This window comes from Oncorhynchus nerka, linkage group LG27 (genome assembly GCF_034236695.1).
Source record: "Oncorhynchus nerka isolate Pitt River linkage group LG27, Oner_Uvic_2.0, whole genome shotgun sequence".
Taxonomy (NCBI): Eukaryota; Metazoa; Chordata; class Actinopteri; order Salmoniformes; family Salmonidae; genus Oncorhynchus; species Oncorhynchus nerka.
Genome location: NC_088422.1, coordinates 20,858,336 through 21,002,514, shown reverse-complemented (window position 1 = coordinate 21,002,514; position 144,179 = coordinate 20,858,336). Strand labels below are relative to the sequence as shown.

Genomic DNA, 144,179 nt, shown 5'->3' with positions numbered 1-144,179 from the left:
ATCACTAGTCGGCTACTACCCAGTTACTCAACCCTGCACCTTCGAGGCTGCTGACCTATATACTGTACATAGACATGAGATCACTGGCCACTTTAATAATGGAACACTAGTCACTTTAATAATGTTTACATACTGCTTTACTCATCTCATATGTATATACTGTATTCTATTCTACTGTATTTTAGTCAATGCCACTCCGACATTGCTTGTCCTAATATTAATATATTTCTTAATTCCATTCTTTTACTTTTAGATTTGTGTGTATTGTTGTGAATTGTTAGATACTACTGCACTGTTGGAGCTAGGAACACAAGCATTTCTCTACACCCGCAATAACATCGGCTAAATATGTGTATGTGACCAATAAAATTGGATTTGATTTGAAATTTGATTTGATTGGATTTGAGTATAGTGGCATATTGTCGGAAATGGGGTTCATGAGACTATATCAGATGCAATACAATTCTCACAAATACCTATTGGAAAAATCTAATTGTCCCCATATAGATTCTACAAATAAACACTTTCCAAGAGGAGGATGATATTCAACAAAAAGCCCTGAGAAACAAATGGACAAGAAAAAACAAGGTTCCTCCTTTTTTCTGTGGTACGGAACAACATTCCATAATTGACTGTCAACGTAGTGTTAACTAGAGATCCATAAGCCTGTAGGAACCTGGGCCCGCATTCACAAAGAATCTCAGAGGAGTGCTGTTCTAGGATCAGGTCCCCTGTGTCCATATAATCTTATTAATTATGATCCTAGATCATAAACTGATCTTAGATCGGGACTCCAGTGCTTTATTACTGATTACTGTATTGTAGGGTTTAAAGCTTGCAAGAAAGGCATTTCACTGTACTTGTGCACATGACATTAAAACTTGAAAGTTATGAATACAGGCACTGAACTCAGAAACCCAGCAACTGCCATGTCACCTGGTTGGCGTGTGAGAACCCGTGTGGTACACCTCATTTCCTCTGTGTCTTCATGCCTGTTGGCAGTCAAATGACTCGGGCACACGATCAGCCTCTACGCCGGAGGCTGCGTGTCATTTCCACCCCTGCATGTGGAGCATGAGAACAGTTCTCTCTCTCTCTCTCTCTCTCTCTCTCTCTAATCAGAAGGGCTTCACATGGAAATGTTTCTCTCTTTGAGTCCAAGAGGAACCCTAGCCTTGGCTTGGCCTTGGACGTGGTATCCAGTACATAATGTAAATGACCTCTGTGAGATGAAGTTTGAGATACTCTCAGCATTTTGATCTATTTTCAATATATTGGAAGAGGTACCTTATAAATAATTTGTTAGTAAAACTGATGGCCAAACCACAAAGCACAGAGAATACATAACATCTAGGAACGGCCTGGGTTAGAAGTACAAGATTAGTAGTTCAGACGCCACCACTGAGGGGGATTGAAGTCTACCGACTAGCCTAAATCCTGCAGCTCTCACATCAAATCAAATGGATGGAGCAAGACAAAGTTCTATGTAAAAATGTCTTCAGTAACTACCACAGAGATAAACGGCAGAGGCATTAAAAGTGTGTTGTAAATATGTCACAGTCTGCAGCGCACTGTTTGCTTTGCAAAAAGTCTATATGGGGGCTTCGTCAGCGTTGAGTGATCAAGGAGCACACAGAACCCAACAGTGAATAACTTAACCGCTGCAGCATCATGGAGGAAGAGCTAACAAACGGACTTGTGTGATGAGAAAAGGACCACATGGCTAACATTGTTTATGAAATAATTCTATATCTGGCTGAGTTTATAGTTTATTTTGATATTTTCCTTCTATGAGGCTGGTACTGTCTCCTCGGCACTTGCTGTCTCCGTGTTTCATCACTGGGCTGTGAGCACGACAGTAACCTGATGCAGGGGCCAATAAGGAATAAGGGAGGGGGGGGACTGAAATGCCACTTTTCAGGCAGGAGCTCCTCTTCCTCCTCGCCATTCTGACAGCAGGGTAGAGAGTCTCCCAAACCTTCCCCCTTGACTCCCCCCTCCCCCTACCCCAAAACTGGCCTCCCTCCCTATGAGAGATCAGAAGATAGGGTCTTTGTCCCGGCTCACCTTACCCAACTGCACCCCCAACTTCCTCCTCCACCACAACCACCACATCCTACAGCTGTGAACTCAGAACACTGCCCGCTCTACAGGGTGTGAAAGAGGTTAGAGGGAGGGGAGTCTCACTGATGGTGGTCTCTGCTCTCACCGCCCTGGCTATAGCCTCAGTCTCAACCGGCAAGGCTGGATTGATACCAAACAGAAGCCCTCAACTGAACTGCTCCACCCAGCCGTATCAAAACATTCCCATTGTTTTGTAGAGAGCCGACTTCAATGCAGAAACCACAGGGTGTAGAATGTGATAGCCCTCATCTGTTTTTAGGGTCAGAAACCAAAGATTTCATGCTTGCTTTGACAGAAACTCAAATCCAGACAGCCCATCAAAGGCAGCATGACTTTCCCCCATATATTTGAGGGATTCCGCAGTGGCACAAAGGGCTCTGTAAATCATTACTAATCAGACATCAGAAACCAAATTAAATGGGCTGAGGAATCAATGGAATCCAATTGATCCAGTCTAATGGACAGCTGATTCCCCTCAGAGAGCACTGGAATTCCAATGGCAATTCTATAGAATGCCATGGATCTATTTCCACTTTATAGCCGCAGCTGTCAGACTCAATTTTGATCAATCCCAGACCTTTGCGTCTGAGCGTGGCTTGCTCGTGCTTTTAAAAATATATATATATTTCACCTTTATTTAACCAGATAGGCGAGTTGAGAACAAGTTCTCATTTACAACTGCGACCTGGCCAAGATAGAGCAAAGCAGTGCGACACAAACAACACAGAGTTACACATGGGATAAACAAACGTACAGTCAATAACACAATAGAAAAGTCTCTAGTTGGGTGGGCTATTTACAGATGGGCTATGTACAGGTAAGCTGTTCTGACAGCTGATGCTTAAAGTTAGAGAGGGAGATATAAGACTCCAGCTTCAATGATTTTTGCAATTCGTTCCAGTCATTGGCAGCAGAGAACTGGAAGGAAAGGCGGCCAAAGGAGGGGTTGGCTTTGGGGGTGACCAGTGAAATATACCTGCTGGAGCGCATGCTACGGGTGGGTGCTGCTATGGTGACCAGTGAGATGAGATAAGGCGGGGCTTTACCTAGCATAGAGTTATAGATTACCTGGATCCAGTGGGTTTGGCCGAATATGAAGCGATGGCCAGCCAACGAGAGTATACAGGTCGCAGTGGTGGGTAGTATATGGGGCTTTGGCGCCAAAACGGATGGCACTGTGATAGACTACATCCAATTTGCTGAGTAGAGTGTTGGAGGCTATTCTGTAAATGACAGCGCCGAAGTCAAGGATCGGTAGGATAGTCAATTTTACAAGGGTATGTTTGGCAGCATGAGTGAAGGATGCTTTGTTGCGAAATAGGAAGCCGATTCTAGATTTAATTTTGGATTGGAGATGCTTAATGTGAGACTGGAATGAGAGATTACAGTCTAACCAGACACCTAGGTATTTGTAGTTGTCCACATATTCTAAGTCAGAACCGTCTAGAGTAGTGATGCTAGACGGGCGGGCGGGTGCGGGCAGCGATCGGTTGAAGAGCATGAATTTAGTTTTGCTTGCAGTTTGTTTTAGTGCTTAACTAAAACAAAAGCTGGGAGTGCAGTAGGAATATTGGGAAGGAACCAGTCTCATGGAATCATGCTGACCAGCTAGATAACGTTCCCTCGTTCTCTCCCTGGAAGTCGATGACGTTTCCGACGTTCCTGTCTGTCCTGCAGATGAGAGACAGATGGCTCCTGGTTCAATGATGGAGGGTTTTGAACTTCTTTAAGATCAGACGAAGACAACGTTTTGACCAAAAGACAGTGAAAACACCACACACACATGACCACTATAGATACGTCAGGATAAGGTAGATGTCACGTTCTGACCTTAATTTCCTTTGTTTTGTATTTATTTAGTATGGTCAGGGCGTGAGTTGGGTGGGTTGTCTATGTTTGTTTTTCTAGGTTTTGGGAATTTCTATGTTTCGGCCTAGTATGGTTCTCAATCAGAGGCAGGTGTCATTAGTTGTCTCTGATTGAGAATCATACTTAGGTAGCCTGGGTTTCACTGTGTGTTTGTGGGTGATTATTCCTGTCTCTGTGTTTGCACCAGATAGGACTGTTTTGAGTTTCACATTTCTTGTTTGTTGTAGTCAGTTGTTCATGTGTATCTTAACGTATTAAAAAGAACCATGGACACTTACCACGCCGCATATTGGTCCTCTGATCCGTTTCGCCTCTCCTCTTCGGAAGAAGAGGAGGAAATTCATTACAGTAGAGCATTTCACAATTCACCTTGAATGTTGTTGTGGTGTTTTGAATTTACCCGGTGAATAACTTGGACATCTGTTTACACAAGCTCTTCATTGATTGCCACTAGCTATGGAAACAGTGAGAACACATTTATTCTACTGTAGGTCAGCAGGAGATCAATTGGGTAATGAACAGGGTTTAGGGGACTGCTCACAGGAAGAACATTAATCAGAAGGATAACAGGGTGTGCTCTCATTCCCCCCATGCAGTACATGAAGAAACAACTAGCTAAAACACTTTTCACCAGTAAAATGAGAAACTTCCAAAAACTAGTCAGCTAAGTGGAAGAAAACATCTCTAACTCAAGAAGATTTGGAAATCGACAAGGGAAGTTGGTATCTGCTACCTACTGGATCCATATTCATCTATAGTTATGCTCAGTTGATTAAATTATGTTTATCAACGTTACAAAATAGTAATGAGTGTTAATCATGAATTAATCATGTCAATACTGTGTGCACTTCTGCTTTGAATATTCACTGTAAAAGGTTGCTGTAAATTCTACCAATGTTCACCTTGTTAGATGCCTACAACTATGGTAGACCCCTGAGGCATACAAGTCCAGTAACCCAATCTGAAAGTGAGAAGAAATCTCCTATCATATCAAGTGAAATTACTCTGAGCATTTCTCAGCCTATTCCGATAAGATATAGATCAGCAGAATAGATTGGCTTTTTTCATTATCGGTTAGGAGATCTTGGAACACATTGGGTAGATAATTTGTTAATGTTTCTTGTGACCTCCCCAGATTTAAATGATGTCTTTGGCTACGTGTCAACCCAACTCTTATACTTAGCAGAGAGCATGCACTCCTCAGCACAGTGTACATTTTAGGATATCCTCAGCTTCAAGCCTCAATCCTCCTTGAGTCAATCGTGCAAGGCTTGAGGCTGAGGATATCCTAAAATGTACACCGTATCACAGAGCCATATTTTCCTGCAACATATAGTAACTGTCCTATATTCATTTGCTGTTATGAGAGACTGTAAGGAGAGTTTTGCATTCCACGTGAAGGGTATGAATTGACTCTGTACCGGTTGTATATAGCCACGTTACTGATCAGGCCCTACACCCAAACAAGGGCACTGCGTTCATCCACCTCTGGCCTGCTCGCCTCCCTACCACTGAGGAAGTACAGTTCCCGCTCAGCCCAGTCAAAACTGTTCGCTGCTCTGGCCCCCCAATGGTGGAACAAACTCCCTCACGACGCCAGGACAGCGGAGTCAATCACCACCTTCCGGAGACACCTGAAACCCCACCTCTTTAAGGAATACCTAGGATAGGATAAAGTAATCCTTCTCCCCCCTTAAAAGACCTAGATGCACTATTGTAAAGTACCTGTTCCACTGGATGTCATAAGGTGAAAGCACCAATTTGTAAGTCGCTCTGGATAAGAGCGTCTGCTAAATGACTTAAATGTAAAATGTAAATGTTATTTTATTGTTGCTCTTTAATTCTTTTTCTATTTTCTTCTTTTTGATTTTTTTTACTTCAGTTTATTTTAGCAAATACTTTCTTACCACTTATTTTTCTTGAAACTGCATTGTTGGTTAAGGGCTTGTAAGTAAGCATTTCACTGTAAGGTGAATATATTTGGCTCATGTGACAAATAAAATTAGATTTGAATTGAATTGAAACCGGGAGAGTGACCTCTGTGGTCACTGTGGTGTGTTCGAAGGGATGGGGAAAGGAGGAGGCGGAGGAGGATGATGAAAATGGAACAAACATATAAAAATGGAAATTCACCTTCAGCTGAGTGAAATGTCAAGGCAAATTATTCAAAAAACTCGATTCACTGATTGTTTAAATTTTTAAAGTAACGTTCACATTTTATCGAAGTCGGTAACACTGTAGATGCTCCATAGACTATCTTCAGACTATCAGTAACATTTCAATTAACTATCTACTAACCGTAACCCTAGCTCTAAACCTAACCTAACCTAACCTAACCTTATCCTAACCCTAGCTCTAAACCTAACCTAACCTTATCCTAACCCTAGCTCTAAACCTAACCTAACCTAACCTTATCCTAACCCTAGCTCTAAACCTAACCTAACCTAACCTTATCCTAACCCTAGCTCTAAGCCTAACCTAACCTAACCTTATCCTAACCCTAGCTCTAAACCTAACCCTAGCTCTAAACCTAACCTTATCCTAACCCTAAATGTAACCCTAACCCTAACCCTAGCCCCAACCTTAACCCTTACCCTAACCCTTATCCTAACCCTAGCTCTAACTCTAACCTTCACCCTTACCTTAACCCTTATTCTAAACCCAACCCTAACCATAACCTTAGCAAGCAGTTGCTTATCAACAGATAGTTTGTTGATAGTAGGACGATCTGTAAAGAATCTACAGATTGAAAATCCAGACTTTCCAAATAAAGTGTGACCTCGAAGTGTAATTGGTTCCATTTAATAGGCTTTTTTAATCTGGGAATATGTGGAAAGGAAATATATATATATTCTAATACAAAAACATTTGATTTATATTAATACATGCCGTCGCTATTTCTTTTCTCCTCAGACTGTGTTTTTCTGTAGCATACTACTTTATGAACCATTTAGGCTGAACTAAGTAGCTTTGACACTGCAATTAAACTGTTAATTGTTTCAAACAAGTGAGCAAAAGACAAATAAATGCACAAAGAGCGATCTGTTTTGGTCTGACATTATTCTTTGATTATTTCACATTTCATCTAAGTACAGTACCAGTCAAAAGTTTGAACACACTTACTCATTCAAGGGTTTTTCTTTATTTTTACTATTCTCTATATTGTAGAATAATAGTGAAGACATCAAAACTATGAAATAACACATAGGGATCATGTAGTAACCAAAAAAAGTGTTAAACAAATCTAAATATTTGGTATATTTTAGAGTCTTCAAAGTAGCCACCCTTTGCCTTGATGACAGCTTTGCACACTCTTGGCATTGTCTCAATCTGCTTCATGAGGAATGCTTTTCCAACAGTCTTGAAGGAGTTCCCACATATGCTGAGCACTTGTTGGCTGCTTTTCCTTCACTCTGCGGTCCAACTCATCCCAAACCATCTAAATTGGTTTGAGGTTGGGTGATTGTGGAGGCCAGGTCATGTGATGCAGCACTCCATCACTCTCCTTGGTCAAACAGCCTTTACACATCCTGAGATCCCGATTTACAATTCTGAGTTGGATGAAAGGTCAAAACTTATTTTCTTTGTCGTAGCTAGTTCCCAGTTGTCTTGAACTCACTAAAGTCCGATTTTGCAGTTCCGAGTTTCGAGTTAACAGTTGTTTTGAGCGTGGGCACACGTCATGCTTCATTGACAGCATGGCCAATGTTGAATGTTTACACTAGGAAAAGGGACCCTTGATCTTAGACTTGGGACCACACAGCCACAGCCACTCCACTTAATAGCAGGATAATGATTGCTTTGCAATGCCAAACCACTCATTGTTGAATTTGCGATTTCCAACTTGTGTCATGTTTATCTCCGATGGCCGATGAGCACCGGCACGTTTGATCTATAACTTCTCTTCATTATTTCTCTTCATACGGCAAGGATTAAAAAGGATTTGACAGTAGATTGTTGACTTGATTCATGATGATGACTGCTGGCTAAGATTTGGAAAGTAAGATGTTGACAGTCCAATCAAAGCTACTGTAGATATAACGTGATTTGACATAATTTTATCTGTGGCCAATGACCTTGAGCCTTCTTGGATGGGCACTTCTAATGTAACTCTATGGCAGCACCGAAGAGGATATAATTTTCTGTCTACCCTTAGACTTGGCGGTGACGTAGTGTCCCCATGAGTGACAGAACACTGAGCGAAATCACGGTGCAACACTCCTTATTTTCTGCTGGCTTGCCCCACCACCACAGAAAGCACTGAGCTAGGCTGAAACACCTGCATTTTGGAGCTGCCTTACTCAAGAAAACAAAAAAGAGAAGTGTGTTTTCGGCTTTATTAACTCAATGAGATATATATTTTTTTTTTACATTGTTTGAAAACTGATATGTGACACATATTACTGCCAAAATAACAGTGCATTCAGAAAGTATTGAGACCCCTTTACTTTTTCAAAATTTTCTTACGTTACAGCCTTATTTTAAAATGGAATACATTACTTTTTTCCCTCATCAATCTACACAAAATTCCCCAAAATGACAAAGCGAAAACAGTATTCTTTGCAAAAATGTCCAAATCCCTTTTTTCGATTTGTCATTATGGGGTATTGTGTGTAGATTGATGAGGAAAAATAATTATTTAATCAATTTAATCTATTTAATCAATTTTAGAATAAGGATGTAACGTAACAAAATGTGGAAATAGTGATGGGGTCTGAATACTTTCCAAATGCACTGTACGTTTCATTTCAACATCTAATTTTGATTTACGTTTGGTTTAGTTGTCAACTAACGTGAATTTAACAAAACATTTCACCATGTCTTTGGATTTGGGTCAGGTGAAGAAAAGAAAAAAATCCTTTATGTTATTAATAACTTTTTTCAAATCATATTAGTTTTCCACGTCGATTCAACGTCATCACATTGAATCTTTTTGTTGAAATGGCATGGATTCAACCAGTTGTTGCCCAGGATGAAAATGTCCCCATCCACAGGACACTAGTGGTCACTGAATGGTTTGATGAGCATGAAAACGATGTAAAACATATGCCATGGCTGTCTCAGTCACCAGATCTCAACCCACTCATGGGAAATTCTGGAGCGGCTGGCACAGACAGCTCCAATCAATGTGGAAAACTGATTGGATTTGAAAAGTAATCACCGTAGGGAATTGTTTTGTATTTTTTTCACCTGATCCCTCAAAGAGGACCTGAATTCCCTTTGTTCCCAGCATTAACAACTAGGGTTGCAAAATCTGTGAACTTTCAATAAAAAATCCATCTGGGATTTTGGGGAAACCAGGGAATTTATTGAAAGTTCACAGAATTTTGCAACCCTAGTAACAACCAATGAGAATATAGAAAAAACTAGAGAGACGCAGGCAGACGCATTCCAAGCACACAATACAGTAGGTCAGGGGTTCCCAAACTTTTTTACTCAGGTCCCTCCTTCCATCATTGGGGAACATCTCGAAATTGCACCTTGTACATTCTAGTATTACAACATTCAAAAGTAAATTGAAAGCTGGACTGAGTTCCTTAAAAAAGGGGGCGCACCCCACAGTTTGGGAACCACTGCAGTAGAGGCATCACTACACCAGGTTTGATAAAAATGGGCCTGACATTGATTGAGTGACAGCCAAAACTCAGCCAAATTATAGTTTTCCAAAAATTGTGCTCAAATGTTAATTTAGCCCCCCCACCCCACCCCACCCAGTTCAGCTCTGTCACATGCCGTATTACAATGCCAACCCCCTCCCATTACCAGGTGCATTGCCGGTGATTTAAACCTTTGATTCTGTTTAAATGACAACAAAGGTGAGCCTAGAGCTGACGCTACCAATTCATCATTTCCTGCATGATAAGAGCCGGGATTAATGACCCTGACGCGGGCAATCATCCATTCCAGCCCATTGATGGTCCCCTGGGGCAGCTGCTAAAAAGCGAAAACACCTGAAACACCAAGCTGGGGAAGGGCAGAGTCAGGCTGTGTCTGAATTGGCATCATATTACCTAAATTGTGCACTGCTTTTAACAAGGGCCCGCTTAGGGGATATTTCAGACACACCGGGACTGGGCTAATCTGATGTGAGCTCCATGGTGTGTCTCTCTCTCTCTCTCATATTGCAGCCTTCTCCCTGGGATGCATGGTGGCGTCCTCCTCCAGAGTGCCAGAGCAATGCCCGCCTGCCCTGTGGCCCTTCCTGCCTGCCAGCCCTTTCTGCCTGCCTGCCTGCACTGTGGCTCTTCCTGCCTGGCTGCCCTGTGGCCCTTCCTGCCTGCCCTGTGGCTCTTCCTGCCTGGTTGCCCTGTGGCCCTTCCTGGCTGCCCTGTGGACCTTCCTGCCTACCCTGTGGCTCTTCCTGCTTGCCTGCCCTGTGGCTCTTCCTGCCTGCCAGCCCTTCCTGCCTGCACTGTGGCTCTTCCTGCTGCCTGCCCTGTGGCTCTTCCTGCCTGGCTGCCCTGTGGCTCTTCCTGCCTGCCTGCCCTGTGGCTCTTCCTGCCTGCCTGCCAGCCCTTCCTGCCTGCACTGTGGCTCTTCCTGCTCTTCCTGCCTGGCCCTTCCTGCCCTTCCTGCCTGGCTGCCCTGTGGCTCTTCCTGCCTGGCTGCCCTGTGGCTCTTCCTGCTGCCTGCCCTGTGGCTCTTCCTGCCTGGCTGCCCTGTGGCCCTTCCTTAAGTTCTTTGGCCACCATACCAGAAGCGAATGGTCCAAGGACCTGGGGTGAGGTTGACCCTCTATAACCACTGTGATCACTACTGTACCGTGCAGGTCATCTATGAACGTTTGAACATCTTGAACAGTTTGAACATCACACACGCAAACCCTCGTACACAAACACTCTCTGAAGAGGGAAAGCCTTTTGTGGAATAACCCTTTTGGTTGACCATGTAGCTTTGTAAGTGATCAAAATGCATCATGTGCAGTCATTTTTTAAAGACGCTTTCCCCCATTCCTTAATAGCTAATTTTGCATTCACTCGACACTTAACAAATCCTGCCCCCATGCACAATGTCAAGTGTCGCCGCGATTGGACTCTGGAGCAGTGGAAACGCGTTCTCTGTAGTGATGAATCATGCTTCACCATCTGGCAGTCTGAAGGACAAATCTGGGTTTGGCGGATGCCAGGAGAACACTACCTGCCTCAATGCATAGTGCCAACTTTAAAGTTTGGTGGAGGAGGAATAATGTCTGGGCTGTTTTTCATGGTTCGGGTTAGGCCCCTTAGTTTCAGTGAAGGGAAATCTTAACGCTACGGCATACAATGACATTCTAGACAATTCTGTGCTTCCAACTTTGGGGAAGGCCCTTTCCCGTTTCAGCATGGCACAAAGCGAGGTCCATACAGAAATAGTTTGTCAAGATTGGTGTGGAAGAACTTGATTGGCCTGCACAGAGCCCTGACCTCAACCCCATCTAACACCTTTGGGATGAATTGGAACACCGACTGTGAGCCAGGCCTAATCGCCCAACATCAGTGTCCGACCTCACTAATACTCTTGTGGCTGAATGGAATTCCCTGCAGCGGAGTGGAACGCCTTCCCAGAAAATTGGAGGTTGTTATAGCAGCAAAGTGGGGACAAACTCCATATTAATGCCCATGATTTTGAAATTAGATTTTTGACGAGCAGGTGTCAACATACTTTTGGTCATGTAGTGCATGTGGTGAAAACGTGTGTTTTTATACGGATGTGGGGAACCTAAGTGTGGACTCTTTCAGTTCCCCACAGTCCACATTGGCTTGCTCAGCTGCTCAAGCTGGAAAATAATTCACATGCACTCCAAAGCCGACAGTATTTTATTGTTCATGAGTTCTGACTGAAAGGTACAGCGCTTTGGGCTGTGCTTTGAGGGGCAGATCCAGCCTCCATGGTCGATTGTGCGTGAGTCTGTGGGTATCTGTGTCTGTGTCTGTGTCTGTGTGCGTGTGCGTGTGCGTGTGAGTCTGCATGCTTCAACCTCCCAGGACAGCTGACCTCTCAGTGGCCCCACTCCAACATAGACACGGCTGGGTCATTCACTAACTAACGAGATCCGGCAATAAGTCAGGCGGTTTCATCCCAAAGCCAGGTTAACCTCTCAGTCCAACCTGCCTCCTTATCTTTAGTGACCTTTGGAATGATGTAGAATTCCTATCTGTGTAAAGCATAAGTACGCCTGGTGATTCTCTATGGTGCACTTGTTTCCACTCACAAACCCCCTCAAAGTTACAGCTTCCCCAATTCCCTCTCATCTATTCTCTGTTCTGCTGTGTATTGTATTTGCTAGCGGTTTTGCAACATACAGTAAATAGAAAATGTATGGTGTAGCAGATATTGAGAGCGTCAGACAACACTCAGTCGGTTAGGATAGGTCGTTGCATGGGAACTAAGTCCCTATCCAAGCCCACCAGGATGTGTTGACTGTTTCGAGTGACTATTGATCTTCTAACTAAAGCAATGGCTTCATTAATATCAGCATTAGTCTGCCATCTGACGCTGATGGCTGGGAGGGGGAGTATGCAGACAATAACACAGCTGAGTAGACTCAAAGACGTTATTGGACATAAGAAAATCCAACAGACATTTTACATTGTAAAGATTTATGCACATAAGATTTGGAATGGCAGTTGGGCTGATATCCACTTCTTCTGATGCAGCACGGTGTTCAAAATGAAATCCATCCAAAAAACGAAATCGACTAACCTGAGCCAAAAAGGAGATTTCCAAATAAATGCAAAACCTAAAACCCACAAGGTAAAACAATGTCAACATTACCCCTGCCTAAGCACCCACAAACATAAACAGACATTAGCCTCAAATTCTCCTTTCATCGTTCAATTTAAACTTAATCTGTGAAATAGGAGAGAAAAATCAACAGATCGCTTTTCAGCGGGCTTTCAAAACAAAACAAACAATGAAAGAAAGATTATTTTCTTTTTAATCCGGGGGTACCAGTTTAGCAAAAACAAAAGCACGATCATGGGAACACTGAGGAATGAGACTGCATACTCTATCCACCGAAGCCAGCTCTCCATAAAACTACAAAAGAAGAACAAAGAGAGATAGGGAGAGAAAAGAGAGAGAGGTAGAGGAAAGGGGGATTTGAGATCTATATTAAAACTGCAAATAGCTTTGAAAGATTAGTGATGGGCAGACTGCAGTGACAGCAGTGGGATATGTGAAATGTGGATTGTCACTCCCTTCTGTGTGGATGTTTTTGATAGCAGTACGTTTGACAAGCATCAACTTGAGTGAAAGTATGCAGCGTATGCTGAAAAGCCTTGACAAGTTTCTTTGAGGCGTGTATTCATCTTTTGGTGACTGAATAGAACACAAATCGGGATTATGAATTATACACTGCAACTCAAACAGCTGGCATTTGGGAGCTGATGTATATTTTGGCAAGAACATCAAGAATGGATGTCTCTGTGACTATGTAATTACTGAGATCTGTGCCTTTGGAAAATGCCACCTTGCTTAAAGAAAAGGTCAAATAAGGGGTGCTTATATTTGTTCTGTTTCACACATGTAAAGGTGTGGTGAAATGGAAGTGTTTTTTGCATATCCCACTCAGATACCCTCAGAGAGTGGGGTCACAGCATCAGCCATTATTGATGGCAACCCGAAAGCAATTAGGGTTAAGTGCCTTGCTCAAGGGCAGATTGACATATTTTTTTACCTAGTCGGCTCTGGGATTTGAAGGAGCAACCTTTCTGTTACTGGCCTAACACTGTAACCGCTAGTCTACCTGCCACCCCTATAAACCTTTTGCTTTTGTTTTTAACTAATGTCCCACTGACTGACTATATAGTGAACCCCAAAAAACTCAGAATCTAAAATGAATCATTAATTAAGTCTATTTCATGACTCTGTCATTACAATGTGGGATTTTTTTACACAAAAAAATTCTAAATACATGTTTTTTTATTTTCAGCCTAGCGTGCAAAGCCGAAGCATCCTGTCACGCCCTGACCTGAGTATTCTTTGTTTTTTAAATATATTTTGGTTAGGTCAGGGTGTGACGAGGGTGGTATGTGTGTTTTTGTCTCATCTAGGGTGTTTGTACTGTCTAGGGGTTTTGTAGATTTATTGGGTTGTTTCCATCTAGGTGTTTATGTAGGTCTATGGTTGCCTAGATTGGTTCTTTGTGTTCTTCATTAATAAACAAGAATGTATTCTAACCACGCTGGGCTTTGGTCTACTCCATACGACGATCGTGACACATCCAGAGATTTGCGTGGGCGAGTGTACGTCCTGTGCCCTGCACTTGTTAAAACCGATCACCATGGTCATCACAGTCTCTGCAGTTTTCTCTGTAGTCAGAGACGCGTCTCACTCGGCAGCATTTGTCAGGATTAGACAAAGGTAATCCCCAACCAAACTCTAGAGGATGTCAGGACGTGCGCTGGCACCGAAACTGTGTCGGCTTAACCCCCAAAACCCCATCCCATCTCAGTCTAGATACGTACCCCTTGCCAGGTCTTTAAACATGTCAAATCAAATCGTATTTGTCACATGCGCCAAATACAACAGGTGTAAACTTGACAATTGTCACGACTTCCGCCGAAGTTGGTGCCTCTCCTTGTTCGGGTGGTGTTCGGCAGTCGTCGTCACCGGCTTTCTAGCTGCCACCGATCTACGTTTCTTGTTCCATTTGTTTTGTCTTGATTGTACACACCTGGTTCCCATTACATTAATATTATTTCCTTATTTAACCCTCTGGTTCCCATGATGTTTCTTGCGTGATTGTTCCTTGCCTTGTGTATTCAGTCTTCTGTGTTATGGTGTGCTTTCCCTGCGTGGAATTTATAGTTGATTATTTTCAGAGTAAAGTACTATTTTATTTATTTTACTCAGTTCTGTGTCCTGCGCCTGACTCCGTACTCACCTCTGCATACTGATACATGACAACAGTGAAATGCCTACTTACGAGTCCTTTCCCAACAACGCAGTTGAGTTAAAAAGTAAGATATATATATATATATTTTTTTTTTAAAGGAAATAGTAACACAATAAAATAACAATAACGAGACTATATCCAAGGAGTATCAGTACTGAATCAATATGCAGGGGTACGAGGTAGTTGAGGTAACTGAGGTATCACAGTATGTACACAGTATGTACACAGTATGTACAGGTAGTGGTAAAAGTGACAATCAGGATATACTGTATAATAAACAGATTAGCAGCAGTGTATGTAAAGAGTGTGAAACTGTTAAACGATTAAACATCGTTTTTCAACCACTCCACAAATTTCTTGTTAACAAAATACAGTTTTGGCAAGTCAGTTAGGACATATACTTTGTGCATGACATAGGTAATTTTTCCAGTAATTGTTTACAGACAGATTATTTAACTTATAATTCACTGTATGACAATTCGAGTGGGTAAGAAGTTTACATACACTAAGTTGACTGTGCCTTTAAACAGTTTGGAAAATTACAGAAAATTATGTCATGGCTTTAGAAGCTTCTGATAGGCTAATTGACATCATTTGAGTCAATTGGAGGTGTACCTGGGGATGTATTTCAAGGTCTACCTTCAAGCTTTGCTTGACATCATAGGAAAATCAAAAGAAATCAGCAAAGACCTCCATTGTAGACCTCCACAAGTCTGGTTAATCCTTGGAAGCAATTTCCAAATGCCTGAAGGTAACATGTTCGTCTGTACAAACAATCGTACGCAAGTATAAACACCATGGGACCACGCAGTCGTCATACCGCTCAGGAAGGAGACGCGTTCTGACTCTGAGAGAATAAAGTAATTTGGTGCGAAAAGTGCAAATCAATCCTAGAACAACAGCAAAGGACCTTGTGAAGATGTTGGAGGAAACAGGTACAAAAGTATCTATATCCACAGTAAAACGAGTCCTATATCGACATAACCTGAAAGGAGGCTCAACAAGGAAGAAGCCACAGCTCCAAAACCACCATAAAAAAGCCAGACTATGGATTGCAACTGCACATGGGGACAAAGATCATACTTTTTGGAGAAATGTCCTCTGGTCTGATGAAACAAAAATAGAACTGTTTGGCCATAATGACCATTGTTATGTTTGGAGGGAAAAGGGGGTGGCTTGCAAGCCCAAAGAACACCATCCCAAATGTGAAGCATGGGGGTGGCAGCATCATGTTGTGGGGGTGCTTTGCTGCAGGGGGGACTGGTGCACTTCAGAAAATAGATGGTTCATGAGGAAGGAAAATTATGTGGATATATTGAAGCAACATCTCAAGACATCATTCAGGAAGTTATAGCTTGGTCGCAAATGCGTCTTCCAAATGGACAATGATCCCAAGCATACTTCCAAAGTTGTGGCAAAATGGCTTAAGGACAACGAAGTCAAGGTATTGGAGTGGCCATCACAAAGCCCTGACCTCAATCCTATAGAAAATGTGTGGGCAGAACTGAAAAAGCGTGTGCAAGCAAGGAGGCCTACAAACCTGATTCAGTTACACCAGCTCTGTCAGGAGGAATGGGTCAAAATTAATTCACCCAACTTATTGTTGGAAGCTTGTGGAAGGCTACCCGAAACGTTTGACCCAAGTTAAACAATTTAAAGCCAATGCTACCAAATACTAATTGAGTGTATGTAAACTTCTGACACACTGGGAATGTGATGAAAGAAATAAAAGCTGAAATAAATCATTCTCTCTACTATTATTCTGACATTTCACATTTTTTTAAATAAAGTGGTGATCGTAACTGACCTAAGACAGGGAATTTTTACTAGGATTAAATGTCAGGAATTGTGAAAAGCTGAGTTGAAATGTATTTGGCTAAAGTGTATGTAAACTTCTGACTTCAACTGTAAGTGTGAGTGTGTGGTGTCAATATGCATGTGTGTGTTTTGTGTGTGTTTATTTTTTTTGTGTGAGCATATGTAGTGTGTGTGTGTGTGTTTTGGAGTATCAGTGTAGTATGCTAGTATAGGTAGAGTCCGGTGAGTGTGCATAGAGCCGGTGTCTGATTTCTTGAAGTGATAAAAAATGTTAAACATTGAAAAAGACATGTCACAAATGGCACTATCAACTGCCCTTCAACCTACTCTCTCATCCCTCTCTCGCAGTCTCCCTCCCACCCCACTCCCATACACTGCCTCCTCCAGGGAAATAGGCAGGAGGGAAGGAGAGACGCTCATGGAGGGGGGGGGGGGGCGAGAAGCCCTGTCGCTGACATCCATTACAATAATTCTTAACACTCCACCGCTGTCACATCACCACCCGGCATTAAGTCATCACATGTGTCCCACACAGGGGCTACTCTGTGGTCCCAACCCCTGCCCCTCTCACAGACAGCCTTGTGCCCTGTGCCTCCCCTGCAGCACTCCTCTCTCTCTCTGCCAGTATGAAGACAGCCATTGGAAAAAAGCCCCCCAGGGCCCACTGAGGATGGGCTCATAAATCAAACATGTGCCTGAAGCCTCCCCTCTTATCGCCGTGGTCAGTGCAGGCATTAATACACCGTGGTCAGTGCAGGCATTAATACACCGTGGTCAGTGCAGGCATTAATACGCCGTGGTCAGTGAGGGCATTAATACGCCGTGGTCAGTGAGGGCATTAATACACCGTGGTCAGTGCAGGCATTAATACACCGTGGTCAGTGCAGGCATTAATACACCGTGGTCAGTGCAGGCATTAATACACCGTGGTCAGTGAGGGCATTAATACACTGTGGTCAGTGAGGGCATTAATATACCGTGGTCAGTGAGGGCGTTAATAGACCGCGGTCAGTGCAGGCATTAATACACCGTGGTCAGTGCAGGCATTAATACACCGTGGTCAGTGAGGGCATTAATACGCCGTGGTCAGTGAGGGCATTAATACACAGTGGTCAGTGCAGGCATTAATACGCCGTGGTCAGTGCGGGCATTAATACGCAGCGGTCAGTGAGGGCATTAATACACCGCGGTCAGTGAGGGCGTTAATACACCGTGGTCAGTGAGGGCATTAATATACCGTGGTCAGTGAGGGCATTAATACGCTGTGGTCAGTGAGGGCATTAATACACCGTGGTCAGTGCAGGCATTAATACACAGTGGTCAGTGAGGGAATTAATACACCGTGGTCAGTGAGGGCATTAATACACCGTGGTCAGTGCGGGCATTAATACACCGTGGTCAGTGCAGGCATTAATACACCGCGGTCAGTGAGGGCATTAATACACAGTGGTCAGTGCAGGCATTAATACGTCGTGGTCAGTGCAGGCATTAATACGCTGTGGTCAGTGCAGGCATTAATACGCCATGGTCAATGCAGGCATTAATACGCCGTGGTCAGTGAGGGCATTAATATGCCGTGGTCAGTGCAGGCATTAATACACAGCGGTCAGTGAGGGCATTAATATACCGTGGTCAGTGCAGGCATTAATACACCGTGGTCAGTGAGGGCATTAATACACCGCGGTCAGTGAGGGTATTAATACACCGTGGTCAGTGAGGGTATTAATACGCCGTGGTCAGTGAGGGAATTAATACACAGTGGTCAGTGCAGGCATTAATACGCCGTGGTCAGTGAGGGCATTAATATACCACGGTCAGTGAGGGCATTAATACACCGCGGTCAGTGAGGGCATTAATACACCGCGGTCAGTGCGGGCATTAATACACCGCGGTCAGTGAGGGCGTTAATACACCGCGGTCAGTGAGGGCGTTAATACACCGTGGTCAGTGAGGGCGTTAATACACCGTGGTCAGTGCAGGCATTAATACACCGCGGTCAGTGAGGGCATTATTACACCGTGGTCAGTGCAGGCATTAATACACCGTGGTCAGTGAGGGCATTAATACACCGTGGTCAGTGAGGGCATTAATACACCGTGGTCAGTGAGGGCATTAATACACCGTGGTCAGTGAGGGCATTAATACACCGTGGTCAGTGAGGGCATTAATACACCGTGGTCAGTGCAGGCATTAATACACCGTGGTCAGTGCAGGCATTAATACACCGTGGTCAGTGCAGGCATTAATACACCGTGGTCAGTGAGGGCATTAATACACCGTGGTCAGTGCAGGCATTAATACACCGCGGTCAGTGAGGGCATTAATACACAGTGGTCAGTGCAGGCATTAATACACCGTGGTCAGTGCAGGCATTAATACACCGTGGTCAGTGCAGGGATTAATACACCGTGGTCAGTGAGGGCATTAATACGCCGTGGTCAGTGAGGGCATTAATACACCGCGGTCAGTGCAGGCATTAATACACCGTGGTCAGTGAGGGCATTAATACGCCGTGGTCAGTGAGGGCATTAATACACCGCGGTCAGTGAGGGTATTAATACACCGTGGTCAGTGCAGGCATTAATACACCGTGGTCAGTGCAGGCATTAATACGCCGTGGTCAGTGAGGGCGTTAATACACCGTGGTCAGTGCAGGCGTTAATACACCGTGGTCAGTGCAGGCATTAATACACCGTGGTCAGTGAGGGCATTAATACACCGTGGTCAGTGCAGGCATTAATACACCATGGTCAGTGCAGGCATTAATACGCTGTGGTCAGTGAGGGCGTTAATACACCGTGGTCAGTGAGGGCATTAATACGCCGTGGTCAGTGAGGGCATTAATACACCGTGGTCAGTGAGGGCATTAATACACCGTGGTCAGTGCAGGCATTAATACACCGTGGTCAGTGCAGGCATTAATACACCGTGGTCAGTGCAGGCATTAATACACCGTGGTCAGTGAGGGCATTAATACACCGTGGTCAGTGAGGGCATTAATACACCGCGGTCAGTGAGGGTATTAATACACCGTGGTCAGTGCAGGCATTAATACACCGTGGTCAGTGAGGGCATTAATACACCGTGGTCAGTGAGGGCATTAATACACCGTGGTCAGTGAGGGCGTTAATACACCGTGGTCAGTGCAGGCATTAATACACCGTGGTCAGTGCAGGCATTAATACACCGTGGTCAGTGAGGGCGTTAATACACCGTGGTCAGTGCAGGCATTAATACACCGTGGTCAGTGAGGGCATTAATACACCGTGGTCAGTGAGGGCATTAATACACCGTGGTCAGTGCAGGCATTAATACACCGTGGTCAGTGAGGGCATTAATACACCGTGGTCAGTGAGGGCATTAATACACCGTGGTCAGTGCAGGCATTAATACGCCGTGGTCAGTGAGGGCATTAATACACCGTGGTCAGTGAGGGCATTAATACGCCGTGGTCAGTGAGGGCATTTAATATACCGTGGTCAGTGCAGGCATTAATACACCGTGATCAGTGCAGGCATTAATACACCGTGGTCAGTGCAGGCATTAATATACCGTGGTCAGTGCAGGCATTAATATGCCGTGGTCAGTGCAGGCATTAATATACCGTGGTCAGTGCAGGCATTAATATACCGTGGTCAGTGCAGGCATTAATACACCGCGGTCAGTGCAGGCATTAATACACCGCGGTCAGTGCAGGCATTAATATACCGTGGTCAGTGCAGGCATTAATATACCGTGGTAAGTGCAGGCATTAATATACAGTTCTGCAGGCAATGCAGCAGATAGTGCAGCAGACAGTTCAGCAGGCAATGCAGCAGTCCAGTGCAGCAGGCAGTGCAGCATGAGTAAAATCCACTGTGTACACAGCCCTTTCAAACACCACCAATCTTCATCGGCCAGACGGGAAGTGATATATGTGACTGTCTGCCAGCGTAAATTAGGCAGTCCAGCCCGCTGTGTGGTAAAGCATGACGGGGGCCGGAGAGTGCACTAACTCAGGCAGCCCGGTGCCATGCGCACCGGATTCTCCCGGTGCTTTTTGTTGGTCCATAAATCACCAGCCTAGGAAAATTAATCGCCGGCCGTCAGCGCTGGACGCACCAGCTGGCACCGCCATCACCTGACCAGCAGGAAGCCCGTACCGAGGAGCATCCATGCCGACACGGCGGAGAGGCTGGAATCAAGAAAAATGAGGCGAAGAGACCGATGGAGTTCAGCCTCTGTGGTCTCTCATTAGACTCCTCTGGGCCTCCTCCTGCTACTCCTTCTGCTCCTCCTCCTGCTCGTCCTCCTCCTTCTCGTTCTTGCAACTCGGGCTTCTCGCTTCTCGCATTTCCTCAGAAAAGTGGGCACCCAGATTGTATTTCACGAGTAACTCAAGGGAAGGAGGAAAAATTTACAGAAATGATCCCCCTGGGCTCCTCACACGTCTAAAGTCAGACGTCTGGAGAGACCGCAGAGGCAAAGCACAGGGCCTTTGAGGGGGGACAGTTTTGTATTCACAGGGATTAAAATGGCGTTATTTTACAGATAGTAATGACTCGACTAAACTGTGGATTCCACTCGGCATTCAGATGTGGTCAACAAAAAACATGTTGATGAATAGATTTTTTCGCAATGTAGACGAGTTGCTGGTGGAGAGCCCACTTATATGCTGACCGCTGTGAATATGAGGTGCCGAGTAGGCGTCAGAGGCGAGGCACAAATGGGAGGAAATTACATCAATAAACAGCCCTACAGAGAGAGTAACATGACCCTGAAACAACACTAACGTTATCCTCTTCGACGGGTGAAGATGCCACGTAAAAAAAAAAGATTTTATCAGAGAAGATATCTCTAACTAGCAGCATACCACCCTGCATCCAGCTGCTGGCTTGCTTCTGAAACTAAGCAGGGTTGGTCCAGGATGGAGAGACCAGGAAATGCAGGAAATGGTGTTGGAGGGCCAATAGGAGGCACCCTTTCCTCTGGTCTAAATAAAAAATCCCAATGCCCCAGGGCAGTGATTGGGGACATTTCCCTGTGTAGGGTGCCGTCTTTCAGATGGGATGTTAAACAGGTGTCCTGACTCTCTGTGGTCACTAAAGATCCAATGGCACTTATTGTAAGAGTAGGGGTGGTAGCCCCAGTGTCCTGGCTAAATTCCCAATCTGTCCCTCATACCATCACGGTCACCTAATCATCCCCACCTTCCAATTGGCTCATTCATCCCCCTCCTCTCCTCTGTAACTATCCCCCAGGTTGTTGCTGTAAATGACAGTGTGTTCTCAGTCAACTGACCTGGTAAAATGAGGTAAATAAAAATTGTAAAAATATACACAGCCAGAATTGTTTTCCCTCTGCTCTGGGATGGAGACGACTAGCTGACAAACAGCAATGAAACTGGGTTTAAAATAAAAAATAAAAAAGTCATATTTTGCCTGATGCGTCTAAAATTGCCATTAACGTGAGACTGATGCTACTGCACGTCACTCATCTTGACTGACACAGAAACTTTTCTGTAGTCACCCCCACACACCACCAGCAGGTTTAGATTAAATGATTTCCTGCTGCATCCGTCCTCTAGAGCGCCCTGTCTATCACCGTCTGAAGAGAGGATTAGTTAGCCTAGCCACCTCTCTCTTCCTGCTCAAATGAATACTGTATGTCATGGCCACCTGGTGATGAATGGTAGGAAAGACAATGTAAATAGGTTCTGGGATCAGTCAGGGTGGCAAGGTGAAGTCTGGCCGGGCAGACTGCCCCTGTCTCTCACCTCTTCATCCTCCCATGCCACTGGTCCAGGCAGTGATCCCCTGTTGTGCTTCCAGGTGCACATCTACTCCACACACCTGTAGCCAGACAGCCAGCCCACCTACATCATCAGCCCGGCATCTGTTTTGACAAGGTGTCCAATTCGATCATCACGTCTCAAGATCCTTGCTTGGACACAATGGATATTGTCAGGCTAGTGTCTATTGCTCTTGTGTCCATATCCAAGAGGTGAGTTTCTTTGAGGGGTAAGATGACATAACACAAAGTATCCTGCACCTACCTCAAGATGAAAGAAATGCACATGATCTTATATCGGCTGTATTTCATCCCACATAAGAGAAGTTATATGAAACCACAATGTATGTCTTTAAGGAAGTACAAAGAATAGAAACTGTAGCTTAATACAGTCCAGATGATTATCTATTCTAGACTGTAGAAAGTTGCACAACTCCACTCTCTCCTTCCCCTCTCAACTTGCCTGTATTAGACAAGGCTCAGCGGCAAACAAAACAACTGCTCTCTAATTTCTTGTGGGTCCCTGGTCTCTGCAGCTGTTGCTGTCACCCCCTTCCATTTCAACTGTAATCATGTAACCATGCAAATGCCGTGCAGTGAGAGGTTCGTGCTCCCCTCTCCGGGACATTATTCCCAGCTGTCAGAGCCCTTGACTTGACCACCCAGGGGAGGGAAGAAGGGGAAGTCATCAGCGCTATCACAGCCCAGGCTGGTGCACTCTGTATGCCGCAAGACAGCCGCTCCAACTCGTAGTCCTTGACGACTTCACTAAAATATCCCATTTACAGTCAGACCCCATTTGGAAATGAAAATTGAAATCAATCAGTTGTTTTTTTCTAAATCTGCTTGTTTGGTAGACCGAAATGGCACCGGAGAAAAGGGAACCTTTTACTCCCATGGCGCTGCTATTCTACCCACATCTCCAGGATATTCATAATTCATCATCTTCCATTCCTGACATCTGCCGCTGATTGTGCTGTTAGGGCTGGCTGGAATTAGCCACTCCTGGGAGCAGGCACTAATGTGCCAGTGGGCATGCCATAAGGAAGGTAGGGGGTTGGGGGAGCCTTTCACAATCCTAACGTGTAATTAGGAGCCATTTTGGAGCGCTGCCTTCCACCACCAAAATTAGCTGTCTTTTATTAATCAGGCAGACCAGCACAATGGCATACTGTGTCCCCATATACTTTAACACCAAATGTTGTTCTTAATTACAGGGCTGGGGGTTAGGCAGCCCTGTTAGTAAGGAAAGGGCTGGAGCTCTTATGTGTATGACCCACCCCTGAATATATTCTGCTTTCCAAATCCATGCAGAACACACAAACATCAGACAAACTGAACACACACTCAACGCTCACACACACATACTCAGACATACAGTATAGAACGCAAAATGAACCTCACAAATGCATGGTCCATTAAATACATTAGCATATGTTGAATGGCAGCTCCACTAGTGAATGAGATTATCATATATGTGATTACAAGTACTGGCCCTCCATGTTTAGTGTAAGTGCTGTGACCCTGACTGTATGTGCCCATCAATGCTAATGCACTCATTACTACTGATGAGGACGAACGTGTGCGTGTGCATGTGCGTGTGTCTTCTAGGCTCATGTGGAATACATAGTATGTTGCTGTAGCAACAGGGCACACTGAATAATGGACATGGCAAAACATTACTATTCCAAAAAGTGGAGTACTTTTACATTCATGGGGGGAGAGCTAGGGCAATGATGAATCTCAGAATCTCTGAGTGACATAAGTGTTTTTTCTAAATCACTAACACCTACAAAAGCTCCCTCCAATCTCTCCCAAATGTCCTTCATCACTCTGCATCAGAAAAACGTTATCCTCACTTTCATTCCAAAAAGATATTCTGATTCCTTTAAACAGGCTGTGGATGACACTGGCCCTTCCTTTGTCCACTGGCTGCACTGCAGTGGGAGGTGTCACATCACAGAGGTCATTACCTCCTGTAAAACCTATAGTCTGCATCTCACATGGCACCCCATTCCCTACGTAGTGCACTATATAGGAACTAGGGTTTCATTTGGGAAACACCCATAGTCTGCTTTGGGATTCATCAGACAGCTCGCTTGACAAGAGAGCCTGTCAGTCAAAGCATTATTGACTGGATGTATACTAGTGGACGGAAGAGGGAGCAATGTGTCAATAAGGGTCATAGGTGCCTCTGGTGTTATGATCACAATGGAGTGCCAATGGGGCAGCTGCAGTCACAGAGAGCATTGGGACTAGGAGGCCCCTGGTGTAAGGACATTATACACTAAGCATATTATTAAAAAGGTATAGGATGACCAATTTGATAATAATTATAGATCTGGGTCCATTTTGACAAAAGGTTTCAGAGGGTCATGGCTAGACCCCTTGTCCAGCTTTTGTCAGAATAGATTTGTCGTAGCAGGTTTAGGAGAACTTACGCAGCAGGTTAGGAGAATAAATGTGGCAGGTTAGGAGAATTAGGTTAAGGTTAGGAAAAGGGTTGGCTAAAATACTAAAGAAATAAAATAAGTGTGACGTATATTTGACAAAAGCTGGATCCCATTTAGACATGACCGTCTCAGAGTAGAGGAGCGCTGATATAGGATCAGATTTCCCTTTAGATCTTAATGAATAAGAGGATATGTATTGTCCCATGTAGCTCAGTTGGTAGAGCACGGCGCTTGCAAAGCCAGGGATTTGGGTTCGATTCCACTGGGGGACTAGTAAGAAAAAAACGAAGAAAATGTATGCACTCTGGATGAGAATCTTCTCAATTACTTAAATAAAAAAAGATATTTACCTAATCCTAAATCAGCACTCTTACTCGGAGCCCCTTTGTGAATATAGGCCCTGCCATTAACTGCAGGAAAGGGATACCTTCTCCCTCACCAAGACAGAAAACAGTTACAGTTACTTTCTAAAGTGGTCAAAACCCATAGTTTATTAGTATATTGTGCAGGTCTATATAGCTTTGCTGCAGTGATCAGGGTAGACTTTCCAGCATGTTTTAAAATGGCATCGACTGTAGTGCTCCCAAGTGTGCCCCCTCATTGTCACCCACCTCAGGTCTCCTCAGGGTTCCCCTGGGAGGGCGGAGAGGGCGGGTAGGGGAGCGAAGGAGCTGTGCTGTCTCTTGACGGTGAGCCACTGGGGATTGGAGGCGACCGACGGTGCGCTGAAGCCTGAGTGTGCACCTGCGCTGTCTGTCACAGGGCTACAAACACAGACTTATGTGACACATGACAGGACAGCAGTTGGGGCTGCAGCACTGGAAGACCCGGGTGACAGTGTGGATGAGGTGCACGCAGCTAAACTCCATAACATCCCTCCCTCGACCACTGGAATCCCAGCCTCTCTCTCTCTCCTTCTGTCTCGCTCTCGCCTGCTCTACTTCTCTCCTTTAAAATATGTCAGGGTCCTGCTGGGTTCAAGCCCGCAGCCATAGGATGTCTGAAGAGACTGCCTGTGAAGTGTGACTGGCTCAGAGGAGGGGAGCTGATGTGCTGCAGTCTGACAGAGAGAGCTTCACGAGGAAACCGAAACGAACAGGCTCTTAAGATGAATTTCCCACTCTGCATTACTAAACTAAACTGATATCCAATTATGTTCCCCACATTGACAGGCTAACCGAGTGGTGGCGAGCCGCACCATAGCTCTGCAGCGCGGCAGTGTGGGCCTGGAGTGTCAGAATTGGCCAGGCACGAGGCAGGCTGAGAAACCCCAGGACCTTGAAGGAGATGTCATGAGGAGGCCGGAGTAAGTCTGCCGCTTGACCGAGCGATGGTCCACACGCTTGCCTGAAATCATGACATTGCTGAAGGGGGAAAAACACAATTTTATCATTCAGTGCCATTCGCACCCTCTCTCCCTGTCAAACATGCCATATGTCCCCATCACAGGTTGCCCTGCTGGCTTATCGAGTGTGACAGGGCTATTCACACACTGCTCCCAATCAGACAGCATCTCCTGCAGAAATAAGGGTGTGGGGGTTATGAAAACGCTGCCACCTTGGCACAGTGATGGGCTGTCAGACAGCGAGCACCAACCTCCACAGGGCTCTGGCTGAGGACCTGCCAGCCGGGGGAGAGGGGCAAAGGTCTGGGGTCAAGATTTGGAAACACAAAGTACACACACGTCACTAATGCAATGAAAGTACAACAACTGGGTTCTGGGTTCATGTGAGAGCATGCTTGTGGGTGTGTACAAAGATCGCAATCTAACCACTAGTCCATTTTCCTAACCACCAGTGATTTCTGGCACTAATTAGCATAATATTTACAAGACATTAAGATATTAATACATTTTCACACAGTAAGATGCATACGCGACTGTTTAAAAGATGGGGATCTTCCATATAAGGCCAGTGCCTGCCCACCCACAACCTCCTTCTGAGGCTGAAAAAGATGACAGCTAGATAGAGGACTCTATCCCCATGTCCCTGAGACATGTAGCCCAGAGGGAGAAAGTTACAACGATAGAAGAGACGCATGGAGAGGCCAGAGATAGCCAGACTGGTAAATTGGGATAAGGAACAGAAGTTGGGTTTTGGAGAGACGCCATCAGTGCATGCTCTGCACGGATAGACGTGGTAATGGACAGCGAGGAAGAAGGAGAAGAGCCGAGTGCAGTGGGAAGATGTGTGTTGAGGAAGAATAGTGCCAAGTACAAACCATATTCTGCTGTCACTGATGGCTCAGAATTTGAACCTCATGAGAGTGAGGATGAATTACCTGTGGTGGGATGTGTGGTGAAGACCTGAGCAAAGGATAATTCGGGCCCAGTGGGAGTGACATTTTTTGAGAAAATAGACCCTGTTTATTGGCTGATCCACATATAGTCTCAGGCTGGGTAGAAAATAAGTTGGGTACTAATAAATCGGTGAGGGTAGTGCGAAGTGGACTTGTGATTATTTTCCATGTTTCTTCGCACCACGCGAAGGTGATGCGAACACCCACTAAGGTGTTTCAGATGCCAAGCTTATGGTCATGTTGCAGCAGTGTGTAGGAGGGAGATTCCGAGATGTGAGAAGTGTACAGGAGGGCATGGGACAAAGGAATGTGTTGTTAAAAGGCCTTTCAAGTTAGTGTATGTAAACTTCTGATGCACTGGGATCGTGATACAGTGAATTATATGTGAAATTATCTGTCGGTAAACAATTGTTGGAAAAATGACTTGTGTCCTGCACAAAGTAGATGTCATAACCGACTTGCCAAAACTATAGTTTATTATCAAGAAATTTGTGGAGTGGTTGAAAAACAAGTTTTAATGACTCCAACCTAAGTGTCTGTAAACTTCCGACTTCAACTGTATTTTATACTATCTATTGCACCTTGCCTATGCCGCTCGGCCATCCATAAATGTATATGTACTGTACATATTCCTTTAGATGTGTGTATTAGGTAGTTGTGAAATTGTTAGATATTACTACGCTATAGCCATCCAGCTACATTACATGCAACTAGCTAAACGAAAAGACAAGATCTTACATTTTCTGAGATGTTGGAGTCTGTTTCCCGGTGCTTGACATAGGAGCTCAGCTAAGATAGCATAAAGTAAAAAGACTGTACTGTTTTCCAACCTGCATCTCCATTCCAAATCTCCTAAATGCCCCAGTAAAATGTGCCTACATTTAGGCTATTGTCTCTATGTGTATTCCACACTAGGTTGAGGTAAACATCTCAGTATAAAGCTTGTATGGATGTCAACCACAATATATATGTTCATTTCAGCGTCCTCAATCAACTGCATTACAGTCCCCTATCTCTTTCAAATCCTACCCGAGGTACCATAAATATGTTTTTTTATTTGTGAACTTGTTCTGATATCCTTTTGTCAAAGTTCTCCATGTTTGTTGTCAAGTAAGTGAGATTGTTTATACAGGATGTACCGCCCCTACCTACCGTCCACTAATCATGTCGATGCGGAGCTATACGGAGCCCTCCACATGGTTAATAAATGAGACGTGTATGGAGCTTGATTTGGCCTCTGGAGGCTCCGCAATTGCGTCACACCCTCTGTACGGACCTCCAGACGGCATTTCCAGATCAAGCATAAATAGGCTTTTAAAGGCTCTGCGTGGTCAATACATTGGCTGTTCACAGTGGCGATTTTAGCACGTAAATCTTGGTGGGGCAAATACAAAAAGATGCATGCCAGCAAAGAGACTATACAACACTAAACAATACATTAATTGCACTATAACGGCAACAAGCGGTGCCCACAAACTGTTAGGGCCGACATAAAGCTGTCCCAACAGCAGAGCTTTCTTTCCAGCACAATGGAGTGAATCCCTACGACCGCTACACCTGGGTATCAGCGGAGCCTTGTTTGGCAGCGAAACAATTAATTTAGCCTCATTTACTGCCTTTAAAAAAAACATAGCTGATATGGCCGACTTGCTTAAACAAATGTGGTTTCCACTGACAATTGAGATGTACAAACTATGGCATAAGGGAACAATGAGCGTATAAGAGACATTCCGTAATTTCGATTAAGATATTATTGAGCTAGCGACAGCGGACGTAGTCAATATAACTATGTGTTCAGCACTTTTGAAATGTACAGCAACAGAATGCAGAACATGGGCTGCTCTTACAGTATTTTCCCTGTATACCAAGTCAGAACCGTAGGATAAATGAAGGGGACATATAAGCAGACAATGAAACCTCTTACAATATTAGATGATGACATGTGCAGCACCACCAAGTCAGTTAGGTGAAATTAAGAGGTGAAAATAGAACACATTTTTGTGGTTACTAACAGCTTACACACAACGTACACTTAGTATTACTTACTTAACTACAGTATAGATATCTCCCTTGCATATTACATCATGTATGCAGCAGCATACAAGACATTTTTGGACTCACCTTGGCTTGTGATGTGCTCACTTAAACATGAAGGTGGCACGGCGGTTCTTTGAGGGAAAATTTTGTCATCAGTCTGGCATTTTCTGGATTTATGGTGGGAACTCGGGATAAAAACACATAGCCACTGCATTGTGGAGCGGCAGGTAGCCTAGTGGTTAGAACATAGGACTAGTAACCGGAAGGTTGCAATATCGAATCCCCTAGCCGACAAGGTCAAAATCTGTCGTTCTGCCCCTGAACAAGGCAGTTAACCCACAGTTCCTAGGCCGTCATTGAAAACAAGAATTTGTTCTTAACGGACTTGCCTAGTTATTAAATAAAGGTACAATGAAATGTAAAAGCTGGCTACTGTTTGCTTTGCAATGTTTGCAGTTGGCCACTGATTCCTTCCAAACTGTTGAATTTGCAATTTCCAACTTGTTGTGTAATCTTTATGTCGAATGGCCAATGAGCACTGATACATTTTGTCTATAATTTCTCTCCATTATTTCTCTTCATATGACAAGGATGAAAAGGATTTGCCAGTAGATTGTCGACTTGATTCATGATGATGACGGCTAGCTAAGACTTTGAAAGTAAGATGTTGACATGATCAGTCCAAGCAAAGCTACTAGATATAACGTGATTTGACGTCATTTTATCTGTGGCCAATGACCTTGAGCCTTCTTGGAAGGGCACTTGTAATATAACTATGGCAGGACTCAAATTTTGGATGTCTACCCTTACTAAGGACTTAAACTTGGCGATGACGTAGTGTCCCCATGAGTGACAGAACACTGAGCCAATCACGGCGCAATGCTCCTATTTTTTGCTGGTTCCCCCACCACCACAGAAAGCACCACAGAAAGCAGGCTGAAACACCTGCATTTTGGAGCTGCCTTACTCAAGAAAACAAAGAGACCATGTGTGTATGCGGCTTTATTAACTCAATGACATATAAAAAAATTACATTCTTTGCAAACTGATATGTGACGCGTATCAATGCCAAAATAACATGCAAGCCCCCCAAAAATATATTTGGCAAAAAATAAATATATTTTTGCAAAGAATGTGGGACTCTGGACCACATTGCCTCCGGACAACATTGCTGGATCAAGCATAAATCGGCTATTAGGGTCGGGTCGGGTGCGGGCCTCAGATTTTCACCTGATCAAATATAGTCGGATGGGTTATTAGCAATTGCAGGCGGGTTCAGGTGAACAGTCGACTCGTGCACCACTACTTTACAGGGTTGTAGCAAATAAGATAAGCTTTTGAGACCATATCCACATCACAGGGGTGGAGTTTTCCCCTCTTTGCAAGAGGAGTGCTCAAAGCCGCATGAGAGTTGTTATTTCCTCTTGCAGTTAGCCGTCGAACCCACGCACAGAGCAGCAGACACAGTTGACACAAAAAATATTTGTACGCACTTTTGTACACATTTGGATAGCTAGCTAGTGTATTCTTATAGCTAGCTAGTGTAGATAGTATCGATATGGCTAGTGGCAAAAATAAGTAATGGACTACGGCTACAACACAACAGTGGTAGGCTTGATTACCAACAACGATGAGACAGCCTTCAGGGAGGAGGTGAGAGCCCAGGCAGAGTAGTGCCAGGAAAATAACCTCTCCCTGAAGCAGCTGATCGTGGACAACATGAGACTGCAAAGAGAACACACTCACATCCACATCGACAGGGCCGCAGTGGAGAGGGTCAAAAGCTTCAAGTTAGGCCTCCCGTGTAGCGTAGCGGTCTAAGGCACTGCATTGCAGTGCTTGAGGCGTCACTACAGATTCGGGATCGATCCCAAGCTGTCACAGCCAGCCATGACAGGGAAACCCATGAGGCGGTGCCCAATGACTTGGGTGGCTGGAGTCTTAACAATTTTGACTGCCTTCCTCTGACACCACCTGGAACATTATGAAGGTCCTGGATGGCAGAGAGGTCAGCCCCAGTGATGTACTGTGCCATACGCACTACCCTCTGCAGCGCCATGCGGATAACAAGCCGTTGCCATACCAAGCAGCGATGCAGCCCATGAAGATGCTCTCAATGGTGCAACTGTAGAACTTTTTGAAGATCTGAGGCCCCATGCGAAATCTTTTCAGCCTCCTGAAGGGGAAGAGGCATTGTCATGCCCACTTCACTGTGTTGCTGTGTGTGGACCATGATGCGGGCTCAGCCCCCCGTTTCCTGTAGTCCACGATCTGCTCCTTTGTCTTGCTGACGTTGAGGGAGAGGCTGATGTTGTTGTTCTGGCACCCCACTTAGTCAGTATATACTGTATTCTGGTGATGGCCCATCCTATATAAAACTACTGCTGTAAACACATTTTCTATTCATATACTTTCCATAGTCTTTAAACACCATTATATAAATATATTTATACTCCGGTCTCTGACATTGCTCATTCTGATATACACTGCTCAAAAAAAAAATAGGAAAAAAAAGGGAACACTAAAGTAACACATCCTAGATCTGAATGACTGAAATATTTTTATTAAATACTTTTTTCTTTACATAGTTGAATGTGCCGACAAAAAAAAAAAACACAAAATGTATCCATGTATTTATCCAAATGTATTGTCAATCAGTGTTGCTTCCTAAGTGGACAGTTTGATTTCACAGAAGTGTGATTGACTTGGAGTTACATTGTGTTGTTTAAGTGTTCCCTTTATTTTTTTGAGCAGTGTATATACAGTTGAAGTCGGAAGTTTACATAAACAAGTTTTAATGACTCCAACCTAAGTGTTTCAACCACTCCACAAATTTCTTGTTAACAAACTATAGTTTTGACAAGTTGGTTAAGACAGCTACTTGGTGCATGACTAAAGTAATTTTTCCAACAATTGTTTACAGAAAGATTATTTCACTTATAATTCACTGTATCACAATTCCAATGGGTCAGAAGTTTACATACACTAAGTTGACTGACTTTAAACAGCTTAGAAAATTCCAGAAAATGATGTCATGGCTTTAGAAGCTTCTGATAGGCTAATTGACATCATTTGAGTCAATTGAAGGTGGATGTATTTCAAGGCCTACCTTCAAACTCAGTGCCTCTTTGCTTGACATCATGGGAAAATCAAAAGAAATCAGCCAAGACCACAGAAAAGCAATTGTAGACATCAGAAGTCTGATTCATCCTTGGGAGCAATTTCCAAATGCCTGAAACGTACCATGTTCATCTGTACAAACAATAGTACGCAAGTATAAACACCATGGTATCAAACAGCCGTCACACCGCTCAGGAAGGAGACGCGTTCTGTCTCCTAGAGATGAACGTACTTTGGTGCGAAAAGTGCAAATCAATCCCAGAACAACAGCAAAGGACCTTGTGAAGATGCTAGAGGAAACAGGTACAAAAGTATCTATATTCACAGTAAAACATGTCCTATATTGACATAACCTGAAAGGCTGTTCAGCAAGGAAGAAGCCACTGCTCCAAAACCACCATACAAAAGCCAGACTACGGTTTGCAACTGCACATGAGGACAAAGATTGTACTTTTTGGAGAAATGTCCTCTGGTCTGATGAAACAAAAATAGAACGGTTAGGCCATAATGAGGCCATTACGTTTGGAGAATAAAGGGGGAGGCTTTCAAGCCGAAGAACACCATCCCAACCGTGAAGCACGGGGGTGGCAGCATCATGTTGTGGGGGTGCTTTGCTGCAGGAGGGACGGGTGCACTTTACAAAATAGATGGCATCATTAGGCAGGAAAATTATGTGGATATATTGAAGCAACATCTCAAGACATCAGTCAGGAAGTTAAAGCTTGGTCGCAAATGGATCTTCCAAATGGACAATGACCCCCAAGCAAACATCCAAAGTTGTGGCAAAATGGCTTAAGGACAACAAAGTCAAGGTATTGGAGTGGCCATCACAAAGCCCTGACCTCAATCCTATAGAAAATGTGTGGGCAGAACTGAAAAAAAAATGTGTGACAAGGAGGCCTACAAACCTGACTCAGTTACACCAGCTGTCAGGAGGAATGGGCCAAAATTCACCCAATTTATTGTGGGAAGCTTGTGGAAGGCTACCCGAAACATTTGACCCAAGTTAAACAATTTAAGAGCAATGCTACCACTTACTAATTGAGTGTATGTAAACTTCTGACCCACTGGGAACGTGATGAAAGAAATAAAAGCTGAAATAATTCATTCTCTACTATTATTCTGACATTTCACATTCTTAAAATAAAGTGGTGATCCTAACTGACCTAAGACAGGTCATTTGTAATTGGATTAAATGTCAGGAATTGTGAAAAACTGAGTTTAAATGTATTTGGCTAAGGTGTATGTAAACTTCCGACTTCAACTGTACATACACACACTACTGTTCAAAAGTTTGGGGTCACTTAGAAATATCTTTGTTTTTGAAAGAGAACCAAATTTTTTGTCCATTAAAATAACAACATCAAATTGATCAGGAATACAGTGTAGACATTGTTAATGTTGTAAATGACTATTGTAGCTGGAAACGGCTGATTTTTAATGGAATATCGACAGGCGTACAGAGGCCCATTATCAGCAACCGTTACTCCTGTGTTCCAATGGCACGTTGTGTTAGCGAATCAAAGTGTCATTTTAAAAAGGCTAATTGATCATTCAAAAAAACTTTTGCAATTATGTTAGCACAGCTGAAAACTGTTGCTCTGATTAAAGAAGCAAAAAAACTGGTCTTCTTTAGACTAGTTGAGTATCTGGAGCATCAGCATTTGTGGGTTCGATTACAGGCTCAAAATGGCCAGAAACAAAGAACTTCCTTCTGAAATTCGTCAGTCTATTCTTGTTCTGAGAAATGAAGGCTATTCCATGCAAGAAATTGCCAAGAAACTGAAGATCTCATACAACGCTGTGTCCTACTCCCTTCACGGAAGAGCGCAAACTGGCTCTAACCAGAATAGAAAGAGTGGGAGGCCCCGTTGCACAACTGAGCAAGAGGACAAGTACATTAGAGTGTCTAGTTTGAGAAACAGACGACTCACAAGTCTTCACCTGGCAACTTCATTAAATAGTACCTGCAAAACACCAGTCTCAACGTCAACAGTGAAGAGGCGACTCTGGGATGCTGTAAAGAAAAAGAGTTTCAAAGAAAAAGCCATATCTCAGACTGGCCAATAAAAATAAAAGATTAAGATGGGCAAAAGAACACAGACACTGGACAGAGATTTGTCTTTTTCTTTGCAACTCTGCCTAGAAGGCCTGGAGTGATGGTTGCTGATAATGGGCCTCTGTACGCCTAAGGAGATATCATTAAAATCAGCCGTTTCCAGCTACAATTGTTAATGTTGTAAATGACGGTCTACACTGTATTTCTGATCAATTTGATGTTATTTTGATGGACAAAAAAAAAAAGTGCTTTTCTTTCAAAAACTAGGACATTTCTAAGTGACCACAAACTTTTGAACGGTAGTGTATATTGTGTAGTTTTTTTTTTTGCACCTGCAATAACATCTGCAAATCTGTGCACATGACCAATAAACTTTGATTTGATTTATGATTCTGGAAGATAGGGCAGCGGACACGTAACATATGGAGGATAATAGCGGCAACTGGACAGCTGCATTTTTGTAGCGATTACATTTTTTTAAAGGGCTCCCTGCATCCTCTTTTGGATTATTGTAAGTACATTTGATTTTGATTTGTTCTGCATGTAGATCATGTGTCATTGCCTGTTTTTGTATTTGTATTTTTTTAGAACAAGTCCCAAATTGCATTCTATTCCCCCTATACAGTGCACTACTTTTGTCCATGATACTATGTGCCCTGGTCAAAATTAGTACACTACATAGTACAATTTGGGACTAAAAGGTCCAGGCTCAAAGGATTACTTTTGTTTTGGTTTAGATAACTAGCAATCTTTATCTTTTCATAGTAGGCTGTTTTGACCTTAGTTTGAAAAATGTGTGAGTGTATCACTGGGCAATACTGCCCAATGCTTCCGTGCTTTTGTACATATTTATATATATTTTCTAAGTGCACCTCTGTGTCTCTCAAATCAAATACATATTTCAGGCTTTCTATTTTGCACCGGTTTTCACTGTAATGTAATGTCGCTTCCAATATGATAATTTCTCCCCCAGTCAGGACACTGATGATGAATGGGAGCCAATAACCAGGCTGGGGGCCCAGTCAGCTGTCCCTCCCTACTGCCACCCCTAGCACCCCCCATCCCCTTGGCCAACATCTCCAGCTTGATTGCTGCCAGCATTATTGATTGTTTTGTGTGAGTGCACCTAAGCTTGGCCCAAATCAAATACACTTCAATATGTTCCCAGGACACTGACTTATTGTGTATTGTTGAAAACATTGCTCTGCACCTCTGATATGTTAGATGTTTTAGGCCTCAGTTTTGAAAACTGTTAAACCATTTCCAAATGTTTGCAATTGTATAACTAACTGTATGTCATACTTTGAGTACATTTTGGGCCACAACTCCAAAACAATGCTCAGCACTACTTCTTCATGTGATGTGGAAAATAAACCTTATCTTGTGTAATTCCCATCTATGATATGACATTTCTATACAATGTGTTTCCTTTCAAACGATACCATCCATATGCAGCAAATAATTCCTAAGTTATACACTTTTTAGTTTGGGTATAACATTTTAGGTGGAAATTCACATTTTTTCCTGTCAGCTGAAGAGGTTTTAAAGGATGGTCACAGTGCCATCTTCCTCTTCCTAGGTTGTGGAAAATGTTTAATTTGATAATAGAACATCCCTGCTGAGCTTAGCCACGCTGCCCCAGACAACACTGCAGATGCAAAAATATTCAGCAAGTGAGCAATCACTTTAAAAGCAGGTTGAAAATTACATATATTCCCCCTATGATGATGATATGCATGGAGACATAAATCAGAGCGCAAGAGGGAGAATAGAAGAGAAATGGGGAGAGACAGTATCACCTGATCTGTCATATCTTAAAAAGCGCAGGGATGTGTCACCTCACATCTTCAAAAAAAAGAGAGAACCCTCCTGGCACATTTTGATTTGAAAGGTTTCTGTGATTGCTAATCTATGCAAAACAGTGACTCATTCATAATGCATGAGCAAGAAGAGATACCAATTTTGCAACGCTTTCAGATTATTAGATATTATCGTGAATGAGGCAGATGAAATATGAACTCTCCTACCTGTCCCATAGTAATTACATGAGTGGAGTGGTCTAAACAGCAGTGGTGGAAAAAAGTACTCAATTGTCATACTTGGAGTATAAGTAAAGATACTATAAAATGATGGTGTATGGTCCCCAGTGGGGCACAGACCAACGGGATATAATCACAGAACTCCTAATAGGGATGAATGTGTTTTCCCCCCATTTTATGAATCCCGTTGTTCACCTTGATTTATTCACTTTAATGCTGAATCTTTAAGTATGAGCGGTTGACTGAGCTTTAACAGGCCGTCAATCACACTGTGATGACGTGATTAAATAGAAAGATCTTCATCCTCTCAAAACCTCAGCGACACACAGCAGGATTAAATTGGCAGGTATCCCAAGGACAATGAGTGTATTTTCTATTCAAAAGGCAGTTCAAAGTATGCAAGTTAGATTAGCATTCATTTAATAATAGCCAGCTTATCAACTTTCTGCTTGGATATTTGGGTTCTTTAGAAAGCCAAGTGTAATTGCATTGAGTTCTATGCCAGGTTCTTAACGCGGGTGGTTGCATGATTAAAGATTTGGCATCAATGTTTGAGTCTCTAGATTTACAATAGATGCAATGAATTGTACATATTTCTGATTGAAGCTTCATAACCGAGAGACGTCAAGAGAAACCACTTCAATATCATTTACTAGCATATTCACCCAAATGCCACAGTAGATAGCATTAATTCCACAGAAGACAACTACACAACCTGAGAAATCATTATTGCCAAAGTTTTGGTGGGGATTTTTGACAGGTTCAGTTCATTTAACCATAACAGGAGCATAGCTGCTTTAGAGTTGGGGTGCGCTTGATTCATTCAGTAGAAAATATACATATTTTTTAACAGAGTTGGCAATGAGCTAGCCCTTGAGCTGACCCATCTACGAGACAGACCGCAGGAATAAAATACAGCCTCAATACTTCCTCTCACTCTTTTTAAAAAGCAGAGGAGCCCAATTTTTCAAAACGTCTCGATTGCACATCAGTCTGGCGAAAAATAATTTAAAAAAAAATTGCTGACGATTTTATGCTTTTACATTCCTGGTAACTTTGCCATAAGGGATTTGCTCTTAAACCGAGCAGAGCAGAGATGAGGGGTGGTATAAAAATCAACAAGGCTCTTCAAAGGCAACAAGAAAAAGAGAAACCTTAGCCTGCAATTAAAACAAGAGCTGCCAGCACAAAGGGGATGACATACTACTGTGCAGGTTTCTTCCGCTACTTCACACAACCAGTTACCTGATCGATGTAATGACATGATTATGGTATGTGGAGTGGACACTAGTCATGTGCTGTGGTGGTCAACGCTCTCTATGTTGATGTAGTTCTGGTAACTCTGTCTAGTTATGTTAGTGCTCACGTGAGTCACATGTGACCCATTGTTTTTCCAAAGTGGCACCAATGTTTCAGTCCTCTTCAAATGAAGCATGGACTCTGGGGAATTCTGTCACAGATTCCACCACACCCCGCTGGCTTTAATAGGGTCAGCAGATGCCTGCTTTCACCACAGCCAGTTGCCCCTGGCCCCCTCCGCCCCATCACTTCCCCAAAAGGGCAACATCCCCACAGGAGGGTCACAGAGCACTAATGAGTGTGTGTGTGGGGGAGGGGCTGTTAGTCAGCCGTCTGTCTGTGCCTGTAGGCTGGGAGAGGATGGACATGCACGCACATGCACACACTGCTGCCTTGGCAACAGCTAATGGGGATCCTAAGAAACAACTAAATGTTAATGACCACATACTGTACTCAAAATCTCCAACTGACATAGATACCGATATAATGACCTGCAAGGAAAAACATGTATAGGCAAACAGTCATGGCCAAGAACAAAGTGGTATATTGTCTGCCAGTTCCAATTGTGTGTTGAAAGTGAATGGGTCATGACAACATTTCACCAGCTCATTGAGACCAGAGGGATGGTGGTGCCATAGTGATCATGATCACAACATTTCCATAGCAAAATTAACCATTGCATTACTCTTGCTTGAGCAGTACGATTTCTGCATCCCTTATTATTCTCCCATAATGATTCAAACACTGCACACTTTGTGAAAACAAAACCACAAAAAAATAGATAATTTACACATTCTCCCTTTTGGCTTTTCATGTCATCTCCAGTGCTGTCATTCTCCCTCTATCCTTGACCCCCTTTCATTGCTCCTTCTGTTATCTGAAATAATGTCAGGGCCTTCTTAGAATCTATTCATCAGAGCAAAAAGAAGCTGGCACTGACATTGATAAAAAAAAACATCTGTGCCTCGCAGGGGTAAAAGGAGAGAGAGAGAGTAGAGAAGAAAGAGGAGCTTAAAATGAAACGGGCACGGCTGGGCTGCTGTCTCCCTCTTGTCCCCCCTCGTCAATGCCATTTCAATTGAAAAGTGCAGTGGTAATTAAATTGCAGCGGGGGTTAGGGGAGACTGTGCAGAGCAGTGACGGGGGCAGCACTGACATAAAGATGACACAATTCAGGGGGACGAGAGGGGCGACAGGCGGAAAGGGATGGAGGGGGGTGGGGGGGGGCATGTGACAAATGCCGTTCATTCATACACACTGCCAGGTCCACACTACTCAATCTTCATGACATTTAAAATTAAATAAAAATTGAGATTTAAGACTCAGATAACCCCAACTGACCTTTTCCGAAATGAGAAGTTTTCTAAATTAGGCTAATCCATATCTTATATGAATGCAGCATAGGCAGAAATTTCTGTTATGCTTAGTGGATGAGCAGTTAAGTAAAACATAATTTGAAGATGCCTGTGTGTGTGTGTGTGTGTGTCAGCACAAAAGTAAGCGTGAGTCACTGCACGCCACGAGCTGTTGATCCACATTAGAGGACATTAATCCAGGCTCACTGATAAGCCTTTGAGAGCCAGCCTCCCATTCCTCATCTGCTACACCACCTTTCTCACACAACATTAATACTGATCAAAAACAAATGCTTTTCCTAATTTTGAAAATAAATCAATAGAAATACGGGATGCATATGTACCAGAGGAGGCTGGTGGAAGGAGCTATAGGAGGACAGGATCATTGTAATGGCTGGAATGGAATTAATGGAACAGCATCAAACGCATGGAAACCACGTTTGACTCCATTCCATTTATTCCATCCATTACAATGAGCCTATCCTCCTTTAGGTCCTCCAACCAGCCTCCTCTGATATGTACTGAAATACATTGATTCAAGATTTGATTTTTTTCCCCCCTCATACATGCTCTAGCATATCATGGTTAATATAAATAACAAACATGAAAACCAATGTGAAAGGCAGAGATGTAGCCTAGCCTACCTACCAATAGTTATTTTTAAAGGCCTTGGATTTCTTGGTCTGCGGCATGATGCGTCAGACATATTTGATGACCAAAGAAATCAGATAATGGCTGTCATTTTCAATTTCATACTCAGCTCTTGGAAAGAAGAGCTTGAGGGGCTGTCTTCAAAAAAAACATGGTCTCACCACAAAAAAAGTATGGATAAATACCATTTTTGCTTTGGACCTTGAAAAAACAATTACCGTGCTATGCTTCTTGAGGAAGTGGTTTATGTAAAAAAATCTTTTATTTTTATTTTTAGTCAATGAATTCACCATAACTAGTCTTGGATGGTGTCCAAGTGTGCAATAGCTCCTTTAAAAAGACATCCACACACCATTTCATTTATGCGACACATAGAACTAGAAGGTTTTCAGTTTTAAAAGGTTAGTTTAACAAATAGTGCATCAGCCATGGCATTGTATTGACACCTGAAGCAAACACTGAATGACAATCTATCGCTCCGACTCGCTCAGTCCCTGTTGCTCTGACTCACTCAATCCCTGTTGAGGTTAGTGAATTCTTACATTTTGCTGCCATCTATTGGACAAACAGATCACGGCACCCTCTTTTGAAATTAACAAGACGTCAACGAAGGTACTGATATTCAAAAACAAGACTAAAAACCGCACACTGAAAAAGAACAGATGGACCAATCTTGAGTTGAAAACAAATAAGCACTAAAGTCAAGGTTGGTCATCTGTCTTAAAATACATTTAAAAAAATAAAAAATCCCAGTGGGTTCGTTTTGACTCGTTTTTGAATACTAGTTCTCTCTGCCAAAACCAGCAGCTAGACACACTGCTGAGCACAGTGTTTCTTGCTCTTCTGCAGCATCCGCTTTAGACATCTAATGAAAAGCTCATGAAAAACGGTTCAAACCCACATCTGTTAATATTATTCATAATAGTCTGTTAATATTCAGGGGAGGCTCATACTCCAATAGTGAAAACTAGAAAACCACATTTGAAAGTGACGTGTGATCACCTGCCTAGTTAACCTACAATATTAGTTTCATGACCTCATGAAATGGCATGATTTCAGAGTTAGAAAAATAAGTGGTGTGATGAGCTATTGTCCTCCCCTGACACAAAGCGTCTTGACTGTTGGTAGTCTAATAGACAAGTGCTATTAACATTTACGTGTCAACCCATACTGCTGTTATTCCTTAACTTCTTGGTGACAGGGGGCAGTATTGAGTAGCCTGGATGAATAAGGTGCCCAGAGTAAACTGCCTGCTACTCTGTCCCAGATGCTAATATATGCATATTATTAGTAGTATTGGATAGAAAACACTGAAGTTTCTAAAACTGTTTGTATGATGTCTGTGAGTATAACAAAACTCATATGTCAGGCGAAAACCTGAGAAAAAGCCAACCAGGAAGTGGGAAAGTAGTTCTGTAGTTTTTCCAACTCTTTGCCATTCCAATATACAGTGTAAATGGGGTCATATTGAACTTCCTAAGGCTTCCACTAGATGTCAACAGTCTTTAGAACTTTTTTTGAAGCTGCTACTGTGAAGTGGGGGTGAATGAGAGGGGATTGAGCCAGGTGTCTGGCAGAGTGCCACAGGCTCGTATCGCGCGGCCACGAGAGAGTTTGCTCTCGTTCCATTGCTTTTCTACAGACAATGGAATTCTACGGTTGGAACATTATTGAAGACTTATGTTAAAAACATCCTAAAGACTGATTCTATACTTAGTTTGACAATTTTCTACGACCTGTAATATAACTTCTTTAACTTTGTCCCGACGTTCGGCTGGACCTGAACGAGCGTTTGGATTTGTTTACCAAACGCCCTAACAAAAGAAGCTATTTAGACATAAATTATGAACTTTATCGAACAAATCAAAAATGTATTATGGAACTGGGATTCCTGGGAGTGCATTCTGATTCTATTTCTGACTAATGATTACTACACAATATGGCGGATATCTTTTTGGCTGCTTTGTTGTGTGAACGCTGTACTCAGATTATTGCATGGTTTGCTTTTTCCGTAACGTTTTTAAAAAATCTGACACAGCGGTTGCATTAAGGAGAAGTATATCTCTAATTCCATGTATAACACTTGTATTTTTAATCAACATTTATGATGAGCATTTCTGTAAATTGATGTGGCTCTCTGCACAATCACTGCATGTTTTAGAACTACTGAACGTAACGCACCAATGTAAAATGAGATTTTTTAAAATATAAATATGCACTTCAGCGAACAAAACATGCATGTATTGTGTAACATGAAATCCTATGAGTGTCATCTTATGAAGATCAAAGGTTAGTGATTCATTTTATCTCTATTTGTGCTTTTTGTGACTCCTCTCTTTGGCTGGAAAAATGGCCGTTTTTCTGTGACTTGGTGATGACCTAACATAATCGTTTGTGGTGCTTTCGCTGTAAAGCCTTTTTGAAATCGGACACAGTGGCTGGATTAACAATAATTTTATCTTTAAAATGGTGTAAAATACTTGTATGCTTGAGGAATTTTAATTATGAGATTTTTGTTGGTTTGAATTTGGCGCCCTGCACTTTCACTGGATGTTGGCGAGGTGGGACGCTACCGTCCCACATATCCCAGAAAGGTTTACAATAGAAGACTTGGTAGGCCAGAGTCATGGAGCTAAGCTCCCCGCTACCCTGTAGGGAGGGCATTGGGCACACCCATGGCCAGTGAGTCTCAGTAGCGCGCCAAAACCTCCAGGACCTGCTCTTTCACAGCGAGGGGAGAGTGCTGCTGCACACCTGCTGCACCGATACGGGTCTCCCAGCAGTCATAGCCACAGTCTCTCAAGTCCTGGATCGTGTTCTGGATCACCGAGCACTCCGTTTCTACGAGAGGAAATCACAAAGAAAAACAAACCATCACACATTGTGAATTACATTTAACACCCAACTTGTTTTTGACCCTCCGTTCCTGCTTACTGCACCGGAAGATTAATTTACATCTGTAGAGCTTGGGAGAAGGACTAGGTTTGCTACTGAAATGGCACCCCTCGGAGTCCGCACCCTAGGGTTCTGTGATGCGAGACTCCCACTAGGAGGTGGAGTCTGACAGCCGCTGTGAGAGCTGAACCTACAAAGCCCTCTCTAGCAAACACCAGGGTGCCCAATAACTGGATAATAATGTGTAAACATAGGCTAGGGCTAAAATGCTTGGGGTGAAAATGTGTCAAATAGGGGAGCAATTTCTGAAAGTAAAAGTAGAAAGCCTCCCACCATGCAGCTAAGGAAATGTTTGCGTGGGATTTGGATTTCAGACTGACCTTGAAGAGGGCATTTAACCTGAACCGCTTCTGTGGTGCTGTGTGGCTCAGTGTGTGGCTCAGCTGGGAAGAACATGGCACTAGCAACACCAGGATCATGGGTTCAATTCCCACTGGGGTCAAATATATTAACAAAATGTTTGCTCCCACTCTCTGTACTGTACAGTAAGTCGCTTTGGATAAAAGTGTCTGAAATGGCTACTATACTGTAGTAGTATTTATTCAGCTGAAGAACAAACAGTAAGCTAAAATACATCTCTATGTGGAGAAAAATCATCACAATGCTCATTACAAAGAAATGATAAATACGTAGCATGTCAGACAGTGGTGGGTTTTAACAAGGCTGCAGGACAGCAGGTTACATCACTGCATGTTTCGTCCCTGCTCTCGCTCAAATCAAAACGTCTCAGGTCAAAGCTGATCTGAGAGCACTGAGGGAAACACTTGACTAAACCTTTTGGAAAATAGCTGCAAACCACAAAAAAAGGTGCAACACTTGTTTGCTAGTACAACAAAACAAATAAACTTAATTTGGGGCTATATAGTGTTATGGGCTGCAGGCATAAGCAAATGTGGCAGTGTATTTTTGTGGAAGATAAGCGTGAAACACAGGATCCTCCTGGCTAACTCAACCAGCTCTCCTTCTCTATGCTGTCAGTTTGAGACAACATAACTTTTACCTATGGATGACTGAGGGTGACATTTTGGCACACAACCCATATCTTGGCTCACCGTCAAATCAATATAATGAGCCAAATCTACTGATGTGTCGACATAGAATCAGCAGATGTCATTTCACAGATCTCGCTCACCGTTAAGAGGTCACACTATTCATAAAAATATAGACAAGGCAACAAGGCTCTCAGCAACTCTGCCCCAAAATGAAGGCCAGGGCCATAGATGGTGGCAATGCCAATGCAGTGTAAGAACACATAACATACAGACACCCCCACTTGATTACTGTGAGCCAGATGAAAGTGTAGGGAGGTGTTACTAGCAGTCAGCTACAGTACCTGGTCTAAGCAAGGTAATGCCACAGCCCCCTCCTCCGGCACCAGTCAGCTTGCTGTGTAGACCTCTGGCCAGGGTGACCTGGCACAGGGTGTCCAGGGTCGTGTGTCCGACACCAATCACATTCAGGTGGTGCTGGTTGATGTCAATAAGCTCCTATGGGAGACATAATAGCAGCTGTGGGTTTTTACATAATTTCATTTTCAATCTGGTTTGTATGAAAACACAATTTTGTTCTGTATTTTGGCTTTTCATGCAGCTATAGTTTTTACCAGGGGTGCAACTTTGGTTTTAGAAGTGAGGGGGGTATAATTATTTTTATAAATTAAGATAAACACTCCAAACAGCCTACCCGAACGCTTGCAGGCATCCGCATGGTCCTAAAGCACAACGTTGCCTCATTTTGTATCACATTCCAATGATAAAACTGGGGGGGGACAACAAATGCAATTTCAAAATGTTAAGGGGACATGTCTGGTTCACCAATTACTTTGCAGACAGAGTTCAGTGTGTCAAATCGGAGGGCATGCTGTCCGGTCCTCTGGCAGTCTCTATGGGGGTGCCACAGGGTTCAATTCTCGGGCCGACTCTTTTCTCTGTATATATCAATGATGTTGCTCTTGCTGCGGGCGATTCCCTGATCCACCTCTACGCAGACGACACCATTCTATATACTTTCGGCCCGTCATTGGACACTGTGCCATCTAACCTCCAAACGAGCTTCAATGCCATAAGTCGCTCTGGATAAGAGCGTCTGCTAAATTACTTAAATGTAAATGTAATACAACACTTCTTCCGAGGCCTCCAACTGCTCTTAAACGCTAGTAAAACCAAATGCATGCTTTTCAACCGATCGCTGCCTGCACCCGCATGCCCGACTAGCATCACCACCCTGGATGGCTCCGACCTTGAATATGTGGACACCTATAAGTACCTAGGTGTCTGGCTAGACTGCAAACTCTCCTTCCAGACTCATATCAAACATCTCCAATCGAAAATCAAATCAAGAGTCGGCTTTCTATTCCGCAACAAAGCCTCCTTCACTCACGCCGCCAAGCTTACCCTAGTAAAACTGATTATCCTACCGATCCTCGACTTCGGCGATGTCATCTACAAAATGGCTTCCAACACTCTACTCAGCAAACTGGATGCAGTCTATCACAGTGCCATCCGTTTTGTCACTAAAGCACCTTATACCACCCACCACTGCGACTTGTATGCTCTAGTCGGCTGGCCCTCGCTACATATTCGTCGCCAGACCCACTGGCTCCAGGTCATCTACAAGTCCATGCTAGGTAAAGCTACGCCTTATCTCAGTTCACTGGTCACGATGGCAACAACCATCCGTAGCACGCGCTCCAGCAGGTGTATCTCACTGATCATCCCTAAAGCCAACACCTCATTCGGCCGCCTTTCGTTCCAGTACTCTGCTGCCTGTGACTGGAACGAATTGCAAAAATCGCTTAAGTTGGAGACTTATCTCCCTCACCAACTTCAAACATCAGCTATCTGAGCAGCTAACCGATCGCTGCACATGGGCTATTTACCAATAGACTACCCATTTTCACCTACCTCATCCCCAAAGTTTTTATTTATTTACTTTTCTGCTCTTTTGCACACCAATATCTCTACCTGTACATGATCATCTGATCGTTTATCACTCCAGTGTTAATCTGCAATATTGTAATTATTCGCCTACCTCCTCATGCCTTTTGCACACATTGTATATAGACTCCCCTTTTTTTCTACTGTGTTATTGACTTGTTAATTGTTTACTCCATGTGTAACTCTGTGTTGTCTGTTCACACTGCTATGCTTTATCTTGGCCAGGTCGCAGTTGCAAATGAGAACTTGTTCTCAACTAGCCTACCTGGTTAAATAAAGGTGAAATATATATATATTTTTTTAAAGTCCCCCATCCCTAGTGAAAGTTGCACCCCTGGCTTTTACAATGTGTAAGAGTAAGTCAATAATTTCTACGTTGTGTCAGACTGGTAGTGTCTGCCCCACCAGAACACACCGTCTATAGGCAACATGCGTTTCCATACTGTACCTCCAGGACATTGTAGTGCTCTGGTGTGGGGGTGTCGCTGGCCATCTCTGTTAAGGTCTGCTCACAGGTGCAGGAGACTGCATCCACAGACTCCAGTACAGGGTTTATAATAGAAGGAAACTGGAGGGGGGGAGGAAGAGAACAGCAAATCAAATATAGAATGAATACTTTACAAATAATTGGGAATTCAAAGTAAAGGAATTTAACAACACTAAATATACTTTTAAAAAGCCCGTGCAGACTAAAGCAGCAAATGTCCATAATAACGTCTCATCTAGCGGTCATATCATTAATTAAAACAGTCAGTACATATTGCATAGCAGCACAAAAAGCCAGTCACTCGGTGCTGAGCGAAAAAATGTAGCTCTTTCCCATAATCACAACACTGCCAGTAAAGTCACCTATGACAATCTAACAGAACAGAAGTGCTCACACCTGTGGATGTCACCTAGGCAACGGCACACAGGGGTGCTAGCTTAGCGCTTCTTCTCCATGTTTTATGAAGGCAGTCAATGCCAGGCCCCAGAGTGTCTTTCCCATGCAAATTAAAGCCCTGGTGATTACACTAATTACAGGGCTGGGGAGGAGAACACAGTGTAGACAAGAGCACAGCCATTTAGTACCTTGTTCATTTTGTCCTTCACTCCAGCAACAAGTACCTTGGTGCTGCGAGGGACCTTGGTGTTCGTGAGTAGGATCCTTAACATTGGGACCCTACAAGTGGGAAAATATTAAAGGAAAGTTAGCAATATCATACCACATTATGTACCTGTATTTATTCAGGTGATGCTATTGTCAATGTTTCTCCTCATGAGTGGCAATAGCAGAGTGGAGTCCATAGAATCCAAAGAGAAGGAGCACAGACTATATTTTCCATTCATTGTTTGTGACAGCATGGGCAGTGTCACGGAGTTATGTCCTTATTCTAAAGTAGTCCATTGTAACTGCATTGGGGATTTAATGCCACCTGCCATAATTGTTCAAGACTATAATCCATTAACACACTGACCTGGATGACATTCATTAATCCCTCCACAACACAGTCGACTACTTTAAAATAAGGCATGCTATCACACTGTAAAACTGGCAATGTAAATTAGGCCCATTGACCATATTCACTGCAGTGACATGGAAAGGGATTGGTTTAGTGTACAGTACCTGCTTAAGGCTGTTATCTTCCCAGAACGGTATCTCAATATGCCACCTTCAAGAGTCAAAGCAAAGTGATAGGCCATCAATCAGATACCATAATAAGAGTAATTTAAGCAAAATAGTATTTTCTGGCTGCAAAACAGCCCTCACACCACAAAGGAATACTGCAGCTGGTTACTGCATTACATGCAGCACATTTCCCCACTGCTAACTGTAACATCAGCCTGCTCACAGAGAACACACACAAGAAAAGTAACTCCTGCTACAATACCGTTCAGTGCCGTCCTGCAGACAGAACATGCTGCCAGATTGTATCACACCATTCATTGTACCACACACACCACAAAGCTGTGTGCTACCGTGGGGTCTGTGCTGTTGAGTGCACAAGGCAGAGGGATCCGGGTCTTACCCCATGTCCCCACAGCATTGTCTACCCCTGAGGGGTTCCCATGGATGATCCTCTCTCCCTGAAACGCCCACCTGTTAATTAGCTCCATCTCCACCTCACCCCACCTGTTGAAACACATTGAAATACAGAAGAAATGATTACAATGAGGATTTACACTGGGCCTTCAACCCCTATCTAACATAGCCCTCTTGTCCCCCACTTTGTGCTTGTGATGAGTCCAGCCCCACCCATACTGACATATGAGGACATCAGAAACAAAGTCCGACCTGACTTCCAGAATTTATAACGAACAAGCATCCTCCAGTTGTGGAAATAGATTTAAGAAAAATGGGGATCTGAAAACTATCAAAATCTTTACAGATGACTGAAAAACAATATGTAGGTTGCTGGAGAAACTGCAGCCAAACGGAAGCAAATAGTTCACACTGTGGGCAGAATATATTTGTATTGACTGACTGTCTGGAAGGTGGAATAGCATATCCAAGGACTCAGCTAGTGGTGCTGCAGCCGCTACTCTAAATTAACTCGTAACTATAAATTAAGACAAATATCGCTTACAATGTTTTATTTGTTTGTTCCAATAAAAAAAACAGGTACTGAGAGATTTCTTTAAATAATTCAATGTTAATAGATCCAGTAGGGTATTTGGTGTCAGGTCATTACCTGGCTGTGTTTTCCTGGTCACTCAGTGGAGAAGGGATGGTCCCACTGGCAGAAAGCATGGCTGCAGCAAGGCACACAGAGTAGGCAGCGCTGGACCCCAGACCCGCTCCAGTTGGCAACTCTGACCACACAGACACCGTCAGACTGGGCAACTCCCTGAGATGGACGAGAACTATTAACCACATTCAATCAATTACTGCAAACATTATCAGCATGGCTTTCTTACATCTAGGAATGTGACTGTAGTAGGATTTCTTCAGCCTAGTTGGGTATGGCTGAGTGAAAAACTTAAATGTGGATGAAAAAGCTAAAAATAACGTTTTTTTTTTTTGTGTTTAAACACTAGCTACACTAGTGTTTGTAATAGGTTTTAGGGCACTCAATCCCACACAAAAACATCACACTTTGCAACAGCTCCTACAGCAAAAACATTTTAAAAAAGCACATTTCCTTTGATCTTAATCCAACTGGCCAAAGGGTCTAGACACAGCAGTCCTTTTTATTGTTAACGATTAGTGTGGCGTACATATGTGCATGGGTGTGACTGCAGTAGACTTGCCCTTTCTGGGCAGACAGGACAGGCACTGTCAATTCCCATGAGAGCCAGGCTCTTTCTGGGCAGACAGGACAGGCACTATCAATGCCCATGACAGCCAGGCTCTTTCTGGGCAGACAGGACAGGCACTGTCAATTCCCATGAGAGCCAGGCTCTTTCTGGGCAGACAGGACAGGCACTGTCAATGCCCATGACAGCCAGGCTCTTTCTGGGCAGACAGGACAGGCACGGTCAATTCCCATGAGAGCCAGGCTCTTTCTGGGCAGACAGGACAGGCACTGTCAATTCCCATGAGAGCTAGGCTCTTTCTGGGCAGACAGGACAGGAGGACGCTCAAAACTAATTAAGGAGCTGCTTACCCTAGGGACAAGCGCATCCATACTTGCAGCATGAGCCCAGTGCCAGCCTATCATTAGTGGCTGTCCGTCCTGTCAGAGACCGTCCACCACTATCTCAGACATGCTAGCATAGCACTGCAAGCGTCAATTCACGATTAGGCCTACTCCTTAGCATCTACCCAGCTCCTATCTGTCCAAGTCTTTCTCACTAGGATGAGGTCTGTGGTGTTCATTTGGGCATTAGAGGTTTGGTTCTTGGGTACCAAGATTAGCATTACCCTATGTTAACAGGCCTATATAAATCAGTTGACACTCTTACCTTGACTTGGCAAAGACACAGAGGTAGATGTAGAGGAAGGCTAGGATGGCCATGCTGCGAGTATCCAAGGTTCCATTTGATACACCAACAAAGTTTCGCAGCATCCTGACAAGCTCTGCATCAAGCTCATTCACATTCCCCAGCTCAGCTGTGAGACAGAATGACAAAGACAACATTACAATAAGAGAATAAAACAAAAACAACCACAACGATACTTTCAGCTGTTATTTTACAACTTTGCCAATAGTTTTTGGGATCAAGTCCAGTTCATCTCCAAAACGTGCTACATTGGAGTCTTGTGCTGATTGATTAACTGAATTTTTTTATTTTACTTATTCATTTGTTACGTTTTTTTTTTGGGGGAATTGAGCTCAATGCGCACATACATTGCACAGTTTTTCTAGAGATAAATCAGATCAAGCCTGAACTATGCGATGTAGTAGGGAGTTGTAGATTCAAACAGGCCAATAATATATATATAATAATATATATATAAAACATGGCAATTAACTACAATGACCATAATGGAGAGACGGAAGACGAAGCGGGACGTCGGGACGATTTGCAAGAACATATGGCGGATGGTTGGACATGGCGGAGAGTGGCGGAGAGTAGTGCGGACCAAGTCGAGAAAATGGCTGTGCTGGAATGTGATCAATATGGGTGACAGTTCTGATGATATGGATCAGGAGGATTAGGGTCAAGGATCTGAATGGTCTGTAGTGGAAAGACATAGGAAGAAGAGAGATCATGAAACAGAAAGCAGTGGAGCATCTAGTAAAGAAGGCATAAAGAGGGTCAAGGTAGGAAGCAAGACTAATAATGTGTCGGAGTGGAAAGTTCTGATGGTGTTTGAGACCACAGGGCCTCACTTACACCCTATCCGATTAACCAATGGCGTAGAGAAAGAGATAGGCGAATTCAAACTAGCCCGGTTCATTGGAAATGGAAGACTGCTAATACTTTGTGGTAGCCAGGCTCAGCAAGGGAATATTCTGCTAATGGAAAAGCTTAATGGGAAGAAGATTAAAAGCCATGTCCCTGGTGCTTATGCTAGGTTGAGGGGAGTCATCACTGGGGTTCCATTATCTATGTCCATAGATGATATTATAGAAAATGTGAAGAGAGGCAGAGTGATTGAGACCAAAGGATTGATCAGTAGGAAAGAAGGTCAAAGATGTGAAAGCTTATCAGTGCTGCTCAGTACAGATAGGATTCCTTTTTTCCAATGCAAGAAATGGAAAGCAGATGTTACTGTCGAACATGCTGAATAATCCTGAGGGTGGATTGTTTCAGCATGATATCAAGTGTAATAGGGTAGGGGTGCTTGATTGGGGAGGGTGATAGAAATTAGTATGGATAGATGTATTTTTTCTTAGTAGCACAGAATTCGGCAGACTATAATTGATCGCACACTCCAGCACAGTAGGTGTTTGGTCTGTTCTTTTACGCCTGCTACAGAAGCAGAAGAAAGCACGATCGTGATGCGATAGAGAGAGCAGCTGTTGCTTCGAGGTATCACTACCTGAAAAAACAAGTGATTGATAGTTGGTATTCAGCAGTCATAAAAAGTATGCTTTATTTACTTTGAAGAACTACAAAACAGTGATTTTGTCAGAAATCATAGGCAGCAGCTCTATAGAGATGAGATTACTTGGAATTAAATAAAACAAATGTAATACACACAATAACTGAAATATTTTATTAAAGTAATGTGCATAAATGGTTAATAAGTGATAAGCAGTAATGGGTAGTCACTACCATCATGGGACTTTTATTCTGTGTGGTTACAGCATTTAACCTTACCCAAATAATCAGAACCCAAATCCATGAATATTTTTTCATTAAAAGTATTTAACCGAAACTACCACAAAAAGCACTTATAGCTCAGCACTATCAGAAGTGGAATACAACTACTGGGAGGCCATTATGTACCACAACATGGATGCCAGGAACGTGAAGAGAAGGGACAAGCTTTCAGAAGGGGGGGGGGGGTAGTGTAGCAACCTTTGTACAACACCTACCTGGTCAAGAGGTTCAAGCCTCTTTGTGTAATGACTAAGGTGTTGGACTGACAGGGACCAGGGTTCAAATCCCACTCCAGTTACCAATCTGTCAGCCCTACAACATCTCTCACCTCCAGAGTCAGGGAGGAGCTGCTTCAACACGGCCACATCCCAGCTGAGGAAAGTGTTGATGTTGGGGAGATTGATGCAGACTTTACTGGTGGATGTGGCCTGCAACCGTAGGTATGTGCGCAGGTTCAAACTTACAGCCAGAGCCACCTAGCACGGGTGGGAGCAAAAATACCTCTGAATTATTGTTGTGGTTAATGTCAAATCAATTTAATTTCAACAACCAATCTTTCGGTGAACTGAAAACAATAAAAATGCTTGTCCTGGGGGGCGGCAGGGTAGCCTAGTGGTTAGAGCGTTGGACTAGTAACCGAAAGGTTGCAAGTTTGAATCCCCGAGCTGACAAGGTACAAATCTGTCGTTCTGCCCCTGAAGAGGCAGTTAACCCATTGTTCCTAGGCCGTCATTGAAAATAAGAATTTGTTCTTAACTGACTTGCCTAGTAAAATAAAGGTTAAAAAAAAAATATGACGAACACATCTCATGAATACATAAAGATGATGGACTGGCATGGACAACTATCTTCAGTAAGATATTCATACAATAAAGTAATAAAACGTAAACTGTAAAGTGTTGGTCCCATAGTTCATGAGATTAAATAAATGATTCCAGAATTTTTCCATACACAAAAAAAATGCTTATTTCTCTCAAATGTTGTGCACAAATTTGTTTAAATCCCAGTTAGTTAACATGTCTCCTTTGCCAAGATAATCCATCCACAGGTGTGGTATATCAAGAAGCTGATTAAACAGCATGATCATTACACAGGTGCACTTTGTGCTGGGGACAATAAAGGGCAAATAAAAATGTGCAGTTGTGTCACACAACAATGCCATATACATCTCAAGTTGAGAGGAAGTGTGCAATTGGCATGCTGACTGCAGAAATGTCCACCAGAGATGATGCCATATAAATTTATGTTCATTTCTCTACTATAAGCCACCTCCCAATGTCATTTTAGAGAATTTGGCAGTCCAACCGGCCTCACAACCGAAGACCACATGGAACCACGCCAGTCCAGGACATCCACATCCAGTTTATTCACCGGTGGGATCGTCTGAGACCAGCCACCCAGACAGCTGATGAAACTGAGGAGTATCTCTGTCTGTAATAAAGCCCTTTTGTGGGGAAAAACTCATTGTGAGTGGGTGGGCCTGGCTCCCCAGCGGGTAGGCCTATGCCCTCCCCGGCCCACCCATGGCTACGCCCCTGCCCAGTCATGTGAAATCCATTGATTGGGGCCTAATTACATTTATTTCAATTGACTGATTTGCTTATGAACTGTAAATTAGTCAAATCATTAATTGTTGCATTTATAATATTGTGCAGTACATGTCTGTTTTTTATTTTCACCTTGATTTAACCAGGTAAGCTAGTTGAGAACAAGTTCTCATTTACAACTGACCTGGCCAAGATAAAGCAAAGCAGTGCGACAAACAATAACACAGTTACACATGGAATAAACAAACATACAGTCAATAATACAATAGAGAAAGTCTATATACAGTGTGTGCAAAAGGAGGTAGGATAAGAGGGGTGAGGCAATGAATAGGCCAGTGGCAAAATTATTACAGTATGGCAAATTAAACACTGGGGTGATAGATGTGCAGAAGATGAGTGTGCAAGTAGCTATACTGGGTTGCAAAGGAGCAAAATAAATAACAATATGGTGATGAGGTAGTTGGATGGGCTAATTTACAGATAAGCTATGTACAGGTGCAGTGATCTGTGAGCTGCTCTGACAGCTGGTGCTTAAAGCTAGTGAGGGAGATATGAGTCTCCAGTTTCAGTGATTTTTGAAGTTTGTTCCAGTCATTGGCAGCAGAGAACTGGAAGGAAAGCCGAAGGATGAATTGGCTTTGTGGATGACCAGTGAAATATACCTGCTGGAGCATGTGCTGCAGGTGGGTGCTGCTATGGTGACCAGTGAGTTGAGATAAGGCGGGGACTTTACCTAGCATAGACTTATAGATGACCTGGAGCCATTGGGTTTGGCGACGAATATGTAGTGAGGGCCAACCAACGAGAGCATACAGGTCGCAGTGGTGGGTAGTATATGGGGCTGTGGTGACAAACTGGATGGCACTGTGATAGACTACATCCAATTTGCTGAGTAGAGTGTTGGAGGCTATTTTGTAAATGACATCGCCAAAGTCAAGGATCGGTAGGATGGTCAATTTTACAAGGGTATGTTTGGCAGCATGAGTGAAGGTGTTTTGTTGTGAAATAGGAAATCCTCATGCCATTTGCACACACTGTATATATACTTTATTTTTTATATATTGTGTTACTGACTGCACGCTTGTTTATCCCATGTGTAACTCTGTGTTGTTGTTTGTGTCGCACTGCTTTGCTTCATCTTGGCCAGGTCGCAGTTGAAAATGAGAACTTGTTCTCAACTAGCTTACCTGGTTAAATAAAGGTGAAATATAAAAAATACTTACCTTGCCATGCACGACAGCGTGTTCTCCGTGGAGGATAGCTTTCCCTGGTGCAGACACTATACATTCCTTGATTTGCATTTTGATAGCAAAATGAAGCCTGCCAAGTAAATGTTGAATTGTTAGTAAAATATAACGTTAGCTAGCTTCTTCCAGTTAATTAATCGTGAAAACGTCCTGTAGCTATATATAGTAATACCTCCAAACCACTTCGTACGATGAGGGGTAGTTTTAGAAGGGATAAAGCGTCCTTATGAAGCTGTCGGCACTGTTAATTAAATACCACAATCTTGAAAACATCAAGCGACAGCCAGCGGGACATGCCTCTGGCTTCATGTCCAATCAGCGCTAGAGGTGAGATATACAGATATTTTGATAGCCAATCAAAATCCTACTCTCACCCTCGTGCCATTGGTCGTGTGATCAGATTGGTTCAGCCCACTAACATACGGATGCCACCAATAGACAAGAGGCACAAGGAGCGTTTTTATTTGGTTTAAACATGATTACAATGATTACAAAGACATCTCACCTACGGTGTATCCTAACAATAGTACCATGTTTAACTGTGAATTGGACAAAGATATAATTTGGATCAAAAATAAGGTGGTTAGCTGTATAGTATAACTCGCTTTTAATGCTACAATATTGTATCTTGTTTGGTAACAAGTTAGCTAGATTTGACACACATTTAACACCACTGTCAGCACAAAGCTAGACAGCAGCATACCCAAAATATACACAAAAACGGGCGATAAAGGTGGATATTCAAGCAAGTCATTGCACATCATATGGTCATTTCATCAAAGAAAGCTTTACTCATCATCTTGTCATTGCCAAAGGTTTCTTTAGCACTTACACTGGAGAGAGAAGACCCAAGGAAGATCATGTGTTTGAAGCATTGGGAACAACAGATGAGCTGTCGATCAGCAATAGGGTAATGTGATGTCCTTTCCTTCTATTGAGTATTATGCTTTGTGAGTGGTCACGGTCTTGTGTTTTGCATCAACAAAGGTCATACTTCACAGATCAGATGGACAAGGTCTGAGTTTGAACTTACTCAGTTCATTTTTGGAGAGTAATGATGAACATATGTTATATTTTACTCAGTGCTTACCTGCCTAACCCTACAGATTCAGTGTGTCTTACAAGATGTGGGATCCAACATTACCACACTTCTGTCATCTGCAAGAGAAAGATAAGTAAATATATTTCTGCAAATCCTTTTGTAGAATCATTACACACAGTTCACCCCAGCCAGTGGCCTTCTCATTCTACTCATACTCTTATCTCACTCTATCCAACAGAGAAAAGCAAGTTCAGTTCCCAGCCATTGGCAGACCTGGAAAGCTGTCTCGACGCATTCACAGAGGAGCTGCCACCTCTGACAAACTTTATATTACCTGAAAGCACCCACTCTGGATGAAACTTTTCTTTCATTTCTTTATTTCTATTTTTTTATTTCACCGTTATTTACCAGGTAGGCCAGTTGAGAACAAGTTCTCATTTACAACTGCGACCTGGCCAAGATAAAGCAGTGCGACAAAAACAACAACACAGAGTTACACATAAACAAACGTACAGTCAATAACACAATAGAAAAGAAAAATAGAAAAATCTATGTACAGTGTGTGCAACTGTAGACGAGTAGGGAGGTAGGCAATAAATAGGCCATAGAGGTGAAAATAATTACAACTTAGCATTAATACTGGAGTGATAGATGTGCAGATGATGTGCAAGTAGAGATACTGGGGTGCAAGAGGGTAAGTAATAATATGGGGATGAGGTAGTTGGGTGTACTATTTACAGAATGTCTGTGTACAGATACAGTGATCGGTAAGCTGCTCTGACAGCTGATGCTTAAAGTTAGAGAGGGAAATATAAGACTCCAGCGTCAGAGATTTTTGCAATTCGTTCCAGTTATTGGCAGCAGAGAACTGGAAGGAAAGGCGGCCAAAGGAAGTGTTGGCTTTGGGGATGACCAGTGCAATATACCTGCTGGAGCGCATGCTACGGGTGGATGTTGCTATGGTGACCAGTGAGCTGAGATAAGGCGGGGATTTACCTAGTGAAGACTTATAGATGACCTTGAGCCAGTGGGTTTGGCGATGGATATATAGTGAGGGCCAGCCAACGAGAGCATACAGGTCGCAGTGGTGGGTAATATATGGGGCTTTGGTGATAAAACGGATGGCACTGTGATAGACTACATCCAGTTTTCTGAGTAGTGTTGGGGGCTATTTAGTAAATGACATCGCCGAGGTCAAGGATCGGTAGGATAGTCAGTTTTACGAGGGTATGTTTGGCAGCATGAGTGAAGGAGGCTTTGTTGCGAAATAGGATGCAGATTACAGATGTAGTTTTGGAATGGAGATGCTTAATGTGAGTCTGGAAGGAGAGTTTACAGTCTAACCAGACACCTAGGTATTTGTAGTTGTCCACATATTCTAGGTCAGAACCGTCCAGAGTAGTGATGCTAGTCGGGCGGGAGGGTGCGGGCAGCAATCGGTTGAAGAGCATGCACTTAGTTTTACTAGCATTTAAAATCAGTTGGAGGTCACGAAGGAGTGTTGTATGGCGTTGAAGCTCGTTTGAAGGTCTGTTAGCACAGTGTCCAAAGATGGCTCAGAAGTATACAGAATGGTGTCGTCTGCGTAGAGGTGGATCAGAGAATTACCAGCAGCAAGAGCGACATCATTGATATATACAGAGAAAAGAGTAGGCCCGAGAATTGAACATTTATAAGGTGATGTGGAAGTATTGATGATCCGTTTACAGGTTCAAATTCCAAATAGTCTTAGTGTACTTCCAGGTAACACATCAGATGAGGTTTTGCATATGTTAATCCATGTTTAAAGCACCTCAATACATGTATATTGACATTTAATATCCATTGATGCATTAGTTATGAGGTCCCTTTGTGGGTGAATACATTTCTGCATATTGGTTTGATGTGCTCTCTTTTTAACTTGTGTGTCCGGTTACATAGTCTGTAGGAAAGAGCAGCGCAGCCCTCCACATAGCACGGACAGTGTGTCGCCGAGCAGAATGCAGGTCAATTTGAGGTAATCATATGGTTCAGACCAACCACTGTAAAACAGTCATCCTGAACATTGTCCCAGAAACAGCCATATTAACTATAACACTGTCTTTTTGTTCAGTGTTTCCCCTATAGTGCGGTCAGGTGAGGCCGATCCTGATGTTGCCACATTTTTGAACAGGTACAGTGCCGTGCAAAAGTATTCATCCCCCTTGGCGTTTTCCCAGTTTTTTTTGCATTACAACCTGTAATTTAAAATGATTCTACAAAATAAAAATGGAAAAGTGGTGCGTGAATATGTATTCACCCTCTTTGCTATGAAGCTTCTAAATAAGATCTGGTGCAACCAATTACCTTCAGAAGCCACATAATTAGTTAAATAGTCCACCAGTGTGCAATCTGTGTCACATGATCTGTGTGTGTATATATATATATATATATATCACACACACACACACATGTATAGAGTTGAAGTCAGAAGTTTACATACACCTTAGCCAAATCAATTTAAACTAAGTTTTTCACAATTCCTGACATTTAATCCAAGTAAAAATCCCCTGTCTTAGGTCAGTTAGGATCACCACTTAATTTTAAGAATGTGAAATGTCAGAATAATAGTAGAGAGAATGATTTATTTCAGCTTTTATTTCTTTCATCACATTCCCAGTGGGTCAGAAGTTTACATACACTCAATTAGTATTTGGTAGCGTTGCTTTTAAATTGGTTAACTTGGGTCAAACGTTTCAGGCATCCTTCCACAAGCTTCCCACAATAAGTTGGGTGAATTTTGGCCCATTCCTCCTGACAGAGCTGGTGTAACTGAGTCAGGTTTGTAGGCCTCCTTTCTCGTACATGCTTTTTCAGTTCTGCCCACACATTTTCTGTAGGATTGAGGTCAGGGCTTTGTGATGGCCACTCTAATACCTTGACTTTGTTGTCCTTAAGCCATTTTGCCACAACTTTAGAAGGATGCTTGGGGGCATTGTCTGTTTGGAAGACCCATTTGTGACCAAGATTTAACTTCCTGACTGATGTCTTGAGATGTTGCTTCAATATATCCATATAATTTTCCTCCCTCATGATTTTGTTCCCATGTGCAGTTTCAAACCGTAGTCTGGCTTTTTTATGGCGGTTTTGGAGCAGTGGCTTCTTCCTTGCTGAGCAGCCTTTCAGGTTATCTCGATATAGGACTCGTTTTACTGTGGATATAGATACGTTTGTACCAGTTTCCTCCAGCATCTTCACATGGTCCTTTGCTGTCGTTCTGGGATTGATTTGCACTTTTTGCACCAAAGTACGTTCAATTCTAGGAGACAGAACACCACTCCTTCCTGAGCGGTATGACGGCTGCGTGGTCCCATAGTGTTTATACTTGCGTACTATTGTTTGTACAGATGAACGTGGTACCTTCAGGCATTTGTAAATTGCTCCCAAGGATGAACCAGACTTGTGGAGGTCTACCATTGTTTTTCCTGAGGTCTTGACTGATTTCTTTTGAATTTCCCATGATGTCAAGCAAAGAGGCACTGAGTTTGAAGGTAGGCCTTGAAATACATCCACAGGTACACCTCCAACTGACTCAAATGATGTCAATTAACGTATCAGAAGCTTCTAAAGCCATGACATTTTCTGAAATTTTCCGAGCTGTTTAATAAAGCCACAGTCAACTTAGCGTATGTAAACTTCTGACCCACTGGAATTGGGATACAGTGAAATAATCTGTCCGTAAACAATTGTTGGAAAAATTACTTGTGTCATGCAAAGTAGATGTCCTAACCGACTTGCCAAAACTATAGTTTGTTAACAAGATTTGGAGTGGTTGAAACACTTAGGTTGGAGTCATTAAAACTAGTTTGTAAACTTCCGACTTCAACTTTACCTGTTCTGAAAGGCCCCAGAGTCTGCAACAACACTAAGCAAGGGGCACCATGAAGACCAAGGATCTCTCCAAACAGGTCAGGGACAAAGTTGTGGAGATGTACAGATCAGGGTTGGGTTATAAAAAAATACCCCAAACTTTGAACATCCCACAGAGCACCATTAAATCCATTATTAACAAATCTGCCAAGAGGGCCACCCAACAAAACTCATGGACCAGGCAAGAAGGACATTAATCAGAGGCAACAGAGATCAAAGATAACCCTGAAGGAGCTGCAAAGCTGCAAATATCTTGGAATTAGAGTATCTGTCCATAGGGCCACTTTAAGCCATACACTCCACAGAGCTGGGCTTCGCGGAAGAGTGGCCAGAAAAAAAGCCATTGCTCAATGAAAACAAATAAGCAAACACGTTTGGTGTTTGCCAAAAGGCATGTTGGAGACTCCCCAAACATATGGAAGAAGGCACTCCTGTCAGATGAGACTAGAATGTTGCTTTTTGGCCATCAAGGAAAATGCTATGTGTGGCGCAAACCCAACACCTCTCGTCACCCCAAGAACACCATCCCCGAAGCATGGTGGTGGCAGTATCATGCTGTGGGGATGTTTTTCCAATAGCAGGGACTGGAAAACTGGTCAGAATTGAAGGAATGATGGATGGTGCTAAATACAGGGGAATTCTTGAGGGAAACCTGTTTGTCTTCTAGAGATTTGAGACTGGGATGGAGGTTCACCTTCCAGCAGGACAATGACCCTAAGCATACTGCTAAAGCAACACTCGAGTGGTTTAACGCGAAACATTTAAATGTCTTGGAATGGTGTAGTCAAAGCCAAGACCTCAATCCAGTTGGAAATCTGTGGTATGACTTAAAGATTGCTGTACACCATCAGAACCCATCCAACTTGCAGGAGCAGTTTTAACTTGAAGAATGGGCAAAAATCCAAGTGGCTAGATGTGCCAAGCTTATAGAGACCTACCCCGAGAGACTTGCAGCTGTAATTGCTGCAAAAGGTGGCTCTACAAAGTATTGACTTTGGGGGTGGTGAATAGTTATGCACGCTGAAGTCTTATTTGTATATTCAAAGTGGTAGGCATGTTGTGTAAATAAAATGATAAACCCCCCCCCAAAAAAATCATTTAATTCCAGGTTGTAAGGCAACAAAATAGGAAAAATGCCAAGGGGGTGAATACTTTCGCAATCCACTATGTTCCTGGTATAAATGTGCACATTTTAGATTGTGTGCTCTAGCTGATGAACAGTCACCTCACGTCTTCCCACAGATTGCGCAACTACCTGTTTCCAGTGGCCAGGTACACAGCCATGAAATAAGGTAATGAGAAAATCTACAAAAGACCTGAATGACACATCTACACATGAATGAACAGACTGGGGAACTTTGAAACAACATTTATTCTGTTTAAGGATCATCATTGGCATATGTAAACGACAGATTGATGGTAAACGCTTGAATATCTCGTAATGGAACTGCCCCTAAATTTCAAATAAAGACTTGAATCAAGTTTGACTTTGCTAGAGGCTAAACCTGCTGCTTTTAATGAAATTTGGAAAAACTGCTACAACAATAACCTGTGATACTAGGATAATACCGAATAAAGAATTAGAATTTTGTAATGAAGTGAGCAAGTTATAATCCTGTGTTGGAAGCACACAATGTACATTGTTGTATTTAAATGTCACAGGTTGGATCACAAGAAGCTTCTTTATAAAGTATTTCAGAGAACACTGGACGAATAGCTTAAAATATCCCATGGATACAATATTTATACTTATGGGCTATCATGCCATGCTGCAGTAAATAAACTTGCTGATCATAGTCACTGCATTAGCATCATGTTCTACATCAGAAATGTAATGTGCTGAATATATTGTCATATTGGAGAACTATCACAACTGGTCCTCAATGTACTGTAGGTTCAGATATCCTCTTCACACTGGGATTTACAGCATGGTTTCAATAACTATGGTGGATGTGTAATCAAGCCAGTACAGTAGAGCTCAGCCCGGCTTAGTGTTGTAAAAAGGTCTCCGTCTTCCAACTCACACACAGTCACAGTATCTGGCACCAGCCCTGGCTCTTCTGGGAAAGGCTACTTGCCCAGGTCATAAGTGACAGATTGCGTTCCTCATATGGTGGGTAGCGCAGGTAGGTGACACACTCGATGCAACCGTTTCTGAGCAGGCATGATTTCCGGTGCGAGAAGGTGTCAAAGCTGTAGCGCCCATGGTAGGAACCCATCCCACTGGCACCTGTCAAGTAGAGTTAAACAAAATATGGGAGGGTTAATATAATACTTGTTCATTCACTATGGTGCGGCCTGTCAGACCTTATTATGGAATATATATATTTTTTTTTAAAGGGAGATGCAGTTCGACACAAACCGGTGCGCCTGGCACGTACTGTACTACCATACTTTTACATTTTTTGTCTTGCCCCTTCACCCTCTGAATTGCACACAATCCTATTACCAAGGGTTAAAGAAGGATTTTTAAGCTGCCCCCTCCTTCATCTAAAGATTTAAGTGAATTTAACAAGTGACATCGATAGCGGATATTAGCTTTCACCTGATCAGTCTGTCAATACCATGTTTGTTTTTAATACTTTGTTCAATAAGAACAGATTTCTGCTGCAAAACATTTTATTACTGTATGCCCTACTGAACATGACCCAGGTCTCTGTACTGAGAAGGGTTGAAGACCTGAGGCAGTAATCTGACCCAGGCAGACCTTTCTCAAACCTACCTACTCCCCCAAAAGGCAGGACCACCATCAGGCTCTGCAGGACACTGTCATTGGAGCAGAAGCTCCCACTTGAGGTCTCACTCATTAGCCTTGAGATTACCTGCACGGGAAGCAGAAAGAGGCATGACAGCCAGTATATATTGTATGTGTACACATTAATTGTGTGTGTAAGCTTGTGCCAGTCACCTTGCTGTTGCTAGAGTAAGCGTACACACAGAGAGGCTTCTCTCGACGACTGATGAAGGAGATTGCCTCATCTATGCTGTTGACGGTCAGAATGGGCAGAACGGGTCCGAAAACCTCCTGCTGCATGATAGGGTCCGAGTCTATCACATCGCACAGAACGGTTGGTGCTTCACACAAACAAATATATATACACAAAAGTCATTATGTACAAATACTGTGGTGTAGTACAGACTGTAAATCAGGTGCATATACATGTAGGAATAGTTTCCTGGACACCAATTAAGCCTAATCCCAGACTGAAAAGCACTTTCAATGGAGATTCTCTGTTGAGCATGCTATTTGCGCAGGACTTAGGCTTAATCTTCGTCAAGGAAACCAGGCCTTAGAATCTCTTCAAAACTTCCTTCCTCGTTCATTTACCAATGTATTTATCTGCTTCATTCACTTGGCCTCCTACAGCCACCTTGCCAGACCTCCGCAGCAGGTCCGTGGTGCGGTGTACGTTCTCCAGGTTCACGATGCGGCCAAAGCTCCTAGACTCCTGGGGGTCTGAACCATAGAACTGCAGGAGGCAGCAGCGCAAGGCCTGGAGCAGCTGTGCTTTGGCCTCGGCATGGCACAGGACGTAGTCAGGTGCTACCATACTCTGCCCAGCATTATGGAAGCGGGCCCAGGTGATGCGTCGTGCCGTGGTGGGGATGTCACACTGCTGGTCCACGTAGCAGGGGTTCTTACCACCGCCCAAGACCAGGGTGACGGGTGTGAGGGTGCGGGCTGCTGCCTGTGCCACTCTACCCCCGTCCTCACGGTTTCCTAGAGGAACCATTATTACCTCATACACAGAGCACACATTACGTCTGATACAACAAAGATTAGGGAGCAAAATTCAGATAAGGCAATGGTGACATTTTAAATCTGAACCTTTTTTTTACCTGTGAAGAAGACATGATCAAAATTGAGGTCCACTATTTCAGCCAGGTCATTCACCCCTGCAAGGGTCACATGGTAACACTCCTTTGAAAAGAGCAGGAATGTTTGTTGGTTAAAAGGTATACTCACTTATATGACAAGTCACCAAAACAGCCACCTGTGTAACATTGAATTCAACTCACATTGTCCAGGTATGACGGTATGAGGTGGTGTAGCAGCTCCGATGTGTGAGAACTACATTCTGAGGGGTTGAGGATCGCACAGTTCCCTAAAGAACAAACAGATACAACAGTACAACGATTGGCAAGCAACTTTCAGTATTGAATGCAAATGGATGAGCATCGTGTTTGAGTGTGATACTTAAATGCCCTAAAGCCTATAGTTACAGTGTATTGTTACCTGCGGCAATGGCCCCAACCAGGGGTACCAGACAGAGCTGAACAGGGCTACACCAGGCCCCCACAATCAGCACCACCCCCAGTGGCTCACACACCACCAGGCACTCATCCAACGTGGTGGTCTGCACCAATCAGAAGAAGGCAGAGGGGAGGAGCTCACATTACCCAGCCAATGGAAAACTCATGAGTCACAGGTACTACGTGCATAGTCACTGTTTGGCATGACAATTCCATAAGAAGTTGAAAATAGAGCAAAAACAGACTGGCACCCAGACTATTCTAAGCTGTTTTGACAAGTTCAGCACAATACATTGCTTTGTAGGCGAGAGACAGCCCGTTCTCTCAAAGACAATTTAACTAATTGATGATTCAACAATCATATTTTAAGTGGCTTTAAAACTTGTGTATTCCTACAAAGTCCAACTAAACCACCCTCATACATAGCAAAAGGTTATGCAACGTAAAACAAAAACCGGTGTTTTTACTGGACAAATTCAGGTAGTAGTACCTCCCCTTTCACTCCATTTCAAAATGTTTCTCCCAACTGAAGACGACCCAGTATTCAGAAAACACACACGGGGCACCCTGTAACAGTCTTACCAGGTTCCTCTCCACTGGTTGCGGCTCCATCCACTTCTTGAGGTTGTTGATGGCATGAAGAGCCTCGTTCTTCACCAGTATCAGTTCAGACACTACCGTCTCAAACCGCGGCTGGCGAAACAGCACAAACGCTCAGGTCTCGGACAGAACATTTGAAATAAGGCCTTGATGGTAGCCGGTTTGTTTACACTACTGATTACCTTGAAGATAAACATTATAAAATGCCACAGAGATTTATTGGGGAACCAATGTGTGCCTTCAGGAATGTGGATTCCCTAATAAAATCACTGTTAGTAATAAAGAAGGTGATACACACACACACACGTCAGCTTTAGAACACCTACTCAGGGTTTTTTATTTGTACTATTTTTCTACATTGTAGAATAATAGTGAAGACATCAAAACTATGAAATAACACTTGGAATCATGTAGTAACTCAAATAAGCAAAGAAATGACAGTCCATCATTACTTTAAGTCAGTAAATACGAAAAATGTGAAGAATTTTCAGTCGCAAAAACCATCAAGCGTTATGAAACTGGCTCTCATGAGGACTGCCACAGGAATGGAAAACCCAGAGTTCATTATAGTTACCAGCCTCAGAAATTTCAGCCCAAATAAATGCTTCAGAGTTCAAGTAACAGCCACATCTGAAATTCAACTGTTCAGAATCAGGCCTTCATGGTCAAATTTCTACAAAGAAACCACTACTAAAAGGACACCAATAAGAAGAGACTTGCTTGGGCCAAGAAACACGAGCAATGGACAATTAGACTGGTGGAAATCGGTCCTTTGGTCTGATGAGTCCAAATTGGAGATTTTTGGTTCCACCCGCCGTGTCTTTGTGAGACACAAAGTAGGTGAACGGATGATCTCTGCGTGTGGTTCCCACCGTGAAGCATGGAGGAAAAGGTGTGATGGTGTGGGGATGCTTTGCTGGTGACACAGTCAGTGATTTATTTAGAATTCAAGGCACACTTAACCAGCATGCATTCTGCAGCGGTACGCCATCCCATCTGGTTTGGGCTTAGTGGGACTATCGTTGGTTTTTCAACAGGACAATGACCAAACACACCTCCAGGCTGTGTAATGGCTATTTTACCAAGGAGAGTGATGGAGTGCTGCATCAGATGACCTGGCCTCCACAATCCCCCAACTGCAACCCAATTGAGATGGTTTGGGATGAGTCGGACAGGCAGAGTGAAGGAAAAGCAACCAACAAGTGCTGAGCATATGTGGGAAGTCCTTCAAGACTGTTGGAAAAGCATTCCAGGTGAAGCTGGTTGTGAGAATGCCAAGTGTGCAACGCTGTCATCAAGGAAAAGGCTATTTGAAGAAACTCAAATATAAAAGATATTTAGATTTGTTTGCCATTTTCTTGGTTCCTACGAGATTCCATGTGTGTTATTTCATAGTTTTGATGTCTTCACTATTATTCTAATAGTAAAATAAAAACCCTTGAACGAGTAGGTGTTCTAAAACTTTTGACCGGTAGTGTATATACACACATATACATTATATAGAACAAAATGCAACAATTTCAAAGATTTTACTGAGTTACAGTTCATATGAGGGGAAATCAGACAATTTCAATAAATTCATTACACCCTAATCTATGGATTTCACATGACTCGGAATACAGACATGCATGTTAATCACAGATACCTTAAAACAGGTATTCCCAGGGGCATGCGCAATGCCGTCGGGGGTACGCCAAATAAAAAATGTGATTCACAATTTAAAAAATAAAAAAAATCTTCACATTTTCAAACAGTCCATTTATATTTTCCAACGGGCTATACATTTGGGTGAGGTTTCCCCCCTCGCCCGATTAGCCTAGTTTCACTGCCAAAAATAAAATTAAACCATCTAGTGATCAGCGAAATAACAACAATGTAAAATTAAAGGTAGCCCAGCTAGCATGGACACTGACAGTTGGGAATCTGATGCAGCCAATGAGAATTAAGACGACTTTTGAGTAGTAAGACATGTATAAATGCAACAGATACCATTAATAAGAAGGGGCTAGAAGTGTCTTATATGGTGGTGAGCTACCGAGTGGCTCGGACAGGAAAGCCCCATACTATTGTGGAGTGCTTAATTCTTCCTTCTGCCGCAAATATGGCAGGGACAATGCTGGTGGAAAAGACCCCCTCCCCAAAAAATATGGGTACACTGCAGCATCCACAGAGAGGCTCTTGCTGCCAAGGGAATGCCTGACCGCTTGAAAGACGTTTTGGACACTACAGTGAAAATGGTTAACTTGTTAAAGCAAGGCCCCTGAACGCGTGTGTATTTTCTGCACTATGCAATGATATGGGCAGCGACCATGTAAAGATTTTACAATATACAGTAGTGTGCTGGTTATCAAGGGGCAAAGTATTGACATTTTTTTTTTAAATGAGCTTAAAGTTCTTTTTACTAACCATTATTTTCACTTGTCTGACCACTTGCATGATGACGAGTTTCACACGACTGGCCTATCTGGGTGATGTTTTTTCTCGCCTGAATGATCTGAATCTAGCATTACAGGGACTCTCCACAACTATATTCAATGTGCGGGACTAAATTGAGGCTATGATTAAGAAGTTTGAGTTCTTCTCTGTCTGCATTAACAAGGACAACACACAGGTCTTTCCATCATCGTATGATTTTGTGTGTGCAAACGAGTGAGTTTGATGCGCAATTACGTAGGTACTTTCCCGAAACGGATGACACAAACAACTGGATTCGTTATCCCTTTCATGCCCTGCCTCCAGTCCACTTACTGATATCTGAACAAGAGAGCCTCATCGAAATTGCATCAAGTGGTTCTGTGAAAATGTAATTTAATCAGAAGCTACTGCCAGATTTCTGGATTGGACTGCGCTCAGAGTATCCTGCCTTGGAAAGTCGCACTGTTAAGACACTGATGCCCTATGTGAGAGTGGATTCTCGGCCATCACTAGCATGAAAAGTAAATACAGACACAGACTGTGGGAAATGATTTAAGACTGAGACACTCTCCAATACGATCCAACATTGCAGAGTTATGTGCATCCTTTCAAGCACACCCTTCTCATTAACCTGTGGTGAGCTATTCACAATTTTCAATTAACAAAAAGGTTTTATATGCAAGATGGTTAAATTAAAGAGCAAAATGTATTATTATGTGTGTCCTCGTCCTATAAGAACTCTGTCACTTCCCACGAGCAGGGTTGTGACAGAAACTTATGTTTAATAAATGTATAGTATAGTGTGTGTGTGGCAGGCTTACAATGATGGCAAAAAACAATATTTGACAGTGCGCTGACCCTGGTGGTAGAGGGGTTATGCAGCTGGAGGTTGAATGTTTGAAGGGGTACGGGACTATAAAAAGTGGGAATCACTGCCTTAAAAGAAATGGTCTCACAGGGGGCCTCAGGATCTAGTCACGGTATTTATGTGCATTCAAATTGCCATCGATTAAATGCTATTGTGTCCTTTGTCTGTAGCTTATGCCTGCCCATACCATAACCCCATCGCCACCATGGGGGACTACGTTCACAACCTTGACATCAGATAACCGCTCGCCCACATGGCGTCATACACGTGGTCTGCGGTTGTGAGGCCGGTTGGACGTACTGCCAAATTCTCTAAAACAATGTTGGAGGCGATTTATGGTAATGAAATAAACAAATAATCTGGCAACAGCTCTGGTGGAAATTCCTGCAGTCAGCATGGCAATTACACGCTCCCTCAAAACATGTAGCATTGTGTTGTGTGGCAAAACTGCACATTTTAGAGTGACCTTTTACTGCCCCCAGCACAAGGTGCACCTGTGTAATGATCATGCTGTCTAAAATATCCTTGATATGCCACACCTGTCAGGTGGATGGATTATCGTGGAAAGAAGAAATGCTCACTAACAGGGATGTAAACAAATGTTTGAAAACATTTGAGAGAAAGAAGCTTTTTCTGGGACATTTTGATTCAGCTCAAGAAACATGGGACAAACACTTTACATGTTGCATTTATATTATTTTTGTTAAGTGTATATAAACCTGTTTTTGTTTTGTCATTATGGGGTATTGTGTGTAGATTGATGAGGGAAAAAACTATTTAGTCAATTTTAGAATAAGGAAAAAGTGAAGGGGTATGAATACATTGTATATTGTTATTATGTACTGGTCTGCATCTTGTCAACCTCTTCAGCTCCTACTAAAATATGGAGAAATTATTAGACATTCTCCATCTGGAGAATAACTTCTGTACCTTATGGAGGTCCCTCCCAAGTGCATCCACAAAGTCACACTCGTGTTCCACCAGCATGCGCACTAGGGCTTCCAGTTGGACCTGTCTGAAGCTCTCGTCAAATGCGCGGCCAGCTTGGAAGGCAGCTCTGGCCCTTTTCAGCAGCTCCATACACTCTAAAAGACGGATCTTCATGCAGGGCTCCTCCAGCCTGTTCCTGAAATACATGTCAGACAAAGCCAGTGTATTCCTATGTGTAAAGGAAACAAGTCTTGTAGTTAGTATTCTAGATCAAATCATATTCAGTACACCTTCTGCAGGTTAGGCTGCCATTCTTCTTGCATTCATAACATGCTCTTGCTTTTCCGCGCATGCTTCCTTCTACACTGTCATGTTAATCTCGAACAGGCTTACAGATACACTACATGGCCAAAAGTATAGTCGAACATCTCATTCCAAAATCATTTAAATGGAGTTGGTCCCCACTTTGCTGCTATAACAGCCTCCAATCTTCTGGGAAGGCTTTCCACGAGATGTTGGAACATTGCTTCCATTCAGCCACAAGAGCATTAGTGAGATTGGGCACGGATGTTGGGCGATTAGGCCTGGCTCGCAGTCCCCGTTCCAATTACTCCCAAAGGTGTTACATGGAGTTGAGGTCAGGGCTCTGTGCATGCCAGTCAAGTTCTTTCACACAGATCTTGACAAGACTATTATTCCTCCACCAATCTTTACAACTGGCACTCTGCATTGGGGCAGGTAACATTCTCCTGGCATCCACCAAACACAGATTAGTCGATCGGACTGCCAGATGGTGAAGCGTGACTCACCACTCCAGAGAACACGTTTCCATTACTCCAGAGTCCAATAGCGGCAAGCTTTACACCACTCCACCCGCCGCTTGGCATTGTGCATGGTGATCTTAGGCTTGTGTGCAGCTGCTCGGCCACAGAAACCCATTTCATGAAGCTCCCAACGAACAGTTCTTGTGCCGATGTTGCTTCCAGCAGCAGTTTGGAACTCGGTAGTGAACATTGCAACCGAGGACAGATGATTTGTATGCGCTTCGGCACTCGGCGGTTCCATACTTTGATCTTGTGTGGCCTACCACTTCGCGGCTGAGCCATAGTTGCTCCTAGACATTTCCACTTCACAATAACAGCACTTACAGTTGACCAGGGCAGCTCTTGCAGGACAGAAATTTCACAAACTGACTTGTTGAAAAGGTGGCATTCGATGACAGTGCCACGTTTAAAAAAAAGTCACTGAGCTCTACAGTAAGGCCATTCTACCGGCAATATTTGTCTATTGAGATTGCATGGCTTTGTGCTCGGTTTTATACGGGCGGCAGATATCCTAGTGGTTAGTGTTAGACTAGTAACCGAAAGGTTGCAAGATCGTATCCCCGAGGTGACAATGTAAAAATATGTTGTTCTGCCCCTGAACAAGGCAGTTAACCCACTGTTCCTAGGGAGTCATTGAAAATAAGAAATTGTTCTTAACTGACTTGCCTAGTTAAATAAAAGGTAAAAAAATATATATAAAAAAAATAACCTGTCAGTGACTAATTTGATGGGGTGTCCACATACGTTTGGCCATATAATGTATAAGCCTGGTGAAAAGTGTGTGCCAAACAGAGGACAGCCCATGGGCAGTATCCATACCATTAAAACCCCAGTATCAGAGGAAAATGACTCAGCCAATCAGGTTGCCTGGCAACCTGTTGAATTGCATTTAACACTACATCGGGCAGAAATGTGTGTTTGAATCAGGAAAGTTTCCTCTCATGACCGCAACAAGTCAGAATGGTGAATAAAATTATATTTTAAATGTACTTCACCGGTTGTCCTTGCAGTTGGTCCTTTGGGCGGTAGGAATGTGAGACAATGTATCCACAGGAAAGTTTTCAAAGCACTTGTAGAGCGTTTCGATCACCTGAAGCATGTGATACAAATACATGCTGGAGAAGGATGGATACTTGCTGGAGAGGCATGCATACTTGCCAAGCTGGTACACATGCTCATGTTTACATGGTTCTGTGTATGCTTCAGGTGATTGAAATCCAAATGCACCATCAGCATGTAATTATACTTTTCTGCCACCAAAAGGACCAACCACACAGACAACCAGTAAAGTACCTTAAAATATACCGTTATAACATTCTGGCTTGTAGAGGTGGTGAGAGGGACATTTCCTGACTCAAACACTCATCTCTGCCCACCTAGACGTCGGGTTTCCAGGCAACGCAAAAGAGAATCAATGAAAGATATGAGTAATGAAGTTGTTCAAACCTGTCACATGAACTTTCTAAAAGATAAGTAATATTGATCTCAAAGTTGAACAAAATACATTAAGTTTGCGCAACAAACGTAAATCAGTAAAACATGAATGCGTGTTACTACCAACGTGATTCAAGTGAATTTAGAGACAGCGATTTGGGATGTGTCTGACTAGTTTTAATCGGCTCCCGAGTGGCTCAGCTGTACTGCATCTCTGTGCTAGAGGCGTCACTACAGACCATGGTTGGATTCCTGGATGTCTCACAACCGACCGTGATTGCGAGTCCCATAGGGCGGCGTTAAATTGGCCCAGCGTCGTCTGGGTTAGGCCCGGGTAGGCCTTCATTGTAAATAATAATGTGTTCTTAACTGGCTTGCCTAGTCAAATAAAAATACAATAATAAGAAGAAGAATAACAATGTAGGCAACTTACCTCCGCAATGCTTTGAACCGGTGTGTTGGAGGAGTACTCATGGTTTTTGAGATGCAATGATCGTTAAACTACTTTTTGAAGTGTATGAAGTGGACGCATTGAAATTCAGGCTCACCTGACCCAAACTTGAGTCTTCTGACATGTCTTCGGGCGTGCGCAGTACCCTATAAACCGCTATAGCCTAGGCAGGGCGGGTTAGTGCTATCTGGAATCATTGGGATGTCCCCCCACCCTAAACAATAACCATGGTTACAAAATTCCGCTAATTTCAATATATTCCCTGATTTTCCCGAAATCCCGGTTGGAATACTCCCGGAACCAGGAGGAAATAAACACGAAATCTGTAATTCTTCAACCAGGTTAATCATTTTAAATTTCAACGGGGTAGGGAAGTCCCAAGGACCATTCAGCGAGTTTGGTCCTTTGGGCGGTTGGAATATGAGCAAATAAATCCACAGGAAAGTATAATTACATTTTTTTCCAAAGCGCTGGTAGAGCGCTTAGATTTATATCACCCGAAGCATGCGATACAAATACATGCTGGAGAGGGTGGGTATAATTTGTGGAACGATCCAACAGGAAACTGTTCCAAAAACTTCGTGAAGTACAAGGTAACATGAGCAAATCCACCTAGCTGCCGAATAGGCATCAACTCACCATGTAGCTTATTCTTAATGTTTGTCGATAGGCTACCAGAGTGAGTACAGACATTTTTCGGAATAAACATAATTTTAAAAAAGTAATTAAATAGCACACTCCCTACCCCGTTATCTTATTCTGCTGCTATACAACTGTGTAAGTGTTTGTTGGCAACCTTGTTATTTACGAAGTTTTTGGAACAGATTCCTATTGGAATGTTCCACAAATTATACCCACCCTGCAGGAGAGGCATGCATACCTGCCAAACTGACGCACATGGTTATGTGCATGCTTCAGGTGATAGAAATCTGAGTGCACTACCAACATGTAATTATACTTCCCTGTATATTGTCTCACATACCAACCGGTAAAGTACTTTAATATACTTTTATAACATTCTGGCTTATAGAGGTGGCGAGATGAACAGTTCCCGATTCAAACACTCATCTCTGCCCACCTAGACGTCGGGTTTCCAGGCAACAATCAGGAAACGCAAAAGATAACCAAAGATAAGAGCGATGAAGAAATCAAGTTGTTCAAACCTGTCACACGAACTTTCTGAAAGATAAGTAATATTGATCTCAAAGATGAACAAAGTTTAACAATATACATTAAGTTTGAAATCAATAAAACAATGCGTGTTACTACCAAAGTGATTCAAGTAAATTTAGACCGCGATCTGGGATGCGTCTGACTAGTTTTAATGTAGCCAATTTACCCCCGCAATGCATTGAACCAGCGCGTTGGAGGAGTCCTCATGGTTTTAGATATGCAATGATCGTTAAACTACTTTTTAAAAAGTGTATGAAGGGGAAGCATTGAAATTCAGGCTCACCTGACCCAAACTTGAGTCGACTGACATACGTCGCTATAGCCTAGGTAAGGGAGGGTTAGTGCTATCTGGAATCATTGGGCTGTCCCCCACCCTAAACCATAACCAGGGTTACAAAATTCCGCTAATTTCAATATATCCCCTGGAGTATTCCCGGAATCAGGAGGGAATAAGCAGGAAATCTGGAATCCTCCAACCAGGTTAACCATTTTAAATGTCAACGGGGTAGGGACGTCCCAAGGATCCCTGATAGCAAGGAAACGATCTGGACTTTGCAGATAGAAATGTAATAAATAGAGAACTGACACGAATCCATGACATAACCTGTTCTACACAGCTGCTATTTCATTATTTAATATAAATACCTCTCTGCACTATACAACCTCTCCTGAAGAAAAGCATGGCTTGATTCCTGAAGAAAGACACACTTTAGTTAAGTCAAGTTTAGAATAAATATGGTTAACATGACTCAACAATTGTTAATGTTTTACAGCAGAAATATCTTACACAGACATGTTTTACATTGAAATAACCTTTTCAACAACCTGTATTTCACATAGTGCAACCAGTTTCAAAAACACTTAAAAAGGAGGGAGAGGACAGTACTTTCATAGGAGTATGTTGCACATTTCCTGGATTTCCTTTTCTTCTAATAAAAAGATAAGATCTCATGACATCATTTAAAAGTGAGGAATGACCTCATCAAACACAACAGACAGAGTGTGTGGGATATCTTCCATTCTCTCTTGGACACTGAACATTTGTCTCACTACAGCTCCATTTCCAAACCTCATTTCTAATCCGCATCAGGCTGTTGAAACAATTGATTGAAAAAATGTATGGGTAACATTTAGTCAGACACCACTGAGGACATTGACCACTGACTTGTCAGAGAGGCCACAGTCAGAGGATCTTGGGAATTAAATATATCGCAGTCACAACAGACAAAATTGAGGTAAGATCTTCCCATACTATAGTCTCTAATCGTTATTTCAATTTGCCAATGAAATTGATGGCATTCATCACTGGGGGAAATGCCTGTACATGTAGGTTGTACCCCTCTAATATTACTATACACAAACAAATAGATCACAGATTGCGGTTCATTGGTCAATATAAGATAGCGAAGCAATATAAAACCATACAGAACCTTGTTTAATGGCCCATATAATCCCCATAACATCATCAGAAAGGTGTTTTCTGTTAGCTAGTGATTAATGCGTTGAGGTGTTGGGGTGCATTATGCCTTCCAACTAGAAATGATCACAACCAGAGCCGCATCTCTGGCTGACCACAACCAGAGCCGCATCTCTGGCTGACCACAACCAGAGCCGCATCTCTGGCTGACCACAACCAGAGCCGCATCTATGGCTGACCACAACCAGAGCCGTATCAATGGCTGACAACAACCAGAGCCGTATCAATGGCTGACAACAACCACGCAGTGCACACGTACACCCCTCAGGAAAAAGTGCTGCATAAAATACAGAATCAACAGACAGGCTATTGCTTTTTATCAGCCTGTTTATCTTTCATTTCCATTTAAGACCCTAAATTGCCTCATCTCCCACCACCAAGTTACTAACAACTGCCCCACATAGTCTATTTTTATTTGACCCTGTTAATGCAACATTTTGCATGGTATTTTGCAGGGTTTTCTGTGCAAGAGAGGGTCTGAAGGAGGGTAGATGGATACAAAAGAAATGCTTTCAGATTCAGGTGATCAACCAACCCATGACATCATGTTGTAGTATGGTTTGCTCCCTGTGTAACCCCTTTCCATGTGGCTGTAAGGTCTTCAGACAAGGGAGCATCCTTACAGGGTTGGCATGCACAGCCAGTGACAAATGACACCAAACTTTCCTGGTTTGGTTGGTTGGTTCGTTCAGTGGCGGACACGGTAGAGGGAGCGTTGAATTTGAATAGTCTCTAAGCAGGCTCAAGTCCTTATAAATACCTTGTCCTGTGTGTTTATGGCTTGATTCCATTTCGAAGAGACATGGTCAGTCACAAACGCGATCAAACGCCACACTTAGACATATGAGGTGGGGACATATGAGGCACTCAGCATTTTTCAGAGCTGTAGTGAGAATTATTCAGTGAAATCCTAGTGTATAGAGAAACGTTCATGATTGACTTCACTGTAACAAATTTGTTTGGGAAGGTCACAATCAGCGACATGCAATGCGGAAAAAACAACAGTTTTCTGCTGTAGTTATAGGACCCAGATATTTCACAGCAAATCATAAAAAACATTCAAGAGCCACTAATTAATTATCAAAAGCAAACAAAAAAAAACAACAAAAAAGACTCCGGAACCACGACATAAGATAATGGGACATCATTTGTCTGTATCAAACAACCGCATGATCAGTGAAAGTATTGACATGACGACAGGCATCACTTTGGGTTACAAATGCATTGCAGTGTAACATGAGTTCTAATTTCAATACATTAGAGAACAGAGATACAAGGTCTAATGCTTTTGTCAGGTGACTGACTGTAGTGTGTGTATATGGGGAGAGAAAGAGACAGATCGTCAGGATTTAATTCCTTAATTAATCCATGAGAGCCAATATAAATATGACACAGGCGTCAACAGGTGACCACCTCTCCGTGGTTAGAACTTGTTGTTGAACATGAGGCAGTGATTTGTCGTCTCTTTATAAAAAGGTGCTTTCGTCATGTTCAACAAGGCTATTAAGACTCATCGAATGACAGCTGAAAGTTGCATGGATAACATTGTATTCCAATAGATAGGAAACTTTGTTCTATGGTTTTGCTCCAGTGAGAAGTCTATCACGTGTCTAATGGCTTGCATTGCATCTATATTGCTTTCCAGTTAATTTGACGTGGGAGTGCTAGATCCAAGTATCGTTCTATTAAGCCTGAGAAGAAATGGTAAGACATGGAGCCATTTTAGTTTGGCAATGTGTTAGGTAACACATTCTTCTCCTTGTTACGATTATTAGCATGGGGTTAAAGTTGAGAGAGCAGAAAGTAACTGTTCCAAATCTGTTGCTCCCACAGCACTTGTTTCTTTAGCTACTTGTCTATTTGAAGAGAAAAAAAATTAACGTAGTCAAAGACTACAACTGGTCAGAAAATAGGTTACCGTGGTTACAGAGGCAGCAAATGGGCTTGAGAGCCCTTGGGGTGGGTATCTTCCAGAATCCAGACTGATTGGGATAAGAGAGGGGGCGGAGCTCTTCTGGTTACCAAGGCTGCGATAAAGGTAAAGGGGGGGGGTGTCTTATGTGTTTTGCCTTCTGCTTTGGTAAAGCTCCACTGACTTAACAGACTCCCGCCTCTAGCCTGGGTAAGGAGGACGCTCTTCAGTCGTTCTCCCATTAGTTTTGCTGTCAGCAGGCCACGAGCAGGGGGGAGTTTATTTTATGAGAGCTCAAAACCTGTGTTCATACTGATGGCGTAGCGGAGCTTGTCACGCAGGATGCTCTTCTTGCTGTAGTTAGGCAGCTTGAGCAGGTTGAAGCAGGTGGACGAGGTGGGGAGGCGACCGCCTGGTTCCTTCTTCCGGATGGTGAAGAAACCCCGGAGGACGCTGCCTAGGGTGTCCCCAGTGTCCTAGAGAGAGACAGGCGACAGAAGCACACATAAACACACAGTAGTCCCAAGGGACTGACTTCTCAAAGCTATTTTATTTTTCAACAAAAAGGTCAAAGTTCAATGGAGAGTAGCAGGGGTGCTGGTGTCTGTGTGCTGTCGTAGAGCTGGGACGATAAACCAAAAATGATCGACACCGACCATACCGATCACTTATAGCAGGCATTTTGCGGATATTGTTCATCACGATTAGTTACATTACAGAAATGTAAAGTTTGAAATGAAATAAGTTCACTAATATGGGTTATTGTTAATGGGACAATTGATGGCTATAACTTTTTAAATGTTAAACTGTGGTGCACATTTATAAACTTATAGTTTAATTTATCGTTATCGCAACAAATCAGGCTATACATTATCATGGTATGGATTTTTTTCCATATCACTGAGCTCTATGTATAAACATCTGACTATGATTACAGTGTTCTCACCTGATCGTCGGACACCTCCACACAGCGGATGGAGAAAGGGGGCTTGAGGTAGGCAAAACCTAGGAGGGGGGGTCTTGAACAACTGGTAACAAACTGTAAACCAAGAACAACAATGGATGATCACATAACAGTTACAAGTCTCAAACTGGCGCCCCGCAAGTCGATTTAATGCAGCTAAATGAATGAATGGTAAAATAGCATTTTTGTAACATTTGGGGCTGGTTATTACCTTGAGGAACATGGCTCTTTCCTCAGAGGAGAAGTCACTGGACAGGATGTCCCACAGCCAGATGATGACCCGATGGCTGCTGTGGAAACCTCCATAGTAAACTGTGTGTTTCCTGACAACAGGAGAGACAGACAGAGAGAGACCATGTCAGCGAGCACCTTCACCTTGGCTTCATCACCTTCTTACAAGGTCAGCTCATTGTCAGCGAAACGATCAAATGGGAGATTCACACCATTTGAACACCGTGGATTTCAGGATTTCCCTAAAATGTTTGACAATTGGCACGTTGAAGAGCTGTCGAGTGACAACAGTAATGACATGTGGAGGGGCTGGTCGGGGTGAAAGGGGTCGAAGGTTACGCACTTGAGGTCGTCCAGGTCAATCTCGGCATTGTCCCCGGAGACGAGGCGCTGGACCTCGGGGGTGGAGAACATGTGCAGCCACTCGGGGTTGATGATGCTGCGGTATCCTCGGATAAAAGCTGCCGTCTGCTCCTTGATCTGCGTGTGCATGCGGAAGTGCGCCATCAGGTGGATGTAGCTGATCCTGCAGCACAGAGAAGGTCAAAGGTGAAGTTACGTCAGACTCAGAACACCATGGCAGAGTTTCTAAACCCAGAGGAACAAACATCAGGTGCACAATTAAGAGCATCCTGTCGGGCTTGTATCACCGCCTGGTACGGTAACTGCCCCGCCCACAACCGCAGGGTTCTCCAGAAGGTAGTGCAGTCTGCACAACACATCATCGGGGGCAAACTACCTACTCTCCAGGACACCTACAGCACCAGATGCCAAAAAGATAATCAAAGACAACAACCACCCAAGCCACTGCCTGTTCACCCCGCTAACATCCAGAAGGCGAGGTCAGTACAGGTGCATCAAATCTGGGACAGAGAGACTGAAAAACAGCTTCTATCTCAAGGCCATCAGACTGGTAAACAGCCATCACTAGCACAGAGTGGCTGCTGCCTACATACAGACTTGAAATCATTGGCCACTTTAATAAATGGATCACTAGTCACTTTAATAATGTTTACATATCTTCCATTACTCATCTCGTATGTACTGTATATACTGTATTTTATACCATCCATTGCATCTTGCATTTGCCACTCTGTCATTGCTTATCCATATATTTATATATTCTTATTCCATTCCTTTACTTAAATTTGTGGGTATTAGGTGGTTGTTGTGGAATTGTTAAATTACTTGTTAGATATTGCTGCACTCTCGGAACTAGAAGCACAAGCATTTCACTACACTCGCAATAACATCTGCTAACCATTTGATTTGATCTCAAGACATCCGGGAACGCTTGTGAAGCAGACCAGGGTTTAAGAAGTCAATGAGAAAAGTTCTTCCTTGGTTGTTCACTTTCTGAAACTCTAAAGGCACAACCTAGATTTGAGCCAATGTCTTAAGTAGCTGAACATGTTATTACTCCAACCTTGTGAAAGTGACAAACTGACACGTTTTCATTTGTCAAAAACAACTTTATAGCAAAGGAGTGCCTTTGATTTGACGACCTGCACATGCGCAGTTCAGTGAGAGAGGACTGTTAGACCCGATGACGTGTTTCTATGCATGAGCTTTGCTAGCCAACGTCGCCATGACATCACCTACAAGCGTAATCAGGATTTCTATTGTAGAAGCAGTTTCCCATCTTCATACTGTACCGGTCTTTGACCATGGGCCTGTCTAGAAACAACCCCCTAGCCCTTCCCTCCTGGGCACTTGTGAAATCAACTCAAACTATTGGTCACAAACGCTGAATACAACAAGTGTAGACTTTACCATGAAATGCTTACTTACAAGCCCTTAACCAACATTGCAGTTCAAGAAGAGTAGAGAAAATATTTACCAAGTAGACTAAAATAAAAAGTAATAATAAAAAAGAAACAGTGAAGATATGAATGGATTTGACAGGTATAATAAGCATTGCATGTACATCTACTATGCCCTGGCTTGGTAGGACATTCACCTTATTGCTTATCAGATCCTTTTAGATCTCCACAAGTGTCTGGGGGGAGGGGGACAATAAATACATATTGTATTAGACGAACAATGGTGTGAACATCAAGTGGAATTAACAACTAACATCTGTAAGTTTGGTTCTACAGTACATCAGTGGTTCTCAAACCCCCACCGATTCCATGTATTTGATCTATTCCACAGCTAGCACACCTGATTCAACTTCAAACCCTTGACTAGGTGAATCAGGTGAGCTGGTTCAGAGCTACAATGAAATTGTGAAACATCTAGGGGTCCCAGAGGAGAGGTTTGAGAACCACTGATGTACTGTAGAACCAAACTTACAGATGTTAGTTGTTAATTCCACTTGATGTTCACACCATTGTTTGTCTAATACAATATGTATTTATTGAGAACCACTAGATAGTGGATCTGCATCTTGCTCACTTGTTTTCGTTGGTGACTTGCATCGTCTTTCCTCCAGGAATCAGCTCGTGACAGACCAGCTGCCAGGAAACATGAAGAGAGTATTAAGAGATTAAAAGAGCAGTTCTGTTTTCCTGCATTCAGAGAAACAATATATAGTTTCTACCTGTCCCATAACGTCCTCGTCATACGATAGTGTCAGTCCCAAATCACCAACATCCCCGTCATAGCGCTGGAAAAGGACAAAACCAAGATCAACCACCTATTTGGAGTCAACTTCCACAACTTGAAGTAAAATTGATCACAAAAAGTAGCGACAAAGTAAAACAAACGTCTCAAATCAAAAGAGCGCAATTATAACCATAAACCGGGGTCGTGTTCAACAGGCAACAAGCGGGAGAAAACAGACTGAAACAGGGAGGGACCACCTGGACTTATCCAATCAGAAACGCTAATTTTCAGTTGCACATTTTGTTTTACAACGTTTTCGTAAACACGGTTTATGCTGTAATACACACAATACCAGGGAATGTAGGACTATGATAGTTGGGGCGGGGGATCTTTCTGACCTTGATGGAGGTGAGGTTCTTGTAGAACTCTGAGTCCAGGGAGGGCAGCTCGTCGATGGAGCTGTAGAAGGTGCTGTGGTGGTGACCCATGACCTGGCTGAGGAAGAAGGAGGCGAAGGGTACGTCCACCACGATGCCCTGAAAAACACACACATACACGTTGATCTCATGGACTATCAGGCATTGCATCCATAGCTCCAGCTATGAACCGTCGTTACATTTCTCCAGACCCATCCCTCAGTTTTATAGGGGGGAAAGTGGTGGGCAGGGCTTGTGACTTTAAAAGGAGTCATTCTTGTAAATATATGGCAATTTCACATGACTAACATCCTCTGTGAGTGCAGACACACCTCATACATTGCTTTGCCAAGCATCTTCCCCACAAACTCAAAAAGCTGCAGGTGGTTCTCGTGGATGTAGGATGTAGGGGAGGGGTACAACCTCTCGTTGCCACTGGTGGTCTATGGGGGAAAATACATCATCATCAGCAGCAGCAGCATGGTTGACAGAAAATGGCTAAAAGCACCTTGTGAGTGAATCTTTCAAAATTATTCCAAAAGTATTTGAAACGAGGTCTGGCGAGCAAACCTTAAAGAGGTTGAGTGCTGGGTTGAAGACTTTCTTGATGATCTCTTCCAGGAACTCCTTGAAGACGCCGTCCTGGTCGATTCCGGCCTCGTCCACACCCAGGTCGTTGACAAACTTCACACGGATCACGCCTTTGATGGAGTTGACAGGCAACCGGCGGAGTTGGTCATAACCATCCTGAAGAGTGTTCAGGCACAAAGAGTTTGGGTGATCAGTTTGGGCTGATGCCACCATACCGGACTATATTTGACTGCGACAACTAGACTGTCTCAATCTGTACACTTGAATACAGAATTCATCCTAAGTGGTATTCCAGTGTGGGGGAAAACATGCAACAGATCGATACATCAAGTCCATACCTCTAACATCCGTGAGCGGCGAATGGTGATATGGGTGACATGCGGAGACGCGGAGCTTGTTTCCACCAATCCCAAGGTTTCCTTCTCCTTGGTAATAATGTTCCGGAACAGCAGGACCCTCTAAAGTGGGTAGGACAGGATTACGAATGGGGGTGAGACACCATGTACATATTGATAAGGACACGGTACAGTGAAACTACAACTACAGATGCCCCAGAGGGACAATATTCTTTCTGTGCAGACTCACGTTTTTGTGGGGAATGACGTGTGGTATGTACTGCAGTAACAGCTGAGCTCTCCTCTTGCCCTTCTCCAGCTCTTGGAACAAAAGGCTCGGCTTCAGATCCCTGGACATAAGGGTTGAAAGAGTGTGTGTGTGTGTGCCTTTTTCCAACATCACAATTGTCTCCTACAGATCACACCTGGAACAAATACATAAGTCAAATACTTGAGATGGGCCCAATATTTCCCCGGTGTACAGGGTGGACAAAGTTGGCGCTTCCATTATGGTGGGCAAGCTTCATCAAGCGCACCTCAAGCTTTGAGAGTATTTGACTACTACTGATCACAAGGATCACCTTATAAGGATTTGGGAAGTGCAGAATAACAAACATGGGAAGTATTGGGGATTAGGATCAGTATGTTTCCGGAGGGGCACTTACTTGCGCAGCCAGTTATCATCAGGGGAGAACCTCCTCCTGCAGTCCCGCTCATAGAGCACCATCAGCCAGCCGTGAACACTGTGGAACAGGTCCAGCTTCTCCCCCTTGGCATTCTCTGTCACAACACACTAAATGAATGCACCCACTCACTAACCCTATCCCCAAACTATTTCTCATGGTGCCGAAACCAGGGATTGGCAATTCTGTCACTGTCAATCGGCTTGACCTTTGAGTTTGACAAGAGTTCAACAGGGGTAAGAGGCGACTCACCTAAAATGCCGTCCCAGACCATCTTGTACACAAATGTGTTGAGAAACGAGGAGATGGTGACAAGCTCTTCTGTCTTAAATGAGATCTGCTCCTCGTAAACCTCGATGTCATCCAGGATCCTGTGGAAGACATACAGTATAACGTGTCAGTAACTACAGACATCCAGTGGGTCTGGGATACTGCATTTATGGACAGTTTTCCAGACACAGATTAGTATTGAAAGTGCTTCTTCGTCCAGGACTAGATGTAATCTATATGTGGGAAACCCTCCCATGCTGGATGTGTCTATCACGTGTCTGTTATATAGTAGCAATTCATGGAGCTCACGTGATGAGGTGTCTGGAGCAGTCACAGAACAGCATGAGCATGGCCAGCAGCTGCTTAGACTCCTCTGTGTCGTTGTTCAGGCACTCCATGAACAGCTTGAGGCCTCCCTGGGGGCCTAGCTCGCAGATGAAGGCCCACAGCTTAGGCAGAAGGTCATCCAGGTAGGTTAGGCCTGAGGGCGACACCGCCGGAGAAAACATGAGAGAACATATGTTGTGTGTGTGTGTGTCTCAAATCGCAGGGACTCACCAGTGAGGATTTGCAGTCGTATCTGAGTGAGCGTGGTGAGGGCTGTCTGGTACAGCACACAGATACTGCACACCTTCTGCACCTCAGCGGAGTCCACTCGTCTCCCGCCGACCGGCTTCAAGATGTTGCGCACCGAGGCAGACTTCTGAAACGCCCGCTTAAAGAGGCCTAAGAGAAACCCACATGTCAATCAGAAACCACTCTGACAAAGTTACTTCATTGATAAGGTTTAGTTCATTGTTTTAAAACACAACCTTTAATACAGTGAGGATCGACAAAAACCCAGGTAAGTGGGGGAAAAAAACTGACAATAGTTTCTAAATAATTAACCCTTGAAATTGATTGATTAAGTGCCTGGGAGGAAAACAACAAACAAACCAAATTCAACTTACTCTTGACTGGCAGGTTGTTCTGCGACGTGGTAGGCTGTGGTGGAGGCGTGGGCTCTTGGGTCTCAAGCTTTTTGCTGAGCACGTCACTGAAGAGAGTCCGGATCACAGGCATGCCCCACAGGTACTGCAGCTGCTTGGTGACCAGTGGCATAGACTCATTCAGACTGGAGAGAAGGACAGGGTGAGGGAGTTAAGATCCACTTTAAATCCATGACATTCAATGATTGAGATCCCATTTCATAGCCCGGTCCCATATCTTTTTGTGCCATTTTGCTCCTATGGTCATTGTCATGAGTTTGGCATGACAATAAGAGTCGACAAGAGAGCAGAAATATATCTGGGTTCTGAGGATGTACCACTGACCCGTAGTCTACAGTTTGGGAAAACCAGCCTAAGACCGGGTGCCAGTGAGTGAGGTTGGATTTCTTCTGGGACACGTATCTCTGGCAGTAGGACAGCATGTCCGTCAGGTCTTTCACAAAGTGGTTGGCCTCCTCCTCCAGGACTTTCTCGTTGAGGTAGCCCAGGTGAATCAGGTTACCTACAGTACAACAGGATGAAACAGAGGCCCCCACAGAGCAGCAACCCCAAAGAGCTGATTAGGTATGCTTCCCACAGCACAGAGAAAAACAAGAAAGAGTCATGCAAAAAAACTCTAACTTGTACACTCACACAAACAGTAGCCTATAGCAGGTTTCCCAAAATCGGCCCTGTCCTGTCCCCATCCACTGGGTGAGGGATTTGTTTTTCCCCTTGCACTACACAGCTGATTCAAATAACCAACTCATCATGATGCTTTGATTATTTGAGTCAGCTGTGTAGTGCTAGGACGTGCACCAGGGTGGGCCCCAGGACCGGGTTTGGGAAACCCTGCAATATACAAGAGAATTAAAAACTATTGCCATAGAATAGCTATGTGAGGCAGTGTAAAGGACCGTACCCAGCAAGCACAGTGTGTGGCTCCCCTCCAGGCAGACACAGATGTCGACACACTGCTCCTCGCGGCTCAGGAACAGTGTGAACTTCCTCAGCAGGTCGTGGGTCTGTATGGTGGCCATGCACTGCACAGACAAGCACACACTCAGAGGCTCTCTCATTGTACAAGTTATGATGTCCACACAATAAAGGGTGCGTCTAAAATGGCACCCTATACCTTACGTAGTGCACTACTTTCGAGCACCCTATTCCCTACATACAGTGCACGAGGTAGAGAATAGGGTGCCATTTCTTCATGTGAGTGTCTACCTCTGGGGTGATGGTGTTGATGTGGGAGACGACAGCTGGGACAGACATGATGTGGATGAGAAGAGACCTCAGCAGGTTGTCAGAGAAGTGAGCAGCAATGACAGGTCTATAAAATAAAAACAAGTTACACTAATGGCTCCCAAAGCTTCTTTGGCTCAGAGCATTCTGAAACGGTAACCAAGCAGATCATACACTATGATAAGATAGGACTTAATTCTCCATGAAGCTAAAACATAGGATTATTTTCTTATTACAAACCCTGTTACTGAGAGGGAACGTGAGCTAGCTGAACCCTGGGAATCCACTGCAATAGATCTGCTCCAGGCTCTAGTGATGCAGAGACAATTGATCCATTGTGGTTAAATGGGGATTAGAACACTCCCAACAACCGCTCACCTTAATGCCAATGTGAATACTGCTGTGAGTGTGCCCTTGGTAAGAGAGGGTCTGGAGCGCGCCAATCCGTTGGTGAGTAGAATCTACCAGGGAATCCAAAGGTGACAGTTCACACATTTTATTTTTGATTTATATTGCATAAACAACCAATACACGTCAACAACCATGGTTGGGGTCAATTGCATTTCAGTTCCAGTCAATTCAAAAAGTAAGCCAAAATTCTAATTCTTCCTAATTGAAAAGCATTAAAGATAATATGAATTAGAATGTGTACTTCCTGAATTGACTGGAATTTAAATTGAATTGACCCCAACCCTGTTAACATCATAATAATCGTTCTAAAAGGCCTGGGGAAAAGATGGAAGATGCCGCATGTGTAACTGTACCTGCAGTATTGAATAAAATCCCTTTTGATTGAGATGCCCCATGATGTTCTCACAGATCCGGGTCAACGCTGGTCTGAGGGCCTCTCCTAGAACAGAGGGGGGGATGTCAGATTCCACTGTCTTTTTTTCTTTCAATATCAAGACACTAGTGATAATAGAGGATGTGTGTGCACTGCAGCAGTGGTTTGACCTGAGACTGACCTTTCCCTCTCACTATCTTCCAGGTTGACGTGTCTGTGAAGGTCACCAGCATGGTAAGGTACAAAGTCACCAGCTTATTGTCCTGCAAGATGTCAGGCTACAGGAGAAGGAAGGGAGGGGTAAAGTTACAATTTTGACATTTCAAAATTATACACATTTCAATATTTAAAATGATACACCTGTTATTTTATAGAAGGTTATTATCCTAAGTATTAATATTTACCTTTAATTTTTTCAGAAAATTACAGGAGACCCACAGAACATCTTTGATCTGCTTTATCCATGGGATGGTGAGGTCTTTGGAAAGGGCCAGTGACACATACCAAACCTGATAACCAAGAACAGAATCACAGAGTCAATCACACTCTTGGTTCATAAAAAAATCTGTAATCACTGATGATCAATAATAATCATACTCACTTTGGGCTCATTTTCAACCTCCATGCTACCAAGAATGGAGCGACAAAGCTTCTCAAACCTCTGCGTAGAAAAAAACATCATAGTTCATTAGTTAAATGTACACTAAGCAATCTTCAGTAATCTCAAGTACTATATTGATACATAATTATTGAAATGCCTTTCAGCTCGTAAGTAAATAAGAGACATCCTCCAGTAAGAGACCATTAAAACATTCAAATCAGTTATAACAATGTACAAAACATATTTTCAAATCAGTTAAATGTACAAAACATTTTTTATATATTATCAGTGAGGGTAAGTGTAGGGGTTAAAGAAACTCACCAGCTTATCCTCTTGACAAAAAATGAATAACAACTTCCGAGCAATTTTAAAAATTGATAGTGCATTTCTTTTTGTTGTTCCGACATCTTGAAAGAAGTCATCAACCTCTTTCCTGGTCAGAAAGAGAGAGAATTCACACATTGAGTCTCAAGAAAGAGGATATGTCCTCCTAAAGCATAATGGCAAGTATTGCTTGTAAAAGCTAACCTTATTTGCTTCTGGAGTTTGCAGCGACAGAGGAATCTCCTGACCAGCGCTTGAATCAGAGTGGCTGCTCTCTCCCTCTCTTTGTACCCCTTCCTCTCCTCACGTGCCTGCCTGGCTTTGTCCAGGAACTCAGACTTGGAACTCTGAGTTGCACTAAACATTGTGCACCCCTAAGGTCAGGCAAAATTGACAGATTTAGTTTCTGCAGAAACACAATAGTGATAAATATTCAAGGACAAATTGACTTATTGGTATTATCTGTGGGTAAAAGGGAAGGGGGGGAAACAATAACATGACTTTGATCTAGCCGTACACTGCAATAGAATAAGAATACATTCAAATGAAGGTAATGACATCCCACACAGAAAACAATAGCACAAAAACAGGACATTGTGTGTTATACCTGTGTTTTTCTCTGGTGATCTTGGCTTGACCTTTGCAACTATGCGCTATGTTTCTGCAGTCATTTGAACATCCTCGAGATCAAAGTTTCCAGAAACCCTTCGAGAGCTATAGCTGCGCATTGGTTAGCCCAGCAAAAGCGGATCAATTTGTCATCTCTATGAAAACAACACACAAAGAACATATGTAACGAGTTAACCCATCATTACAACTTTGAGACCATTTAAGCTTGCTAGCCAACGTTAGCCAAATTGTGGATGGTCTGTCTGGTCTCAAACGATGGCACGTTCCTAATTTAGTTACAGTAGAAAGCAAGCAAGCTAACAACATACACAACATTTTAATCCATGACAAACTAACATTGTGGTACAAGTCAAGCGTAACAGTTAGCTATACTAGCTAGATAACTACTAGACCCGACAAATAACTCGCTAGCTTGTTGTAGCCAACAATCTACTGTATTATGGTTTACGTTAGCTAGCCGCTGATTAGCATAGCAGGCTAACGTTAGCTAGCTACTTCGTCACCACCAATTGACTTAGTTACTTGTCAACGCATTTTACGAACATGAAAAGCTAGGTAAAACATTACCCAACAAGAACATACCGTTCACTGTCAATGACACCCCCATAAAGTAGAGGCCTTCGGCTGTTTCAAAATGTAAACAATAACAAGAGATCCGTGATTGCAGCCATTAATCCTTGCACTTTCGCACTGAAAACATTCCAAGTGGGATGTATTTTTCTGAGTAAAGAATTTACATGATCCTTTCCATATTGATACACTGTATGTACACTGAAATTATGTTTGTTAGAATTATTATTTTGTCTAAACTGGATCTATTCAATTGAAGATTTGATCAAATTCATAGAACTATGGATATTAATTTAAATCTAAAGAAAATGGGGGAGCTATTTTTGGTTACCCATTTCCGGGGTGGAAGCTTATTAATGACGTATGGCCACAGATAGTTAGAAATGGGCTTGTTCGCTGTTACAGCCGACAATGCAGGCGACTGCCGACTGACTGATCTACAAATCACCTTGCATCTACAAATAATACTGACTCGTTATTTAAGATCAGTCAGTCTGTCGCAGTTATCCCTGATAAATCACGGTTTGATGCTCTTGAACACTGCCAATCACATTGGTATGGCCCAATTCCAAATGGATCCTTACACCCACTTGTGGCGATCTGAGATTTGACAGGTGCACCCAATATGGTAATACCTCAACCTTGTCCTCTGATAGACTATGCTGCCTTGCTATCTTAAGTATCGCTTTATGTAGTGTTGTCTCCCATGCCATGATGTGTGTTTTGTCCTATATTTATATATTATTAATTTTTTAATCCCAGCCCCCGTCCCAGCAGGAGACCTTTTGGTAGGCCATCAATGTAAATAAGAATGTGTTCTTAACTGACTTGCCTAGTTAAATAAAGGTTAAATACAACTAAAATAAAATACCTAAAATCTTTCAGCTCTCCACAATTGCATAGGGTCCAGGGGTTCATTTGGGACTGGGCCGTTGACTGTCCAACATGCTCTTTTCTTGATTAATGCCCTATAAATAATTAACTTGTTCGACATTGCAGTGTGGGATTCTGTATTTTAAATTATAGCCATTACCATATATATATGATTAAATATTATCTGATGTTGGTTGTGTGAGGTATCTGCATTTGTGCACTGGAGCATCATTATGAGATTAAACAACTGCTTGCTACTTGCCTTGTGTGTGTGACAAGAACTGAGTAACATGGTGTGACCTGCATGTTGCAAAACTGTAGATAACAGCCCAGCAGATGCTTTGTCCTTGTGTTTGTATGTAACAATATTGAGCATATGGTGTGACTTACTGTATCTTACAATGTTGTGATAGGGAGGGGTGGTCATCACGAGGTTTAACTGAGATGGAAAAATACTGAACAACACAATAGCAGGAACTGAGCAACTGTTATAACTAGGGGGTGATACCAGAACAGTAGGAATCTATACATCGACGGAGGGAGGACTCCAAGAAGCGCCAAGAGGCGGGGACCCGCCTGAGCGCCTGCGATAGGCTGAGCAAGTTTAAACCATGCCCAGCCTCTACTGTGATAGACATTGTTCCAACCCGTCTGTTGGCCTATCACAGTATAAGAACACTGTTAACATACATCTAGTCAGTTCTCTGTTCTGCCCTGTGTGGTATTACAGTGAGCCCGTATATACGAAAGATGCATTTGCCATTTATTACTTAGCTAATAAAAAATACATAGTATACAATCGGTGACTCATTATTATATTTATCCTGATACCAGATTCGAATTTACGCAATTCTAACAATTAAAATACCTCAAAAAAAATATTTCAGCTCTCCACAAGTGCATAGGGTCCAGGGGTTCATTTGGGATTGGGCCGTTGACTGTCCAACATGCTCTTTTCTTGATTAACACCCTATTAAGAATTAACTTGTTCGACATTGCAGTCAACTGACTGATCTACAAAGATCAAAAATAACTACTCGTAACTAGTCAGTCGGTCACAATTTACATACTCCAACCAGAAGCCATGGATTACTTGCAACATCCACACTGAGCTAGAGCTGCCGCTTTCAAGGAGCGGGACTCTAACCTGGAAGCTTATAAGAAATCCTACTATGCCCTCCAACAAACCATCAAACAGGCAAAGCGTCAATACAGGACTAAGATAAAATATTACTACAACGGCTCCGACACTCGTCGGATGTGGCAGGGCTTGCAAACTATTACAGACTACAAAGGGAAGCATAGCCGCGAGCTGCCCAGTGACACAAACCTACCAGACAAGCTAAATTACTTCTATGCTCGCTTCAAGGCAAGTAACACTGAAATATGCATGAGAGAATCAGCTGTTCCAGACGACTGTGTGATCACGCTCTCCCTAGCCGATGTGAGTAAGACCTTTAAACAGGTCAGCACTCACAAGGCCACAGTGCCAGACGGATTACCAGGATGTGTACTCCGAGAATGCTCTGACCAACTGGAAAGTGTCTTCACTGACATTGTAACACCAACATGTTTCAAGCAGACCACCATAGTCCCTGTGCCAAAGAACACTAAGGTAACCTGCCTAAATGATTACCGACCCGTAGCACTCACGTCTGTAGCCATGAAGTGCTTTAAAAGACTGGTCATGGCTAATAACACCATTATCCCAGAAACCCTAGATCCACTCCAATTTGCATACCCCCCCAACAGATCCACAGATGATGCAATCTCTATTGCACTCCACACTGCCTGTTCCCACCTGGACAAAAGGAACACCTATGTGAGAATGCTATTCATTGACTACAGCTCAGCATTCAACACCATAGTTCCCTCAAAGCTCATCACTAAGCTAAGAACCCTGGGACTAAACACCTCCCTCTGCAACTGGATCCTGGACATCCTGACGGGCCGCCCCCAGGTGGTAAGGGTAGGTAACAACACATCCTCCACGCTGATCCTCAACACGGGGGACCCTCAGGGGTGCGTGCTCAGCTGACCTCCTGTACTCTCATGACTGCATGGCCAGGCACGACTTCAACACCATCATTAAGTTTGCCGATGACACAACAGTGGTAGGCCTGATCACCGACAACGATGAGACAGCCTATAGGGAGGAAGTCAGAGACCTGGCCGTGTGGTGCCAGGATAGCAACATCTCCCTAAACGTGATCAAGACAATGGAGATGATTGTGGACTACAGGAAAAGGAGGACCGAACACGCCCCCATTCTCATCGACGGGGCTACAGTGGAGCAGGTTGAGAACTTCAAGTTCCTTGGTGTCCACATCACCAACAAAATATCATGGTCCAAACACACCAAGACAGTCGCGAAGAGGGTACGACAAAGCCTATTCCCCCTCAGGAGACTGAACATATTTGGCATGGGTCCTCAGATCCTTAAAAAGTTCTACAGCTGCATCATCGAGAGCATCCTGGCTGGTTGCATCACTGCCTGGTACTGCTCGGCCTCCGACTGCAAGCTATTACAGATGGTAGTGCATACGGCCCAGTACATCACTGGTGCCAAGCTTCCTGCCATCCAGGACCTCTATACCAGGCAGTGTCAGACGAAGGCCCTAAAAATTGTCAAAGACTCCGGCCACCCTAGTCATAGACCGATCTCTCTGCTACCGCACGGCAAGTGGTACCGGAGCACCAAGTCTAGGTCCAAAAGGCTTCTACCCTTAACAGCTTCTATCCCCAAGCCATAAGACTCCTGAACAGCTAATCAATAATCAAATGATTACCCAGACTATCTGCAAATCCCCCCTATTTTACGCAGCTGCTACTCTGTTTATTATCTATGCTTAGTCACTTTAACTCTGCCTACACGTACAGTACATATTACCTCAATTACCTTGACTAACCAGAGCCCCCACACATTGATTGACTCTGTACCGGTACCCCCTGTATATAGCCTCACTACTGTTATTTTACTGCTGTTATTTGTTACTTTTATTTCTTATTTTTAGTTATCTATTTTTTACTTAACATTTATTTTTCTTACAACTGCATTGTTGGTTAAGGGTTTGTAAGTAAGCATTTCACTGTAAGGTTGTTGTATTCGGCACATGTGACAAAAACAATTTGATTTGAATTTACCATGATATATTACGGTTTTGATCCTCTCGAACATGGCAAATCCTGGTAAATATTCTACTTTGTGTTGAAGAAGTGTTTCAGTGTATTAAGAAGAAATCATTTTATAAACTTTAGAGAAAATAAGCAAAATGGGCCATTGCACCATTTTAACCAATTCTGTCAACTAATTTAGTAATGAATGATGAGACAAAATGCAGGGTAAACTAAAAGGGAAAATTATTAATTTGTTGGTGCGCACAGTCCCTACCTGTATTGACGTCATCAATTGTTTGCTGGTCCGGAAGCAGGTGATTCTTGGGGCTTGGTGCTCGTCGAATTCCGAAGTCTGTTGGGGGGTTCTATGGTAAATATGACTGAACAATGTTGTTTTAAAAGACACTTTCGGAATAGAAAACAATTGAATCAATGATCACTAATTGGTGAAATGTCGACGTACTTTTCGGTTTGGCCTAAGTTAGCTAGCTAACGTTTAGCCGTCTTGGTTCAGGTCTCCTAGCTAGCTAACGTTAGCTAGCTAACCGGAACTCTTAGCAAACGTAACGTCTACTTTAGCGCAATAATGTAGGCGAGCATACCGTTACTCCAAAGACATTATTGCTTATTTTGGACTGTACCACTAGTATGCACTCTTATGTTATACTAGGGATACTGTGTTTACATAACTCGGGCTGACAGGATGATTTTTGAACAGGGCCTGTTAACTTATCATAAACCCCGGGGCTTTGTTTTTTTTTATGCCGACGACAACGACTCAGTCAGGGTTTCAACTTAATTTTGAGTTAGAATAGTTGGGTACACAAGGTGCAATTACGATTTTTTTTGTGTGTGTATCAGCAGTTTATCTTATGTCAGTCACTTAATTAGCCATGTCAACTAACAATTTTTAGACTGGTAAATTAGTCTAGCCGGCGATCCAAACTTGTAGTAATGGCAGAATACTGACTGTGCTCAGGGGCCCTGACCTCCATTGATTTTGTTAGTCACTCTCACTCAGATCATTAACATGGCATAAGCAATGGCAAAATGTGAATAATAGCAGGTAATTAGCTTCAAAACGGCAAAAAATACTCTGCCCTTATAGCAAAATGTTTATAATTGCAGGACATTAAACTTTCTCTCTGCTGTCAAGAGGGGGGTGAAAAGTGCTTTGCCCGTGCGGTGGGGTGCCCAACCAAATCTTGCATAGGGCCCCCAAGAGGCTAGGGCCGGCCCAGAATCAGTTACCCAACCAAGACAGGGACCCCTAGTTACCCACATGAGCCCCCTACCTCCTCTCCTCCTCCCATCTGATGATTACCAGAGCGGGCTCATGAGGCCACCTGTGGTTGGTGGTGAGAAGGAGTTACAGTTCACAGTAATCCATTGTTATGTAAATTCCAACTGAAAAGTACCAGTGGCCTGGCTTTGGCCGCAAGTGAGAGCGGGTCCGCCGAAGCCATGGCGCCCGACCCGCGTAGATGAAAACAGAAAAGTCTTAAATTGAGCTAAGCAGAAAATCGACGCCTTTGCAGCCTGAATGTTTTATGTCTGAACCGGTCCACGGGGTACGAGTGTATAGCCGGCTGCATAGATTCCCTTTGGACGGTAAGATTAAACGACTCAATATCGCCATCAGCCGGCCTTTGGGCTAGTTCAGACCGAGCATTTGGGCACTTAACAGTCCCCTGGGAAGAAAATACCTTAATCAATAAACACTATTGCGTATATGAATGGGGTACGTCTAGTTATGCTTTAGTTAGAGCACTGTAAAGGATATCATGGGAGTTTTGAAGAATATGAAGTGCTGGTTTTGTCTATCTTTGTCCGTGTGAACTCACCAGAACAAAAGTTAACTGCCATTTGGGGTGTGTAAGTGGCAGGGCAACTAACTGGACAAGTCATAGTTGTAAGAATTGATAATCATATTGGTCCTACCTATCTAGCTAGCTAATCCTTTCCAATCCCAAATACTTAAGGGCAATTTAGAGTTAAAAGCTTGGTGTCAATGTGGGATTGAATGGACTAGTTTTTCAAAGCTGACCTGTCCATGCGGCTCATTGTCCTGTTTGCCATCTTGACACCTGACTTGGGGTTGTTTTTGTGCCCCCGTCACAGGAAGAGATGTCAGGAGAGAGCGTGGTGAGCTCGGCAGTGCCGGCGGCTACAACCCGGACCACCTCCTTCAAGGGCTCCAGTCCCAGCTCCAAGTATGTGAAGCTAAACGTGGGCGGGGCGCTTTACTACACCACCATGCAGACCCTCACCAAGCAGGACACCATGCTCAAGGCCATGTTCAGCGGCAGGATGGAAGTCCTCACAGACAGTGAAGGTACTGTATCTGTCAGACCTCCATGGCACCACTCATTTCAGATACGTTTGGTGGGAGTGTCTGAGTGAGGAGTCTTTAACACCTATTATTACACCTGTATTTTTCTATCCTGGTCCGAGATCTATTTGTACTGTCTTGCCAACTCCTAAATGGTCATTGTCAAGAGTCATGAGTAGGGCTGTTGCGGTGACCACACCAGCGGTCATGAAGGCAGTCAAATTCCACTTGATCGGTTAGTCACGGTAATTAGGCTTCTCCAAACTCTGATGCCGCTGGTGATCCTTAGTAGCATACCAAACTTGCTAACTGCCTGGTACTCAGCACGCTATTGTCCCTCTAATCACTTTGACATCAATGCAAATGTATTCGAAAATCAAATTAAACACTTAATGAGAACCCATGAGCTCATATTGCGCAACATTTCTATAGGCTATGCAATTGTACAACAAAACGCAGTGATAGCCTCTAATCAAAGAAGGAGGATCCCATCAGCTTTCTGTAGACTAGGCCTACTATGTTTATTTCTCAACTTTCCTAATATTAAGCACATTGTTAATCTTTACAACAGGAGTATAGCCTACCTGGCTGGCATGAAAATGAACCACGGGAAAAGCGTCCTCCATTCGTTATTTAAGTGCATAGATGACGTGTATTTTTTCCTGCTGCCCCTGTTTCGAGACAGGTGCATGATAATGGTCCATTCTAAATCAAAACAAATTTCTTACATATTATTTAGTATATGTAAATCAAGAATAGTCTGATGGGTGACAATATTATCCTACCACTTGAGTTATATATCATCACAGAATAAGAAACTGCCTTTTTTTGTGACTTTCTAATCATAGTTGCACACACCATGTTGTCTAGCCCATAGGCCTATATGTTTTGATAAGGTTTATATCACATCTAAAGTGGCCAAATAACTTCTTAAAATTAAGCACATTAATCTGCTTTACAAGGAGTGTAGAGGCTAGCTGGCATACATAAGCAGCGCATGAGTTTTAAGTTTGGGGGAAGATCATTTTCTTTATAATAAAAGCATTACATGCATAATCGCAGGGTGCATTACAGCCACAAAGGGGATGCCACCGTGAAATTCGAGGCATTATCAAGTGCTTGTCAAATTGTGAATGAGAGACTAATTAAGTGTGTACAGCTTGCACAAAGGTGTAGGCTATATTACATGGATTTATTAGACTTTTTAAAACAGATATTTCAAAGGTCTGCATCAATAGCTTATAGGCTATGTGTGGAAGCCAGGAGATGCTAAATGTGTTTGTTAATTAACAGTGAATTACCGTGAGACTGACAGTTATTTGCTTGACAATCACCGGCTGACAAAATTCTTTCACGGCCACAGCCCTAGTCACGAGCATGACAACGAGCTTAGGAGTTACACACAGTATAAACAGAACTGGGATCAGCCTAGTATTTTGTTAGCAGTCTAAAAATGAAAATGGCCATTGAGTTGATCTGGTGGTTGTCCCTGTCCAGGCTGGATCCTGATTGACCGGTGTGGGAAACACTTTGGGACGATTCTGAACTACCTTAGAGACGGGGCTGTGCCACTCCCAGAGAGTCGTCGGGAGACTGAGGAGCTGATGGCTGAGGCCAAATACTATCTGGTCCAGGGCCTGGCTGATGAGTGTCAGGCTGCCTTGCAGGTACCGTCACCCTCGGGACTGCTTGTTTCTCCTCTCATTCTTTACCCCTTTTCACACTACTGAGCTGAGCCAAACTGCACTGCACTGGCTTGGTTATGCATCGACCATAGTTGCTTGAACCGTGCTGGAAAGGACATGTCAAAAGGAAAATATCAGAGCCAATACTGTTTGGGTCGGCACAATGGTGTGTAATGATCAGTCTCATCCCCAACCCCCACTCTTCATCTAGCTCTACCTCCCACTGCCTCTACATTCTACACATACACCGTTATGGGCCCAGCCAACTCACTCACTCTGCATCTATTTGTTAGAGGACTTATGTTAAAAATCATCCATTCTAGCTAAAAATCTGTCTTTACCATTCAAGTATTTTTTAAATCTTTATTGGTGTTCTAGAACAAAGAGTCATACGAGCCGTTCTGTAAAGTTCCTCTGGTGACATCATTGAAGGAAGAACAGAGACTCATCGCCACCTCTAATAAGGTATTGTTGACCGAGTCACGTATCAGGGTGAAAGACACACCCAGTATTTACTTAAGCTCTAGTCTCACGTATTCAATTCTGACTGACGTTTTCCTGTTGTTTTGGGTCTACATAGCCCACTGTCAAACTCTTATACAACAGAAGCAACAACAAATACTCCTACACCAGGTGAGAGATTCTTACATCTATTAAAGACGTGTAAATGATGAATGTAAAGTGAAAAATGTATGGTTTAAGTGCAGCCCACATCCCAGGCTGACTACATTGTAGCCAGCTTCCAGATCTCACAACGCCTGGATAAGTGTTTAACATCACCTAACCACATCATATGATATAGCAATCTGATGTCCGACTGCATAGTCAATGACGTGGCACACAATAGGTGGTTAATATGTGACAGCAATTACGTGGCTGCAGTCTAGTTGGCATGGAACGCAACCTCTTATCACTAACCAGGCTTCCTCATCCTTCCCTCCATGCAGTAACTCTGACGACAACATGCTGAAGAACATTGAGCTGTTTGACAAGCTGTCGCTGCGCTTCAACAACCGTGTGCTCTTCATCAAGGATGTGATTGGCGACGAGATCTGCTGCTGGTCCTTCTACGGCCAGGGACGCAAGATCGCTGAGGTGTGCTGCACCTCAATCGTCTACGCCACAGAGAAGAAGCAGACCAAGGTAATGCAAAATAAAAAAACTTGCACTGCAATGGCATATAGTATAATGTCATCTTAAAATATTTTATTGAACACAGACTCAGCAACTACATGTCTCTGGCTTCAAGGCTTTGAAGGTAGAACACCTCTAGTAAACTACCCCCATTTGGGAGTTTGTTGTTGCTAGCCTGCTGTAGAAAAGTATACTTTAATATACCATTGGGACATTTTCTTTGCTACAAAGTACAGGCATTCTTGGCATTCGGATAACAATGACCAGGCAGACCTAAATACATAAACCCCTTCCCCTCCAGGTGGAATTCCCTGAGGCACGAATCTACGAGGAGACCCTCAACATCCTGCTGTATGAGTCCCAGGATGGGAGGGGTCCTGACAACGCTCTGCTGGAGGCTACGGGAGGTGCCGCTGGCCGCTCGCATCACCTGGACGAGGACGAGGAGCGCATTGACAGGGTCCGTAGGATCCACGTCAAGCGGCCCGATGATCGCACACACCACCACCAGTAACCCCTGACTGACCCCCCCCCCCCCCCCTGACCATCCAAAGCCCAGCCCATCCCTGGATGTGTGATCCTGGACTCTCAGTGGACCATGTGTGTGCCTTACTTCCAACACCCAGCGCCTCGCTCTCTCTTCTTCCCCCACAGCGGGAGCCCACTGCTGAGGAGAGACGAATGGAGACTGTGTGTAGTGGTGAAGTTGTTTCATGTAGACCATCTTGTTTTGTGTAGTACTCTGAGGAAGAATGCCTGAGTCATCCAACATTTTGGGGTGTTTAGTGTCTCAGAGGTAGGTGGATGCCGAATTAGGTGATTGGATTTTCTACTATGTGAATTGGATTATGAATGGGACGTCAATTGTGTGGAATGGAATTGTGCCAGTGGTTATACTGGAGGCAATTAAAATGTCAGCATCATGCATTTTTCTTTGATGCTTGCTTTGTTGCAGCAAGAAGAACAAGAATCATTACGCCTGTCTGAAGTGTATGGAGACACTATAATGGCAGTCAATCAGGTGTTCTACAAAAACAGTCCACCAGGGGGCATTATTGAATCAAACAAACAGAGACAGGCAGCGATGCTATCAATATTCAATTAAATTGTTGCATCTTCCTTTTGCCCCATTCTGTGAATATCGGTTGAATCAAAATATCATACAATCAGGTACTTCCACAGTCCCACAACCTCTCTTTATTTTTATTTTTATGAATAGGTTTTCCCATTTAACGCAATGTCCCTTCATGCCATGTAAGTGATTGCTTAAAAGGAGACAACTTGAGCTGTGGTGTGAAGTGTTATCTGGGCTGAAAGAGCTCCAAGGCTGAAATTAATGTCTGAAACCAGAGCTCAACTCAAGGAGGGCTTTTAACAGGCAGAGAAATTAGACCTGTTAACTGTACATCTACACACTGTGTCCCCTTTTAACAAACAGTGCTTGTAGATTAATCTGTACAATTGTACAACAAAATGTTTTACATATATTTATAGATACCTTATCACAAATAAATAAAAAATCTACAAGAATGTTTGCGTTTACTCTTATATTTGAAGTGTAAAATGATGGTACATATTTTACAAAATGATGGTACATTCTTGCAAAATTAATCAGTGATTCCTATACAAGAGTAGCCTGATGGTTTGATATAGTGCAAAGAAATGTAATTGACTATTTTAGAGAGCAATGCATCCTGCTCTCAGTCAACAGTGCAGTAATGTTTGTTTACAACTGGAAAAACTAAACCAGCATACACATGCCTCCCTTAGCCTTGAATTCACAAAAGATCCTTATAGGTTTGTGCTGTTTTGGTCCCTTAAATGAACACTTGTCTCCAGTCAATTCTCTTAGACAGGATGGGTGCATAAGGGGGAATTATTTTCTTATGAGCTCTGCCTAGAGAATGTCATTAAATACATTGAGCCATTGGTTCAATGGTTTGTAGCTTTCATGGTTTCCTGAAAACAACTGCTGTAGTTCTGTTTTATGGTTAATCTCTATAAAACTCAGCCTGATTCCATATCTGTTTGTGGTGTCTTGCCAACTGGCTATTGAGTTAAATATATGCACAACACAAACAGATCTGGAATCAGGCTATACAGGAGCAGAATTCTAGGTCTAATCCAGATGTTGTCCACAGGTTCTAATGTGCCTGGTCAGTCTCCTGAGACCTTATTCGTTCTCTCCTTAGTGTGTCTATCTGCTGGGCACTGAGCAGTTCACCGAGCCTTGGTCCGAGTGGATACCTAGAGTGACAAATATGTTATTTGTTCGTATTGGTCACCTGCGTCAAGTTCATTAGGGAACATAACACAAACCATTTGCAATTAAATGAGATATTTGTATTGGACTCCCATGTAATCCCTCTCTTTCAGACGCCGCATTTCTTTTTTTTTAAATGGTTGATTATGTCCATAACAAGGTAGTGCATGCCTGTCAGACCACCATACAATCACTGTATCTTACTCCAAACATTTGTTAAAGGCCCAGTGCAGTCAAACATGTTATATTCTTGTGTTTTATATGTACTTCCACACTATGAGATTGGAATAATACTGTGGAAATGTTGATAATGCCCTTTTAGTGTAAAAGTTGTTTGAAAAGACTGCCTGAAATTTCAGCCTGTTTGGGTGGGATGGAGTTTTGGCCTACCTGGTGTAATCACCAGGCAGTAAATTAGTTAGACCAATAAGAGTTCCAAAGCTCTCTGCCAATAACATCTAGTTTTCCCCTCCCCACGCAGACAGTCCAAGCGAAATTCTTGCTTGAGAAATTGCTTGTTTCTTTTTTTTCTTCTTTTTTTCTTTGAAAACAATCACAGTAAGGTACTTAATTGTTTACCAGAAATTATTTGAAATTGAGATAAAAAAACAGCTCCATTGGACCTTTAACATTTCATACAGTATGTATGATATATCACAGTGGTTTCGATATTTGTTTGTCTGTTCTGTGTATAATGCCACGAGGAAGCTAAAGGAAGCATTCCACTTTGTGTGGACAATACAGGACTTGTTATTCTTCTAGCAGCTAAAGTCAGCAGAAAGCATGTGATACTAGCCAACTGTGCACAGGATTGATCCCAGATCTGAGGCAAAGGATGGTGGGCAATGGCCATAGGAGTTGGCAAGACAGCACAAGCAGGTCTGGGACCAGGCTTCCAGGCTCCTCTCAGCAGCAGCAATAGCATTACTCACCACCATGAGGTGTCCATTCTTGTCCTTGTACACCATGGACTCCTGGCCACTGCTGAAGTCCACAATACCCTCTTTCCCCGCCTGTATCTGAAACGAGATGCTGAAAAACAACAGCATATTCATATTCATCCAGGACGCCATGGAAAACAGTGGCACGTGTTACGGAGAGGACTATCCTGGCTAAATAAATAAAGATGTGAAATAAACATAAGCCAGCTCATCTGGCTACTTGATCCATCGGACTAGAACGCCCAGAATCCATCCTGTTGTCAGCCACAGCCTCACCTGCCCTGGACCACGTTGATAGCGCTCTGCTTGTTGGCAACCACACTGAGTTTGGTCAACACTTCAAACAGGTGGTCACACTGGATGACCAGGTCCCCCTGAACATGAGGTCAGGACACATTGGGTAGCATTAGGGGTGTGTCTGAAAGTGCACCATGTTCCAAGGCATGTAGTGCACTGTAGGATGGATTTCCTTCTAAACATATCCTGGTTTGAATCACTTGAAAAACAGAGGCGCTACACTCACTTTACCGAGCTATTACACTATGCTGTGTGACGACAGTGTCCTCCTACCTTCTGTTTAACGTCTTCACTTGCAATATGGAAAATGATGATGCCGTCACTCAAGGTACTGACAGACACACCTGCAATGGAGTAAGCAGCACTCACACTGATCAGTACACTTTGAAACAAACTGTATAATTTATATATTACCAGTATTTTCCTAACTTACACTTCAGTTGAATTTTCAACTAATAATCCATTGTGAAAATTTGATGCAGATGGAAATTAGGATTCGCCCCACTGAAATCAAATCTATTTTGCAAGTGAGACCAGACACCCTCAAACCCCATGCATCACATCCATACCATGTTGTAGGCTCACCTTTCAGAGTAGTGTACTGCACTTTCTGTTTGATCTTGGCCTCGTCCACCACATAGGCAGCCGTCTGCGTGAGGATGAGCTGCCGAGGTCGGGGTTTAAACCCATTCCTGTCATACTTCACCACTGGTACGCTATACTGCAGAGAGAGGAGAGAGGAGGGAGAGAGAGAGATAGTGTTAAGGGTTTTAAAATGATGGAGAAAGCAAGAGTTTTAAAATAAGAGAGTTTAAGGGTTAAGGACATACTGCAATGCAAATGTCTTGATTACCTTGATGCGTTCATGGCGAATTATCTGCAGGACCTTCATATTGATGTCCTGTTCACCTGAAAATATAACATAGTGCAAAAGATGGCATTTGATCCTAAAACACGAGTGTGAGTAAGATGCCACATGTAATTAGCAGATATCTGCTACTATATACTGACTGATCCTGGTGTCCACAAAGGGTTGGGAGACACTCTGAGGGTAGCTGTCCTTCTTGTCCTTGAAGATAACACTGGTGATCCCCTTGAGTTGAAGCTGGGAGGGTGAGACAAGGAATGAACATCACCAACATAGAACTAGCTAAAGAATTCTGATTTATAGGATCTTTGTGATCACAAATATGTAACACAGCATAGGCTATACAGGGCACTAAAAAGGTAGGTTATACAACACAAGTATGTTGTCTACTATGTCCATGATGTAAGTCTGTCACACCCTGATCTGTCTCACCTGTCTTTGTGATTGTCTCCACCCCTCTCCAGGTGTCACCCATCTTCTCCATTATCACCTGTGTATTTATACCTGTTTTCTCTGTCTGTTGCCAGTTAGTTTTGTTCATCAAACCTACCAGCGGATTTCCCCTTGCGCCTGTATTGTCTATAGTTCCTGTTTTCTAGTTTTGACCTTTCTGCCTGCCCTGAGCCTGCCTGCCCTGAGCCTGCCTGCCCTGAGCCTGCCTGCCCTGAGCCTGCCTGCCCTGAGCCTGCCTGCCGTCCTGTGCCTTTGCCCCACTTCTCTGGATTACCTGCCCTGAGCCTGCCTGCCGTCCTGTACCTTTGCCCCACTTCTCTGGATTACCTGCCCTGAGCCTGCCTGCCGTCCTGTGCCTTTGCCCCACTACTCTGGATTACCTGCCCTGAGCCTGCCTGCCGTCCTGTACCTTTGCCCCACTACTCTGGATGCCTGACCTGAGCCTGCCTGCCGTCCTGTACCTTTGCCCCACTACTCAGGATTACCTGCCCTGAGCCTGCCTGCCGTCCTGTACCTTTGCCCCACTACTCAGGATTACCTGCCCTGAGCCTGCCTGCCGTCCTGTACCTTTGCCCCACTACTCAGGATTACCTGCCCTGAGCCTGCCTGCCGTCCTGTACCTTTGCCCCACTACTCAGGATTACCTGCCCTGAGCCTGCCTGCCATCCTTTACTCCACTACTCTGGCTTACCGACCTCTTCCTGACCCGACCCTAAGCCTGCATGCCGTCCGGTACCTGTGCCCCACTACTCTGGTTTACCGACCTCCGCCTGACCTGACCCTGCCTGCCGTTCTGTACCTTTGCCTGCCTGTGCTCGATTTAATACACTTTTGTTACTTCGACACTGTCTGCACCTGGATCTTACCTTCAAACCTGATAAACTCATGATTTAAAAGGGACAATTCTGGAGTAGTTCTGGCCTTACCTGTGCTTTCTGTTGTGCAGTGATCCCTCTGACATACCTCGTCACTATGACACGCATGTGGAGCTGACGCAGGATCGCTGAGGCCTGTACAAGAAGAGCAAGCACAGTCCAACAGACGTTTCACTGAGCTTCCCCTTTAACACCAAAATAGCTGTCCTCAATTCAATGTAATTGAATTACAATGTGCATAAATACCTCAGTCAATACAGGTGGAGGGGTTAGCCAGCTGATTTTATCCAGAACAGTTTTTGGGAGATTGTCTTTCAGCCTGTTGAGGTAGCTCTGTCTGACAAAGGCCAGGTATTCAGAGTTATCAGTAGTCTTTGCTTCCCCTCTGGTCATGTATCCTTTAATAAACCTGGAATAAAAAAAGTAAATAATTGGTCATCTACAGTATTAATAATAATACTGCCCTCTGGGAATGTGCTGAACATTATAGGCTTTAATCCACTATGGATCTGTAATTTGTGGCAAACTTCAGAGTATAAATTTATAATATGTCATTTTGGTTGATGGATCAACATTGCAGTGCTAGAGCCTGAAGATGTGATCTCGTTCTCCCTCTTACTTCTTGATGACCTTGACAGCCCATTGTCTCCTCTCTTTCTCTTTCCTGGCTTGAACTCCTCTCCAGCAAGTCTCAATCTTGGTGGCTAAAGAACACATTACACAACAGGTATCAAATCAAGATGGAGAAAAATGTGAATTTATTGAATATCTGTTGAGGTTTGCATGGCCAGTGACATAAATATGTACTGTATCTTGCCTACTATGTTTCTGCTCTCCAAAAAGGCACACGGTTTATCCTGTCATGTTACACACATTATGATATCTATGCCATTTAGCAGATGATTTTATCCAAAGCGACTTAGACATGCATCCAAACATTTGTCTACATACAGTGCCTATGGAAAGTATTCAGACCCCTTGACTTTTTCCACATTTTCTTACATTGCAGCTTTATTCTACCAAATAGTTGTTTTCCTCAATCTACACACAATAACCCATAATGACAAAGCAAAAACAGGTTAAGACATGTTATGTAATTTATAAGAAATAAACCAACTGAAATATGATTTTCATATAAGTATTCAGAACCTTTACTCAGTACTTTGTTGAAGCACCTTTGGCAGTGATTACAGCATTGAGTCTTCCTGGGTATGACGCTACAAACTTGGCAAACCTATAGTTGAGGAGTTTCTCCTGATTCTTCATTGTCATTGTCTTGTTGGAAGGGGAACCTTCACCCCAGTCTGAGGTCCCGAGTGCTCTGGAGCAGGTTTTCATCAAATATCTTTCTAGTGGAGTGGAGAAGGTGGAAAGTTAAGTTCCTTGGCATACACATCACTGACACTGAAATGGTCCACCCACACAGACAGAGTGGTGAAGAAGGCTCGACAGCTCCTCAAACTTCTGGAGGCTTAAGAAATTTGGCTTGTCACCTAAAACACTCACAAACTTTTACAGATGCACAATCGAGAGCATCCTGTCGGGCTGTATCACCGCCTGGTACGACAACTGTTCTGCCCACAACCACAAGACTCCCCAGAGGGTAGTACGTTCTGCACAACGCATCACCGGGGGGGCAAACTACCTGCCCTCCAGGACACCTACAGCACCTGATGTCACAGGAAGGCCGAAAAGATCAAGGACAACAACCACCCGAGCCACTGCCTGTTCACCCTGCTATCATCCAGAAGGCGAGGTCAGTACAGGTGCATCAAAGCTGGGACTGAGAGACTGAAAAACAGCTTCTATCTCAAGGCCATCAGACTGTTAAACAGCCATCACTAACATAGAGTGGCTGCTGCCAACATACAGGCTCAAATCTCTGGCCACTTGAATACATTTAATAAATGGATTTAATAAAGGTATCACTAGTCACTTTAAATAACGCCACTTTAATAATGTCGAAATATCCTACATTTCTCATCTCATATGTACTGTGTATACTATATTCTATACCATCTACTGCATCTTGCATATGCCGCACGGCCATTGCTCATCCATAACTTTATATGTATATACTCTTATTCATCCCTTCACAATTGTGTGTATAAGGTAGTTGTTGTGAATTTGTTAGATTTATTGCTAAATATTACTGCACTGTCAGAACTAGAAGCACAAGCATTCCGCTACACTGCTAACCATGTGTATGTGACCAATGAAATTTGATTTGACCTTCAATGCTGTAGACATTTTTTGGTACTCTTCTCCAGATCTGTGCCTCGACACAATCCTGTCTCGGAGCTCGACGGACAATTCCTTGGACCTCATGGCTTGGTTTTTGCTCTGACATGCGCAGTGTCAACTGTGGGATCTTATATTGACAGGTGTGCCTTTCCAAATCATGTCCAATCAATTGAATTTACCACAGGTGGACTCCAAGTTGTAGAAACATCTCAAGGATGATCAATGGAAACAGGATGCACCGGAGTTCAATTTCAAGTCTCAAAGCAAAGGGTAATTATTTTTATACATTTACAGAAAATTCTAAAAACTTGTTTTTGCTTTGTCATTATGGGGCATTGTGTGTAGATTGCTTAGGATTTTTATGTATTTAATACATTTTAGAATAAGGCTGTAACGTAACAAAATGTGTGAAAAAGTCAAGGGGTCTGAACACTTTCTGAAGGCACTGAATCAGTGGTCCTGGAAATCGAATCCACTATCCTGGTGTTGCAAGTGCCATGCTCTTCCAACTGAGCTACAGAGGACCACATCCATGTAGCTTTCCTGTCACTTACCAGCTTCTTTCTGTCTTCTGAATTCTCCTTTTTGCCGGTATCCCTTGTACTGGGCCTGAATCCTTGATGCTGTAATATCCATTAATAATATTGAAATCTCTATGCAAATCAATAAAATCTCTTGATTTCTCTTAGCTTTCATGCCCTTACCAAGTTTATGTTTGCAGACCTCGAAGGCATCTTCTGTGGAAAAAAGTGTCCTGGGGTGGCGGATAAATATCTTGGTTCTAGAGGGAAATTGAAAAGTAACAGAGATTTGTAAGAACCAATCTAGTGGAGGAGAAATTAGTTGCCCAAACTGCTCTCACCTGCCCATTTTGTACTCATCTGGCAGGTATCCCAGGTGCTGCACCAGCACTTCCACTCCTTCTGCAGCCACTCCTCTCCAATGGGGCCAGGTGGCTGGGCATAGGGGCTTGTATCTGGAGGTGGATCACACATCACCTCATTGTCCTAGATGTACAGTATTTGGAATGCCTGTAATGCCTGTGCTTGTTTGTGTTAAAATGCAACACAACGTTCCCCGAGGGGACAGAATAAAGAAATTAATTAATTATTTGATATCAACAGCTCAAGTAAAGGCAAAATCTCTCAAAGATTCTAGTCAAATCATTTGCCGATGAAGCCTAATGTTATAAGGAAAATATTGTTTCTACAAAGTAATCAATGTGGTCTACTAAAGCAACAAGTTCTGTTGGCCTACCTCTGCAGAAACAACTCATAGCGGCGTCGGTATGCAAAACCTGCCCGTCTGACCCTAAGGTGTTCCATCAGCCCCAGGTACTTCACTTGGTGCCGAACCAGCACGTCGTCAAAACGACCTGTAGCATGAGTGTTTGTGTACGTGCCAAAAAAAGAGGGGGAGAAAAAGACACAAAGGGGAAAAAGAGAGAGAGAGAGAGAATGAAGGAGAAATTGCTTCATAAAACACAGTTGACAGATTGAAGTTTGGAAGTACCACCAGCTGGTGATGATATTGTGCACGTGGCGGAGGTCAGAGGGTCTCTCACCTGGCTGTTTGGACTCGTTGGATTTGAGGCAGCGCACATACCAGGGTTCCTTAGACATGAGGATGTCTGTCAGTCCCAGCAGACTGCTCTTAAACTGGCTAGCAACCTACAGAGAAACAGGCCTGGGATCAGTTGTAGAGTCCCCCAACAGTTTATCTGTCAAATACATATGGATGATGGACCACAACAGGCTGCCAGTGACAGAGGTAAATGACGATCAAATGCTGCATAAGGGGACAATAAATAATCCAATATAAACACAGAGACATCTATTACTTTTATCAGTTGTCTGTCATTCTGAAAACGGTGTGTTCCTATCCAGCTATACTGTACAACATGTTATACTATTGAGGCAGTGTACAAGTAAAAGAAAACTGTCATTGTGACTTCAGGGGGACAGATGGAAAAGTGGTGGGGAAAACTTGGTGAGCTCTCACCGTCTCTGGTCGCCGCCTGCTATCTGACTCTGTGGAAGCAAAGCACTCTCTGACTATGGCATTTTTTGACTGCCGCATCACCTGTGTACAGACATACACACACACACACACACACACACACAGTGGATACTCAAAACCAATTGGGCAAATTCACTGCATTCCCCTCCTCTTGTATTATTTACAGAACTTCAACAGGAGTAAATAATTAAGGAACCAATTGAAAAGAGTCCCATTCTCTACCCCCCCTCCCTTCCTTCCTCCCCTCCTTCCTTCCTCCCCTGTCTCACATAATCCATCAGTAGAAACCTGCAGACTTACATCTTTGATGTTTCTGTATAACATGTCATTGTTTTTGTCGATGAACCCTGGGATGACACAAACAACAACATGCGAGAAAGAGTGGTGAGTGAGAAGGGACGTAAGAGTGGCAGTGAAATCTACTAGTAGGACATGTAGGGACATTGAGGAGCAGGGTAATGCCACCATTGGGCCTGAGACCATGGGATACCTTACCCACAACGCCATAGGTGACCTCCCCAGCATAATGCAGAAGGCGAAAGTCGCCCCGATCCAGCGTCTTACGTATCTTCTTGTCAGACAACTTGTGCCTGCAGTCAATGGGACAGAGAGAGAGAGAGAGAAATACAGTGGGGCAAAAAAGTATTTAGTCAGCAACCAATTGTGCAAGTTCTCCCACTTAAAAAGATGAGAGAGGCCTGTAATTTTCATCATTGATACACTTCAACTACGACAGAGAGTTGAGAGAAGAAAAAAATCCAGAAAATCACATTGTAGGATTTTTTTTATTTATTTATTTGCAAATTATGGTGGAAAATAAGTATTTGGTCACCTACAAACAAGCAAGATTTCTGGCTCTCACAAACCTGCTACTTCTTCTTTAAGAGGCTACTCTGTCCTCCACTCGTTACCTGTATTAATGGCACCTGTTTGAACTTGTTATCAGTATAAAAGACACCTGTCCACAACCTCAAACAGTCACACTCCAAACTCCACTATGGCCAAGACCAAAGAGCTGTCAAAGGACACCAGAAACAAAATTGTAGACCTGCACCAGGCTGGGAAGACTGAATCTGCAATAGGTAAGCAGCTTGGTTTGAAGAAATCAACTGTGGGAGCAATTATTAGGAAATGGAAGACATACAAGACCACTGATAATCTCCCTCGATCTGGGGCTCCACGCAAGATCTCACCCCGTGGGGTCAAAATGATCACAAGAACGGTGAGCAAAAATCCCAGTACCACACGGGGGGACCTAGTGAATGACCTGCAGAGAGCTGGGACCAAAGTAACAAAGCCTACCATCAGTAACACACTACGCTGCCAGGGACTCAAATCCTGCAGTGCCAGACGTGTCCCCCTGCTTAAGCCAGTACATGTCCAGGCCCGTCTGAAGTTTGCTAGAGAGCATTTGGATGATCCAGAAGAAGACTGGGAGAATGTCATATGATCAGATGAAACCAAAATATAACTTTTTGGTAAAAACTCAACTCGTCGTGTTTGGAGGACAAAGAATGCTGAGTTGCATCCAAAGAACACCATACCTACTGTGAAGCATGGGGGTGGAAACATCATGCTTTGGGGCTGTTTTTCTGCAAATCAAATCGAATCAAATGTATTTATATAGCCCTTCGTACATCAGCTGATATCTCAAAGTGCTGTACAGAAACCCAGCCTAAAACCCCAAACAGCAAGCAATGCAGGTGTAGAAGCACGGGACCAGGACGACTGATCCGTGTAAAGGAAAGAATGAATGGGGCCATGTATCGTGAGATTTTGAGTGAAAACCTCCTTCCATCAGCAAGGGCATTGAAGATGAAACGTGGCTGGGTCTTTCAGCATGACAATGATCCCAAACATGCCACCCGGGCAACGAAGGAGTGGCTTCGTAAGAAGCATTTCAAGGTCCTGCAGTGGCCTAGCCAGTCTCCAGATTTCAACCCCATAGAAAATCTTTGGAGGGAGTTGAAAGTACGTGTTGCCCAGCAACAGCCCCAAAACATCACTGCTCTAGAGGAGATCTGCATGGAGGAATGGGCCAAAATACCAGCAGCAGTGTGTGAACACCTTGTGAAGACTTACAGAAAATGTTTGACCTCTGTCATTGCCAATAAAGGGTATATAACAAAGTATTGAGATAAACTTTTGTTATTGACCAAATACTTATTTTCCACCATAATTTGCAAAGAAATTCATTCAAAATCCTACAATGTGATTTTCTGGATTTTTTTTCTAATTTTGTCTGTCATAGTTGAAGTGTACCTATGATGAAAATTACAGGCCTCTCTCATATTTTTAAGTTGGAGAACTTGCACAATTGGTGGCTGACTAAATACTTTTTTGCCCCACTGTACATTTAAACTCAGTTTTTCTGACATTCAATCCGAGTAAAAATGCCCTGTTTTAGGCCAGTTAGATCACCACTTTATTTTAAGAATGTGAAATCTCAGAATAATAGTAGAGGGAATGATTTATTGCAGCTTTTATTTCTTTCATCACATTCCCAGTGGGTCAGAAGTTTACATACACTCAATTAGTATTTCCTTTAAATTGTTTAACTTGGGTCAAATGTTTCGGGCAGCCTTCCACAAGCTTCCAACAATAAGTCTGGTGAATTTTGGCCCATTCTTCCTGACAGAGCTGGTGTAACTGAGTCAGGTTTGTAGGCCTCCTTGCTCGCACACGCTTTATCAGTTCTGCCCACAAATGTTCTATGGGATTGAGGTCAGGGCTTTGTGATGGCCACTCCAATACCTTGACTTTGTTGTCCTTAAGCCATTTTGCCATAACTTTGGAAGTATCCTTTGGGTCATTTGCAACCAAGCTTTAACTTCCTGACTGATGTCTTGAGATGTTGCTTCAATATATCCACATAATTTTCCTACCTCATGATGCCATCTATTTTGTGAAGTGCACCAGTCCCTCCTGCAGCAAAGCACCCCCACAACATAATGCAGCCACCCCCGTGATTCACGGTTGGAATAGTGTTCTTCGGCCTGCAAGCCTCCCCATTTTCCTCCAAACATAACGATGGTCATTATGGCCAAACAGTTCCATTTTTGTTTCATCAGACCAGAGGAATTTCTCCAAAAAGTACAATCTTTGCCCCATGTGCAGTTGCAAATCGTAGTCTGGCTTTTTCATGGCGGTTTGGAGCAGTGGCTTCTTCCTTGCTGAGCAGCCTTTCAGGTTATATCGATATAGGACTCGTTTTACTTTGGATATAGATCATTTTGTACCCGTTTCCTCCAGCATCTTCACAAATCTTCCTTTGCTGTTGTTCTGGGATTGATTTGCACTTTTCGCACCAAAGTACGTTCACCTCTAGGAGACAGAATGCATCTCCTTCCTGAGCAGTATGACGGCTGCGTGGTTCCATGGTGTTTATAATTGCGTACTATTGTTCGTACAAATGAACGTGGTACTTTCAGGCGTTTGGAAATTGCTTCCAAGGATGAATCCATTTTTTTCTGAGGTCTTGGCTGATTTTTAAAAAATGTTTACATGATATCAAGCAAAGAGGCACTGAGTTTGAAGGTAGACCTTGAAATACATCCACATGTACACCTCCAATTGACTCAAATGATGTCAATTAGTCTATCAATTTGTAAGTCGCTCTGGATAAGAGCGTCTGCTAAATGACTTAAATGTAAATGTAAATGTATCAGAAGCTTCTAAAGCCATAACATCATTTTCTGGAATTTTCCAAGCTGTTTAAAGGCACAGTCAACTTAGTGTATGTTAACTTCTGACTCACTGGAATTGTGATACAGTGAATTATATGTGAAATAATCTGTCTGTAAACAATTGTTGGAAAAATTACTTGTGTCATGCACAAAGTAGATGTCCTAACCAACTTGCCAAAACTATAGTTTGTTAACAAGAAATTTGTGGAGTGGTTGAAAAACTAGTTTTAATGACTCCAACCTAAGTGTATGTAACTTGTTAGAGAAGTGCTCCCACTGTGGGGATCAAATCAGCAGAAATGCTCAAGAGTGCCACCTTAGAGGTTGATAAACCTCAAACTTTCATTAAAATTGACATACAATATACTGAATTAAAGCTACACTCGTTGTGAATCTATCAACCAAGTCAGATTTGTAAAATGCTTTTCGGGGAACGCATGAGAAGCTATTATCTGATAGCATGTAACACCACAAAAGACCCGCAGGGGACGTAAACAAAATAATTAGCATATTCGGCGCTACACAAACCGCACAATAAAATAGAAAACATTCATTACCTTTGACCATCTTCTTTGTTGGCACTCCTATATGTCCCATAATCACTATTGGGTCTTTTTTTCGATTAAATCGGTCCATATATAGCCTAGATATCGTTATATGTAGACTGTGTGATCAACGAAAAAAAAACAGCATTTCATAACGTAACGTCATTTTTTTTAATTCAAAAAGTCGACGATAAACTTTCACAAAACACTTCGAAATACTTTTGTAATGCAACTTTAGGTATTAGTACACGTTAATAAGCGATAAAAATCATCAAGAGGCGATGTGAAAAGATTAGCTTGTCTGTGGAAAAATTGCTGTCTTGAAAAAGTCGAACCAAAATCTGGGCGGGGACAGTAGGAAAGGAGTTCCTTTGTTTCGGTTAGACCAAGAATCAATTGCGCAACAAATGACGTGACTCTAGACAAGCTGGGGAAGCTGTAGCCAATGAAAACTCGGCTCTATGTAATTCTGTTCGCTTTTAACAATTGCCTGTCGTCGCGGAAGAATATATTTTTCCATTTTCAGTGAACAGATTTTCATGCACTATTCAACGAAATGCACGTTCTGTAAATGGCACAGGCGTGATTTAAACAGTTTTGGAAACGTCTGAGTGTTTCCTATCCACACACACTAATCATATGCATGTACTATATTCCTGGCATGAATAGCAGGGCGCTGAAATGTTGCGCGATTTTTAAAGGCACAGTCAACTTAGTGTATGTTAACTTCTGACTCACTGGAATTGTGATACAGTGAATTATATGTGAAATAATCTGTTTGTAAACAATTGTTGGAAAAATTACTTGTGTCATGCACAAAGTAGATGTCCTAACCAACTTGCCAAAACTATAGTTTGTTAACAAGAAATTTGTGGAGTGGTTGAAAAACTAGTTTTAATGACTCCAACCTAAGTGTATGTAACCTTCCGACTTCAACTGTATATTTTGGTCTCAAGGTGCAACTTTGAAAATTTGTTTGTGCATCAGCCATTTTTATTTTGTCAGTCACTCAATTAGCCATGTCAGCTAACAATCTTTAGATCGGTAAGTTAGGCTAGCTAGTTATCTTGGCCGAATAGTGACCGGGCACACAGGGCACGTGCCCAGGGCCCCTGACCTCTAGGGGGCCCCCAATGATTTTGTTAGTCACTCTCACTCAGATATCATTAACATGGCATACTGTAAGTCATGGCAAAATGGTTAGAATTTCTGGAAATTAGCTGTGAAACTAAAAACATTCTCTCCACCTCATGGCAAAATGGTTAGAATTTCTGGAAATTAGCTGTGAAACAGGTGTATTTTTTGCACCATGGCAAAATGAGTAGAATTATATGAAATTTGTTGTGAAAATTAAAAATGTTCTCTACCTCATGGCAAAGTGTACAGCTGCAAAAAAATGTAAAATAGCAACATTTTCTATCCACCCCATGGCAAAGTGTGTGGAATTTCAGGAAATTAACTTTAAAATGAAATGTTCTCTCTCTGCCGTCAAGAAGGGAGCTACCAAAATGTTTTGCCTGTGAGGTGGGGGTGGTTAGGGATTTGAACTTAAGTGATAAGGGAGGTAGAAGTAACGCTGTTGTATATCCGTGAGAAAGGTTGTGTGTGGTCAACATGTACATATGCAGGACTGTGGTTCGGGGAGCGAGGGAGATAGCTGAACTCACGTGATGAAATGAGGGTGACTGCCCATTTTCTCCTCAAGCTTCTCCAGAAATGTGAAGTCAGTGGCCTCTCCAGGCCTCAGGCATTCTTCATCCTGAGAAAGCAACAAGATCATCCCTTTCATTTCAGCCTATGTCCTTCCCAAGAGCAATAGGATGCATCATGTTACTAATTTACTCTATGGGTTGAGTTCTGATCAAAAGTAGTGCACTAGATAGGGAATAGGGTTCCATTTGTGTGTCCTCACCAGTACTGAAATGATGCCCCGGTGTTTCTCCTCCACTAAGTCACAGATAATCTTATTGTTGAAGAACTGCACAGGCTCCCACTGAAGACGAAAGGAAATATGTGATGGGAAGATATGTGAGTTACGGGAATACTACCTAAGCTAAATTCAGCATAAACACACAAGGCATTGCAGGATGCAACAGTAACTATAACACCAAAGTAATACTATGACAAGGTACAAATGCCAATATTACACATGTTGACTAAATAGAACCGGATAGAATAGGATAGATAAATATCCGTGTGTGGAAAAATTATGTGTACCCCAATGCCCTCTGCCTCGTATTCCTCCTGCTCCGACTTCAAGGTCAGCTGGATAAAAAGCTGCTGCAGTTTCTCGTTGCAGTAGTTTATACAGAACTGCTCAAAACTGGAATGGACATACAACAGATAACAATTGATGTGCACCTTAAAATGTAGCCCACCAGTTTTCTACAATTTACTGCACAACCTAGTTCCACCCAGAGCTATACAGTGCATTCGGGAAGTATTCAGACCCATTCCCCTTTTCCACATTTTGTTATGTAACAGACTTATTCTAAAATGGATTAAAGAAAAAAATGTTCTCATCAATCTACACAAAATATCATGTAATGACAAAGCAAAACCAGGTTTTTAGAAATTTTTGAAAATGTATTAAAAATAAAAAACAGAAATACCTTAACTTAATTATTCAGACGCTTTGATAAGAGACTCGAAATTGAGCTCAGGTGCATCCTGTTTCCATTGATCATCCTTGAGATGTTTCTACAAGTTGATTGGAGTCCACCTGTGGTAAATTCAATTGATTGGACATGATTTGGAAAGGCACACACCTGTCTATATAAGGTCCCACAGTTGATAGTGCATGTCAGAGCCAAAAACAAGCAATGAGGTTGAAGGAATTGTCCGTACAGCTCCGAGACAGGATAGTGTCGAGGCACAGAACTGGAGATGGGTACCAGAACATGTCTGCAGCATTGAAGATCCCCAAGAACACAGTGGCCTCCATCATTCTTAAATGGAAGAAGTTTGGAACCACCAAGATTATTCCTAGAGCTGGCCGCCCGGCTAAACTGAGCAATCGTGGGAGAAGGGCCTTGGTCAGGGAGGTGACCAAGAACCCAATAGTCACTCTGAGCTCTAGAGTTCCTCTGTGGAGATGGGAGAACCTTCCAGAAGGACAACCATCTCTGCAGCACTCCACCAATCAGGCCTTTATGGTAGAGTGGCCAGACGGAAGCCACTTCTCAGTGAAATAGCACATGACAGCCCACTTGGAGTTTACCAAAAGGCACCTAAAGACTCTCAACAAGATTGTCTGGTCTGATGAAACCAAGATTGGCCTGAATGCCAAGCGTCACGTCTGGAGGAAACCTGGCACCATCCCTACGGTGAAGCATGGTGGTGGCAGAATCATGCTGTGGGGATGTTTTTCAGCGACAGGGACTGGGAGACTAGTCAGGATCTAGGGAAAGATGAAAGAGGCAAAGTACAGAGAGATCCTTGATAAAAACCTGCTCTAGAGCGCTCAGGACCTCCGATTGGGGCGAAGGTTCAACGACCCTAAGCACACAGCCAAGACAACAGGAGTGGCTTTGGGACAAGTTTCGTAAGGTCCTTGAGTGGCCCAGCCAGAGCTGGGACTTGAACCCGATCGAACATCTCTGGAGAGACCTGAAAATAGCTGTGCAGTGACACTTTCCATCCAACCTGACAGAGCTTGAGAGTATCTGCAGAGAAGAGTGGGAGAAACTCCCCAAATACAGGTGTGCCAACCTTGTAGTGTCATACCCAAGAAGACTCAAGGCTGTAATCACTGCCAAAGGTACTTCAACAAAGTACAGAGTAGGGTCTGAATACTTATGTAAATGTAATATTTCAGTTTTTAATTTTTAATTCATTTGCAAAAATGTCTAAAATCCTGTTTTTCCTTTGTCATTACAGGGCATTGTGTGTAGATTGAGGGGAAAAAATATTTAATCAATTTTAGAACAAGGCTGTAAAGTAACAAAATGTGGAAAAAGTAAAGTGGTCTGAATACTTACCAAATGCACCGTATATATAGAGTTCGGACAACTTTTAAAACAGACGCAATGTTGATGCCATTGAGCTTTCAGTTGATCCATTCATGACAAGTATTTGGATTCTACTTTTAGTTCTAGAGGTTCAGTTTCATAGCTTTGTTCAAAATTAAGAAAATTCCATAAACTGCTATTGGTCATATTGCCCATGGGGAGCTAACATGGCTGCCATATGGAATTCTTTGATTATACTGTGTAATGTAAATGCATCAAAAAATGTGGAAACAACAATGTACTAACTCTAAATATATGGCTCTAGTTCCACCTACCTGTTGACATAGAAAACCTCAAAGCCATATATGTCAAGGAGACCAATAACCGTCTTCCTTGACGGTTCCTGTCAAAAAAGGTTTCAGGAAACAGTGGTCAGTCACACAGATCATCAGGGCTCCCGTTTCATCTTGACATGAGCTTGTCACTTACAGTATCTGCTAACCTTATTCTCCATGGAATCATTGATCTTATTGACCAGCCAGGTAAAGGTGCGTCCATAGATGGCTTTGGCCAGGGCATCTCTGGCATAGATGGCATGGTCCACTGTGAACGGGCTGAGCACCTGGATGGTGATTAAAAAAGGAAAACATTACATAATACCAAGCCTGACAAGAGTATGCAAATTCACATCTGATTGAAACAGCTGAAATCATGAATGAGAAAGAGTACTGGGTTTACCACTAGTAAGTGCAGTTAATTCATAATGAATGAATTCAGTCAGTCCCCTCCTCCCTCTCTCACCTCATCTGTTTTGGCCTCAATCTTCCTGTATGTCAGCCCCTCCTGCAGTACTTGAACGTTAATTCCCAGCAACTACAGATGATCACACGCAACACAAAGTCAGCAAAGTGTAGGCAGACTGTGGTCTCCAGGGCTTTGGCATGGTGTCGTTGCAGAGTGTCCAAGGAATAACAAGGCTTACTGTTGACACCCAGCGGAGTTCTGTGTTCTTGTTCAACGTGGCGTAGCCTTTGCTGTCTGCTTCAAACTGCACATTCCCTAAGTGGAGGACGCTTGCTATGATCCCAAATAGGTGCTGCAGAGAATGCAGACATGTGAGGGATAGGGTTAGAATGGTGGCTGGCTGTGTGTAAGCAGCTCCCCTCACACACACATATACACAAAGCAAAAGTATGTGCAGCCTAGTACTGCACAGTATATTTCAATAAGATATACAGCTCATTTGAATGTCATCACAAAAGCTGTTTCCACAAACAGTGTGACAGCAACTCACTTGTATATCACTCTCGTCAAAGTCGATGACGGACAGGGCGTTTCTCACCGTCTTCCAGTCGTTCTTGTCATTGATCGAAGTCACATTGGCACACTCGTCCTGTTTGAGAGAGGGAGTTGCCATTATAGAGTGGCAGTTAGCCTAGCCCTAGATAGCCAATCAATCGACCACAGTGGTTGCCCATACTTGCACCAAGTAACTGTAGTGCTGGCAGTTGCTCTCAAGGCCTAACTGATGCAGCAGGTCTTCCTCCCCTCCCTCCACCAGCTGGTAGAATATGTGGAAGTTCCTCTCTCCGTGGTTCTGGTGGACCACTCGGGACTTCTCCAGCAGGTAGCTCAGGATATGGCCCCCCACGGCATCCCCCTGGAGGGTAAATGTGATCAATTATCAATTAGCCTCAATTAACTGCTTACCAGACCTGGACCTGAATTCACAAATCGTCTCAAAGTAGGAGTGGTGACCTGGGAAACATCATTTCTTACCTGGATGTCAAACTGGATATCCATGTACTTTCCAAAGCGACTAGAGTTGTCATTCTTCAGTGTTTTGGCATTGCCGAAAGCCTGTTGGGAAACACTGAGGCATTAATCAATGAGAGATTTACTACTGGGTCGTTCCACGAAATGAGTCCCTTTTGGGTAGTGTAACTTGGTAAAAAAAACACTTTTCATTTCATCTAACATTGATGTTCAACTAAATAAAAAATAAATAATCTGATCTCAAGAGGTTATAAAAAAAGACTATAGTAAGTACCTATTAAGTGCCAAATAAAGTAACAGGGTTGATGATTTAATCTTAAATCAGTCATAAATCCCCTCGTGACAGGGAGAATGGAAGCTTGTTGTTTGCAACAGGGAGGGGCAATTGAATGCAAGCTTCTAAAAATTATAATTAAAAAAATAACATTCTAGCCTGTCTATGTATAGGTAACACGGTTAACGTGTTATGCTAGAACTACACCCCAAAATGTCCATAAAGAGTAGAACCAGTTCACCTGCTTTTACATAAAGAGTAGAACCAGTTCACCTGCTTTTACATAAAGAGTAGAACCAGTTCGTTCACCTGCTTTTACATAAAGAGTAGAGCTAGTTCACCTGCTTTTACATAAAGAGTAGAACCAGTTCGTTCACCTGCTTTTACATAAAGAGTAGAACCAGTTCGTTCACCTGCTTTTACATAAAGAGTAGAACCAGTTCGTTCACCTGCTTTTACATAAAGAGTAGAACTAGTTCGTTCACCTGCTTTTACATAAAGAGTAGAACCAGTTCGTTCACCTGCTTTTACATAAAGAGTAGAACCAGTTCGTTCACCTGCTTTTACATAAAGAGTAGAACCAGTTCGTTCACCTGCTTTTACATAAAGAGTAGAACCAGTTCGTTCACCTGCTTTTACATAAAGAGTAGAGCCAGTTCGTTCACCTGCTTTTACATAAAGAGTAGAACCAGTTTGTTCACCTGCTTTTACATAAAGAGTAGAACCAGTTCGTTCACCTGCTTTTACATAAAGAGTAGAACCAGTTCGTTCACCTGCTTTTACATAAAGAGTAGAGCCAGTTCACCTGCTTTTACATAAAGAGTAGAACCAGTTCGTTCACCTGCTTTTACATAAAGAGTAGAGCCAGTTCACCTGCTTTTACATAAAGAGTAGAACCAGTTCGTTCACCTGCTTTTACATAAAGAGTAGAGCTAGTTCACCTGCTTTTACATAAAGAGTAGAACCAGTTCGTTCACCTGCTTTTACATAAAGAGTAGAACCAGTTCGTTCACCTGCTTTTACATAAAGAGTAGAACCAGTTCGTTCACCTGCTTTTACATAAAGAGTAGAACCAGTTCATTCACCTGCTTTTACATAAAGAGTAGAACCAGTTCGTTCACCTGCTTTTACATAAAGAGTAGAACCAGTTCGTTCACCTGCTTTTACATAAAGAGTAGAACCAGTTCGTTCACCTGCTTTTACATAAAGAGTAGAACCAGTTCGTTCACCTGCTTTTACATAAAGAGTAGAGCCAGTTCACCTGCTTTTACATAAAGAGTAGAACCAGTTCGTTCACCTGCTTTTACATAAAGAGTAGAGCTAGTTCACCTGCTTTTACATAAAGAGTAGAACCAGTTCGTTCACCTGCTTTTACATAAAGAGTAGAACCAGTTCGTTCACCTGCTTTTACATAAAGAGTAGAACCAGTTCGTTCACCTGCTTTTACATAAAGAGTAGAACCAGTTCGTTCACCTGCTTTTACATAAAGAGTAGAACCAGTTTGTTCACCTGCTTTTACATAAAGAGTAGAACCAGTTCGTTCACCTGCTTTTACATAAAGAATAGAGCCAGTTTGTTCACCTGCTTTTACATAAAGAGTACAGCCAGTTTGTTCACCTGCTTTTACATAAAGAGTAGAGCCAGTTTGTTCACCTGCTTTTACATAAAGAGTAGAACCAGTTCGTTCACCTGCTTTTACATAAAGAGTAGAACCAGTTCACCTGCTTTTACATAAAGAGTAGAACCAGTTCACCTGCTTTTACATAAAGAGTAGAACCAGTTCGTTCACCTGCTTTTACATAAAGAGTAGAACCAGTTCGTTCGTTCACCTGCTTTTACATAAAGAGTAGAACCAGCTCATCTGCTTTTACATAAAGAGTAGAACCAGTTCGTTCACCTGCTTTTACATAAAGAGTAGAACCATCTCACCTGCTTTTACACTATGATTTGACTATTACGTGTTCAATGTTTCTTTTGGAAAAAAGTTTTTTAAAAGGAACAGTTTCACTATATTAAAACAAGAGTTCAGTTAACATAACAGGGTTGACCTTAAAATGAGGGACAGGTTTTGTTTTACCTTAAAATTAATCAACAATCACATTAAATAAATAATTATCCTCAGAAATGACTTTGTAAAAGCAACAAAATAACTAAGGCTTTACAGTGATGGTGAAATGTTGGAGAAATGTTGGTTGGACTTCAGAGAAGTCACAGAGTCCTGAATTTGGGTAATGTAGCAAGTCTTTATTCATATATAGGATATTTTTTATAATTAATTTTCCATGAGGTCTATTTAAAGTGCACTTCATTTAATTTAACAGGATTTTAAAACCCAATATTAAGGCCCAGTTCTTACTTAAAATATCAAAATGACTCATTTTGTGGAACGACCCTACTATGTGATCCAGGATGTGTGATAGCCTGGTCCCAGATCTATTTGTACTAAACAGCTATGATGACAATAAACATAGCACAACACAAATAGTGAGAGAACAGAAACAGATCTGGGACCAGATCTGACCAGATGTGTGATAATAGTGAGTGCTAAGAACAGTCCAATCAGACCTCTAGTACAGGGTTGGACACCAGCATCCGGTCCCTGACACTGTCCAGTAGGGTGGTACTGGGGCAGCTCACAGCATAGTACTGTAGGATCTTCTTGGAAGCCTCGGTCTTGCCGGCACCACTCTCCCCAGAGATGAGGATGAAGTGGTTGTTTGCCTCAGCCATCATGGTGTGGTAGGCATTGTCCGCCAGGGCATAACTTCAGAAAAATGGATTGTGTCAAGTGATATGTACATTTTGCATTCCACAATGAATCATTTGTACACGGATGCTGGGCCAATAAGGAATGAGAATAATGAAATAAAATCCTATATATTGTATATGCTGCTCCTGTGCTTTATTCCTGCACCCAGACAGACATCAGACAGCGATGTTGTATTAACATTGTATAACGTTGTACCGTGTATGAGCTTATACCGTGGATTGACATCTGACCTCATGAGTGACAAACAATACGATTTCAACATGCAGATAGACATGCACAAAAAATGATGTAACACACTCACATATGTGGTGGAAGCTCAAAAAAGTTGACGCCCATGTATATATCCATCTGTTTTTTACTGTAGATATCCAACTCCTTGTAGGGGTTCACAGACACTAGCAGAGTGCCTATATAGGTCTGCACAGGAAGAAACAACAGGTTTACAGTATATCTGTAAGTTGATAGTTCTTCAACATTCGCTAAAAATCCCAGAAAGTTGCTCATAATATATTTTTCCTTCAACTATTGCACCAAAATAGGATCTGCTCTTGGGTCTAAAATGATGGCGTCATTATACGTGATACTACATACTGTATAACATAATGTTGGTACTAAGTTAGCCACTTCCGAACTCACATAAATTAGGTCCTCACTGAAGCGTTTTTTCAGGTTGCCTAGGAAAGCAGTCTCGCTGGTATGGGTGTCCAACAGCACAAAGTCCTGGATCCCCACGCGGTCTCGGGCTGTCAGAGCCCCCTCCATGTCCAGCTGACCCTGGGCACCCTGTGCCTTATGCCCCTACAGCCAATCACACAACAACAATGCTTGATATGAAGGATACCTACTGTACATAAGGGCTTGAAGAAGAAAATGAGCATTTCAAGAAGGTATTATGAGCTGTTTATGAATGTTTTACGAAGTCCTTATATAGTTGCACATTTACAGACATGCATCCAAACAAAAGTGTATGGATAAATAAGAGGACTTATAGAGGCACAGAACTTTTGGCTTTGGGGGTCCGCTAATTAGACATTCATTGGAACTGAGCACACCGCTCCACCTCATGAGAATTTTGTTTTGGTTGTTTGCCTAAAACTAAGGATTTGAGTAGTTTCATGAGATAAGAAATGGATTAATATTATATCATATGTATGCCATTTGTATATGAACCATACAGCCAACATTTAATGTAAACAACTGGCAACTCCTCCATCGTGTATAAGTCAAGTTACAAAAGGCTCTTTGGTTGAACAGAAAAAAAGCACAAGCGGAGTCCCTGTTAGTTCTACTGAAACAAGGACTCTGTGGCTCTCATGGGGCTTTGGAGCAGAGCCCTCTGATTGTGTCGAGGTAGTCTACAGACAGAAGCTAATGTTGGCTACAGAGCACATAGTACGGCGGTGTTGGCCAGCAGCCCATAGGCCACCACAGCTCACACCAACCAAACACACCAACCTCACCCTGTGCAAATGGAACAGGGGAACACGAAAACAACGGCACATTTGAGAAAAGCAGAGTGGGAAAATGTTCAGTAATCTGTTTTGCATTCTCAACACCAACACTTGGACCAAAGGTTTCTTCACAGCTTTTGTAGGTTTTCTTTTTTTCTCCTTCTTTAGAAGGCAGAACTCCTTTGATTCTCAACTCTGTCTGTAAAAAAAAACATTTCAAAAAGATAATCCATTGGATCTAATTGACACAAAGCCCTTAGTACCCAACCCCACCTCCCCACACACTCCCCTCCCATTCCATAGCCCTTGTTACTTCTGAGAAAGGCCAAGTGTTTTTGTCCTGTAAATACCACGGAGCAGAAACAAAAAGGAGGTTTTTAAAATGCAGTCTACAATCCATTACATATATTCCCCCAGCATATCCATTCAGTAATTATTCATTAGAAAACATTTAACGTCACAGTCAATTTCACACTGGCCAGTTGAAACACAATAGAGGAGATTTGCCCTATTTTGGGGTGAGAAGGGGAGGGGGGGGGGGGCGGTTGGACAGAGGAAGGGTGAGGGCAAAGGAGGGAGGGAATGAGGGAGGGGGCAGTATTTGTCTGATCTGAGAACCCTCTGAAACGGGGCCGTCTTGAGACAACGGGGCAGACTAAATAGTGCAGTAACGGTCTATGTCCCGCTGTTTGCTATGACACTCATTTAGTGTGCCCTGGGAGTGAACAATAGGGGCTTGTTCCAAGCAATCCTGTGCTGTAATTTGGACTTCATTACTCTTCTCACACCAGGCACCATGGATGGAAAGAGGGGGGCTGGTCAGATGAGATGTTTTTTTCCACCTGTCAGCCAACCTCCCATCTACCCCCACCCCCAAATCTCACCCCCTCTCCTTAACAATACCCCTCACTCCGTGTCCCCACCAATAACCCTCACCGACCACCTCCCCGCAGTCTTCCCCCACTTTAAGCCATTGAGACAGGTGAACAATATCATTGAAGGCACACCATTTGAGATGTCAAAATCAATCTGGCAACTTGATGGTAGTGGTGTATTTTTTTTACACTGCCCTCCTTCATGGGAACAAACATTTCTCAAGGCAGTGCAAGCAGACGATGTGCAAAGCTCAGGGACGGATGGGACGGGATACTGTACAGCTCCATAACAGATCATATGTATTAAGTCATTCAAAGAACTGTTAATACAGCTACTGTACCTGATGAGGCAGAATTTCTGTACTCGAAGAATGGCCACAGTAAAGCAATAACTGTGTACAAGACACTGACTCTGTGAGGTTACTGTACTACAGCTGTGTGGACTGGTGACATGCTCATATTACTGAACACGGCAGAATTCCATGGACAAATGCCTTTTATCCATTTAGGCTATATTGAATAACAGATAAAAGTGACTGAAATATTGTGTACCTAAAACACTCGGAGATACAAAGCCCATGAAGAACAGTGGAAACAATGGTTACGTAGGGAACCCAATCAGCCATTCATTGTCAGATCAAATGACCAATTGTCTTAAGAGATGCCCCTTCATCTTGGTCTAGAGTGTCAACCAACATCACCTGAAACAGTGGTGACCTCATCTCATCCCTGTGAGAGATGGATGTGGAAGGGGAAAACTAACTAGGAAGACCCAGTGAAACATGGGTCATATTCATTAGGTACCAAAAGGAAGAAAATGGACTGAAACAGGGATGGACTACCTGAACTTATCCAATAAGAAACATGCATGTTTGTTTTCTGTTGCAAAACATTTTTTTTGTTTTTATTCCATTATGTGCCCTAATAAACAGGACCATCATGAGACACTCAGCTCCATGGCAGTCCGCTCCTCAGCCAGGAAACAAGAAAACCTGTCTCCAAAGGATGGAATGAGCCTGCCTCCATCCATTCTTCTATTCTGCCCCGCAGCATGGCGGCCAATCTCTTCACTTGATCAACAAGATCTTGTTACACCCCACTAACAGAGTGGGTCTCCATCCCTTTCTTAAGCACTCTATCTACACTCCACTGGCTGGGCCTCTATGCCCCCTTCTGAAAAACACGGTCAGACAGTGAACCCCCAATGGGATGATATTGGTTATTTTATATTTTTTACTTGGAAAGATTTTTAACTAGTTAACTAACATCCTAGCTTTAAAAATACAAAATGGAACACAAACAGTACATTGGAACATTCAATCATACCTGCATTCTCCAAATCTGTATTGGTCAGTTCTCAGTCAAACTCAGGAATGGGATGGGGACATTCAGGTTGGCTCCAAATTCTTCATTCACCCTCGCTGGACCGGAGTTATATCACACGTGTGCTGCTTCTCCATGTCCTCCCATGCTCTATTCAGTCACTGTAGATGAATCACTGACCATTAGTTGGCAAAAATCTAATTCTGAAGAAATCCTGTATTTACATTTACAGTCTTTTCTCCTCTGCAGCCACTACAGACCCATCACTGAGGATCTACCACTGGGGTTGGTGGTCCTGTCTACCTGTGTGCTCTGCTCCTCCACACCTTAGTCATACCGACCCAGGCTCACGGCACTGCGGCCCGGCTGCTTAATCTATCATTCATGCCATGGGGGATAGAGGTGGAGGGACAGGGAGATCTTATTCAGTGCTTACTTGAATGTCTACTAGCTCGACGGGGTGTAACACAAAGATGCAGAAACACAATCCAATACAACCCTCCTCCGAGTCTCTCTCTTTGTGTGTGTGTGTGTGTGTGTGTGTGTGTGTGTGTGTGTGTGTGTTCGAACCAGCAGCACAGCAACCCCCGCTGGCATAGCATAGGACTGGTTACTGATCTTTGATTACATTGCAGGCTAATTACAAACTACTCAGAGTATAGTTCCACTGGGCCACCGCTATTTCAGAAGGGTCTCTGACTGCTGCTACAAGTGCCCTGCTCGACATAATGCTTTTCTCATAATGCCAAGCTGGGTCATATTCATTCTTGCACACCATAGAAAAATTTAGCAATATGTTTTGCAACAGAATACAATAACAAGTGTTCTTATTGGACAAGTTTAGGTAATCACTCTGTTTCAGTCCGTTTAGTGACTAATGAATACGACCCTGATATTAAATCTTAGAGCTCTCTGATCAGATGTCAATGATCGTGGATTCAAGAAACTTTGCTTTGCGCGTGCACCATAGAAAACTACACACGCTTGACAAGAAATGTCTCAAGGTTTACGAGATAACCTCCAAAAGGCCTGGGAATACGAACAAAATTACCCTTTATACTCTCCCATCATATATTTAAGCAATAAGGCACAAGGGGGTGTGGTATATGGCCAATATACCTCGGCTAAGGGCTGTTCTTATGCACAACGCAACGCAGAGTGCCTGGATACATCCCTCGGCCATATATCACAAAACCCTGAGGTGCCTTATTGCCATTATAAACGGGTTACATACGCAGTAAATATAAATGTTTTGTCATGCCCGTGGTATATGGTCTGATACCACAGCTGTCAGCCAATCAGCATTCAGTGCTCGAACCACCCAGTTTATAATAATCAGTCGTATCAGGTTTGTGGTGTTCCCTTGCATTGGGTATTCACAGGGAAAGACCACAAGGGAGCATTAACCTGGTAACCTCAGTAACATGGTAACCTGTAGCAGCAAACACGCATGCATGAATGCAACGCAAGTATGCATGCACACACACACACACAGACAGGGGGAAGGAGAAGCACAGGTGTCCATTTCCACTGGCCCGATGACCTAAACGAGACAAAATATCAAATGTCCCTCTATTTGTGGCAGTTCAAGCTGCTTCCCACCATTGGAGTAAAGTTAGACATAATGGATGTTCAGATGTTGCCCATTTCAATTATCCACCCTCCACTCCGAAAAGTTGTCAAGGGGCTACTTCTGCCCGAGCACCCCGTCTCTCTCTCCCCAATCCGGCAGCCCAGCAATGCTTGTCCAATCTTAACAAGCTTTGCGCTACCCACTGGGCTCTGATTCAGCACGAGACCCGGTTAAATCCAATTACACAGGAGTCAGAGAGGTTGATTTTCCCATTAGAGAGTCCATGCTGAGAATGAAGGCTGGATGATAACACTCACATCATCAGAACATTACAGCCAAGTCCCTCCCTCTCTCGCGCCCCCCCTCCCCACTTTCTATCTCTCTCCCGCTCTCTCTCTCTTCCATTCCCCCTTTTCCTCTATCCCTCTCTCGCTCCCTTTTTCTCTCTTTTTCATTCTTTCATAGTCCATCAAAGTAATTTTTCAGAGCAGCGGAACGAGGGCCGAGCTCCCGTCTTCAGTTCATGTTCCAGCCGTGGAGTCCACGGTCAGCAAGGTTAATTACTCCCTGTATACATTGAAGGCAGTTCTTTACTTTCACAACATTTCGTGTCTTTGTCTGAAGCTACAGTATATGACATAAGAACCACCTGTATGTATTTCTTTCAATTTACAGTATGATTTCATATGTATGTGAACAGCATTTTTCCCTATTCTGTATGAATAACAACAGGTCATCAAAATAGTTAAACGGTTTTAAAAACAATTCTAATAAATGCAACAGTTGGACAATGGATTTTTGAAATCCATCAGATGTTGGCTGAATTATAGCACATTAAACATTTCACTGGCACTGACAAATCATTAGTTCAGGTATTCCATTTATTGTGATTTTTTTTTTCATAGAATGCACTCATATGCAGTGTCTTCAGAAAGTATTCATACCCCACATTTTATGTGGCAGCGATTACAGCTGTGAGTCTTTCTGGGTAAGTCACTATGAGCTTTCCACACCTGGATTGTGCAACATTTGCCCATTATTATTTTTAAAATTCTTCAAGCTCTGTCAAATTTGTTGTTAATCATTGTTAGACAACCCTTTCAGGTCTTGCCATAGATTTTCAAGCAGATTTAAGTAAAAACTGAAACTCAGCCACTGTTCTTGGTAAGCAACTGCAGTGCAGATTTGGCCTTGTGTTTTAGGTTATTGTCCTGCTGAAAGGTGACTTCATCTCCCAGTGTATGGTGGAATGCAAGCTGAACCAGGTTTTCTGCTTGGATTTTGCCTGTGCTTAACTCTATTCCATTTCTTTTTTATCCTGAAAAATTCCCCAGTCCTTAATGATTACAATCATACCCATAACATGTTGCAGCCACCGCTATGCTTGAAAATATGGCGAGTGGTACTGTATTGGATTGGCCCCACACTACACTTCAGGACAAAAAGTTAATTGCTTTGCCACATTTTTTTGCATTATTTCTTTAGTGCCTTGTTGCAAACAGGATGCATGTTTTGTAATATGTTTTATTCTGTGCAGGCTTCCTTCCTTTCAATTTCAATTAAGTTAGTATTGTGGAATAACTCCAATGTTGTTGATCCATCGTCCGTTTTCTCCTATCACAGCCATTAAACTCTGTAACTGTTTTAAAGTCACCATTGGCCACCATTCCTTCCGCTCTGACAAATTAGTTTGGAAGGACACCTGTATCTTTGCAGTGACTGGTACACCATCCAAAGTGTAATTAATAACTTCACCATGCTCAAAGGGATATTCAGTGTCTGCTATATTTGTTCTTTCCCATCTACCAATAGGTGCCCTTCTTTGGGATTGAATCTGTGTTTGTAATGACCTGCTCGACTGAGGGACCTTAATTGTAGGTGTGGGGTACAGAGATGAGGTAGTCATGTTAAACACTATTATTAACACTATTATTGCACACAGAGTGAGTCCATACAATTAATTATGTGACTTGTTAAGTATATTTTTACTCCTGAACTTTTTTAGGCTTGCCATAACAAAGGGTTGAATACTTATTGACTCAAGACATTTCAGTTTTATTTTTTTATTAAATTAGTAAACACTTTGAAAAACATAATTCCACTTTGACAATATGGGGTAGGCCAGTGGGGAAAAAAAATCAATTTGATCCATTTTAAATTCAGGCTGTAACACAACAAAATCTGGAAAAGTAAAGAAGGTGTGAATACTTTCTGAAAGTACGGTATACATTTTCTAATGGTATCAGGTATTTAAAAAATATTTTGTGTTAAAATTAAGAAAATTGTATGTGCCTCATTTGCATAAATACACTGGGTGTCTTTTCATATTGTCACACCATGATCTGTTTCACTTGTCTTTGTGATTGTCTACACCCCCCTCCAGGTGTCGCCCATCTTCCCCATTATCCCCTGTGTATTTATACCTGTGTTCTCTGTCAGTTGCCAGTTCGTTTTGTTTTGTCAAGCCTACCAGCAGTTTCCCCTCTGTTCCTGTCTCTTGATTGTTCCTGTTTTCCCGGTTTTTACCTTTCTGCCTGCTGTCTTGTACCTTTGCCCCACCTATCTGGATGACTGATCCCTGCCTGCCCTTGACCTGTCTTTTGCTTGTCCCTGTTGGATTAATAAACTGTTGTTAATTCGACGTTGTCTGCATCTGGGTCTTACCTGAAACGTGATAGTACGAACTGGCCATGACTGACCCAGCAGACCTGGGCCAGCTGCGCAACGCCATCTCCTCCCAAGGAGCCTCCATTGGTAGGCACGAGGAATTGCTTCTTGGCCTTATGGAGGGTGTCCAAATGTTGGCTGAACGCCATGACCAGGTGTTGGACATTTTGTTGGAGCAATTCCGCGGGTCGCCTGGGAGGCAGCCTACCATGTAACCCCACAGCCACTCCACCTTCTCGGAAGCCCCGCTTACCTCCCCGGAATGCTTCAATGGAGAGCCGAGCAACTGCAGGGAGTTTCTAGCTCAGTGTGCCCTTGTGTTCTAGCTTCAGCCCTCTTCCTTCCTCTCAGATCACTCCAAGATAGCCTCATGCTGATGTCCAGGATGGCTCTCTCCTGGACTACTGCTGTATGGGAACAACAGCCATATGCGTTAAACTGGAGGGGTTCGTGGGAGAGGTGAAGAAGGTTTTTGTTGCCGCGTTCTCTGGGAGAGAAGCTGCCCGGATGCAAATCCAGCTTCGGCAGGACTCCCGCAGTGTAGCAGACGATGTGGTTGGTTTCCGCACGTTGGCAGCGGCAAGTGCTTGGAACCAGGAAGCGCTGTTTGATATGTTCCTGCACAGCGTCTCGGTAGTTACCTACGAATCTCGATTTACTCATCGCGTTCACCATCCTATCGATGGGCGATTACATGAACGACGGAGGGAGAGGGAATTAGATTTCTATGCCTATGCAAATAGGCAGCTAGGCAGAGCTGGGCTGTCGTCAGCAGAACGGCAATACAGGATCAACGCGAAGAGTTGTCTGTATTGCGGGACCCTTGGTCATTTGGTGTCCTCCTGTCCTAAAAGACCAGGCTCACCGGCAGGAGCAAGTACTCTGGTGGGCCAGTCTAAATCTCTCCGGGTTCTCATTGACCCTGGGGCAGATGAGAGCCCCTTGGACGCTACAATGGTTTCCGAGCTGAACATCCCCACTCAGCCCTTTTCCATTCCATGGATGTCAGAGCACTGGACGGGTGCTCTATAGGCCGGGTCACTCATAATACCACTCCCATCAACGTACGGGTGTCAGGGAATCACAGCAAGACTATTCAATTTCTGCTCATCAAGTCTCCTCAGATTCCCGTAGTTTTGCGATTCTCCTGGCACCAGCGACACAATCCCCTCATCAACTGGTCTACGGGTGCCATCATGGGCTGGAGTATGTTCTCCCACGCCCATTGTCTGAAGTCAGCGCAACCTGCCCTGAGACATCTTCCTGGGGGCTTGGAAGGTGCCCGGGACCTCTCCGCCAACCCCAAGGAATACCAGGACCTCCGGGAGGTGTTCAGCAAGGCCTGGGAACTTTGCTTTCGCATCACCGACCCTATGACTGCAGGGTTGACCTTCTCCCTAGCATCATGCCGCCCGGGGGACGTCTGTACTCTCTGTCAGGACCGGAGGCCAAGGCTATGGAGACCTACATTGGGGACTCCTTAGCTGCAGGATTTATCCGTCCCTCTTCCTCTCCTGCCAGCGCAGGGTTCTTCTTCGTGGAGAAAAGGACAAGACCCTGCCCGTGCATTGACTACCGGGACTCAAGTACATTACTGTTAAGAACCGTTACCCGTTACCACTCATTTCCTCGGCCTTCGAGTTGCTCCAGGGGGCCACTGTGTTTTCCAAGCTGGATCTACAGAACGCCTATCATCTGGTGCGGATACGAGAGGGGGATGAGTGGAAGACCGCCTTCAACATGGCCAGCGGCCACTACGAGTATCTGGTCATGCCTTTTGGCCTCACCAACGCCCCTGCTGTGTTCTGGGCTTTGGTAAATTATGTTCTCCCTGACATGTTGAACAGGTTTGTCTTTGTCTACATTAATGACATCCTCGCCTTCTCCCACTCCCCCCAAGAACACGTGCTCCACGTCTGGCAGGTTCTTCAACGCCTTCTGGAGAATCAGCTGTTTGTAAAGGTGCAGAAGTGTGAGTTCCATCGCTCCACCATCCCCTTTCTGGGTTACATCATCTCTGCTAGGAGTGTCCAGATGGATCCCAGGAAGGTGAGAGCAGTGGTGGATTGGCCTCAGCCTACATCCAGGGTGCAGCTGCAGCGTTTCCGGGGGTTTGCCAACTTTTATTGCTGCTTTATCCAGGGTTACAGCACCCTGGCCTCCTCCCTGTTTGCACTCACCTCCACCAAGGTTCTGTTCACGTGGTCCTCTGCCGCTGACCGGGCGTTCTGGAACCTCAAACACCGCTTCACCACTGCTCCTTTCTTGGTTCATCCTGATCCTTCCCGTCAGAGGCCGATGCTTTGGATGTTGGAGTGGGGGCTGTCCTGTCCCAACGTTCTGCCCTGGACCTTAAACTACATCCCTGCGCATTCTTCTCCCACCTCCTCAATGCCACGGACAGGAACTACGATGTGGTGAATCGAGAGCTTCTCGCTGTGAAGATGGCATTAGATGAATGGAGGCACTGGCTGGAAGGGGTGGAATATCTGTTCATTGTGTGGACCGACCAAAAAAAACTGGAGTATCTCCACACCACCAAGCACCTCACCTCAGCTCTGCTGTTAACCTGGTTCAACTTTCCCTCTTTTACTGGCCGGGGTCCAAGAATGTCAAGCCGGATGCCCTGTCATCGCCACTATAGCCCCACGGTTACCACCCCGGATTCTGTGACCATCTTTCCCACTTCGTTCCCTGGTGACGGCACTCACTTGGGGTGTAGGGAAACATGTCCGGGAGGCGCAGCAGTCCCAGCCGAACCCTGGGGGGGTGGGCCCAAGATAACCGGATGTATATGCCTGACGCTGTCCGCTCCGAGGTCCTGGAGTGGGCCCATTCCTTCAGGCTTGCCTGCCACCCGGGCTCCCGTCGGACCCTGGCCTTCGTGCGACAGTGCTTTTGGTGGTCTACTATGGCTCCGTATGTCGCCGCCTGCACGTTCTGTGCTCAGAACAAGACTCCTCGGCAAGCTCCGGCTGGCCTTCTTCAACCGCTGCCTGTCCCCCACTGTCCCTGGTCCCACATATCCCTGGACTTCGTCACAAGTCTCCCCCAGTCTGAGGGCAACACTGCCATCCTGACTGTGGTCGACCGGTTTTCCAAAGTCGCCCACTTCATTCCGCTCCCTCCCCAAACTACCCTCGGCCAAGGAAACGGCCCAGCTCATGGTGCACCACGTCTTCCGGATTCATGGACTGCCTGTGGACATGGTCTCCAACCGGGGTCCTCAGTTCTCGTCCCCTCCTGGAAGGCACTCTGCACACTCTTGGGTCGTTGGCCAGCCTCTCCTCTGGGTTCCACCCTCGGTCCAATTGCCAGTCAGAGCGAGCCAAACAGGACCTCGAGACTACCCTGCGCTGCTTGGTCTCTGCCAACCCCACCACCTGGAGCCAGCAGCTTGTGTGGGTGGAATACACCCGCAACACCCTTCCCTGGTCTGCCATGGGCCTATTGCCATTTGTGTGTTCCCTCGGGTATACGCCCCCGCTTTTGCCCGAACAGGAAGAAGAAGTTGGCATACCTTCTGCCCAAATGTTTGTCCTCCGCTGTCGTCATACCTGGAGGAGAGCCCGGCCGGCCCTCCTCAAGACCACATCCAGGTATTGACGACAAGCGGATCGTAATCGGACCCCAGCATCGTCTCGGGCAGAAGGTATGGCTATCCACCTGGGATCTGCCCCTCCGGGTGGAATCCCACAAACTCTCCCACTGGTTTATCAAACCTTTCCCCATCTCCAAGATCATCAGCCCCTCTGCTGTTCGTCTTCTTTGCCCCGTACCTTCATATATATCGCACCTTTAATGTGTCCAGAGTTAAACCCATGTCTCACAGCCCTTTGTCTCCCGTTTCCAGGCCCACCCCTCTCCCCCGTCTCATCGATTGCCAACCGGCATACACAGTGAGGCATCTCCTGAAGGTTTGACCTCAGGGCAGGGGGTTCCAGTACCTGGTTGACTGGGAGGGTTATGGCCCAGGGGAGAGGTGCTAGGTCCCCGCCGGGGACATCCTGGACCCAGGCCTCATCACGGACTTCCAACGCCGACACCCTGGTCAACAAAGGTATGCGCCCAGGTAGGACACCAGGTGGCGGGAGGGGGGGGGGGGGTACTGTCACACCCTGATCGGTTTCACCTGTCTTTGTGATTGTCTCCACACCCCTCCAGGTGTTACCCGTCTTCCCCATTATCCTCTGTGTATTTATACCTGTGATCTCTGTCTGAGCCACTTTGTTTTGTTTCGTCAAGCTTACCAGCAGTTTTCCATCTGCCTCTTGATTGTTCCTGTTTTCTAGTTATCCCGGTTTTGACCTTTTCTGCCTGCTCTGACCCTGAGCCTGTTTCCTTTTCACCCTGTACCTTTGCCCCACCTATCTGGATTACTGATTACTGATTACTGCTCTGCCCCTGTTGGATTAATAAACTGTTGTTAATTTGACGCTGTCTGCATCTGGGTCTTACCTGAAACGTGATACATATATGAATAGATTAAAATAAAGGGGTGGAACATGGCTGCAATCACCAAAAACGTGTTCTGTCTTGGCTGGGACTACTTGCACTCACCTGCACTGTCTAGAGACTGCCTCATCAATTACTGTTGTTGTCCCGTTCTGGTGTATAATTCAACAAGTGTGCCAAAAGCAGGACACCCTCGGATAAAACATCAACATGCTTGGCTGTAGATTACATCTATCCAACAGTTGAAATAGGAAGTTTACATACACTTATACTGGAGTCAGTAAAACTTGTTTTTCAACCACTCCACAAATTTCTTGTTAACAAACTATAGTTTTGGCAAGTCGGTTAGGACATCTACTTTTTGCCTGACACAAGTCATTTTTCCAACAATTGTTTACAGACAGATTATTTCACTGTATCACAATTCCAGTGGGTCAGAAGTTTACATGCACTAAGTTGACTGTGCCTTTCAACAGCTTGGAAAATTCCAGAAAATTGTGTCATGGCTTTAGAAGCTTCTGATGGGCTAATTGACATCATTTGAGTCAATTGGAGGTGTACCTGTGGATGGATTTCAAGGCCTACCTTCAAACTCAGTGCCTCTTTACTTTACATCATGGGAAAATCAAAAGAAATCAACCAAGACCTCAGAAGAAAAAAATTGTAGACCTCCACAAGTCTGGTTCATCCTTGGGAGCAATTTCCAAATGCCTGAAGGTACCACGTTCATCTATACAAACAATAGTACACAAGTATAAACACCATGAGAACACACAGCCGTCATACCGCTCAGGAAGGAGACGCATTCGGTCTCCTAGAGATGAACATGCTTTGGTGCGAAAAGTGCAAATCAATCCCAGAACAGCAGCAAAGGACCCTGTGAAGATGCTGGAGGAAACAGGTATAAGAGTATCTATATTCAAAGTAAAATGAGTCCTATATCAACATAACCTGAAAGACTGCTCAGCAAGGAAGAAGCCACTGCTCCAAAACCGCTATTATAAAGACAGACTACGGTTTGCAACTGCACATGGGGACAAAGATCATACTTTTTGGAGAAATGTCCTCTGGTCTGATGAAACAAAAATAGAACTGTTTGGCCATAATGACCATTGTTATGTTTGGAGGAAAAATAGAGAGGCTTGCAAGCCAAAGAACACCATCCCAACTGTGAGGCATGGGGGTGGCAGCATCATGTTGTGGGGTTGCTTTGCGGCAGGAGGGACTGGTGCACTTCACAAAATAGATGGCATCATTAGGCAGGAAAATTATGTGGATATATTGAAGCAACATCTCAAGACATCAGTCAAGAAGTTAAAGCTTGGTCGCAAATGGGTCTTACGAACGGCCAATGACCCCAAGCATACTTCCAAAGTTGTGACAAAATGGCTTAAAGGCAACAAAGTCAAGGTATTGGAGTGGCCATCACAAAGCCCTGACCTCAATCCTATAGACAATGTGTGGGCAGAACTGAACAAGCGTGTGCAAGCAAGGAGGCCTACAAACCTGACTCAGTTACACCAGCTCTGTCAGGAGGAATGGGCCAAAATGCATCCAACTTATTGTGGGAAGCTTGTGGAAGGCTACCCGAAATGTTTGACCCAAGTTCAACAATTTAAAGGCAATGCTACCAAATACTAACTGAGTGTATGTAAACTTCTGACCCACTGGGAATGTGATGAAAGAAATAAAAGCTGAAATAAATAATTCCCTCTACTATTATTCTGACATTTCACATTCTTAAAATAAAGTCCTAATTGACCTAAAACAGGGAATTTTTACGAGGATTAAATGTCAGAAATTGTGCCAAGCCTCTTGGTGCTAGGGGGCAGTATTTCATTTTTGGAGAAAAAAAACTTTCCCGTTTTAAACGGGATATTTTGTCAGGAAAAGATGCTAGAATATGCATATAATTGACAGCTTTTGATAGAAAACACTCTAATGTTTCAAAAACTGTAAAGATATTGTCTGTGAGTATAACAGAACTGTTGTTGCAGGCGAAAGCCTAAGAAAAATCCAATCCGGAAGTGCCCCAGGTTTAGAAAGCGCTGCGTTCCAATGACTCCCTATTCGGCTGTGAATGTACCATCAACAAGCTTACACTTTCTACGTATTCACCAAGGTGTCTACAGCATTGTGATGTAGTTTTACTCACTTCTGTTGAAGAATAGCCGTAGGCGGCCACATTGCGTAAGTGGTCACATGGTGGCTCCGAGAGAGATTCTCGTGTAAAATACAGAGGTAGCCATTACTCCAATCGGTCCTAGTGAAAAATGAATTGTCCCGATGGATATATTATCAAATAGATATTAGAAAAACACCTTGAGGATGGATTCTAAACAACGTTTTCCATGTTTCTGTCTCTATTATGGAGCTAATTTGGAATATTTTTCGGAGTTGTGGTGACCATAATTTCTGGGCGATTTCTCAGCCAAACGTGAAGAACAAACGGAGCTGTTTCACCTACAAAAATAATATTTTGGGAAAAAATGAACTTTGGCTATCTACCTGGGAGTCTCGTAAGTGAAAACATCCGAAGTTCATCAAAGGTAAAATATTTAATTTGATTGCTTTTCTGATTTCCGTGACAAGGTTGCCTGCTGCTAGCAAGGCATAATGCTATGCTAGGCTATCGATAAACTTACACAAATGCTTGTTTAGCGTTGGCTGTAAAGCATATTTTGAAAATCTGAGATGACAGGGTGATTAACAAAAGGCTAAGCTGTGTCTCAATACATTTCATTTGTGATTTTCATGAATAGGAATATTTTCTAGGGATATTTATGTCCATTGCGTTATGCTAATTAGTTTCAGGCGATGATTACGCTCCCGCATGCGGGTTTGGGAGTCACAAAAGGATGTATTTGGCTAAGGTGTAAGTAAACTTCCGACTTCAACCGTATATACACTGCTCAAAAAAATAAAGGGAACACTTAAACAACACAATGTAACTCCAAGTCAATCACACTTCTGTGAAATCAAACTGTCCACTTAGGAAGCAACATTGATTGACAAATTATTTCACATGCTGTTGTGCAAATGGAATAGACAACAGGTAGAAATTATAGGCAATTAGCAAGACACCCCCAATAAAGCAGTGGTTCTGCAGGTGGTGACCACAGACCACTTCTCAGTTCCTATGCTTCCTGGCTGATGTTTTGGTCACTTTTGAATGCTGGCGGTGCTTTCACTCTAGTGGTAGCGTGAGATGGAGTCTACAACCCACACAAGTGGCTCAGGTAATGCAGCTCATCCAGCATGGCACATCAATGTGAGCTGTGGGAAGAAGGTTTGCTGTGTCTGTCAGCGTAGTGTCCGGAGTATGGAGGCGCTACCAGAAGACAGGCCAGTACATCAGGAGACGTGGAGGAGGCCGTAGGAGGGCAACAACCCAGCAGCAGGAACGCTACCTCCGCCTTTGTGCAAGGAGGAGCAGGAGGAGCACTGCCAGAGCCCTGCAAAATTACCTTCAGCAGGCCACAAATGTGCATGTGTCTGCTCAAATGGTCAGAAACAGACTCCATGAGGGTGGTATGAGGGCCCGACGTCCACAGGTGGGGGTTGTGCTTATAGCCCAACACCGTGCAGGACGTTTGGCATTTGCCAGAGAACACCAAGATTGGCAAATTCGCCACTGGCGCCCTGTGCTCTTCACAGATGAAAGCAGGTTCACACTGAGCACATGACAGACGTGACAGAGTCTGGAGACGCCGTGGAGAACGTTCTGCTGCCTGCAACATCCTCCAGCATGACCGGTTTGGCGGTGGGTCAGTCATGATGTGGGGTGGCATTTCTTTGGGGGGCCGCACAGCCCTCCTAGTGCTCGCCAGAGGTAGCCTGACTGCCATTAGGTACGAGATGAGATCCTCAGACCCCTTGTGAGATCATCTGCTGGTGCGGTTGGCCCTGGGTTCCTCCTAATGCAAGACAATGCTAGACCTCATGTGGCTGGAGTGTGTCAGCAGTTCCTGCAAGAGGAAGGCATTGATGCTATGGACTGGCCCGCCCTTTCCCCAGACCTGAATCCAATTGAGCACATCTGGGACATCATGTCTCGCTCCATCCACCAACGCCACGTTGCACCACAGACTGTCCAGGAGTTGGTGGGTGCTTTAGTCCAGGTCTGGGAGGAAATCCCTCAGGAGACCATCCGCCACCTCATCAGGAGCATGCCCAGGCGTTGTAGGGAGGTCATACAGGCACGTGGAGGCCACACACACTACTGAGCCTCATTTTGACTTGTTTTTAAGAACATTACATCAAAGTTGGATCAGCCTGTAGTGTGGTTTTCCACTTTAATCGTGAGTGTGACTCCAAATCCAGACCTCCATGGGTTGATAAATTTGATTTCCATTGATAATTTTGTTGTCAGCACATTCAACTATGTAAAGAAAAAAGTATTTAATAAGAATATTTCATTCATTCAGATCTAGGATGTTATTTTAGTGTTCCCTTTATTTTTTTGAGCAGTGTATATATATATATATACATACTTTACACAGTTTGCAAGATCAGACATAATATCACTATAATCTGAGTGTTCATTTTCAGAAGTTGCTTTCATTTCAGGCAGTCTAATTTGTAAACACAACTGTATTCAACTATAACTTTCTTCAATTCCACAGAAAATGAACACCCATCAAAATAACGGTCTTATTCTTCTCTTTCTTGTGATGTAAGGGCCGAGATGATGTGTTAAATCCCAGACGAAGATTTACTGTTCTTATGCAACGAAAATAATGCATTCGATGAGCCCATTTCCACCATTACTGGAGTGTGTTTGATAGGACCTTACATACACTTCCGCGGGCGTGATGTTCATGGGGGGGAAAAGACTGCCAGAAGCAAGGGTATGAAAGAGTCGCAGGAGTAAAATGAAAATCAATCCAGCGAGATTTAAGTGACAAGCAGTAGTGATGCATGGGTAAAATCACTGGGGAAGCCAAGCCTCCCCCCCTATAACCTGTTAATGCATTGCCACCGTGATATATAGGCCGAGACAATAAGAAGACACAGTAGCAGAATAAATTCAACCACACCTTTGTTTTTAATCACAAAACCGGATAGCAACCTCTGTCCAGTGAATTTCACAAAGCATACAGTAACAGACAGTTACATGACCTACAGCATGGTCAAGCCAGTTAATGTTTCCTACATTTTTAAACCATGAAACAACTATTGATTTAGACCCATAGTTACCACAAGTCACAAAGAAAACAGGAGCTGCCTCAACTATTCCAGCACCATTTCAACATCGTCAAATCACTTCTGCTTAGTCTAATACAGTGACAACTAAAAGAAAACAAACCAATGTAAGCTAAATATGATGTGGCTGTCCAATGTTCGGATTTCTGTGTGTGTGCATGCAAGTAGAAAAACATGTTGACTCACCCTACTTGTAGAGAAACGGCAATGCCATCCTCCTCTCTTTCATGTTGATTAAACGCTCTGTCACTCTGTCAAACAGTATACGCATATTTTTTGTTGTCCTAGGCTACCTGGCTAAAATGCTTTCTCACTAGCCTAACTTCCATTCATGGGCAACATTAGCTAGTTAACGATAGACTTTTACATCTAGCTACATATTGAACTTCCATCCTCTCAGGCCAGGGGTTCAACAGAGTTTGAATTAATGGTAGGATCAGAACAGAGAATTAAGTAAAACCACAAGTCCAAATCCCTATCTCCATCCATGGCTAATTTAGAAAAGGGACAATGTTTGCTAGCTGGCAAGCTAGCCACCGGAGGACAACAACACAACGAAATTCAACAATTCAAGTTTTTCTGTCAACGACTATATGCTCTCAATGGGATTTGATAGGAGTGACACCAAATCCAAGCTGGCTTCCCTTGACACTGTTTTTTGGTGCACCAGGACCATTCACAGTTGAGCTCGCTCGGTTTAGCTCAATGCTGATTCATATTTTTTTTGTCAAGAGATGCCAGATGCTCGCTGGCTGCAATGGTCTGCAATGCTGTGTGTGGCAACAATGTCATACTCATTTGGACCAGACAGCATCAGATAGATGGCCTACACAGAGACAGAGGGGCGCTGTTTCACTCGCTCGGATGCTTTCTCCTGTGAGATACAGTCCGCCTCTTGTGAATTAAAGGAAAATTATGAAACACAGACAGATGAAAGATACATTATTTTATGTAAAAAATTTTGGGGGGGAAGTCTGGCTTTCCTTGGCATCTACGAATACACGCCACTTGACAAGTGGATTTTTCACCCATCAAACACAGGAGATAGATGGCTGAAAAATACAGGGGCATGCGAGTTGCTAGTATGAACAACCTGACTATACAGCACTGAATTCAGCTCAGCTGTGACGATATCCTTTTGTTAGTTGAGAATTATCTGTTAATTGAATGATTCGAATATTCCGCCCTGAGACATATAATTGTATGGAATTGATTGATTAGAATGTATAAAATCATAATCAATAAATGTGTAGTCCTAGTCAGAATTAGGGTAAAACAATATGTCTTTATGGTATTTTAAACACAGACTGTCTGAGCTTGGTGCAGACCTGACTAGAGATTTGGGAGAGAACGGGGAGTACGTCTCAAGGACAAGGCCACTATCTCTGTCGGCTGGGTAGTGAGACAGACAGTGTGTGTGTCTGTTTGTGTGTATATGTGTGTGTGCGTCTTTGTGTGTATGTGTGTGCGTGTGAATGTGTGAAGGTCTTTGTACTGTGCACGCCAGAATGTTCCCGTGAATAAACCTTTTGGACTATTTTAGCTGGGCCTCCGTCTGTTTCATTTGACCAGGATCTTACAAATTCTGGTTTGCAGACAGAGTAATATAATTCAATTGGGTTATGTACCTTAAGAACATAATTCTCTTATCACCTTTACACCACTTAAAGATCCACAGTGCAGAGAAACAGGAATGCACAAAGGATAAGAGTGAAAAACAGACCAAAAGTTATCTCCAACTTGGTCCACCCTGCACTATGCCCTTATGCCCTATGGGCCCTGGTCAAAAATACGTTTGAGTAATTTAGCAGATGCTCTTTTTTAATTTAGTGTATTATTTATTATTTTACCCTTTTTTCTCCCCAATTTTTGTGATATGCATTTGGTAGTTACAGTCTTGTCCCATCGCTGCAACACCTGTACGGACTCTGGAGAGGCGAAGGTCAAGAGCCATGTGTCCTCCAAAACACGACCCCACCAAGCCACACTGCTTCTTTGAGTGGTGATTTTAGCATGTACAAGTTGGTGGGGCAAACTCACCCAATTTCTTTAGATGCATGCCTGCAGCAAAGCCACTACACAACACTAAAAAATACATTTATTCCACTCCAACGGAGTGGTGCCCACAAACTGTTAGGGCCTACACAATGGAGTGAATCCTTACCACTGCTACACCTGGCTATCAGCGGAGCCTTATCTGGCAACGAAACAATTCATTCGGCCTCGTTTACTATCTTTTTAAAAAACATAGTTGATATGGCTGACCATATCTCCCTGGCATATTACATCAATTATGCAGCAGAATAAAATACATTTTTAGACTCACCTAGTTGTGCGCGGCGGTCCTTCGTTGGCAAACTTTGTCTTCAAAGAAAGAAAGATTTACAATTCCGAGCTGGATGACCGCTCAAAACGTATTTTCCGGGCCTCCCGGGTGGCGCAGTGGTTAAGGGCGCTGTACTAGCGTCGTCCGGGTTAGGGAGGGCTTGGTCGGTAGGGATGTCCTTGTCTCATCGTGCACCAGCGACTCCTGTGGCGGGCCGGGCGCAGTGCGCGCTAACCAAGGTTGCCGGGTGCACGGTGTAGCCTCCGACACATTGGTGCGGCTGGCTTCCGGGTTGGATGCGCTCCCGAGCCCATACGGGAGTTGTAGCGATGAGACAAGATAGTAGCTACTACAACAATTGGATACCACGAAAATTGGGGAGAAAAAGGGGTAAAAAAAAAAATAATAATAAAAAAACGTATTTTCCCAGTCTGAGCACGTTTATTCCGACATTGCAATGCTTGCAGTTAGCCACTGTCACTGATTCTTTCCAAACAACTCATTGTTGAATTTGCAATTTACAACTTGTGTAATATGTATGTCCAATGGCCGATGAGCAACGATACGTTTTGTCTATAATTTATCTTCATTATTTATCTTTATATGACAAGGATTAAAAATAATTTGCCAGTAGATTGTCGACTGTATTGATGATGATGACTGCTAGCTAAGATTTTGAAAGTAAGATGTTGACATGATCAGTCCAATCAAAGCTACTGTACATATAACGTGATTCAACGTCCTTTTAGCTGTGGCCAATGACCTTGAGCCTTCTTGGAAAGGCACTTCTAATCTAAGTCTATGGCAGGACCCAAAGACCTCACATTCTTGATGTTATCCTGCTAAAGGCGGTGACAGAACACTTAGCCAATCACAGTGCAATACTGAGCCAATCACAGTACAATGCTCCTATTTTCTGCTAACCTGCGACACAGCCTGGAATCGAACCAGGATCTGTAGTGACACAGCGAGCACTGCGATGTTGTGCCTTAAGACCGCTGCGCCACTCGGGAAGCTATTTAGCAGATGCTCTTCTAAAGAGTGACTGACAGTCGTGAGTGCATACATTTTCGTACTGGACCCCGTGGGAATCGAACCCACAACTCTGACATCACTGGTGAATGAGATGGAGACTTTTTCATCTTACCCTCTAACCAACGAGTAATCTAACCTAACAATTCCAAAACTACTACCTTATACACACACAAGTGTAAAGGGATAAATAATATTTACATAAAGATATATGAATGAGTGATGGTACAGAAAGGCATAGGCAAGATGCAGTAGATGGTATCGAGTACAGTATATACATATGACATGAGTAATGTAGGGTATGTAAACATTATATTTAGTAGCATTGTTTAAAGTGGCTAGTGATATATTCTACATCAATTCCCATTATTAAAGTAGCTGGAGTTGAGTCAGTATGTTGGCAGCAGCCACTCAATGTTAGTGGTGGCTGTTTAACAGTCTGATGACCTTGAGATAGAAGCTGTTTTTCAGTCTCTCGGTCCCTGCTTTGATGCACCTGTACTGACCTCGCCTTCTGGATGATAGCGGGGTGAACAGGCAGTGGCTCGGATAGTTGTTGTCCTTGATGATCTTTATGGCCTTCCTGTGACATCGGGTGTTGTAGGTGTCCTGGAGGGCAGGTAGTTTGCCCCCGGTGATGCGTTGTGCAGACCTCACTACCCTCTGGAGAGCCTTACGGTTGAGGGCGGAGCAGTTGCCGTACCAGGCGGTGATACAGCCCGCCAGGATGCTCTCGATTGTGCATCTGTAGAAGTTTGTGAGTGCTTTTGGTGACAAGCCGAATTTCTTAAGCCTCCTGAGGTTGAAGAGGCACTGACAAGGTCAATCAGGTGAGCTAGTTCACGGCGACAACAAAACTGTGAAACGTCTTGGGGTTTGAGAAACTGCTAAACCAGTGTTTGTTAATCCAGGTTCTGGGGACCCAAAGGAGTGCACATGTATGTTTTTGCCCGAGCACTACACACCTAATTCAAATCATGGCAAAACTACAATGTACAACCCTTTGGGTCCCCAGGATGAAGAAACACTGCTCTGAGCCTATGAAAAGGGCCATCCTCCCCATAGAACACACCCGATTGGTCTTGACCCGGGTCACACAAAGGTCAACCCCATTGATTTCTCTAAACCTGAAAGATGGAGGGTGTGTGATCTCCCAATACAATAGCACTGTGACAGAGGAACTGAAGCAACTTTCAGATGTTAGGTCCATGCAACAGTCTCTCAGAGAACCGTCATTATCTGCCATGTCAAATAGAAGAGGGATTGAATCGGCTGGAGAAAATGTAGATCAAGCCTGTCTAAGAGTCGCCCCTGCAGTTCATTGCCAGTCCTGAAGTAATCCATCTTTGCTCTCCCAGGACCATTTCAGAACAGTAGAATGGATGGACTAGTGGCTGTCACTTTTTATAACTATTTTTTGTGTCTTTGTCAGTTTCATAATTGAGTACAAATAATGAGTATAATGTCATGATAGCATCTTGTAATGTCTAATTGGGTGTACTGATAGAGTCTACAGATGGCCGGTCACCCACCTCTTTTTTCATCTTCAATGGTCAGAGCAGACACAGATGTCTACCTACTGGAGTGTCCAGGATTTGTAGATACTCCACAAACATCTCCATTACAACAAATGTGTAAACATCAATATGTGTTGATGGAACCGTGGTTCAATGGTCAAATCCCACCGTTTCCCCATTATTCCTGGACAAAGGCACGAGAGGGAATGTCATCACTGTGTTCTCTGAACAGGGAGTTGTTTACTGGGACATCCTTTTCTGATGCAAACAGTGGTGACTTTACCTGTGTAGGGGGAACTAGTGATCTGGATCTATATTATTAAAGCATCTCAGACTAGGAGTGCTGATCTAGGATAAAGTCCCCCCAGTCTATGCACTCCTGCTCTGAGACCCTTTATGAATATGGGCCCTGGTTTTTATTTTATTGATTTATTTCACCTTTATTTAACCAGGTAGGCTACTTGAGAACAAGTTCTCATTTGCAACTGCGACCTGGCCAAGATAAAGCAAAGCAGTTCGACACATACAACAACACAGAGTTACACATGGAATAAACAAACATACAATCAAAAATAGAGTAGAAAAATCTATATACAGCATGTGCAAATGTAGGATAAGAGAGGTAAGGCAATAGGCCAGGGTGGTGAAGTAATTACAATATAGCAATTAAATACTGGAATGGTAGAATGTGCAGAAGATGAATGTGCAAGTAGAGATACTGGGGTGCAAAGGAGCAAGATAAATACATAAATACAGTATGGGGATGAGGTAGATTGGATGGGCTATGTACAGGTGCAGTGATCTGTGAGCTGCTCTGACAGCTGGTGCTTAAAGCTAGTGAGGGAGGTAAGAGTCTCCAGCTTTAGTGATTTTTGCAGTTCGTTCGTCATTGGCAGCAGAGAACTGGAAGGAGGTTGATTTCCTTGGCTGTACTTTATGTCACACACTCTAATCCTTTATCAGTATAATGTAACTAATGTAACCACTTCAGAGCCCTGTCACAGTCAAAATGACACCAGCCTGTAAACACACAATCAGAACTCTAAATGTTTTGTTACATTTACCACTGTGACACTACAGTACATTTTAGAACTTTTTTCTCTCTCCATTTTCTCAAAATGATTTATCTCAACATAATTTCTCTCCACATATTTTTTCCTCTCTCTTAACGTAATAATATGCAGTTAACATAATAAGCCGTTAACCTTGTTCCAACAACAGAATGGTCAGACTTTTTATTTTACTAAATCTTTATGGCGCAGTGAAGGGAGTTGTGGTCCCTCGGCAAATTATCTAAGTAGAGCCATGTGAATAATACTGTAACACCACGGGCTCTAGGACTTTCTGGATCTTTGGGGAAGGCCTTATTTTGTCAGTTACGTTCATGCATGTAATCATTGATTGTGTCCATTGCGGCAGCATGATTTACCATCTGTGGTGTCCCATGGGTTGACACTGCTTTCACTGGCTCTATCCCCACAGACATTTGTGTTAATTTCCGGTTGTGAATTTTTGCAAGATGTTTCTCAAATTCTAGTTGTTTATGTAAACGTGGACAACAGATTTTTAAAGTTGGTACACCCACAAAGATAACAGTGAAGTAGACAACTTTTCCACCTTTCCTAAGCAGTTGTCTTTAGCAGTTTAGCCCATAAGAGTCTATTACTTCCAATGTATATTGTCACCTAAAGTACGCTAAGATTGAATTCGAAATACTGTGTCCCATAACACAGGTTGACATCACCAGCTCAAATTTCTTCTGACAAGTGACAACTTTGCAGCCCTGTTGTTTCCTTGGCTCATGTACCCTTTACCTCCCCTGCGCGCCTTCCAGCCTATTTTTCCCGCTGTTGTACGGAGAAAGACGCGGGTGCAGCGGCGGGGAAACAAATTGTCAACAAGCACTCGCCTTTTAATTCACATTCATTCCGTTTCAGACGCTAACAAGCAGCGATAGACACCATCAGAGTCGAAGGTCTCTAATAATTACTATGTTGGAATACTTGAAAACTGGAACTTGGGAGGACTGGACATTATATCGAAGGGAAATTGTATAGGGTACAAATACGCTATAGGACTACATCTTTCTTAAGCAGTTATTCCTCTTATTTTTTATTTGCATTAATTTGTAGCGCTGATTTCAAATTAAGACTGGGCAAAGTGATGTGTTAATGTTGTGTATTGTAGGCTATAGCGACGCATCTAAGGCGCACCTGCGATTTATTTTAGCTGACTAACAAAAAGTATCACACAAGTATGCTACCATACAATGACAATTGTCAACTATATTGGATAGAGACTGGGTGGCTACAGCTATAGAGTGGTTTATTGTTTTGAAACCATCCTTTCTCAAATTCGTCATTGTCCATGGATAGCCTACTGTTTTATCCAGAAACTCCACAATCACAGTAATTTAAGGAAATACTAGCCTAGGTGTAAATACAAAAAGTGAGATCAGGCTGCATATTTTTTTTGTCCATTCGGATGGTGTACTGTCTTCCACCGGAGTCTGTTACAAGTTGTTACATTGGCAGCAGCTGTCAAACCCGTAGGAACCTGCCCTTTGAGCAACAACGGGCTCCGTTAAGGTAGTAGGTAGGCCTATTGCGCATGACCGTGTGCTGGACAGCTCCAGAGAGGGAAATTTAAAAACGGGTTTTCGGAAACAAGTGCAGCACAGTGAAAACACAGTAGACTACACGGACTCGTCAACAACTAACCTTTTCTGCAGATTATCCTGAACAGGTAAGATTGAACTTTTTCCGGTATGACAAGGATGAATGTCAGCAAATAGTTATGATACTTTGAGTGAGAGGAGATTATTTATATTAGAGGACTTTTCATTTTTGTGTCATTGTTGTTATTTCAGAAAGGGTGGGAAACGCTGCTATATTTAGGGATTGCACAAAAAGTAGTTTTTTTTAATCAGTAAAAAAATATTAATAAATAGCCTTATCAATTGCAATGCTTATTAAATAGCAATCCATTTGTTTTCTGTATTGTAAAACGTCAATGTTATATTAATTTGAAGCATAGGCCTACATTTGTGAATTGATACCCCTGTAACTTGTGTATAA

At 43.3% G+C, this 144,179-nt stretch overlaps 5 protein-coding genes and 2 long non-coding RNA genes across 9 annotated transcripts; 3 read left to right on the top strand and 4 right to left on the bottom strand.

Annotated features, from left to right (window-relative positions):
- Positions 1 to 36,799: 36,799 nt before the first annotated feature.
- LOC115110986 (mevalonate kinase) lies at positions 36,800 to 54,424 on the bottom strand. The gene is made up of 11 exons (XM_029636870.2): positions 54,322 to 54,424; positions 54,126 to 54,222; positions 51,684 to 51,831; positions 49,547 to 49,694; positions 48,334 to 48,489; positions 47,671 to 47,774; positions 47,268 to 47,313; positions 46,733 to 46,823; positions 46,110 to 46,229; positions 44,059 to 44,212; positions 36,800 to 42,611 (listed from the first exon to the last, which is right to left on the bottom strand). Exons 2-11 carry the CDS (start codon positions 54,201 to 54,203, stop codon positions 42,460 to 42,462), a joined length of 1,197 nt encoding a protein of 398 aa, XP_029492730.2. The 5' UTR covers positions 54,204 to 54,222; positions 54,322 to 54,424; the 3' UTR covers positions 36,800 to 42,459.
- A 177-nt stretch (positions 54,425 to 54,601) lies between these two features.
- LOC115111336 (uncharacterized) lies at positions 54,602 to 56,580 on the top strand. The gene is made up of 3 exons (XR_003860798.2): positions 54,602 to 54,728; positions 54,965 to 55,059; positions 55,256 to 56,580. It is a non-coding gene; the product is annotated as an uncharacterized LOC115111336 (long non-coding RNA).
- Positions 56,581 to 56,588: 8 nt separating this feature from the next.
- Positions 56,589 to 61,071, top strand: LOC135565278 (uncharacterized). The gene is made up of 2 exons (XR_010461471.1): positions 56,589 to 57,343; positions 60,322 to 61,071. It is a non-coding gene; the product is annotated as an uncharacterized LOC135565278 (long non-coding RNA).
- aldh3b4 (aldehyde dehydrogenase 3 family, member B4) lies at positions 60,434 to 71,325 on the bottom strand. 3 transcript variants are annotated; one of them, XM_029637271.2, is made up of 10 exons: positions 70,838 to 71,325; positions 68,147 to 68,342; positions 63,916 to 64,026; positions 63,317 to 63,437; positions 63,100 to 63,185; positions 62,920 to 63,001; positions 62,408 to 62,800; positions 61,988 to 62,127; positions 61,802 to 61,901; positions 60,434 to 61,309 (listed from the first exon to the last, which is right to left on the bottom strand). In XM_029637271.2, the coding sequence occupies exons 1-10, from the start codon at positions 70,876 to 70,878 to the stop codon at positions 61,110 to 61,112; spliced, it is 1,470 nt and encodes a 489-aa protein (XP_029493131.1). In that variant the 5' UTR covers positions 70,879 to 71,325; the 3' UTR covers positions 60,434 to 61,109. The 3 variants fall into 3 exon arrangements, with proteins under 3 accessions (XP_029493131.1, XP_029493130.1, XP_029493132.1); XM_029637270.2 differs by having other exon boundaries at positions 61,988 to 62,154; positions 70,838 to 71,323; XM_029637272.2 differs by having other exon boundaries at positions 61,988 to 62,154; positions 70,953 to 71,322.
- A 1,321-nt stretch (positions 71,326 to 72,646) lies between these two features.
- Positions 72,647 to 86,921, bottom strand: LOC115111334 (ubiquitin-protein ligase E3B-like). The gene is made up of 28 exons (XM_029637269.2): positions 86,589 to 86,921; positions 85,984 to 86,140; positions 85,581 to 85,750; positions 85,374 to 85,485; positions 85,053 to 85,112; positions 84,856 to 84,960; positions 84,633 to 84,729; positions 84,432 to 84,517; positions 84,046 to 84,128; positions 83,650 to 83,755; positions 83,345 to 83,465; positions 82,768 to 82,945; positions 82,405 to 82,568; positions 82,013 to 82,180; positions 81,764 to 81,935; positions 81,437 to 81,555; positions 81,167 to 81,281; positions 80,752 to 80,851; positions 80,505 to 80,624; positions 80,146 to 80,322; positions 79,908 to 80,018; positions 79,558 to 79,695; positions 79,155 to 79,220; positions 79,010 to 79,068; positions 76,956 to 77,138; positions 76,593 to 76,704; positions 76,364 to 76,456; positions 72,647 to 75,893 (listed from the first exon to the last, which is right to left on the bottom strand). The coding sequence occupies exons 3-28, from the start codon at positions 85,739 to 85,741 to the stop codon at positions 75,702 to 75,704; spliced, it is 3,198 nt and encodes a 1,065-aa protein (XP_029493129.1). The 5' UTR covers positions 85,742 to 85,750; positions 85,984 to 86,140; positions 86,589 to 86,921; the 3' UTR covers positions 72,647 to 75,701.
- A 3,908-nt stretch (positions 86,922 to 90,829) lies between these two features.
- On the top strand, positions 90,830 to 97,247 carry kctd10 (potassium channel tetramerization domain containing 10). Its single transcript, XM_029637268.2, has 7 exons — positions 90,830 to 90,936; positions 92,688 to 92,901; positions 94,396 to 94,565; positions 94,962 to 95,048; positions 95,164 to 95,216; positions 95,531 to 95,726; positions 96,019 to 97,247. The coding sequence occupies exons 1-7, from the start codon at positions 90,934 to 90,936 to the stop codon at positions 96,229 to 96,231; spliced, it is 936 nt and encodes a 311-aa protein (XP_029493128.1). The 5' UTR covers positions 90,830 to 90,933; the 3' UTR covers positions 96,232 to 97,247.
- Positions 96,848 to 119,476, bottom strand: LOC115111332 (unconventional myosin-Ih-like). Its single transcript, XM_029637266.2, has 31 exons — positions 119,315 to 119,476; positions 118,980 to 119,095; positions 118,474 to 118,672; positions 115,638 to 115,718; positions 115,339 to 115,518; positions 115,153 to 115,251; positions 114,841 to 114,954; positions 114,660 to 114,731; positions 114,361 to 114,480; positions 114,194 to 114,261; positions 112,126 to 112,231; positions 111,821 to 111,901; positions 111,576 to 111,667; positions 106,173 to 106,267; positions 105,978 to 106,024; positions 105,660 to 105,740; positions 105,223 to 105,328; positions 104,916 to 105,033; positions 104,521 to 104,634; positions 104,363 to 104,439; positions 104,213 to 104,281; positions 102,034 to 102,118; positions 101,661 to 101,823; positions 101,466 to 101,549; positions 100,230 to 100,323; positions 100,072 to 100,127; positions 99,804 to 99,939; positions 99,492 to 99,562; positions 99,198 to 99,295; positions 98,913 to 99,012; positions 96,848 to 97,964 (listed from the first exon to the last, which is right to left on the bottom strand). The coding sequence occupies exons 1-31, from the start codon at positions 119,438 to 119,440 to the stop codon at positions 97,938 to 97,940; spliced, it is 3,075 nt and encodes a 1,024-aa protein (XP_029493126.2). The 5' UTR covers positions 119,441 to 119,476; the 3' UTR covers positions 96,848 to 97,937.
- Between the last annotated feature and the right edge of the window lie 24,703 nt (positions 119,477 to 144,179).

Excerpts from the sequence above, each read along its gene's own strand:
- LOC115110986 (XM_029636870.2), bottom strand. The coding sequence starts at position 54,203 with ATGCAAATCAAGGAATGTATAGTGTCTGCACCAGGGAAAGCTATCCTC. Across the intron at positions 51,832-54,125 it reads ACGCTGTCGTGCATGGCAAG|GTGGCTCTGGCTGTAAGTTT; the intron begins GTAAGTATTTTT and ends CACCCGTGCTAG. Across the intron at positions 48,490-49,546 it reads TGTGTCTTTGCCAAGTCAAG|GGAGTTGCCCAGTCTGACGG; the intron begins GTAAGAGTGTCA and ends CGTCCATCTCAG.
- aldh3b4 (XM_029637270.2), bottom strand. The coding sequence starts at position 70,878 with ATGAGTACTCCTCCAACACACCGGTTCAAAGCATTGCGGAG. Across the intron at positions 64,027-68,146 it reads TTGGGAGGGACCTCCATAAG|CCGCGGTTTGAGACGGTAGT; the intron begins GTACAGAAGTTA and ends CTGTTTCGCCAG. Across the intron at positions 61,902-61,987 it reads CTTACTCTAGCAACAGCAAG|GTAATCTCAAGGCTAATGAG; the intron begins GTGACTGGCACA and ends CTTCCCGTGCAG.
- LOC115111334 (XM_029637269.2), bottom strand. The coding sequence starts at position 85,741 with ATGTTTAGTGCAACTCAGAGTTCCAAGTCTGAGTTCCTGGACAAAGCC. Across the intron at positions 85,486-85,580 it reads AAACTCCAGAAGCAAATAAG|GAAAGAGGTTGATGACTTCT; the intron begins GTTAGCTTTTAC and ends CTTTCTGACCAG. Across the intron at positions 81,282-81,436 it reads GGTCTGGGACGGCATTTTAG|AGAATGCCAAGGGGGAGAAG; the intron begins GTGAGTCGCCTC and ends GTGTTGTGACAG.
- kctd10 (XM_029637268.2), top strand. Across the intron at positions 92,902-94,395 it reads AGTCCTCACAGACAGTGAAG|GCTGGATCCTGATTGACCGG; the intron begins GTACTGTATCTG and ends GTCCCTGTCCAG. Across the intron at positions 94,566-94,961 it reads AGTGTCAGGCTGCCTTGCAG|AACAAAGAGTCATACGAGCC; the intron begins GTACCGTCACCC and ends TTGGTGTTCTAG.
- LOC115111332 (XM_029637266.2), bottom strand. The coding sequence starts at position 119,440 with ATGGAGGGGGCTCTGACAGCCCGAGACCGCGTGGGGATCCAGGACTTT. Across the intron at positions 101,550-101,660 it reads CTCCACCTGTATTGACTGAG|GCCTCAGCGATCCTGCGTCA; the intron begins GTATTTATGCAC and ends CTTCTTGTACAG. Across the intron at positions 100,128-100,229 it reads CTTTGTGGACACCAGGATCA|GTGAACAGGACATCAATATG; the intron begins GTCAGTATATAG and ends TTATATTTTCAG.